This window comes from Atractosteus spatula, chromosome 2 (assembly GCF_055471065.1).
Source record: "Atractosteus spatula isolate fAtrSpa1 chromosome 2, fAtrSpa1.hap1, whole genome shotgun sequence".
NCBI classification, from domain to species: domain Eukaryota; kingdom Metazoa; phylum Chordata; class Actinopteri; order Semionotiformes; family Lepisosteidae; genus Atractosteus; species Atractosteus spatula.
In genome coordinates, this window is record NC_142707.1 from 23,292,562 (window position 1) to 23,416,575 (window position 124,014).

At 38.8% G+C, this 124,014-nt stretch overlaps 4 protein-coding genes across 10 annotated transcripts in view; 2 read left to right on the top strand and 2 right to left on the bottom strand.

Moving 5' to 3' along the window:
* The window catches only part of cnih4 (cornichon family member 4), a 5,001-nt gene extending 539 nt beyond the window's left edge, over positions 1-4,462 (bottom strand). Inside the window, exons 1-5 of the mRNA XM_088909077.1 lie at positions 4,361-4,462; positions 3,398-3,466; positions 2,786-2,898; positions 1,290-1,430; positions 1-538 (exon numbers count right to left, since the gene is read on the bottom strand). The exon at positions 1-538 is cut by the window's left edge and continues 539 nt beyond it. Coding sequence (XP_088765203.1) covers positions 511-538; positions 1,290-1,430; positions 2,786-2,898; positions 3,398-3,466; positions 4,361-4,429 — 420 coding nt within the window. The 5' untranslated portion in view covers positions 4,430-4,462 and the 3' untranslated portion in view covers positions 1-510. The remainder of the gene's footprint in view (positions 539-1,289; positions 1,431-2,785; positions 2,899-3,397; positions 3,467-4,360) is intronic.
* A 6,384-nt stretch (positions 4,463-10,846) lies between these two features.
* Positions 10,847-65,115, top strand: xdh (xanthine dehydrogenase). Of its 7 annotated transcripts, none has more exons than XM_088908748.1 (36): positions 10,847-10,918; positions 14,181-14,238; positions 16,992-17,088; positions 19,565-19,673; positions 20,653-20,779; positions 22,327-22,388; positions 22,848-22,916; positions 23,678-23,770; positions 24,013-24,154; positions 25,675-25,767; positions 26,521-26,672; positions 28,425-28,518; positions 29,671-29,780; positions 30,608-30,792; positions 31,601-31,775; positions 32,052-32,141; positions 34,283-34,452; positions 35,573-35,699; positions 37,723-37,842; positions 38,739-38,835; positions 39,501-39,625; positions 40,261-40,394; positions 41,465-41,552; positions 43,807-43,893; positions 44,889-45,080; positions 45,960-46,105; positions 46,729-46,810; positions 47,011-47,106; positions 48,438-48,566; positions 49,530-49,604; positions 50,647-50,699; positions 51,772-51,886; positions 57,487-57,552; positions 58,481-58,669; positions 61,217-61,384; positions 64,414-65,115. In XM_088908748.1, the coding sequence occupies exons 1-36, from the start codon at positions 10,865-10,867 to the stop codon at positions 64,462-64,464; spliced, it is 4,020 nt and encodes a 1,339-aa protein (XP_088764874.1). In that variant the 5' UTR covers positions 10,847-10,864; the 3' UTR covers positions 64,465-65,115. The 7 variants fall into 7 exon arrangements, with proteins under 7 accessions (XP_088764874.1, XP_088764884.1, XP_088764883.1 ...); XM_088908750.1 differs by lacking the exons at positions 10,847-10,918; positions 14,181-14,238 and adding exons at positions 14,258-14,468; positions 16,525-16,612; XM_088908755.1 differs by lacking the exons at positions 10,847-10,918; positions 14,181-14,238 and adding an exon at positions 16,491-16,612.
* A 7,218-nt stretch (positions 65,116-72,333) lies between these two features.
* parp1 (poly (ADP-ribose) polymerase 1) lies at positions 72,334-115,810 on the top strand. Its single transcript, XM_088933263.1, has 23 exons — positions 72,334-72,577; positions 80,824-80,989; positions 83,782-83,897; positions 86,337-86,551; positions 95,374-95,470; positions 95,565-95,681; positions 97,596-97,772; positions 98,123-98,264; positions 99,019-99,159; positions 99,833-100,069; positions 100,421-100,486; positions 101,503-101,635; positions 101,926-102,121; positions 102,878-103,006; positions 103,751-103,834; positions 104,722-104,844; positions 105,000-105,128; positions 105,836-105,934; positions 107,314-107,466; positions 108,425-108,552; positions 110,999-111,060; positions 113,124-113,238; positions 114,728-115,810. Exons 1-23 carry the CDS (start codon positions 72,455-72,457, stop codon positions 114,807-114,809), a joined length of 3,030 nt encoding a protein of 1,009 aa, XP_088789389.1. The 5' UTR covers positions 72,334-72,454; the 3' UTR covers positions 114,810-115,810.
* On the bottom strand, positions 90,275-91,294 carry adorb1a (adenosine receptor B1a). Its single transcript, XM_088906310.1, has one exon. The coding sequence runs from the start codon at positions 91,292-91,294 to the stop codon at positions 90,275-90,277; it is 1,020 nt and encodes a 339-aa protein (XP_088762436.1).
* Positions 115,811-124,014: the final 8,204 nt, after the last annotated feature.

Genomic DNA, 124,014 nt, shown 5'->3' on the forward strand with positions numbered 1-124,014 from the left:
GGTAACGGTGGTTTAAAGAAACATAGCTGGTTTACTGGACATCAAAACATTGCTGACGGGGATACGTCATGGTTGATCACTGGAAAAATAGCACGTAGGTACCAACAAGGGAAGGCCTTCTTTTTGAGAACATGTCCAAAGTTATGCATGTAATAGGTTACTTAGGGCTGTTGTATACACACTGCTCTGAAAGAATAAATTCCACAATCATGCAGCATGTAGTAGTTTAACCACATTAGGCACAAAAACGTTTTTTTATTACTGCAGGGTCCAGTTTTCACTTTAGCTATGTCGTGACCACAAAACAAAGCTGTGTTTCTTATGCAAAAAGCTCCACACACAAATGCATTATTCAAATTCAATTTCTAATGACTTTGCAGGGATATTTTATTCTTGCATGGCAGTGTATGTAAAAACATAATGAACAAAGAGAACCGCTGAGATTGATTGCAGCTCAACAGAGGAGACGACTTATGATTTGGCAGCTGGAGTTGAAAGGTGAATTGGGCGTCAGTCATTTATTAATGCCAGGATCATACTGTGGAAAACAGGAGCTAGGTTAGTAAATGCAGGATAAAATGCTAGATAATACTGGCAGCATATTAAACTCAATATTAATAAAATTAATAAATAGAGACCATGTACCAGTGCACCATTAAGAAGGGGTCAATATGAGACCCGAAGAATTTAAAAGACATAACTAAGCAATGAAAATTCTGGTGTAAGAAAACACTAGAATATGTCAAACAAAATATTATACAATGAATACGTCTGCAAAACGTACCTTAATCATTTTTTAAATAAAAAGATCTTTAAGTTTCAGAAAAGTGCTTCACATTTGGACTTGAGGAAAAAATAACTTATACCAAAGAAATCATTCAAGGAACAGGAAAGCAGAGTACTTAACTCAGCTTTCAATTCTACTTAAGTTTACTTACAATAAAGAAAATAGTTAAAAACTGTACAAAAAAGATTACACTAAAATTCAAAGGGCAGGGAAGTCATATCTTGTTTCAAGCACTCCTTTTTTTTGTTTCAATCTTCCCTCAAGTTCCAGCACTATGAAAACTTGACAGCACTTCAAGTACAAACTATTTCTTTTAAATTATGTTATTTCGCACTTCGCAGAATGTTGAATAGCAAGTAGAGGGGGAAAAAAACAAGGCAATTCAAATCTCAGGAATAGACAAAAAGGCATCAAGATGACTTGAGCAGTACTAATACTGCCAATATCAGTTTAGTGCTGCATGTAAAATACACAAAAAAAGATGCATGGAGAAAGCCCTCACCTGTACAAGTAAATGAAGAAACACAGCAGGTGAAAGCCAAGTTTGATCATGGCCTCTTTCATATGGGATTTCAGCAGCCCTCGATTGTGAATCTCTGTAGGGTCAAACACTCCCATATTACCCATTGGAACCTTCAAAAATCTGAAGAAAAGAAGGGAAAACCAACACTCATTCCCTATGAAGTGAGTCCCTCTACTGGAGTACTTTGTGATCTTTTTGGATGAAAACAGCATAAAAATGACATTAATTATGATCTCTGTGCACTAAGAGGGCAAAAATACTTTGACTATCACAATACTTGTCACAAAAACAACTGCCTAAATGAAACAATATAAGTATTTTTCTTAACCAAGTGCATTCTGCAATCCATTTCTAGAAAACACTACAAAACTGGCCTACCAGTAATAATTTTGAGATTTCTGACCAAATATATCTTTGAATTGCCTATCTTTTAGAAACAAAAAGTATACATTGTAAAATGTGATTTTTATGCTAAAACCTTAATGAGCCTCATTTGTTTTTAGCTGTTTTATGATAGCATGAACAATCATTAGTTCTGTCTTAGATTTAACATGGGTTATTTCCCTTGACACAAAGCATGACACACTGCAGTTTTCAAGATTTTACAAAGGTTTACAAAACACGTCAAAGTTGCAGCAATTTTAAGCATCATTTCATTTCCATCTCCTGCTAAAAGATTATGAAGAGCGGAGGTAGGTGATGAGTCAGAGATAAATGTTTTTCAGGATGACATTCCTACTTTAATAACTTAAAAAATCCAACACTAAACTCAAGATTTTGCAAACAGTTTTGTTTTTATATTGCTGCATGGAATTCTGTGTCGGACATCTGGGCCCAGAATACAGCTGTAAGTGTGATTCCTGTACAACTGCATATGCTTAAGAAAACAAGCAGGAGATAACCTGAAACTTCAAGCTTCAAGTTCAAGCTGCACAGTGATCTTGTGATGTTCATTTAAATTTATGTAGTATTTGTGTTTTGCTTTAAAAAAGCAACAAGAGACGTAGGGGATCATAAGACTTATCAAGTGCTATGAAACGCTCAAGAGCATGATGCATAAAAATGTGGAAGCACAGTGGTCAGGACTGAAAGTGCTCCAGAATCCCTGCATTTTACTGGAGCTAACACTATGATTTTTTTTCAAACGGTTAACCTATTTACATTACCATAATGTCAAGACCTCACAGGGAAGAGGATCAACTCTGAGAGAGTAACGGTTAACCCAGCTTTCAGAAATAATGGCCTGTGCTGGTCACAACTATGTTGGGTACCAAAACATGAGAAATATTAATATTTATATTAAGCAAGCTTTTCTATCCAAAATAAACACGACTAGCTTAAAGAGGTCAGTAAGAATAAAAGGGCTGCCACTGTTCCGTAAGAAAAGACATGAACGTGATTGGCTTAAAGTAAACTACTAGAATTTTGCCTAACACCAGGGATAGAGGCATAACAGAAGAGATGTAGAAACTCACCTGTAGACGTTCCAGGATGCAACAGGCAGGTTGAGAAGGAAGATGAACCAATGCAATGAAACAAGCATCAGAACTGTGGCTATCGCCTGACCAACCAATTCTGGCACAATCCACTACAAGACAAACAATACAGCTCATGTTACAATTCCCTTACTCGATGGCTTCTCGTCATAGAAAATTGTACCCAATTAATCAATGTGTCATGTTTTTGGTAATAAACCTTCCTGCGTACTAAGTAATTAACTTACTGGCTCATTCCTTCACTTTTTGAACTTCCAGACTAGTCATCAGGGTGGTAATTCTGAACAAAGCTTATAATTATAAAGGTTTCTTGTATCCTATTTAGTATCTTGACTGGAAACCAACCTTTTGGTTTATTTGAGGTAGTATAATAAGCAAATCAGAATAATGTAATAAACATGTCTTGCAATGTAACAGTAAGGTGTAAATCACAATTATTTTAGCAGAGGCTGAATAGCAGGAGAATTCCTTACACCACGTTTAAGTTTTAGTGCATACTGTATGTACACCAGACATTTCTCAACATTCAGAGCTGAAAAAATAGGTAAACACACACAAACCTGGTAACATTTTAAAATAAAAACAACTTACTTTGTTTAATTTGGAACAGCAAGCTCTTGCATTAATGTAATCACATTCTAGATCAGAAAGAGTAATTATCTGCAATACAAATTAAGGAAACGTGCTGAAACAAGAAATTTGTCTTAGACTTCTCTCAGGCAGTTTCCTTCTTTCAGACACAGCAGCTGTAAAATCTTCTGTAATAAATCTAAATAAGATGTCAAGCACATAGGTGGTTAGGTACATCCTGTGCAATCACGCCAGAAGAAGCATCTTTCAGTACACATTCTACTGTTAATTTTTCATTAACAGTAGCAATGCTGAATGTAACATTTGGTCAACACTGTAAAATAAGATGCAAAGCTTAACATAGAACACAGAAACCAAGCCTCTTTTACAATTACTTTAAAATTCGATCTTCGGTATTGATTCACTATAAATTATATTATTTTGTAACGCAATGCCCCAATAAGATTGTTTCTCTTTGTATTCAAACTACGCTAAAAACCACATGGTAATACTGGTATTTCTGTAGACACAGCAAAAGCTGACTATTCAGCCTGAACATCAAGAACAGTAAATAGTAAAAAATATAGAGAGATACGGCTGAAATTAACAGTGCCTGGTTGGCTAGTACCAGTCCTAAAAACCGAAGGCATGTCAAATGTAATTAGAAAACCTACAGAAAAGCACCCTTTCGCTGTGCACAATCACAGTTGTTTAACAGAAAACAATCTAATCTGTATATCACCAGCAATACTAAATCAAGTTAATTCAGCCAGGTTTAACAAGTTAAACAACTATCCAGTATAAATTTATCAAAAGCGTATGTAATAAACTGTGAAGTGTATTCTGAACAATATCGTTCTACAGACCTGTACCGCGGAACTTCCCACCACAATTTATAAACTGTGGGCAATCAAAGACCCCTTACAGTAACGCCCAAATGATTTGCTACAAACAAAGCTTTCAACTCTTTAAATTAAAGGATACAAAGTATACTGACAGAAAAATTAAAGCACAACAATCGATTAAAGACAGAATGAACACTGCAGCCTCCATCTTCAACTTCCTACTTTTTTGTCACTTCCGCTGAAAGCTATGTCTACATCCCTAGCGCCTTTTTTTAAAAAAAGAAAGAAAATGCTTATAGGACCTATCGCCATCTTGTGGTAGTAGTAAATTATTCCTTGAATCCGTTTACGTTTATAACCTGCAGTGCATCAAGACTACGTAACTCCAGTCCATGAGCACACTATTTCTTTTTCCACATTTTTATGGTTTAATTGAACTAAGTAAATGGATTAGGCGTTACATCGGCTGTGGTTTTCAGGTGTTAATTTGAAAGGCACAAGACACATCTACAGTAAAACCTACAGGACTCTGGCTATTACCCACTCTTGATCTGCAAGGGTTTTCTGCGTGTTTAAGGGGAACATCTTTCAGCTTTTTTTTTGAAAATGTCATATAATTGATATGAGATTTGGTACATATGTGTGGCATTATAGATTGAGTAAAGTAAATAAAGGGAGCTTGCATTATTAAAATGCTTCTGTCCACAACAAATCACTACTTTAAATTCACTAAAGCAACTGATTTTAGAAGTATCTTTTTTGGGTATGTGATGAAGTCAGGTGTCATGTTTTGTTACCTGACACAATATTTTCTCCCCAATTCAGACAAAGTAAGGATTGTATCTGGAACAGGGCACAGTGCACTAAACTCAATGCGTGTTATAGAAATTATGTTACCCCCTCGAATCCTAGAAGTGTAGAATAATGCCGCAGGAAAGACACAGTCGTTTGGAAGAACAGAATGACTGAGGATCTTAATGCATGTGAAAAAATGATACCTAGAGTTGATATTAAAATAAATATAGATTTATCATCCAGTGTAACTTTAAAAAGTGGAGGGGTCATCAATTAGTTGTTAGACAATGCTGGGCTGTCTTCAGAGCCCTGAAAAAAAAATGTCATTATCATCATCATCATCAAGGGGGATGTCACTCTAACACACCCTCCTTTGTATAGAATCTATGCCAACTTTTAGCAACAAAAGGAGGCTGGCTGAGAGTGACTAAAAGGATGATGATTGTATTCCTTTTCAGCAAGCCAGGATTGTGGAAGGGAGCCCAGCAGTTCTTTATAAGGAATGAATACAGTACAGTCATCACCTGTGGAGCTACAGGTGCACAAAAACAGGAGAGTGCAGACCTGGAGGGTCCAAGGCAGGCTGTCCTGAGAGCTCACTGATCAAGGAGGAGCCATTGAGGTGATGTATATGAATGAACACAGAGGGGCAAGCCATGCAGATTTCATCCAGGCCCCTTCACAGCCAGCCCAAGGTGACTTGTACCCTGTTGGAATCCCCCCAAGTAGATCCAGGTAGAGGGTCAGTTGGGTCAGTTTGCCAGCTGAAAGAGTGATATGCTATAAACACAAACATGCAAAGACTGCATTTACTGTATCTGACTCCATACGTTTAGATGCCTGCTGGTTAAGGTGGCTGAATCAGAACGCCCTGTGGCCAAATAAAAAGCCAGGATGGACACGTTTGGCGATGACTCTGTGACCCTCTGACACCAAATGAAGAGCTCAAGAAAAGAAGGGCTGAAAGAAGAAAGCCAGGCATGATAGGAGCAGCCAGCAGCAATAATTTGATATCTTGTCAGCATCTGGGAGTTTGCCTACATTCGCTCAAAGGTGGCAGCAGGTTTCCAAAACTGTGCCAATCTGCCTGATCCTCAAGCTGGACCTGCAGCCGTCAGAGACTGGTGATGGACTGTACTTCTACCCACAGGACGGAAGAGTCACGCTGATGATCACCTTAAAAAAGGTCCGAATATGTATCTCATTAGTCTAAGGGCTCAGTTAACAAACCTGCCTAGAACGAAAACCAGCAGGTACAGTGTGTTACAAAGTAGTAGTGAGGACCCTATGCAGAAACCAGAACAATTCCCAGAGGCATAGTCGAGTGAGCAATCCGAGGTCCGTAAGTCATAGGTAATCAAGCCAGACAAAAGTACAAAAACCAGAAGCAGAGCGGTAAGCAGTGAGGAAGCCAAGAGTCAAAACCAGTACAATCAGTATAATGCCAAAACCGTAGTCGGGGAACAAACCAGGGTCAGGAAGCCAATTAACAACTAGAAAGTCACAGCGATAGAAAGAGTAGCTCTAGCCACGATAAATCTAATACTGAGCAGAGAGAAGTGTGTAAAGCAGCCTTGAATAGGCTGAGGTAAACTGGCTAATTAGGAACCGTGCTGGAATGCGAGGTGGAATGATGAGTCCTCCAGCGGCATGGAGTAACACAGTGGTCCTGAAGAATGAAACTGGGAAGCACAGGAGGGCTTTAGAGGAGCGGGAGATGGAGTGACTCTTGCCATTAAATCCCTTTTTGGCTTAATTTTTTCAAACAAATATTGAAACATCTGTTTTTTTTTCAGAAAGTAAAATAATTTGTCAAGTTTTTTCATCAAAATATATATCTGTATTAGATATCAAAACTGTATATCCTCTGGGCATTTTGTGACACCACATTAGCAGTATATATCTGTTAGCTTTGGAATATGTATTATCAATTTCTGGTTTCTGCCATTATAATACTGGTTAGGCTCATATTATTAGATGAGCTGTCAGATTTAGCCCATAACACCAAACAAACATTATAGATGTTACATACTGTAGATGTAATACAACTAAAAACTTAAAAGTTTGAAAACTGTAGGTGTATTAATTCAGATGTCTCTAGATCTGTACAGTATCACCAGAATGCCCAAACTCTGATGAGAGATAGGTGTCTAAAAATGGCATTAATAATCTGGTTATTAATATTGCGTATATTATTTACACATAACCATCGCGAGAGCACAGCACAAAATGGCTACCTTGTTCGATTTACATTCTGTGGGAGGTTTTGGAGAAATGGGCTGCTCCCAGTTGCTGGATAACAAGTGAGATGATCATTTAAAAAGCAGGAACTGGAGCCTGTTGGAGGTTATCAGCTGTCAGCAGGATACAAGACAGGTCCTCTGTCTGCTTCATTCACCAGGGGGAGAAGAACTGACTGTGATACTAAGGAATCGGTGAGTTTTGTGGAACTGTGAACCTAGGAGCTAGGAGTTCTTGAGATGTTGTGGACGTTTCGTTTTCTTGAAGGGTCTCAGAGAGGAGCTTAAGTGTTTTAAAATTGTATTAAACAACTAGGCTGTCTGGTATGATAGAAAGGGGTTATGTGAAAAATACAGTCAGAAGCTCAAAAAGAACCTCTGTTTTTGTTTAGGTTTGTGTTGTATTTTGATTTCCCTCACTGCACACTAAAATAAAAAGCACTTTTTTTAACCTTACCGCTGTGTGTGCAGTATGTATGACTATCCTATACCCTCCTACTTTAAATATCCTGTTAGGACATGTCCTGTCACATCACTTACTATTAAGTAATTTAAATTACGAGACCTTATCTTTGTTGGTTGTGTAATATGAATCACATTGTTTAACTATGTTATCATTTATACAAACATTTGGTTACAGTTTTTCAAACACCAAACATATTTTGTCTAGTAGGTATGTACCTTAACCTGATAATGATGTTATAACTCTAAAACAATGTTTTAAAGATTCTAAAACAAGGTTTAGTGTATCACCTGCATACATGGTTCCAAACATCACTAAGAATTGGGTGGGATCAACACAACACATTCATTTACATTGTCATCTGCTGTACATTCCATCATTCCTTAAACGAGAAATACCGGTACAGCAGAGTTTGCAATTTAGCAGAGTTGGTGACAGACCTCACCCATATATAAAAGGAAGCTCCAGTGATCTGTGCAACTGAAAACCCACAATGGCAAATAATTCTCAAAGCGGATACTTTATTCCCAAAATATTGCAAAAATATCTCAACACCAACATCCCCGGTGTACCAAGAGACAAACTAATAACACTCCCGTGAGTTGTGCCTTCTGAATACCTTATCAATTATCTATTCTATAATTAACTATCTATCTATAATTACTGTAATTATTATTACCTGTTCCTAAAAATAAAACAGGCCTTTAACAGTCTCAAGTGGCAGTCAGCAGAGTAAAAGACCAGCCAGCCCACAGAGATGTTGCAGCTGTTTATTTTTTTGTGTATTATAGACCAGCTGTGTAATAAACTCCTACTCTCCCTGGTCTCCCTGTAATTCTGTACTTTTCAAGAAAAAGAGGATTAAATGAAATGAAACCTTCTCTTACCAGTGGAAAGTGCCTCTGCCGCAATATTAATCCTCTTAAGATTCATTTTAATGTGTAATTAACTGAAGACTACTGTAAAAACTGTTTCAAATTTGGTCAAGTTTCAAACAAAGGACTTTTCTGACATGTTTTTCATGCTTTGCCCTTAACACCTGTTAGAGGAGGTCTCATCTTTGAGGACACCATCGATTCAAAAACTTTAAAGTTTTGGAACTTCTCAAAGCCAAAGGACCAGTATTCCAACCAGTAAACCAAGTTACAGGTTAACTGTAAGCCCAGAGCACTAACGATTGCAAAGGACTGTACTGTACTTCACTAATTGAACAAAAAAAGGAGATTATCTCGATATATGAGAACCTTTAATTCTTCACTCATTGTAAAGATGATCTAGGGCCCAGGGGGCAGATTTGTCAATGGTTTACAAGCAGATATGATTCAAGATTATTTTAGAAAAGACATTGGGCTATATTCATAAAACATTTACCACCGTTTGTGGCAGAGTGCCTGCAGGTCAGAGCCTTGTAACGACCAATGGCATACCACTAGAGGCCGCCAAATATGCCGAAGAATCACTTCACTGTATGTGTACTTGGTTTCACATGGTGTTTAATAGAGTGACGTTTTAATTGCAAATTCACACTGGAGCTATTGAGTATAAAAGGGGATATTTTTATGGTGGTAGCTGGTTGGCGAGTAGGAACTCAAACATTTAGACCACAGCAGTGTAACCACCCTGTTAGTAAAGTTGTTTGGTTAAGCGAGGATAAATGTCATCGAACTTTACATACAGTAGGTTGACATTTTCTAAGGGCTAAAATGAGCTACTGTAGGTGTTTTCTTGTCCTTTATCTTAAATAAAACAAGTTAAGCTCCTGAATCTAAGGTTCTATTGGTGTGAACTGATTTATGTCTAAAGGTCCCCGCAACCACACATTCAGAATCGTCCACACGATTTCACTCCTTTTTATTAATGTAAGAATCTAAGACTTCTATTTTGAACTTGAACATTCTTGTATCTACTGGCATCTTTTGTGCAAAACTAACTTCGATTAACTGCCTGTCCCTGTCCACATGTATAACATAGGTAGCATTACATGAATGTTGCAAAATGTAAATGTATTTTTGTTAAATTGTATTTTCGTTCACAATGTAGACGGTTCTTTCATTTCTCACACTCACAAAACGTCACAGACCCCTATACCTACATCAAATGTAACTTGTAAAACACCTTATACAGTTTCGATTTTTGTGTGAAGGAAAATGTAACTGCAATCTGTTACTGTAACCAAAGGTCGCAGAAAATCTTTCAGAAGCAAATTGCTGGCTAATTGAATTTAATGTGTCAGAACATTTTTAAACAAAAAAGAGTTATTACCAAGTTAACTAGTATAATGCCTTCCCTCCCAAATTATCCCAAAGTGTTGTGCATAGTATGAGACCCCCTTCACCACTGAACCGCAACACCTACAGTACAGTACTTGGTCAATCTGGACCAGCAGCTGAACTAGATATTGTAGTCTCTATTTTATATTCTGGTTAAAACTAATTTTGAATTTGACAGCAAAAAACAATAAAATGCTTAAGAATTACACCCGAGCGCGTATGGATTTAAATAAATAAATCAGGTGGTTTGATACATTTTCCTGATACACAAGAAGTTCATTGTTATCCTACTTGTTAAACACCAAGGGCATTTTATATAAAAACTGATAGTACAGTACATTGTACATGTCGTTAACATATACATATATATGAATTAGGTAGCATTAAAATGTATTTTTTATTAAAGTTGTATTTTCGTTCACAATATAGAAAGCAATTTTATTTACAGAGTGCCACAGACCCTCATCAGTACAAAAAAAGGAATAGTGATACAGTACGAACCAGAAACTTAAAAAAACATTGTTATTGTGATTAATTTTATTGGACGAAATTGTGAAATCTCCAAAAGCAAAAAATAAACATGTTATAAACAGATACGCACTTTAAGACAGCCAAAGTGTGTGAGAAATCGAGAAAAGTGACGTTCGGTTTTTATATTTATATTGTTATCAGTAAATAATATGAATCAGACGAGACATTTCCGTCATGCGATACGTTATATCGCTATAAATCGTTATATCGTTATAAAGCGACAAGTTCAATAAGATCTCCCAGTATTCAATGGAAATGGGCAGGTATTTCAAAAGCTCGAAATTAAAGCACAGATCCACCTCTGTAGGATTCTGCACTTCATTGCCCTGCTGATCGGGGACGCGATGGCTTCGGATCCCACTTGCGACGAGCTGGTGTTCTTCGTCAATGGGAAAAAGGTATTCTTTCCTTTTGTTTTCTATTGAATAGTAATTTCCCGTTGAACAATACAAGACGAATACGTTTAATGGCGTATTAACAGTTTTAATTTAGCCCAATGTAGGTTATAGAGCTTAAAGACGAAAATTGTCTTTTTGCTACCTTTAAGATATGGTTAAATTAGTGGTTTTCACGTATTATATTTAGACTTGACAACTTCTGTAACTAGTTCTACTAATGTTAGTAAAAATATAAACTATAGTAAAAAAGGTACGATGATGATCATTTATTGTTAGTATAGCAGGGAATTAGTAACAATGTTTGTGTGTTCTGTTTATTTTCAAATTCGTTTTATCTCAGGTGCGTAGTACAGTATAGATGCGTCTGTTTTGTGTTATTTCATTTTCCGGTTAAGATGAGGAAAGAGTATGGTGTATGAATAAATGCACCGCTTTTAGCATAATAAATAATCGTTCTCTGTTACGTGTGCACCTCGTCGCCTTTATCAACATTCACTCTTGCAGCACTTTGTCAAGCCACGAATACTTTTTAAAAAATTCTTAGGATTTTTTTTATAAATGCTTAAAATGTTAATACTTGTTTGTTCTGTGGATTAAATGGTCTTGTTTATGTGAGGTGGGGAATAAAAGGCAGGCAGAGACTGCTTCAGGTTCGACAAGACAACTTTATGACACTTTTTTTTACAGTGATTTGGCTCTAGCTAAGGCTAGAGAGAGAGAAGAGACAAAGGGCATCCACTTGGAATGACCCAAGGCAAAGACAAAGAAAGAAAATTGCTCCCTGCCTTTATAGAAGGGAAAGGCAAGAAAGGGTGAGCCTTGAGGGGAAAATGTAAGGGGCACCGAGTTGGCCTATTCCAGAGGAAGAAAAAATGCTCAAAATGCAAAATAAGCTTATGTAAGGGTGTAAGCTTTCTGCCAGCGCATGAAGTGGTTCATTGTGACCGGCTCATCAGAACAGATCCTTTTGGGTGGTGCAGGAGTTGTAGCACTGACAGCAGTCTGCGCCATCTTGTCATACCCACCTTCATTAGGCCAGGCCAGGATTTTGGTGACCCCAAAATGCCTAACCCCCGAGTGGGCTGTGGTGTGCCTAGTCTTCGGCATGGCATGGGAAGACCTGGCTCTTCAGTGCCAAGGGCACCACCCCTTTCCTGATGCAGGGTGCACCCAGCGCCCATTCAGCACACCATCTTGAATTTACAAGCTGGGCCACTGAGCCCAGAGAGCTTGTAATGAGCGTGGGTTCCCAGCCATCTCACCCCAGGTGGGGTGTTCTCTGGTCTGCACTCACTGCCGAACCTCCTGGAGTTCAGGATGGGCTTCCTGTCCCCGTGTTGGCACAGGGTGTGGGAGCCATGTCCGGCAGTTCGTGGTCATTGGGGGGTCCCATTCCTGAACCTTCCTCTCAAAGCACTCACAGTGCTCACAGTGCTCACAGTGCACTGTTCTGTCTAGACAGGGCATCGGTATCCCAATGCTGCATTAATATTGTACTCCTGCAGCTTCCCTATCCAGCAAGCCACCTGGCCTCCAGGCTTGGCCTAAATGCTTAAGCAGTTTTGCAGCAGTCTTTACATATTTCTCTCTCTATTCAGTTCAATTAGAATGTGTTTTCATGTCATGGCAAAGGAGTATGTGCAAAACTTTACATGTATAGCATACATGTGACAACATACAAATGTTCCTTGAGGGAAATTTAGTAACACTGTAACCCTCCATCATTGAGAATCACAGTAATAAAACCCCTCCCTTTCAATTTAGTAACATGGTAGCTATAACCTACTTCTAATATTAAGTAAAACAGAAATACATCCATCCATTTTCTAACCACTTCTTCAAACTCAGGGTTACTGAACCTATCCCGGCAAGCAATGAAAGCAAGGCAGGCAGAGTGCATCCTGGAGGAGGTGACAATCAATCAATCAATCAAGGTTTATTTTTCAATGCACGAACATTACAGCATACAGCGGTGTTGTCGGCTGTCGGCGAGCTCGTTAAGAGGGATAGAAGAGTAGAAGGACAGGAATTTATAGGGATTAGATTAACGAAAAGGAAACAAAATAGGACACAATAAATGACACATTTACAATACAATTTACAGACTGTGCGAAAGTAACACAAGGATAGGAGGTATTTACTTTAGAACTCTTAGTACTGTATGTGTCCTGAGAGTGCAAGTGACAGGAGGGCATCGGTCACAGGGCAGGCGGACAGACACACACATTCACTCCTTTTCCCAGAATCCGATTAACCTACCAGTATACCTTTGGACTCTAGGAGGAAACCAGAGCACCCAGAGGAAACCCACACAAGCACGGGAGTAACTCACCTCTTCACAAACTCCACACAGCTAGCAAGCCAGGTCAGAAAATGAACCCAGGTCCCCAGCGCTGTGAGGCAAGAATGCTAAACACAGAGCCGCCATGCTACCCTCAGAAAGAAATCTCCCCTCTGATATGAAAGGGCACAGTAAAACCTCCACATACGATTTTGGTACAGGGTGACCCCATCTTTACCAGTCTTTCTCTGTATTCACAAACACCATGACTTTCTGAAAAGAAATGCTCTTTTTTATCTGTAACGGACATACTTTCCTTAAAGCACTTGGTCAATATGTGTTACAGTTGTACACTACATTTCTACAGTGCCTCTCTCTGAGTAAAATGCAGTACATTTTTTGCATCTGCTTTTCTGCCAAACTGGTTCAGATAATTGCTCACGGGAGATGTCTGGGCCAATGCTAACAACCTGTTCAGTGGGTTAGCTGTGTATTCACCTCAAAATACACATTTAAATTTGGCACATATTTTAGTGCAGATATTCCATATCGCTTAGCCTAAAATAACAAAAAAAAAAACTTTTCTTCTATAAATGTTGAATTTGAAGAACACAATCATTTTCTGTACATTTCATTCTAGTAGGGTTGCACAGTGGCACAGATGTTTGCTACTTCGCACAGCTGGGGTCCTGGGATCAACTCTCGACCTGGGGCACTATCTGTGTGGAGTTGGTATGTCCTCCCTGTATTTACATGGGTTTCCTCCAGGTGCTCTGGTTTGCTCCTGGCTTTGGCTTTGGTGTGAGAGTGTACGTGTCTGTGTGTGCCCTGTGAAGGACTAGCGTCCTTGTCCAGGGCGTACCCTGCCTTGTGCTGTTGTCCATGACCCTAAAGCCAGAAATGAATCAATTATCCTGTTTTATAGATATTGGACATTTGTAAATGGATTTGCCTGAAAAGTCCACCACTTTTGTTTTTCAGATCGTGGAAAAAAATGCAGAACCTGAAATGACCTTGCTGACATTCCTAAGAAGAAAGTGTATCCTTAATTGAAGAAATAAAGCTTAAACTTTATTTAAGTTCTAGCACATAACAGTTTGTAATTACATAACACACACAGCTGTTAACAGTTTGATAACCATTATAAATGACAACAGCATTACCATGTTCTAGCCTCATTTCTCATATCTCAGAAGCTAGGCAAGGTTACACCTGCTCCGTTCTGTGATGTAAGACCAGTTTGCTGCTGAATGTGGCGTTGGAGGACCGGTAAGTATCAATTCTATGCCATGATATTCACACTTAGGCCCCAGTAAGGTAAATTACATAAAGGATTCCTTTATGTTTGCTTTGGGATCCTTTGGGATGACAAGTTCTGTAAATTCAACTGATTATAATTTTTAAATGGCATGTTTTACATTTATAGCCTCTGGGAATGCCCAATACCATTACTGTACACCACATCTCACAAAAAATGGCTGGACATTGCAAATAATATTTGATGTAATGCGTAGAAATTATAATTTAAGTTTTTCTAACCTAAATAGGATTTAATATTTGTTGGCAATGGACTTCATAACCATATCATCGTTTATTTTTGTTTGATATTGGTTGAAATTGCAAGTGTCTGATTTCCAACTATGTTCATAAAAATGAAAAAACGAAATTTAATTAACTCAAAAAAGCACATTTTTGTTAAGATGTCCAGTAGTTCAAAGAGTCAATGTTTTTTATCCTGTTTTTCTCTGAAAATCAAACATCCACTAGGTCCTTCAACTCTGGCACACCAGATTAACTATGCTTAGGGGTGTATCCTTTTCATCCAATAATCCTTCAGAATAGTTTGTTCAGGTCAATTATTTACTATGTTAACTGTCACAAGAGGATGATTCATTTTTTATTCCCCAGAAGAAGTGCATATAGTTGCAACTGGTTTGTAGTGTGATGAGAGGAGTTTCTATATACAGTATACTGTTTCATATTATACATACATTTATATATTGTTAACTAATCTTTTTGGGTTAAATTGTATAACCCATACACTCATGACTCTGAGCTCTATCTAATATAAGAACCATAATACGGTATACCTATATGTCTGAAAAAGAAAGTGAGTATACAAAATGACAGAAGTACTGTATGTTGTATGTGTTGTATGTGAAGAAGAACAACTGAAGTGTAAGGCAAACTAATCACTTAATTTATTAATTTATTAAGAAGACCTGATTTGATTTGATTTCAACATTTGCGCACTTGTTTCTAACGATGTTCAAGTGGGGATATACGAAGAAACGAGTTTGATTCTTTGCATTCATTAATAATATCTGGACTATGATGCAAGTACTGTATACAAATCCTAAACTCGCAGAGTCTAGGTTTTGCTTTTTAAGGAGCATTCTTTAAAAAAATAGGTATACAGAAGCTTTACAGTAGCTTTTTGAACTCTTAGGGACATTTTTCTTGCTCAGTAGATGTTGTCATGTTCATACCTAATAACAGTATGCACAGAATATACTGAAGAAGATTCTGCTGAAGTACTGCACATTGATATCAATGCACTTATAATGATTCCTCATAAATTGCCACTGGCAGCTCCTGGATAAGTTGACATTAGAGATTCCAGCTGTGGCAAATTGCCAAAAAGATTAGACAGGACCTCTTGACTAGTTCAAACCAACACATGCTGAACAGTTTATACTGACACTCACCTTTTACAAAAAAATTGAAATGCCTGTAATTTTCTGGGTCAGCATTGTATAATAATAGACAAAAATGTTCTGTGTACTAGCAAAAAACAACTATTCATTGCTTGTATACAGTATTTATTTATATAGATGTATTTAACCCAACTGTAAATATACAGTCAAAAGCTTACAGCCAGTTCATTACAATTGGTTTTAGCTTGTAGTGTAGTGTTGTGCATATGCCTTTAGCTTTAGCTTTTTTTAAAAGGTTTGGTTCCCATATTTAAAAAGTAACCCAACCTTTACCCTTATTTGACTATCATCCAGTAAACAAAGTTGTGGAATCTCCATTCATGAAGATTAATCAACAGTTTCATTTTTTTTAAATTTGATATACACCCAGCCTTTAAATAATTTAATTCTAATAATACTGCTTAGGACCTTTCCCCAGTCTGTGTTATGTTGTCTTATCTGTAATGGGCATTTTCAAATGTTTTTTTGCTGCACAACAAAAACATGTATCCACTTCTGAAATTTATTAATAAAATTAATAGTGCACTTCAAGTTAGAGACAACATCTCTTAAGAGATTAATATATCTTAATATCTTCATTTTTTTTCATAAACTTTGAACATTTTTAGTCACCCCTGCAAGAGCATAAGATTTGGTGCAAAACATCCAGCTATTTCTTGAAGAATGTTAAGGTTTCAGCTTCGACAACATGTTATGGTAACTAGTTTCACACTTCTCCTACCAGTTGTGTAAAGACATGCATGTTTAATGATCATTTTTAATAATTATTCAGTTGTGAATAAAATACCTGGATTTTTCATACTATGAAAATATGAAAAGATTTCAAAAGAAAAATAGCTTCAAATTGCAATGCAATTCTAACATTGGTAAGGAACATTGGTAGCTCCATTGGTACTGGATCAAAAAACGAACCAAAACTAATATATAGATATATATAAATTATTTAGTCGATTGGGAAAAGGGCAGAAAAGGAGCAGAGAAAAGTTAACTGAGTTAACCTGATCACAGACACTTGGTCAGTTTGCTTTGTGAACTCCTGTCCTACTGCTCTTTCCTTGACCTTGCTCTTTCACAGTGGGTCTGACAGGATCCAAGCTGGGCTGTGCTGAGGGAGGGTGTGGTGCCTGTACGGTGATGGTGTCCCGGTTCCATCCCCATCGGAAGAAGATTGTGTATCCTTTTAAAAAAAATACCTATTCAAAACCTGACTAGCAAAATAAACACAACAAAAACAACATTTTTTTTTCTATTTTAACACATTGAATGGTGCAGTGTTGGGATTTTGTGAGAGGAAAAAAGCTTCTTATATGTACTTTGTAGTTACAAAAGTACAATTCGAATCATAGTGGCTAGTAGAAAGTGTATTGAAATTACAAAAAACCTGGGTGTCACGCCCTCTGCAGCCAGAGGGCGCTCCTACTCTGTCCTGTCCCTAGTTTCCTGTGCTTTGCTGTCCTTCCGGTGTCTCTCTCTCTGGGGCTATATATTTCCGGGTCTCTCATTCACCTTCGCTCAGCATTTACGTTCGGATGTCCTGAGACCCACCTAGCACCAGGTCGCGACACGTCCGCTGCCTGAGGGCATTGGTTTCTATTCGACTTCTGATCTGCTGTGCCCAGGCTAATCCCCCATTCCGCCGCTACGCATATGGGTCTTTTTCCGCTCTCCTGCCTCTCCACTGTTCGTCCCTTCCGACATCCAGGACAGAATGCTGAGCCCCCTTCTGACCCCACTAGCAGCGCCTTTTTGTTTTTCCGCAGTTTTTTTTTCTGGGCTTTTTTTTTCTCTCAGCTCTCCTATTCTATTCGTGGGATGCTTTTTCCGACTTCTGTGCCTGTGAGCGGGCCAGTGCCTGGCTTTCCTTGGGTTGTCCACTCCGATATCAGCGATAGGGTGGTGAGCCTTTTTCCCCTCCCATTCTAATTGCTGGATATTACCTTCCTGACATCCGTGCCTGTGAGTGGGCTGCGGCCTGGCTTTCCTCGGGCTGTCCACTCCGATATCAGTAATAGAATGTGAACGTGCCTATTGCCCAGTCTGTGGTATTTTTCCTGGGTTTTTGTGTTTTTAGTTTTGTTTTTTGCTTGGTGTTTTGATTTTTTCACTTCCTGGTTTCCCCTTCTCTCTGGTCCCCCTGACCACTTTGTTGTGGAACTCTTAGTTCCTATCTTTTTATTGTGGTTTGTTACCCTTGTCTCCCAGGTTTATTTCTGTCATTGTTTGTGCTTGTGTACTTGTCTTTTTTTGTTTAAAGTCTCCGGAGCTCTACCTGACCCCCCCTTCCTCTATCCAATAAAGGTTTATACCCTGGAGGAAGGGGCAGCTCTCAGCCGTGGACGCCCAGAGGTTTCCTTTCAGTTAAATGAGATTTTTCCTCCCCCTAGTGCTGTGCAGCTCACTTATTTATATGGGCTTCAGGAGCCGCCCATGAAGGAGGGGGGGGGGGGAACTGTCATACACTCTGCAGCCAGAGGGCGCTCCTACTCTGTCCTGTCCCTAGTTTCCTGTGCTTTGCTGTCCTTCCGGTGTCTCTCTCTCTGGGGCTATATATTTCCGGGTCTCTCATTCACCTTTGCTCAGCATTGACATTCGGATGTCCTGAGACCCGCCTAGCACCAGGTCGCCCCACATCCGCTGCCTGAGGGCATTGGTTTCTATTCGACTCCTGAACTGCTGAGCCCGGGCTATCCCCCATTCCGTCGCTTCTCATTGGGTCTTTTTCTGCTCTCCTGCCTCTCCACGGTTCATCCCTTCCGACATCCATGACACTGGGAAGGGCCTCTAATTTTAATTCCTAGGTTTCAATAGCAAGATATTCAGATGTTATTCTGCTTTTGTTCCCTATTCAACAGCAAAACGGAATATATATATATATTTTATTATTATGTACCATATCATTATTTCAATATTCTGATTTAAAAGTCTTTATGGACAGTTCAAGTGCTTCTTTTTGGTTTGGGATATGAGGAGTTTGTCCCTTTTCAGAAATATTTATCAAACCTAGCATAAGCAAAATATCAGAAAATATTGGTTTATTTGGTCAATTGTGTCATATTTGAACTTTTAAAATCAAATTAACAGCAGGAGTTTAAAGTATCAACCATTTGCATATAGGTCACAATTTTATGAATTGGTGATTTGACATGAAAAAATTATGAAAGTTTTGAAACATTTTGAAAGAAAATCATTAGCATATCATGCTGACGTTATTTTATAATTTCCAAATTAATTAGACTTTTTTCAAAGTATATATTCTATAATGAGATAAAAATGTTTAATTCTATACATTTTTTGTATTAATTTTTTTGTTTTTTTAAATTTCATTTCATTATCATAGATATCCTTATAATGTTAGCTATGTCTTTATAAAATTAGATTAATTAAATTGCTGAGTTGAGTAAGAGATGTAGAATGAGTAGAACATTATTGCAATTTCACATACTCCTTCTCAACACATTTAGAAGTCACTCTGTAGTGTATAAAGTTTATCTGAGGCACAGTTACTACTAGATGTGTATCTCGAAAGATATTCCCAGCTTCAAAGCTGTGATCACACAATCAAAGTAAGCCAAAAGGTCCCTATTTGTTTTATTTTTTAAAGTTCTTAATCAAATTCCCAGTCTCAGGTCCTTGACAACCTACTCATAGTCACTATTCTATAAATGCCTGTCTGGCTCCTGTCTGTTCCCTGCATCACAGTGCTGTCACCACAGTGGAGGGAATTGGCAGTGTTAAAACCAAACTTCACCCTGTTCAGGTAAGAAAAGAATACTTTAACGGGCACAGCACTCGCTAGTTAAGGAACGTGACTTCCATAGTAATGCACAAAACCTTGAGGAAGGCCTGGCGAGTCACTTGTAGGGTAATTTGTGATGATGTTCAAGAGGGGTGCTACAAATGTGCAAGTTCATATTAATTCCACACATTTATCAGGAATATCTGGTCTATGATGCAAATATACTGCCGTTGAAGCCATAAGACTACCAGAGGTTATATTAGTAGCTACAGAGGATGTGTTTTATATATCAAATATACAACATCACAAATGTAAATAGAAAGTAAAACACACAAAGCTAAGGGCTGTTTACTGTTTTGAACTTTGATCGGTGTTTACAAGTATTTAAGTGTTCAGACATTTTCCCTCTGCAGCAAATTGTTGAGGAATAACAGATTGCATAAAATAATACAAATAATATGTATCTGGAAATGAAATTAGTCAAATGTTACCACTGTGCTCTCAGTTTTATGGTTCGGTATGTTTAAGTTATTATCAATTCTAACACAATTGTTTCACAGTAGTGATACAGTGGTATTTTCCCACAATATTTGTCATAGGCCTATTCACATACTGGATACTGCTTGACCGGTTTCTACAGGAAATAAAAGTTTTCTTTTCTCCCGTTAACCATTAAAAGCTTTCCCCTGTAACCTTCATCCGCTTATGAGGGAAATTTGGCATTATATCCTGCATTGTAGAATTACTTCAGGATGTAAATTATGGCATGCAGTAGAAATTCATATGCATGAAAAACAGGCTGACCTAAGAGAGAAGAATAGCCAATTTTCAGCAATTGTTCAGATTATGAAAGTTTTGAACATAACAAATATCTCTATGCCTTATAGACATGCTTAATTCTAGCTACTACCAAAGTGTCACCAAGGCTGTGACTGAGTTTCTATGCAGCGGAGTGTTCAGATAAGTGATTTAACTTAAGTATGAAACACTTTTCTTGCAGGAGAGAATAGCCAAGGCTCATGGCTCTCAGTGTGGATTCTGTACTCCAGGGATTGTCATGTCCATGTATTCGTTACTGCGAAACAAGCCTAACCCATCCATGCAGGATATCGAAGATGCTTTCCAAGGTAGCACATTGGCTGCACCTGTGATTTTCAGGTGCCAAGTTTATCCATTTTGGAAATGGTTCTGTTGTCTACCCATGCATCACATCCACACTGTCCTGTATCTCAAAATGCCTGTTAAAGCAGAAATTGGATTGTAAAACTTCTATGTATTTTTTAAACACAGCAGATCTCTCCAGGCAGTGCTATGGTGCAGTGGTTAGCATTGCTGCCTCACAATGCTGGGTCCCTGGGATCAGTTCCAGACATGGGGTACTAGCTGTGTAGGGTTTGTATGTTTTCCCCATGTTCACGTGGGTGTCCAGGTCCTCCTGTTTCCTCTTACAGTCCCAAAACATACTGGTAGGTTTAATTGTGTCTGTGTGCCTTCGATGTACTGGTGTCCTGCTGAGTTGTACCCTGTCTTTTGCCCACTGCTTGCCAAGACTCTGGCTCCCCCACAACCCTGAACAGGTAAAATGTACAGTAGAGTAATACTGCACCGCATTAGGCCTATCAAAATCCAACGAATGTAAGGACAATATATGAGAGGACATTTTTGTAAATAAAATTCAGTTAGTCTTATTGCTACAGCCCGGCAGCATAGCTACAGGAACTAATTGAGAATAGTTAGAAGCTGAAAAGTAGAAATAAAGAAAAATACACAATATTTTGGCTATGGCCAGTGTTTGAGAAGACACCCGAAGAATCGCAATGTGTTCTGTTCTTCTTTCTGCTTTTCAGTGTGGAATTAAACTTTACTTGTCCCCCCCCACAGCCCACAGTCTGGCTCAGGAATCCAAGCTATAGACTTCTTATCTAGTAAATACCAGTATCTGATTTCACTGTTTGTGCTTAACACATTAATGATAAGAGACTCTGCTGAGCTTCTTTTGCATTAATATGCAATTTTGAACTCTTTTCATTTAATACCAGTACTGTTTTGCATTTTTATCTATTTGCAATCCTCTACAAACATTCTCTAAAACACATTATGTCATTTACCAAACTCAATAAACAGAAGACAATTTTGTGGGCCAGCAAGCATGCAGAAGTGTTTTTTAACCCCTGGCAAAAGGTGAAATTTTTCTAGTCCACCTTGTTGTATACAAAAATGTACAGTGAACAACACACCACAATGCATATAGTTTCACTGCAGGATAGTCTGACTTTAGTGGGCTTGTGTTTGCTTTTTGAATGATGAACATCTAGAAATAGAAACTTCAACTGTTGGTATGAAAAGCAGTATGATTCAGCATGACCCAGACTTATATGATAATAAGATTAGTATGAATTTATTATCTTTTGCAAAATTACATTGTTTATAACCCTCCTGAAAAATGATGGGTTGTTTTATTAAAAAATACTAAAAAAAATCAATAAAACAGTTACTTCCAAAGACCTTTCTGCCAACTTTTAAAGTGTGATTTAAATTCATTCTTTAAAGGCTCCTTTCAGATTTTGTTTCCAATATAAATCTGATAAGTAGGCTGAACACAGTAGCTCAGAGCACAAACCTCTTCACTATATCAAAGAGATACTACTTGTGTTTTTTTTTCCTTTACACGCAGGTAATTTGTGCCGTTGCACTGGTTACAGACCCATTTTGGAGGGATACAAAACATTTGCTAGAGTAAGTAAATCCTTCCTGAATAAGAATGGCTTTTGATATTCCTCGTTACTGGCAGCTGTTCCGCCCACTTTTCCACTTACTATTTTAAGACAGAGAGACACGATGGTGCAGTGATTCACATTGCTGCCTTACTGTGCTGCAGCCCTGGGTTCAAATTCTCCCCCGTATTCACATGGGTTGCCTCTAGGTGCTCCAGTTTCTTCCCATTGTCCAAAGATTTACTGGAAGGGAAACTTGCCCTGGTGTGCGGGTGTGCGTCTGTGTCCTTGTGTGTCCTGCATTGACGGGTACCCTTGCTCCTGTTGCTTTTTGGCTTAGGCTCCAACTCTCCTCACAAAATTCTTGTTCTAAAATGGATGTATGGGTTTGTAAGACACCCAGTTATTCGCCAAGAGTCACATGAATAACAAGGCGACTGGAAGTGTCACATTCCAGTATAATTGTTTCTCTGTGTTGTAGGATGTGGGCTGCTGTGGTGCAGGAGGAAAGGAGAATGGATGTTGCATGAACAAAGAAGGCAGATGCAATGTAAGGATTATACAGTATTTTCACAATACAGAATCAAATAGAGTGGGTAAATGCACTTATCAGCACTGTTATGTAGGGTGAAGGATACATGCAACAGAGACCCCTGCTCTTTTGTCAGAATTTTGTATCTGTCAGCTATCTAATGTGGACTTCATTTTCAGCAGAAACATAGCTAAATTAAAAGCAGAAATCTGTGATTACAATTCACCATATCCCACGGGGAATACAGCCTATCCCACTTCTGTTTATTTCTTTTCCCACCAAAGAGTATTAAATTCATTGAAATTATATTGACTCTGAATTCCCCTTATCTTGCCAAGTGTTTCTTTGTCTAGATAGATAGATCACTGTATTAGCCATATACAATTTCTTGCATTATGAATTTGTCTTTTCACATACCCCAACTTGCTCTCCATGAGACACACAGACAGGGAGAGAAGCTTGGGGTCAGAGCACAGGGTCAGCCATTTATACAGCACCCCTGGAGCAGTTGGGGTTAAGGGCCTTGCTTAGGGGCCCAACAGAGTAGGATTACTCTGCTAACCGTGGGATTTGAGCCAGCAACCTTCTAGCCACAGGCACAGATCCTTAGCCACAGAGCCACATGCAGTGTGCTCTTCATGAATGAGTTTCAGTTCCTGAAATGTTGATGTCATGCTGATGACTTCAATTATATTTTTTTGCTAAATTGTTTAATTTGTGAACTCATTAAGTGAAGGCAGATCCACTTTCTGATCTACAAAACCTCTCTGATTTCACAGTTGCAGGAGAAATCTTCAGCACAGCTCTTCAATGTCTCTGAATTCATACCTCTGGACCCCACACAAGAGCTTATATTTCCACCAGAGCTACAGGTTTGCATTAAGCATTTCTTTTTTAGAAAAAGGAAATATCTTAGATATCAGCAGCTCTTTAATACAATGATGAGGTTCAAAGCATTTCCTTAATGAAGAGAAACTAGTAAATAATTGTTGGATGAAAAAATTAAAAACATCTGAAGCACTTTTTTAAATATGATGTCTGAGCATTTTGTTGAATATGTAGTATGTTCTTGGTAACATTATGTATCGCTAACATTGTGTTTTGGATTGTGTAGCGACTGGAAAAATCGCAAAACAAGCAGCTGCGATTCAAGGGAGAGAGAGTCACATGGATTCAACCCAGCTCGCTCACTGAGCTGCTTGATCTCAAGTACCAGTTTCCTAAAGCCAAGCTTGTGGTTGGCAATACTGAAGTTGGTAAGGAATTAATTCATTCTGACATCATAGAGAAACATATACTGTTGAGTTTTTTTCTCGCTCATTTCCTTGTTTGGCTTTATTTGTTTATATAAAGTATTGCAGTATTGTGAATGTACTGTATATGTATTAGTGGGCTTTCAAGTTCAGACAAAATCATTGTCTAGTTACGTCACAGCAAGTAGATTCTTAAAGAAGCTAAAAACATTTGATCATTTTAATTTGATAATTAGTATTGGTTATGACCTTGCTGACCATTAACACAATCCTCACATAATTGGCACAAGGACCTGATCATCATAGTCTAGATAGGCTGCTGTAGGATCTTCCACCAGTCTTCCTGTGCACATTGAGTGGCTGCAGTTGCCTCCTATTGATGGCCTTGGTAAGTTGGTCCCAGAGATGTTCTATAGGGCTCAGGTTAAGTGAGAAACTCCTTAGCGCTGTTTTCCTGAAGTGGTTCCATTATAATCCAAGCACTGTGTGGTCTTGTGTTGACCTGCTAAAAAATTATCACTCATTTTATCTCAAATCAAATAAACACTGGCTCAAGGACTCATCAACGTATGACTGAGCAGGAAGGCTGCCCTCAGTCTGAACCAAAGGTATTGTTGTGTTATAGGACAGTTACCCAGGTCATAAATACTGTAAAGGTAGCGTTATAAAGGGGTCAATGTACAGTACATTAATTGTATAACGTACACATTGTTAAGCTTTAAAACTAAAACTTGCTGATATGTGAGAATAGTGTTATAACAGGGATGATATAAGGTTAGGGAGGATTTTGGATTTCCTAAATTCTACTCAGAATTATCTGAAATTCTGTCACCAAAATTTACACTTACTGTATGACAGAAGGAGGTTATTTTAGGACAAAACCTTCATTGAAATGAAATTCTGGGAATTTATGTGTTCTAACAGAAAAATGTGCAAAGTACAAAGTCTAACAACAGAATGACTCTGTTCTTTCCACTGGTGATCTAGTACATAAAGTACTGTTCATTCTCTCACAGTTATTTTTTGTCTTTGCCCTTGTTTTCATTGTAATTATTGAACAGAGTAGCCAAGAATAACAATAAGAACAACATAGCATTGTGGCACTGTTAGGTACTGTGTGAAAAGATTGGTCTTGAATAGCGCCATGTTACCACATCTGAGCAGTTGGTAGTTGCACCATGTTGCCCTTTTATTGGCTTGGAGATCCTTGCCTTTTTTTGGCAACCTTATTGCTGGACTGGACACTGAGATTCAGAAATGAGCCAGTCCTCTGGTCTGCAACTTGTCTGCTTGTGGTCCAGGTTAGAAGTGCAAAACAAGGGAATGGCCTGTCAGCTCAAAACTGGTTGAACACATTGGCCAAGCAGATATGCCTGAAAATAATAATTTAATGATAATAATTGTTATTCTTATTACGTAATTTTTTTTGTCTTTAAGTATTAGTAATAATCTTTCCTTCAGGCATTTGTGTGTTGCAATATGTTTGAGAGGTAGTTAAGCTTAGTGTTCTGTCTTTGTTTAAGGTATTGAGATGAAGTTTAAGAACATGCTGTACCCTGTGATTCTTGCTCCAGCGTATATCCAAGAGCTCAACATTATACAGTACACTGAGAGAGGTGAGTGGCCACTTACACAGTATACAGTGTATTCCATGTTAGGAAGCCACAATTCCCGCTATTTTGAGCACTGTTGTCACCTTTTTTATTGCAAACAGAGTATCCTCAGGTTACTTTTTCAAGTACTCATATCACTTGCCTGCAATATGCTATGCCCATTGAAGTGTGTTTCTTTGCAAGTATTCCTATTGTTGTGCTCTCTATGGCTTGTTGGGTGCCAGTACCTAACTGCACTTTTTTGAAAAATAGTGGCCAATAGTATGTGGGGACAACCCAACCAAATAAACTCCATGCGGTTTAAAGGCACCAGACACATATTAATCCATCAACCTGTGTTCAATAATCATTTGATCATTAGAGGGTTATGGTGAGCTGCAGCTTAACCCAGCAGACACAGAGCACAAGGCAGAGCAATATCCTGGGCAGGATTGTCAGTCCATCACAGTGCCTATGAGAAAACTATGAGAATTCTGCAATTACCATATAACATGTTGTGTTCATTTCATGAGGATCTCCCTCCTTGCTTTTGTGTCTCAGCTGGGCCCTTATTACAAGAGCTTGTTCCATGTACAGTATTGCATAGCCTTTTGGTATGGCAGGTCTGGAATTCAGTTCATTTCAATGTCCCAAACACTCCTGAGACTGCTAGAAACTATGTATTAAAACCAGTGTCTGACTTTCTGAACTTCTGTGGATTAAAGAAGACTGACAAATCCTTAAAAAAAAATCACAAAACCAAGGTTTTGTTTTAAGGAATTGTGTTTGGGGCTGCATGCAGCCTGACAGTGATTGGAGAAGAGCTGAGGAAAGCAGTGTCACAGCTACCCAAATGCCAAACTGGAGTGTTTCAGGCAGTTCTGGAGCAGCTCAGATGGTTTGCTGGACAACAAATCCGAAATGTTGCAGTAAGTGATCACACAACAAAAAATAGTGTTTTTGGTAAAGACACAGTACCCTACAATACCTCCAATATTCGAGCAGTAAAGTCTGAACTGGGATTTTCACTCTAATAATTATTTAAATAAATATTATAATAATTTTTCATGAAAAATGTTTTAGACTCTTGAGTCAATTAATCAAACTGATAGTGTAGAACCAAAAAGTATTGGGACAGTTAGTTGACAGGTGTTGGTTATGTGCTTGTTGTTGGATAATTAGACTCATAAAAGCACTGTAAATGTCCTATCAACCAGTCTCACTTCGACAGATCTAAGTCAAAGTGAAAACCAAAGAGCTATCTATGAAAAAAAGGAGGCAATTGTGAAGCTGAAAGAAACCTTAAAACCTTGAAATCTTAGCACTTAAACATAATTGACACTTTGGAACATTCAGAAGAAAGAAAACAGATATAGTAACCAATCAATCGAGACCAAGTAAAACAATAAGAAAATGGGATTTGATGACAGAAAAATATAGAGAAGCTTATGAGCACCAATGAGAAAAATATTGATTGCATCTAAATGAAATCATTTTGCATTTGAACAAGATGCCTTTGGGTTTAAATGCTTACAAGAAACAAGCAACATAACTCTCTTCATAAATATAAAGTACTTTGTTGGCAACGGTTTGTGTGCTAACCTAGAATTGTTTTTCATTTTGTTTGGCATTCCTGTATCTCATTATATTCATGTCTGTGCAAGCCAATATGTACAGTAAATACTGTTTCTTTTCTCCCTTCATATGACACATTTCCTGTATTGTGCTGTGCAATTTCAAATTTAAATGTATTCTGTGTAAGCATAGGCTTATATATAATATATATTATTGCATATATATTGTAAGACATTAATATATTAGACAGCAAAGGAACAAGTAATAGGTTTATTCCATGCTGAAAAAAAGAAGAAAGAGAACACAACGTAGTTCACACCTGAAGAAGGCTCCACGGCCGAAACGTTGTGTTCTCTTTCTTCTTTTTTTCAGCATGGAATAAACCTATTACTTGTTCCTTTGCAGCCTACGCATGCTGACGCAGCTACCCACCTGAATATATTAGACAATACTGTTAACAAATGAATTATCACATTTTAACATAATATTATCTTTTTTAATTACAATTTTTTTTTTCTCCATGGAGCTAATAAGCTTCTGTACAAAATTACCAGAACTGTGAAGGAAAACCCTAAAAACTAAAACAACTGTTATTGAAAATTCTAATAACCATCAGAGTTATTAATAATACATATATTTTGTTGTGCTTATCATTCACATCAATTCCATAATCAAAAATGCAAACAGCTTGACTGTAAAGCAACAATAATGGTTTTGACTTCACTGTTCAAATAATTTTGGGTGGTTCCAATTCCAAGATACATTGAATATGTTTAGCATTTGTAATATTTTGTAATATACTGTAGCATACAGTGTGGCCTACTCTGTTTCTGCAGATCCAGAACTAAGCAAACAGGCTGATCACAAGCCCCAGACCTAAGTGCTAGTTTAAAAAATAAGGAATCACCCTATGAGAGGTGGAAGATTATTATGCCCATCATTTTTATTCATAAGAGGGGAGTACAGCTTTAAATTAATAATCAAAATAACGTTTATTCACTGAGAAAAGAATATTGACAATAAATGTTTACTTTACAACAATGCTACTGCAATCTGTTTCATTCTTGAGAGTCCTCATTATTTTCATATTTTGGATATTGTTTCAGGCACTAGGTGGCAATATTATGACAGCAAGTCCGATCTCTGACCTGAACCCTGTCTTCATGGCTGCAGGCAGCAAGGCCACACTGTTGTCCAAAGGTAAACCAGGGAATCAATGCTCTAATAGCATTCTGTTATCTTATTAAAATCCTTTCAGGGCACAGGCAGAAGGCACAAAGTAAGATACCTACAGTGATCATTAGCTGACGTAGTCACTCATGTCATACTGTAGCTGATACTGCAGAATGAGGATCCAAGTGTGAAGATCTAAGCGGAAGTGTCTAGCTGTTACAGCAATCAAGCTGTAGTGAATGGTGGCAACCTAGCTACACAGTCATACACCAGGGACATCGCTTGATGGCTGTCATGAAGATTCATGCTGATGCAACTACATTCCATCAGAACAGCACAGATCTTCAGGCTGCTCTTGTAAGCCTTGCTTTCTTGTGAGATGGAAATATGACAGTTATGCCATGGATACCCTACAGACTTGTGTAACCTCTATTAAGTATCTGTGGAATGAGCTGGGACAGCCTATGGCATCCCGGGTTCAGAGATATGTGAACTGGTAAATCCTTTTCCAGTCACTGCAAAAGAGAACACTGTCTTACAAGGTGGTATCTATGATTTGCACCAGGCTTGTATGGCTTCAGATGGTGTCCATACATGCTTGTAACCTGTGAGCCCTGGTTGCTCAAATCTGACAACTCATGATAACAAATGTTGGTCAGCATAATTTATAAAACAATAAAACAATTGGTGAATGATAAACTTAAGCTAGTCACATTGTACAAGTAGATGTTTGCACATTCTAATAAAAATTAAACTGATATTTGTTTTTAAGTATTTGTATGTATGTCTCTCTTTGTATGTATGTATTCTCTTATTATTACTTTCTCCTTAACCTACTGTACCTGCTCATAGAACTGATTCTGCAGAGCATTGTGACAAGCCATGGTTTAAGTGACACTTAACCTTGGTTTCAATATAAGCTGTCATTCCAGGCCTGTCACGTTTGGTTTGCTAGAGGCTCTGGAGTGCACCCATCATTATCTGGCTTTCGAGTACTCAGTTGTGCGAGAGAATAATTTTTCCTATTTTATCTGGGCTTTACACAAATCTACACTTTCAGAATGTAAACAGTACAGACCTTTGTACCAGTTAAGTGTCATGCATTTAATTTAATTAGCATTCTTAAGGTTTTTCCGCAGCTCTAAGAATTCTGAACAATTTGGGTTTGCCATTTTCCAGTTGGTAAACGAGAGATCCACATTGATGAAAATTTTTTTATTGGCTACCGAAAAACATCCATAAACCCTGATGAGATACTTCTGTCTATTGAAATTCCTTACACAAGGAAGGTAAGCAAGTCAGTAAAAGACTTACTTAAAAGTCAGCCATGTATGGTAACTGCAAACTTATACATTGACATATTGTTCTTCAGCTTTTGTTTGTATGCCCTGCAAAGAACTGATGTTTCTTTCAGGGTGCTGTCCCACCTTGTGCCCTACAACCTGTTTTCACAAGTCCTAGCAGCAATAAGGGGCTTTCTGATAATGGATAGCTAAAATTCTGCTCTGTCAGTACACATTTTCCTTTATAGTGAAAATGGAAGAAATCTGTTGAAAATTCTACACACAGCATGCAAAACCTGAAATCTACCAAATCGTGATGAACAAAAATCTGAAATGTTTTATTTGTCACCAAAATGTGTTTTTTTATTAATACACCAATTAAACCATTAAGGTATCTATAATTAAAAGGTGTGTTTTGAAAGTAAGGCAGTTTCATTGAGCTATTGTTATCTAGGTTTAGACCATTTTAATTCAATCCAAATTTAATGAATTTGAAAATTGTCATATTAACATATACTGTAACAGAAGTTCAGGTGGGTAGCTGCGTCAGCATGCATAGGCTGCGAAGGAACAAGTAATAGGTTTATTCTATGCTGAAAAGAGAAGAAAGAAAACACAACGTTTCAGCCGTGGAGCCTTCTTCAGGTGTGAGACTTCTTCTCTCACACCTGAAGAAGGCTCCACGGCCAAAACGTTGTGTTTTCTTTCTTCTCTTTTCAGCATGAAATAAACCTATTACTTGTTCCTTTACTGTAACAGAATATTAACATCTTAATAAGGACAAAACATCTAGGAAAGAATGACACAGTAGAATATGTCTTTCTGTGTTGCAGGGCCAGTATTTCTCAGCCTTCAAGCAGGCTTCCCGGCGTGAGGACGACATCGCTATAGTAACATGTGGAATGAATGTTCTGTTTAAAGAGGGAACTAATAAAGTAAAAGAGCTCAATCTGAGTTATGGGGGAATGGCTCCAATTACAGTGCTGGCAAAGAAGACTTGCAAACAGCTTATTGGCAGGTGGGCTTTGATAATAAAGGTTTTTAGTGAACAGAATACGTTTAAGATACAGGTACAGATAAATTCAAATTCACAAAAGAGATTGTTCCCTTAAAAAGCTTGGCTCAAAAATGCTTCTGGCCTTTGTAAATAGTTTTATGAAAAGGCTGATACTTTTTGTGGCCCACATTAAGACAGGGTTTCTTTTTATAGATTTTTAGCCCTCAAAAATCATTTCGTTTTCATTTTGTTCTTAATTCCATATTTATCGCTTTTTTCCTGCTCAATATAACCAATATATAACTCAATATTTTTTTCTCTATTCTTCTAAGTAAGGGTTTGAGTACATCTGTCACAAAATCATTGCTTAAAAAATGTTATTGATATAAATGTTTGAGGCTGTTTCACAACTTTTTGCAAACCACAATAAGCTTTGTATCTTAGGAAGAATTAACTTCAATACATACTACAAATTACAAATAAAAAAATATGTCTTGGATAATTGTTGTATCTACCTGTATAGAAGTACCTATATAAGGGCTATAATCTATAGCCAATTATACATTTGTGTGATCGTAATAATTTTTATTTGGACCAAGGCTTATACAGTATTCTATTAAATTCCAACAACTTCACTGAAAAATCTTCCCTGATCAGATTTTTGGTGTTCTATCCAAACCTTTCTCAGCTGTAAAACATAATGGTTTTAATGAAATCCCTTCCTTCCAGAGGAACTAAGTTTCTTATGAAAAACAGCACCCAGCTTTATTAGTGTTGTGTGCAGATGCAGGAGTTGCCAGTGATTGTTATAGCCTGTGGTTCTTGTCAGAGAGTGGACTGAGTATCTGCTGCAGGAGGCCCTGTCTTCCCTATCTACGGAAATGAGCCTGGACCCTTCAGCCCCTGGGGGCCTTGTCCAGTATAGACGCACTCTGGCACTCAGCCTCTTCTTCAAGTTCTTCCTCACTGTCCGGCACAAACTGGCCCAGGATCTCAAGGACCAGGTGAGGAAGACTGTTGCCCTCACTTTGCCATTAGCAAGATTCGCTGTTCATTGGAGATTGTACAAAAAAAGGCCAAATCAATGAGAAAGCACATTCCGATTACTAACAATTAACATTATTTAATTTGTCCTACAAAATGTACCACAGAATTTAAGAATGCAAGTATTAAATGTTTATCTTTGTTGTGTTATTTCTGAGTTGTCCTTAGGGAATAAGCTATTTTCAAATTGTGTTCTTTCACCTTGGCATCTGCGCTTTCATGTTTCTGTACTCTAGGGGATTCATGCTGAAGACTTACGACCCGACTATGTCAGTGCGACAGAGCTGTTTCATAACACTTCACCTTCTAGTGTTCAGCTTTTCCAGGTAAAGGTTCCCGTTTTTGATGTTTAGTTGCTGTAAATTTTCTGATGATTCTGGCCTTTGTGTGTGTACGTTAACCTTGATTTGGCTGCAGGAGTAGTTGTATGAAGGGTTTATAATATAGGGTTAATAATGCTAATTGATATAATGCCAAAATCTCCAGGAAAATCACAGGGGAGGGCAAAGAAGCTATGCATCAGAAGCTATGAGTCTTTCCAGTATTTCTTGATTTATTGGTTCATATTTCAGTCCTCTGGTAGACTTGGGCTCAGGTTTCAGGAGCAATCAGCTTCAACCATTGGCTATAATCATTTAAATTCCTAGTTTGGTAACAGTTGTTACCCATCTCTTGTATCAGTGACTAATTTACTTAGAAAACATGCAGGGCTGTAAACTATGCAAGAGAAGTGTGATCACATTACCATTGCTTCATTTATTGTGAGATAATGAAGAGTGAATACTCTTAACTGCTAAGCAATATAAAGGAATTCTTAAACAATACACCCTAAAATTCGGATGAAAATTCGGATGAAAATCGGACGTCAAAATTCAATGAAAGCAATAAATAGTCACCAAGAATTCTTAATATATGGACAGCATCACAGCAAAATACAACCGCTTTCACCGGTATAATTTTGCTTATGCAGAGCAAGATGAGATTTACATATTATATAAGCATATTATATATTCAGGCTTGTCACACCTTGAAACAAAACATATTTGCCAGAGGAGTGTATAGTACCATCAAAAGCATATCACCTTTCCCTACTTGTTTCTTTGAAATGACATGGTGTATCTGTGCAGTGTTTAACATTTTATGAAATATGCATGGCATTGCAAAATGCATTCTTCCCTAAACTGGCATTCCTGTGCCTGGCCAAGGGGGATTTGTGGAAGGAAAGTGACAGCAGTTGAATAAATTTAAAAGTGAGTTTAGAGGACTTTGAACTGATCTTACTGTCGCAGATGTCGGAAAGGACAAACCGTGGAATGGCAGGAGAGCAAAAAAAGACCCTATGCGTAGCGGCGAGATGGGGGTTAGCCCAGGCTCAGCTGTTCAGGAAATGCCATATAGAAACCTATGCCCTCAGGTAGCGGACGTGGGGCGACCTGGTGCTAGGTGGGTCTCAGGACATCCAAACCTCAATGCTGAGCGAGGAGCAGAGCAGAAACAGAAAGTAAATAGGCTACACAACAAGACACACCAGAAAGACATGAATAATCACAGGGAACTAGGAACAGGAGAGAAGGAGAGCACCCTCTAGGTGTACTGGGCGTGACACTGACATCTATTTGAATTTTCTAGGAAGTGCAATTAAGCACAACATTGGAACTGAAATATCTTCATTATGGATAAAAATAATGTAGATACATTACTTATGCAAGTATGACAATACAGACCTCAGATCACAATGCAATAGGAATAAGCTTCATATATTAGTGTTTCAGTCTTCAACATACTCCACGCAGAAGGTTAGCTATCTTTGAGCAATGTTCCCTAAGCTGTTCATCTTGGAGTAGATCTTCAGTATTGTGCATTATACAGTATTGCACAAAGCTATCAACAGGGAATAATGTGCATTGAAAAACATGAATAATTAAAATGTTCAATACAAACAATGTTTGCACCATTGAGAAGCAAAACCCTAGAATAAATTTAAATCCAGTTGTTTGTGTAGATCAGAGATCTCCCACCCTGGTCAGGTTTTTCAGCTTACCTTTAATCACATGCTTCCAGGGGATGGGAACACTTGAAAGCTGATGAGCAATTAAACAGAGAATTTGTTTCATTGAAGGTCCATAAAAGCTGAAGAATTTTCAGATGTGTGTTATGACTGATCTTTAAATTACCCAATCTTACAAATCACTTTAAGTGATGACAAATTAATTAATTGGTCATTAAGTTGATCGCAAATATAGTTTTCCCTAACTTTAGACAATGGTGATTTTAGGTTGATCTAGAAGATCTTCAGGATGGGGTCCCTCCAGGAGCAGAAGGTGGGGCTCCTGTTCTAAGTCATTTCTTGATCAATGGCGTTTATCTGTTGTTGAGATAGTTAGTTACTTCATACTGTATGTGAATACACTGTACGCAGAGACAATTGTTCACACGTTCTCATACCCCAGTGGTGCTGTCTCCACAGGCAGTTCCCCCAGGACAGTCTGAGGAAGATGTTGTTGGACGGCCATTAATGCACCTGTCTGCCTTGAAGCAGGCCACTGGAGAGGCCGTGTACTGTGATGACATTCCTAGATATGAGAATGAGCTCTACCTGACCCTTGTGACGAGTACAAAAGCGTACGCTCACATCATGTGAGTGTTGACAAGAAAAATTGGTTTAAAATTATTAGTAGTGGAATTTTATTCTTCTTTTATTGGAGTAGAAAGATACATAATAACATCTTACAGGACACAGGTAAGGCAAAATGTGTCGTGAACAAGGATTAGTGAACATGCAAGTGCAATAGGAGGGTCTGAGAAATTGGGATTGCAGTTCACATTTAACCCACAGCATGTCTGTGGACTGTGGAGAAAACATGAGCGCACGGATGGCCCCCACACAGACACGGGCTAAAGTCCATGCAGCCCAGGTCCAGAATTGACCCCAGCACTGCTAACCACTGTGCCATTGTGCCACTTTCTGTTCACCTTACCTTGAAACATAACCAATTTGCCAGGGGAATATAAAATGCATATCAGTGATTGTTTCTTTGAAATGGTACTGAGCATCAGTTTATTGCTTCAGATTCTCTGAGATAAGCAAATGACTATGTCATGCATCCTTATTTAAATTAGCATTCATATGCCTGGCAAAGGATGATGTGTGTAATAAAAGTGCAAGACAGCAGTTGCCTACGTTTAGAGCATCTTATGTCTGTTCACAATTGCTAGGAAGTGCAATTAAACATTTTGTTAGGACTAAAATGTCTTCATTAAGGATACAGATAGGATATGTCTGTACTTATTTTCTTATGTGTACATATTAGAGCACAGGAATTAGCGAACATGGAAGTGCAGCAGGAATATCTCAAATTTCACGTGCTTTACCCATTTACTTTGAGATAAAAAGACTAAATTTTCTTCCCAAAGTTAGGGATTTTTACTTATGAAATGCAGTTGTTAAATATACAATCAAGAAGATCAAATTAATCCTATTATTAAATGATTTAATGGTTTAGTTGTATAACTGAGAGCTTGACTGGAACAAAAACCAGCTGGTGTGTGGTCCTTTAAGACATCCTGTAAACGTATAAAAAAGGAGACATTTTTGTGCTTCATTTGTGCCCAGAAAGGTCCAGTTGAATTAAAAGACTTTACTTGTATTGTAATATGCAATTTTATACTGTGAGTGTAAAACCTGTGTTAAACTAAAGTGTTCCCTCATCTTATAACCCTCACATTGTAGTCAGTTTTTTTGCTCTTTTTCTTGTAGCTCCATTGACACCCAGGAAGCTATGGCTGTACCTGGAGTAGTGACCTTCCTCTCAGTCAAAGATGTCCCAGGGAGCAACAGTACTGGCCCAGTTATTTATGATGAAACAGTCTTTGCTGAAGACACAGTAAGAACATCTTTCAGAAAAGTGTGTTACGAAGTGATTTGCCCTTACCATGCTTAACAGGGAAGATGAAAATTGTGTTATTAAACCATTGGTAAATTACTGAGAATTAAGCAGAAAGTTATTAATACATTTCACATTTAGGAAATTGCTGCTGGGCATATTTAATTGAAAAATGCTCTTGCCTTTTTTGAAAACCTTTCTTTAGAATTATTTTTCTTTATGGTGTAAAGTAAAAGCAAATATTGAAAGAAGTTTAACTACTGGACCTTCCAGATCATGTCAGATCAAACAAAATGATGTTTGTTTAAACAACTGTATTTGAAAATTTTTCAGTGTTATTATGATCTTGCCTCACTAAATCAAGAAAGAAAACATATTCTTAAGCATATTGTTGCCCAGTTACTGTACTTAATCTCCTAAAAATTCATAAAGTAGTGTTTCTATTATTAGAAACAATACTCTTATTTTTGTGAAATAATTATGAAGTGCCAAATGTCCACATGAAAAGTAAAATTAATGAAAAATGACTGTTTATTTTGTCTATTTATATTATATTGTTTTTACATATTAAGTGTCAGTAAAATCAGAAAATGTGTGTTAAACCCATTCCATAAATCTTTATGCAAGCAGCACATGAAGCTTACAGAGGTAAATATCTTAATGTGAAACACTGACAGATTCCTTCTGACCATGATCAAGTGTGGATCATTCACATGCAAGGGTTCAAGGCATCCCATGTAATAAAAGCTGATGAAAATATGAGAGTCAGGGTTATCCTCAGGGTTATCCTTTGCAAATTAGGGTCTGTAATCCTTTGTAACAGATGACCACTATTGTCCAGGTGGGTACATGACAAGTGAATGTGGAGAAAAGCACTGTCTAAAGAAAGAAACAGAAATAATAATAATATATTGCTTACATTTACATAGCGCTTTTCTGGACACTCCACTCAAAGCACTTTACAGACTCCTCTCCACCACCACCAATGTGCAGCATCCACCTGGATAATGCGACGGCAGCCATAGTGCCCAAGAACGCTCACCACACATCAGCTATTAGTGGGGAGGAGAGCAGAGTGATGAAGCCAATTCATTTCTATAGATTACTTCAATTCTATAGATACAATATGTACTGTTGAGAGCAATAACATTTTAATTAAGGACAAACATGCTTTAAAAGTATATTCATGTCTGATTAATGCTGTAAGATCACTGCCTAAAACCTTAAAACACTTCAGTGTCTAGGGTTTTGGAATTGATTTTTTTCAAGTGCACAAATAAATTCAAGGTGATATGCATTAAAAAGCCAATTCATTGAGGGGGATTATTAGAAAGCCATGATTGGTAAGGGCCAATGGAAAATTTGGCCAGAACCCTTGGGTTATACCCCTATTCTTTTTGAGAAACAATCAGGGATTTTTAATGAGCACAGAGAGTCAGGACCTCAGTTTTACATCTCATCAGAAGGACAGTGCATTTTTACAGTATAGTGTTCCTGTCACTGTACTGGGGCATTAGGACCCACATGGACTGCAGGGTGAGTGCCCCCTGCTGGCCCTAATAAGACCTCTTCCAGCAGCAACCTTAGTTTTTCCCAGGAGGTCTCTCATCCAAGTACTGACCAGGCTCATAACATCTTAGCTTCAGTGGGTTGCCAGTTGTGAGTTGCAGGGTGATATGGCTACTGGTCCGAATAGCTGGACCTTCCTTTTTCCTGCATTTAAACTAACTAGCACAGCTGAGAGGATCAATCCAATCTCCAATTAAATGTCCAATTAACTGCTCAACAATCTACAGCCCAACAGTGTTGTTCACTGGGCAGTGGCTGAGGCTGAGGTGGTTGAGGTACAAGGTACTGTACATCTCTCTAGTAAGTTTCCTGTTGTCTAAATGAGTCTCCTGGTCATTGGTCTAAATGAGTTTATGTTCTTAATTGATTAAATTATTAAATGAATTGGTTAAATGAACAAATACATGAAAAATAATTTATTGATAATATAACTTCCTTCTGTGTTTTCCTCTAGGTCACATGTGTTGGTCACATTATTGGGGCCATAGTTGCAGACACAAAAGCACATGCTCAGAGAGCTGCTAAACTTGTACGGATCTGCTACAAGGACCTGCAACCTGTTATCACAATTCAGGTAGGCGATGAAAAATACACCTTGCCTAGCACATGTACAGGCAGGATTTTTGAATTTAAAAAATTAAAAGATTAGCTTAAAATAACCTGTTGTCATTTAAGAAGTAGGTTTTAATGTCATTTTGTATTGAGGTTTTAAATCAAATAAATCCTATTATTAAGTCAATTAATGGTTCAGTTGTATAACTGAGAGCTTGACTGGAACAAAAACCAGCTGGTGTGTGGTTTTACTGTTGTTTTTTAATTGAGGTTTTAAATCTGTTTAAGAAAACAACCATCCATCTATTTTCTAACTACTTTATCCAGTACAAGGTCACAGAGGGGCAGGAGCCAATCCCAGCAAGCAACAAACACAAGGACAGGACGAAGGGCACACACAGACACACTCACACCAGGGCCAATTTTTCCACAAGAAAATGAATCTCTGTCTTTGGACTGTGGGAGGAAATGAAAGCATCCAAAGGAAACCCACACAAACATGGAGAGAACATCTAAACTCCGCACAGATAGCTCTCCAGGTCCAGAACTCAGGGCCCCAGCACTGTGAAGCAACACTCCCACCCACTGCACCACTGTGCCACCATTTAAGGAAAACAAAGTTTAGAAAATATATGTTATTTGAAGTGTAATTTCAAATAACATATGAAATGTCATGAAATGTCACTTTGAAATGTTATATGTTATTGGAAAATAAGTTAATAATTTAAGAATAAACTACTTATGTTTAAATCTTTAGAAAAGTGTTTTTATAGAACAAGTTGAAGCACCGTGAATATAGTAAAAAACATTTGTCTCTCTACTGTAAGAACTAAAATATCTGACGTTTTGTGACCATAGTAATTTGTTGGTGACATAACAGAAAATTACACTGGCTTAATGAAATTGTTTCTATCACAGGAGGCAATAGCAAGTCAATCATTTTATGAGCCTATCAGAAAGATTGAAAGAGGGAACATTAGCCAAGGATTTCAGGAAGCAGATCAGATCTTGGAAGGTATGACCCTTTTCCCTATTAACCCAATAAAGATTAATTTAAAATAATCATTAACAATGATATCCAACTATAGAACTATCAACTGTCATTCAAAGCGTACTAGAAAATCTGTTGTTGCATAGAAGACGCAAGCTGAGTTCCTTCAGGGCCAGCGACCAGTGTAAATCCAAAACCTAAGAACATATCATCATACCTTTTGAGATTGTAGTTTATTAAACAGTTTTTGGAGCTGTTTGTGGTTTTGGTTTTGATTTCTTAGAATGATAAATACTGACCAAATAGAGCCATTAACTTAACAAGATAGATGTGCAGGAAATAATTAATGGAACAAGTAGTAGGTTTATTCCATTGTGTTTTCTTTCTTCTCTTTTCAGCATGGAATAAACCTATTACTTGTTCCTTTGCAGCCTGCGCATGCTGACGCAGCTACCCACTGGAAATAATTAATGTCTGTTAGCACCAAGACAAAAAAATATGGGAGTCCTGGAGAAGGATGATGTTATAATACTTGAAGCAGAAAGTTTGATGATCAGCATTAGCATGAAACACTAACAAGGCGTAATGTCTTGCTTTCTCATCTCAGAATGTTAAAAAAATGAATTTGTATTTCAATTCTTTTTGAACTGGATAGTATCCTGACTTTGTTGGGACTATTGCTCCTGCAGGACAGATGCATATTGGAGGACAAGAGCACTTCTACATGGAAACACACTGCAGCCTTGCTGTTCCAAAAGGAGAAGATGGAGAAATGGAGCTTTTTGTGTCCACACAGGCTACAGCAAAGACACAGGTAAGTAAGCACAAAGAGAACTTCGAGAGTTAATTAAGAATATATATCCAGTACTTCTATGGATTTTCTCTCGTGCTGGAATGTATTATTTAGTCATGCCTATCAATAATATGTTTCTTTCAAAAGCAAACATTTTAAAAAATGTTTTTGTAAGACTTTGTAGCTTCAACACAGGTCCCCTTAACAGGAAGCAGCTGAAAGGAGATTTTTTCCAACAGTTAAACAGAAAACTACTTCTCCACTAGAAGCAATGTACTATGATTAAAGCAAAATGAACCCCTGAAAATCAAAGTCTCAGTGAAGGCATTGTGCTTAACTGCAAAGGAACAGGTAAAGGTTTATTCCATGCTGAAAGGAAAGGAGACACAAGAGCCTTCTTCTTCACACCTGAAGAAAGCTCCACCGCTGAAACGTTGTGTCTCTTTTCTTTTCCTTTCAGTATGGAATAAACCTTTTACCTGTTCCTTTACAGCCTCCACATGCTGAAGTACTGTAGCTACCTACTTGAACTTCTTCAACCCATTGTGTTAAACTGCTTTCTGTTTGGGGGTTCAAGTCACAGTTAAAAGAGTCTTATGGTCCCTAATCCCTCAGTTGCACTTTTTCATGTGGTTCCTTATTTGTATAAATTTCAGCAACTTGTTGCCAAGGCCTTGGGGGTGCCCGCCAATAGGATTGTGTGCAGAGTGAAGAGAATGGGAGGTGGCTTTGGAGGGAAGGAATCTAGAAGTACCCTATTGTCAACTGTGGTTGCTGTTGCATCTCACAAGTAGGTGGATGAATCCGCCGTAAATCGTTTAGGCAGTAGCTATAAAAATGTCTGCTGTTTGTCTGGCCAGAAATATTATCCAAAAGTCTGTAAATCCTGCCTTTTGTATACTAATTGTTCTCAAGTGTAGCCACTTGTAAGACTGTTAAATGTGACTAGAATTGCATTGAAAATAACTTAAATTATAAGTTTCATAAGCTGCTTATTGTACATATCTATTTTTTGGTTAATTTACTTCCTTTCACAGTTCTGCATTCCAGCTGGTAAACTTACCACAAACTAGTTATTCTTCATTTTTGGAAATACAGGATTTTTACATATTATTATTACCAAAATAGCTTTAAAACAGCCCTGAAACAGTGTAACATAAAATCCTGCTTTAAGACATCTTTAAGATGTTTCTGGTAAAAGTGTGTCAAATAATTTGTTTGATTATTGCCTTTAAATGTAAGAAAGTGTCTGAAATATGTGATCATTCAGGTACTCCTATATAGATTCAGATCAGTTGACACACGTGACAAAGTCAGGCCATTTCCATGGATAGGACCCTAGAGGGGAACAGGGGACTTTGTATCTGTCATCGGGGGGATGTTGTCAGTGTATCATTAAACATTTAAATATCTATTCTTACTATGGTGCTTTAAGTGCTACAATATTTACACAGAACCAGTTTAATTTACTCTACCTAGTAAATTTATATAAACAATATTTGTCCTAATGTCCTTTAAATGAAATTTCTCTCAAATGTGTTTACTTTTAAGGACCTAAATAACTGTATTACATACGCGTTCATTTACTGTTCTGATTAAATACATCTAGCTGTATTTTTGTCTATGAGCTTCATGAACTGGGAACAAATGTTTTTGTCTTGCTTTGGAAAGGATGAAGTTAAAGAATGTGTGTTTTTGGCATTCTTTCACTGCAGTATGCTCCAAACTACCTTATACACTGTAAATAGGAGCTCTAAAAAAGCCAAAAGCATATAAACCCATTTTATCCAACTTACCCTCTGTTGGACACGTACATTGTTAACCTGCGGGTTCTGTTTGCTTGCTGTGTTCTACTGACAGAACAGGAAGGCCTGTGCGGTGCATGCTGGACCGCGATGAAGATATGCTTATCAGTGGAGGACGTCATCCTTTCCTGGGGTCTTATAAGGTAGAAAATTCTGTCTAGCCAATAAGACATGGGCAACCTCTGTTTCCTTTCTTTCTCAGATGGACAAAACCAACTGTAAAGAAGGTTTTATTACAGGAAACACAGCTTCCTTCCTCCCCCCCAGCTAGACCAAGACTGATGTCAAATTTTGATTCTTATTACTTAGCACATACTCTTAATCAGGATGCATTATACAGTACACAATTTTCATTAAGCGTAAGAACAAAAACAATTATGTTGGTTCAATACAGTAAAAATAAATTTATAAAATAACAAAAAGTCAAGCACACAGTGGAAGAATAACATGTATTATGAAAACATCTGTAACAAACAGTTCTATCCAGACCCTATGCGGACGACACAATCTGGGAGGGAGTGAGGAAACACTAGGAAAAAGTCATGCAGGAATACGGGGATCAAAACAGGGGGGCGTGTCCAAATTGCTCAGGTGTCCAGGGGGGTGAGTCCAGGGCAAACAATCCAGTGGTAATCCAAAGGGGGAATCCAAACACGAGCAAAGTCCAAAGCCGGGGGGTCCATCCAAGAACAGACAGGATAAAAACTGGAACTGAGTTGGAACCGGCGGGAGGGGAACGGGACAAGGCGCTTCCAGGTCCCGGACTCGCATGATACGGAGATCAGATGCAGAGCCCGGATTAACGTCAGCGCCTGGCTTTTAAGGTGGACTGGGAACAGGGGACAGGTGCACAAAATCAAGTCCGAAGTGAAAGGGCCGGAGCACCCTACAGTCTACAGTCGTGACAACATCGTAGTAATGAAAGCAATAGACAGATAGTTTGGGCACAGATAAATAATGCATACTGCTTGTTGATAAGTATAAGTTTTGAGGACAAACAGAAAGGATTTCAGAGGACCTAACAGGTCTGATTTCTGTGAGTAGTTCATTTCACCATCAAGGGGTAGAGATAGAAGATGAAGAGACACCAGGAAGAGGGAGAATGAAGAATAGGTAGAATAGAACATATGGTAGAAGAGGAGGAATGGAGCAGGTAAAGACAGTGTGTAGGGAGAGATAAAAAAGAAAGAGAAAGAGAAGAGTAGTCAAGACAACAGGAGCCGAGAACTAGGTTTTTGTATCAGAGGCAAACAGCAATAGGGAGCCAGTGGAATGACTGGAGAAGAGTCACATGAGAAAAGTGAGCAACAGAAAAGACAAGGCAAGGAGCAGAGTTCCGGCAGGGAGACTGGTCAAAAAGGACAACAATAATTTAGGAAAGAGATTATCGAGGACTAGAACAAGAGCTATGTAGAGCACTTAAAGAAGGGGTGGATTTTGCCAACACTGCTCAAGAAGCAGCAGCTAGACAATGGCAGAGAAGAAATATGTGGAGTGTAGAAGTGGGAGGGGACAGTACTCAGGAGTGACACAGAGATTCTTGACACATGGGGGGAACAGGGTGGTGGTGACGTCAAGAGGAAAAGCAGTAGAGACGTCTGCAGAGGAGGAAGACTGAGAAGGAAAGAAAAGAGGGTCAAAGATTGAGAAGTTCAATTTAAGATGATAAGAATGTATGCAGCAAGATTTTGCTATGTAACAAGCAGAGATATGGGAGGAGACATGAATAATGTGAGCATCAGTGGGAGATTTAAGATTCCTAATCACATAAGATTCAACAATTGTACAAAAAGCCATGGAAGGAGATGACTTAACCCAGGGAGTGAGTATACAGAGAACAACAGGGGGACACACTACGGGCGAGACCTAGTATGTACACTGATGGCAGATTTACTACCTTCAGCATCCCCACAGCATAGCATTTTAGCTAAGCAGGAACTTCAGGGTGACCAAACTGTGCAAGCCAAGGCTGTTATTTAACAAGGACACTGGAGGTAATACGCCTTCTCTTCCGAACTGTCCAATTGGATCTTGAATGACCATGTAGTCAATACCTAGGTCTATCAGAATTACAGCTCCTTCTGTGGCACAATGAGCTTCATCACTATATTAAGGCATTAGTTTAGAAATTCAGGTTCAGAGGGAAGAGTGCCGCCAAAATTTCCGCCAACCCGACTTACACCAACCGGTTACATCCCAGTATGCCAGAAATCAGACAAACAGACAATTTGTTCTGCATCCCGTTTCACATAACATATTGAAAAGTTTTTTGTCATATGGAAAATATTGCTTTTAGAGTAAAAAAATAATACTAAGCAACAGTTAATTAGTTAAGGTAGAGTGAAGGTCATTCAGCAAATCCTTTAAAACTTAAAAGAACATTAATTTTCTTTTCAGGTTGGTTTCATGAACTCTGGACAGGTAGTGGCACTTGATGTCACTTTTTACAGCAATGCAGGCAACTCTGTGGATCTCTCAATCCCAGTAAGTGTTCAATTGTATACTGTATATTGCAAGGCTTTAAGTAAGACAAATTGTGCCAGCCTTTTTCTTTATCTCAAATTGCATCACCTCCAAGATTTTCTTATTCTTTATCAAAAAAGTAATTGGCAGGTGTCATGGTGGAACAGGGACCCTGGTTTCAGCGTGATCAAGGGTTAGAAAAACAGTGTTGAGAGAACCATTAGGGAACTGTCTTCATAATATAGTATGCTTTGAGGAACATTGTACAGTATGTGAAATTGTTCACTAAAGTCTGAAAGGATGAGGCTGTGCAGACCAAGCACTTAGCCTTGACTCACAGAAGCTTAGCAGACTAACAATATGAGAAAAATGTTTAACTGTTAGAATAGACAGCCTCTCATAGAATGAATAGCTTTTGTGACACAAAAATAATGTGTGTGTTAGCAACTGCATCTGCTTTAGAATGATGAGAATTGTCACTGTGTGGATTCCCACTCTGCAGGGTGAATAAAGCTGGCTCTGATGATCTCCCTTTCTCAAGTCTTTGATTTCTGGATTGGATTCTAAGAAAGTCCAAAACAAGTTTTTACAATTTCAGGAAAACAGACAATGAACGAGTGAGACAGATCTCAAGTAGAGCAGGACAAAAACTAAGAAATCGGTTGAGCATGCATAGCAACTGTTCAAAGATATTCTGCCTGACATATAGAACTGATTCATCCCAAGGTTAAGCAATTTAAAGGCTAGAAAGAAGCGACCTAATGATTTAATGAGTTACTAAAAATATAAGCAGGAAAGTGCTTATAATGTGTTTAAAAAAGAACAGGATCCTGATAAAGAAAGTGAATACAAGTGAACTGCCAGTGCTAATATTACAGTAGCTGATAATTATCAGCTTCACCTGTGAAACTGATCTGTTGTGAAGTGAGGCTTCTGGCACATAACAACAGCTATGTGTCATCCAGGGTAGCTAGAGTTGATCAATAACACTGGCTGCTCTGTCACTTGGCATTTAGATCATGGAGCGGGCTCTGTTTCACATGGAGAACACGTACAACATTCCTCACATCAGAGGTACTGGCTTCATCTGTAAGACCAACCTGCCTTCCAACACAGCCTTTCGGGGCTTCGGCGGACCTCAGGGCATGATGGTGGCAGAGAGCTGGATAAGTGATGTGGCAATGAAGTGTGGCCTGCCAGCCGACCAGGTATGAGGACAGAGACTGAGACAAAGTCTCTAGAGTACTGTGAGCTGAGTGCGGGTCCTAGATGTGACATGAAAACAACAGCAGTCTCTGTACTCAGGGCCTCAAACAGAGCAACCCCAATCCTAACAAAGCACAAGAAACCAGCCACAACACGTCATCATACAGTATGGTGGAATATTCAGACAACAACAAAACCAGTCCTTCTGTGCTCTCTTCTTGTGTTGATTAGCCTTTGTGCTCGAGGTTTTTCACTTTGATGAATAGGTAAGCTTTCGTTACAGTAAAAGGTAGAATCTGAAAGCAGAAAAAGTAATGTTTTATACTATAATAAGGCTACATTTTACACTGTTTATGTCATGTTTTCTGGAGTGCGGGGAGAAAGCAGTAATGTTTCAAACTGACAACCCTCATGCTTGAAGAAAGTATGTAATGCTGCACAAGTCAGAGATAGGGATGGATTTGTATATTATTATACCACATTCACGTGGGTGCACTTTTACTTATTTTTCACATCGCATTTCTGCCAGTATTGGTGACTTCAGTGACCCATGATTCAGTATTCACTGATTCAGTATCATATTGTATTCTGTAGTCCTGACTATGTAGTTTTTACATCAGAAGAAATGAATAAATAAGTATGAGCAGTGTCATAACAAAAGTGATGCTTCAATATTAATTACACAACATCAATAACTTGAAACATTGCTTTGTGTAGTTCAGTTGTGTTTTTAATTGTAATATTAGATATAGACAATTAGTAGCAGATAGCAGTAGTAGTAGCAGTATTAATAGTAGAAACAAAAGCAGCTGTACTTGAGGTAGCAGTTGTTTTAATAATCAATAAAATAAAAAATACATTTATTTTTGACTGTCCTTCAGGTGCGCAGAATAAACATGTATAAAGAAGGAGACGTGACACCTTTCAGTCAGAAGCTGGAGCAGTTCACCATACAGCAGTGCTGGGAAGAGTGTATGGAGACTTCTAGATATCAGCAACGAAGGAGAGAGCTGGAGGACTTTAACAGGTAAAACTGGTTCGTTATTTTTTTTTTGTTCTGTAGTCAGTTTACCAATAGAAAAACATTGTGGAGTGCACTGCCCACAAGAGTTTGATGAGAACAAGTGACTGCACATCCAAATCTATATACTGTAGGACTCTCTGAAAACCATTCTTCTGTGCTGCATGGTCTTTCAAAATATACATTATTTAAAGTTGTTCAAAGCAAGGTACACAAGTCAATGTCTGCATATAAATATAAATAATTTAGTAATGGGATAATGATGAATATATATTTATAAGTGAAGTTCAGATAAAAGATTTTTAAGATAATTTGTCTGAGACACATGAAAGATGAAGGATTCATGTACTTTCAAGCAGGACTGTAGATCATGTTCGTGCCACAATGCCTTGTCAGGCCAGACACAATCTTGGTTTCCATTGCTTTACCTAAACAGTGAGTACATGACTCCCTCCCTGGATGCTGTACCAGTCCATCAGTGAACCCCAAACCTACAACTTACCTCAGAATATGCAGTGATTCAGATTGTTTGAAGATACATTTCCGTTAAATACCAGCTCTCCTAAAACTCTGTGCCTCTAAAATTGTAATCCAAAGTGATGTTACAATGGTATAAATTGTCTTTGCAGACAGAATCGTTGGAGGAAAAGAGGAATTGCCATTATTCCCACCAAGTTTGGAATCAGTTTTACAGTCACATTTCTGAACCAGGTCTGTGTTCCTTTATTTCAACAAATCATTTTAAGAACACATTTATGCATTGTATGTTTTTTATTTATCAGGATCAAATGTATACCCTCCCTTCAGTGTTGTATCTGCGCTGGAATATAGCTGTGAATTTAATGAATGCAGTGCTTTTTGAGAAAAAAATAACCTTCATACTCTTGTTAATAGAGGTGTATTGTCCACAGGCTGGGGCCCTGATTCATGTCTACACAGATGGCTCTGTCCTGCTCACTCATGGCGGAACGGAGATGGGACAGGGCTTGCATACCAAGATGGTCCAGGTAAGAATCTTTAACCGGACAAGTCCAATCTGGCCTTCACCCTTTATCTTGGTGTGTGTACATTTCATATTCAGTAGATATCTTGGAAAATTGATTTTCCTTTCCATTTCAAGAAATGCACACGAAACTAGGAAGGACCTCCAGTGGACAGAAGTGAACCCACACATTAAAATGTGAGAAGAAAAGAGTTTAAATCAAATCTGTATGATCATAAAAGCAGTCAACTACATCATTGGTGCTACATAATTCCATAACTGAAGGCATTCAGGGTCACCATGTATAAATGCACTGCTCAATTTGTAATATTTCCAGACAAAATTTTAATAATAATATTTACTTCAGGACAAAATTAGCTTTTCCCTGTCTCCCCTCACTACTAAGTATAGTTGTAACCCACAAGAATTAATAAACTTGTAAGTGTAACATGCTTAATAAGGTGAAACTGGTACAGGGACGTTACTCCTCATAATTCTCAAAAGGATTTAAGTTGCCTGTAAGAGGCCCATATTTATAAACCTTCTTGCTTTAATTGAAGTCTGTCTAAATACTTAGTATAACACAAAGTGAAGTAAGTCACTTAATTTTGTATTGACTAATCTTTCTAAATACTTTTTTCATGATGATGTTTGTAACGTGAATTAATGTGTTGCTAAAATACCAGATTTCTCAGCAACTGTGAGTCAATCAGTCTAGATTGTGTTCCAATCTGACCTGTAAAACCAGAATTTTAATCCAGATTCTCTGGGCTTCAACCTAAAATGTGTATTTGGGAATAAAATTTCCAGTTGTATAGCTGCCTTGAAAAGTGTTCTGGGAGTTGTCTAAAGAAAACAATTGAAGCAGTTGGTGTAGTATTAATTTTTTATTTGAGTTGCTTTACAGAGGCTATCGTGGTTATTTCCAGGAAAAGATCAGTAGTGGACTCTTCCTTTAGAATTGTCATGTTGTCAGAAAAAAATATAATACTCCATTGCATGTTCTTCTGAGATGGTTAACAAATATTTAAAAAGGCCATGCTTTATTATTCACTTCTTAATTCTGTTTCTGTATGATTTCCAGGTGAATTAATAATTTAATACAATGTAATCATATGGCTTTTTTTCCTGATCTAACCATTCACTTTTGTATATATATTATTTAGGCCTTTATTAACATTAGGACTGCTGTGATGATGGTGTTAAGGGGGATAATTTAGAATGTCCTCTACATAAAGATTTGTATTTGTCTTTCTTTCTTCACTTAATAGCCAAGGCATCCCAAGTGTTCACAATCTGAACTTCCAGTACTTTCAACTTCTTCAACTTTAAATGTGTCTTTTTCTCTTTGTTCAGGTAGCCAGTAAAGCCCTGGGCATTCCCTCTTCCAAGATACATATCAGTGAAACCAGCACCAACACTGTTCCCAACACTAGTCCCACAGCTGCCTCTGTCAGCTCCGATCTCAATGGGATGGCCATCTATGTAAGGAGCCTGAATTCCTCTCTTTCTTTTCAGACAGCAATGTGAAAAAAAATCATATTCTACACATGTGAAAAAACAAAAAGTCATTTCTAAGGTGCAAATTGCAGAAAATGTGGGCTGATGTGGGCTGGAGGTAATCCCACAGCCTTGAAGTATATTGTAGGGCAAGTATGAAACAGCTTGGAAATTCAGAGAAAAAAAATAGGTTCATAGTGTGAGCTAAAGAAGCTAAGAAGCTTCACCGGTGGTTTCTTTGAAGCCTTTTTGGGCCCTTTAAAGGGAGCTGACAATTCCTTGTTCAATATAAATTCAGTCTTGTCAGAGTTCTTGTAAAACGTTTTGTTCCATCACTTTTTTTAGCATCGTGTGAAATGCCTGATGATGTTTTTGATTAATGTCAGATTTCCTGCTATCATCAGAATAGATATGAAGGCTGACACTATACTTAGGAAGAATCTGATCCAATAATAGGCGAACGTGACTAAAAACATAACCAGCTTTTTGAGGAGTAGCCATGACATGTTTTCCATTATTCAGAAAAGATTATATCTACAGTCTATGCTTCTGTAATCCTATGTTTTATGAGATTTTAATTATATGACATCTTGGAGGTGTGACCCACACATACACAATATTTCCCTTGTTGACAAAGAGTATTCAGGTATCAACTTGCTCTACAGGAAAAATTTATTACGTTTTTATAGTAGGACAAAAAGGAAAATACAATACAAATCTTGGCCCCTGTAAAGTAAATACTGATACTCAAAGGACAAAACAGCAAAAGCTTGCCAGGCTAGCGTTATCTGTGCATGCCAGGCAGTTACAATTGTTCTTGGAAGGTAAAATGTATGAAAATGTCTCAAATTAAAGTAGGTGGGACATGTAGATAGGTGGTGAGGACTAGATCTAATTTAAGATCCTTTCATTTTACTTGATGATCTTTAAATGTGATCTTCCTCTTAGACTGCATGCCAGAAGCTGCTGAAGCGCTTGGAGCCATATAAGGCCAAAAATCCTAAGGGCTGCTGGGAGAACTGGGTAAGGGCCTTCATTTGCTAACACACTGAGAAACATAAACAGTTAAATAGCTGTTGACTGATGATTTTCAAATGTGCTGCTGGGAATCTTAACAGAAAGCCTTCTAAACATATTGTATGTTCATCCCTTTTGGAGTTATGCGAAGATGCTGGAAAGTTTTTACTGCATTAGTGGACAATTCACTTGTTTTTTGCAATGTGATAGTAATTAATTAATCTAATTAATCCCATCCACCCATTTCATGGAGGAAACTCAATATAATTCAATAAAATGGGGAGCTCTCTGTGTAACTCTCACAACCTTTCATGTAAGAAGAGTCTCGTGTTGTAACTCCTATTCAGCCTCTGGCCTGCAATTAAGCTGTTTTGAATGGTAATTGTAAATCAGGTAAGAGGTTAGTGTAGCACTGTGCACCTCAAACTGCAGGTGCAGTGATTTTATTTTGTTGTCTTTTTAAAAATGTAATAACTAATATGGGATCTTTAGGGAATTTATTTGACACCTATAGGAAGCATATACAGTATATTACATTACTGGAAAACACAGTATCCAGTTTAAACATCTTGGTGGAATGTCCGTCATTGTTTACCAGACTAAAATGACTTTCATACTTTTCCAATTGTATTATGTTCTTAAAACTCCCAACTCCTTAGACATGTAGTGTGAATAGTAGTTTGTGGTTTACTTAAAGAAATAGCTTCATGGAGTTCTTGGATATTTAAGCTATTAGCAATCTTATGAAGCATATGGTCTGAAGAAAATCCTCCTCTTTATTGTAACTTTATGTTCTGTACAGTGTGTTTGCTTTCCCTGGTTTGAATATATCAAGGTTTGACATAACTTCCCTTTTCTTTTTTTCTTATGATTTTATTGTGATTTCAATGTGTTTTAATACTCCTTGTTTATATCATGCTATAGTTAATTGAAAATGCAAAAGGCAAAAATGCTCAGTATCTTACCAAAGAGACCATAGATAATGAAACATTCAGCGCAAGGCCTTATCTGATTTTTTCTATGTGTTTCTTGGGATTCTCTTTGTCAGGTGAGAGATGCCTATTTCGACAGGGTGAGCTTATCAGCCACAGGGTTCTATAAGTAAGTCCATTGGTTAGTGTGATCCAGCTAATTATAATTAAATTCTTCAGTACTTACTAAAAAATGTTTCTCTGAGTGATAGTTGTTAAAATATGTAAAAATGTGTTGCATTAAGAATCACTGACACTTTATTTACATTTATTTGTATTTAAATGATTTCAACCTTAGAACAAACCTTTAACCCTTTTAAATTACAGATGTGTTTACACCAAGGGTGCAAACAATAATGTTTATTCCATTTATTCATATGTTGTTAATGCACAAGTATTTTGTCATTCATTCAAATGTCTAAATAAAATAGAATACATTTTGCAACATGTTTTTTTATACATTCACAAAACATTTAAATAAAATGTACAACCGTATAAATATGTTTAAAAAAACAATCATTATTCAATGGTTGTGAACTCTTTGCTAGACTATTGCACAATTGTGCCAACAATCTTGCCATATTATTTCAGGCTTGGAAGAATTATCATCGGTACAGAGAAAAACTAGAACAGTGAGAAGATTCATCCTTATTTATAGAATTATCAAGTCTGTTTAAAATCATGTTCTGACCTGTTCCTTTCCATCTAATTACAAAGAGACATACAAGATTCAAGTCATAATATGGATGGCAAGAGGCGATGCATTATGTAACAGATCACTGTAAAACCGTTTACTTGACATGAACTTTTAACACTCTCTTTAAAAAATTTACCACTTTTGAAACGATGCAAGAGCTGATAACAATATAGATATTTGCTCACGACCCACAATCAGGCATAATGATCACATATGTAGTTCAGGTGGGTAGCTGCGTCAGCGTGCATAGGCTGCAAAGGAACAAGTAATAGGTTTATTTCATGCTAAAAAAAAGAAGAAAGAAAACACAACGTTTTGGCCGTGGAGCCTTCTTCAGGTGTGAGCCCAGGTTCGGGTTTGCTCACACCTGAAAAAGGCTCCACGGCCGAAACGTTGTGCTTTCTTTCTTCTTTATAATGATCACATATTATTGTTTATTTTAAAAATGTCTTTAAAAGGATTTTTATGTTTTATTGGGGTTTGTGTTTTACTATCATTTCTTTAGGATCCCTGATATTGCCTATGATTTTGAAAAAAATGAAGGAAAACCATTTCATTACTTCAGCTATGGGGTGGCATGCTCTGAGGTTGAAATTGACTGCCTGACAGGTGACCACAAGGTAATTTAATTTGACCCGAATGTTGCTAGAGGAAATAAAGACTACAGCATGTCAGAGTTATCTTTTTTACAAGGGCAGTGTCACGCCCCACACTCTCCCTCGCAAACGACGTTACATTCCCAGAACCTCTGCTTCCCAATCTCATCCCTGATTGAACCCAGCACATTCTCACATGCATCAGATTCCTCAAATTCTCACTCCCTAAACAATCATCCAATCACACCCCTTTCCTTTCAGTATTTAAACCCCCTTCGCACACCTTCCCACGTTCACTATTGAGAAGCCTTTCATAGTATTCTCCAGTGCGCGTTTCCAAACCTTTCGACTGATCTCCCGTTACGAATCTTCTGCTTCCGCCTCTTGACCTCGCCTTCTGGATTTTGTCTTTTGGAATTGTTTTCGAATATCTCTCATTACCGGACCCTCTGCCTCCCTTATCGACCCAGCCTTTGGATTTTGTCTTTTGGATTGTCCCTTTGCTACTCTGCGTCCTGTGGGATTCCGGTCACGCATAAGGATCCTCCTATTCCACGTATAGGTTCCGTGACAGAATAGTGAGACGAATTTAAATGGATCCAGCGGACCAGAGTCAACTTTCTATTCTCCTCGAACACTCCCGGAACCTGGACCTGCTAACTACGGCAGTCCAGCAACTAGCTGACCACTTTGCACTTCCACCATCTCCCCCTCCTGCAGCTCCTGCCCCTGTGCCCCTGCACCCCCACTTCAAACACAAATTAATCTTCTACCCACTCCCCTCCCGGAAAAATTTGATGGCGACTCCTCCAGCTGTCAGGGCTTTCTGACTCAATGTCAGATGGCTTTCCACATCCGCCCAGACTGCTTCCCCACCGATGGAGAAAGAATTGCTTTTATGGTATCTCGCCGCTCTGGAATGGGCTGGACATCTCCTCTCTCGAAACGCTCCTGAGACTGCCAACTTCCACCTTTTTCAGACAGCTCTACAATCTGCCTTTGGGCAGTTGCACTCTCGCCACCTCATTGTTGCACGCCTCACTTCCCTTACTCAAGGATCTCGCTCTTTTCAGGACTACTCTTCCGAATTCCGTTTTCTGGCTGCTCAACTCGCTTGGGATCACAATGCCCTGATTCACTACTTCCGCCTCGGATTATCTGATGAACTCAAGGATCACGTTGTGCACCTGCCCCTGGACTTCCCATCACTTGACTCCTTCATTTCTCGAGTTTTTGAACTAGAGGTCAGGCTTCAACAGCGAAGGTCGGACAATCGAACCCCTCCCACACCCTCCCAACTGCCTTCCTTCCATAGACTGACCTCTGAGGAGAGAGATTGCCGACTTCGTGAGGGGCGATGCCTTTACTGCGGTTCCCCTGATCACCTCCGAGCCGCCTGCCCAGGTCGCCCTCCTTGCTCCTATCCACCCGCTGTTATGGCCAGTGTCACTTCTTCCTCTCCCAGATCCGGACTCTTTCTCCCAGCCACCCTGTCATGGACTACTGGACAGACCTCTCTCTCTGCTTTTGTTGATTCGGGCTCCGAAGAGAACTTCCTAGACTCTGGACTCGCTTCGTCCTGGAATATTCCCTGGTTGCCAGTCACCCAGCCCATTCGGCTCCTCACTCTTGATGGCTCCCCCCTCTCCCCTGGTCTGGTGAAGTGGCAGACCCCTCCCCTCACTCTTCGCATCGGCGCCACCCACCAGGAAGTCATTCAGTTCTTTCTCATTCAATCCCCTTCTCACCCATTGGTTCTTGGTTTCCCTTGGTTACAGATTCACAACCCACACATCTCCTGGTCACAAAGGGAACTCACAGCCTGGGGTTCCCATTGCCTTTCGCATTGTTGTCAGCTTCCTCAGAAAGTTTCCGTCTCCTGTATATCTCAAGATAACCTCCCCAATATTCCTTCCCAGTACTCAGATCTACACCTAGCCTTCAGTAAACAGAAGGCCCTATCCCTCCCGCCTCATCGCCCATCTGACTGTCCTATAGACCTAATTCCAGGGGTTCTACCCCCTAAGGGCCATGTCTATTCACTCTCCAACGAGGAGACTCAGGCTATGGAAGATTATATCCAGGAGTCCTTGGAATCTGGTTTCATCCGCCCCTCTTCCTCACCTGCCTGCGCCGGTTTCTTCTTTGTTAAAAAGAAAGATGGCTCTCTCAGACCCTGCATTGATTATCGCGGTCTGAACAACATAACTATCAAGAACAGTTATCCCCTTCCTCTGATTTCATCGGCTTTGGAATCACTCCGGGGCGCCACTATTTTTTCTAAATTGGATCTCCGCGGTGCTTATAATTTGATCCGCATTCGGGAGGGTGACGAATGGAAGACGGCATTCATTACTACCCACGGTCATTATGAATACCAAGTAATGCCGTTTGGACTGGTTAATGCTCCTGCTGTCTTTCAGGGGTTCATGAATGACATCTTTAGGGATATCTTGCACAAATATGCCCTGGTATACCTGGATGATATTCTAATCTTTTCCCGTAGTCCCCAGGAGCATGTCTCTCATGTGCGCGAGGTTCTTCATCGTTTGATTCAGAGCAAACTCTACGCCAAATTGGAAAAGTGTACTTTCCATGTTACCAGAATCCACTTCCTTGGCTACATCCTCTCACCCCTGGGCATTGAAATTGACCCTGCCAAGACTGAATCCATACAGAACTGGCCAACCCCCCAGAATTTAAAACAAATTCAACGCTTCCTGGGATTTTCCAATTTTTACTGCCGTTTTATTAGGAATTTCAGCTCTGTTGTCTCCCCCATTACAGCTCTGACCCGAAAAGGTCCTGATCAAGGGAAATGGACTCCTGAGGCAGACCACGCTTTCCTTCATCTCAAGAGACTGTTCACCACAGCCCCCCTCCTCCGTCACCCAGACCCCAACCTTCCATTCATTCTCGAGGTGGATGCCTCAGCCAACGGAGTCGGTGCCATATTATCTCAACGTCATGGAGAGAAGGGTATCCTCCACCCCTGCGCCTTTTTCTCCAAAAAATTGTCCCATGCCGAGACTAATTATGATGTTGGAGACCGAGAACTACTGGCTATCAAACTCGCCCTGGAGGAATGGAGACACTGGTTGGAGGGGGCCCTACACTCTTTTACTATTCTTAAGGATCATAAAAATCTCTCTTACCTACAAACTGCCAAACGTTTGAATCCACGCCAGGCCCGCTGGTCACTTTTCTTTTCTAGGTTCCATTTTTTCATTACTTATACACCGGGATCCAAGAACATAAAGGCTGACGCCCTATCTCGCCTCCATGATCCTCCTGGCTTTTTGGACCCTCCTGAACCTATTATACCCCCTGAGAGAATCGTGGCTGCTATTAGATGGGACCTGGAGAACCAAATCAAACGTGCACTTCACAACCAAACCGTTCCCCCCCAATGTCCTGCAGACAGACTCTTTGTTCCTGATACCATACGCTCCACTGCTCTTCGCTGGGGTCATGACTCACTATTTGCAGGTCACCCCGGTGTCAAACGTACCTTGGAACTCATCTCTAGACATTTCTGGTGGCCTTCTATGAGGACTGATGTTACTGGGTACCTGCAGGCCTGTCCCATCTGTGCCATGTCCAAATCCTCCCGTCTTAAGAAGCCCGGTTTACTCCAACCACTCCCAACCCCTAGAAGACCTTGGTCCCACATCTCAGTGGACTTTCTTACGGATCTTCCTGAGAGTCAAGGCAAAACTACCATTATGGTCGTGGTAGATAGATTCTCGAAGTCGGCTCATTTCATTCCTCTTCCTGCCCTTCCATCTGCTCAAGACATGGCTGACCTCTTCATTCTTCATGTCTTCAGACTTCACAGCATTCCTGAGGATATTGTATCAGATCGAGGACCTCAATTCATTTCAAGATTCTGGAGAACTTTTTGCAAATCTCTTGGGACTTCCACATCTCTCACGTCTGGCTATCATCCTGAGTCCAATGGACTGACGGAAAGAATCAACCAGGACCTTCTTACTTACCTTCGATCTTACGTCTCTGCTTCTCAAGATGACTGGGTCTCTCTCCTCCCCTGGGCTGAATATGCCCATAACTCTCTCTCTTCCTCCACCACTGGGATGTCCCCCTTCTATTGCTCTCTAGGATACCAACCCTCTCTTCTCCCGGACTCTATCCCCGATTCGGATATTCCCTGCCTCCAGACGCGCCTCACTTTCCTCAGGAGAATTTGGAGACAAGCCAGATCCGCCCTCCTGAAGACCTCCTTGCAGCAGAAGACCACCGCTGACCGTCATCGACGACCTGTGCCTAGACTACGACGAGGACAGTTTGTCTGGCTGTCTACTAGAAACTTACCCCTTAGACAGCCTTCACATAAGTTGGGACCCCGTTATATTGGACCTTTTCGCATCCTCTCCTAGCTCACCCCTGTAACCTATCGTCTTGCTCTTCCTCCAACTCTCAGGGTGCACCGCTCCTTCCATGTCTCTCTCCTGAAACCCTACCACAGATTCCCCCTCTCCCGGCCTCGGCCACCTCCACCCCCACCACGACTCATTGACGGTCTGCCTTCCTACACGGTCAATAAGATCTTGGATGCCCACTGGCTCCGAGGCTGCCGACAATTTCTAGTCGACTGGGAGGGCTATGGTCCTGAGGAACGTTCCTGGGTCTGTGAGAAAGATATTTTGGATCGCAGCCTCATCGATGACTTCGTTCGTACTCGCTCTCTGGGGTCGTCAGGAGCCAACCCTAAAGGGGGGGGGTACTGTCACGCCCCACACTCTCCCTCGCAAACAACGTTACATTCCCGGAACCTCTGCTTCCCAATCTCGTCCCTGATTGAACCCAGCACATTCTCACATGCATCAGATTCCTCAAATTCTCACTCCCTAACCAATCATCCAATCACACCCCTTTCCTTTCAGTATTTAAACCCCCTTCGCACACCTTCCCACGCTCACTATTGAGAAGCCTTTCATAGTATTCTCCAGTGCGCGTTTCCAAACCTTTCGACTGATCTCCCGTTACGAATCTTCTGCTTCCGCCTCTTGACCTCGCCTTCTGGATTTTGTCTTTTGGAATTGTTTTCGAATATCTCTCGTTACCGGACCCTCTGCCTCCCTTATCGACCCAGCCTTTGGATTTTGTCTTTTGGATTGTCCCTTTGCTACTCTGCGTCCTGTGGGATTCCGGTCACGCATAAGGATCCTCCTATTCCACGTATAGGTTCCGTGACAGGCAGGTTTTATATTTACTGTATACTGTATGTGGTAAATGTAGGGAACCTTTTCTGAATTGTTTCATGAAATTGTAAATTTCCTGCACAGAGATAGCTAAATACCTGAACTTTTTTATCAACTGAAAAATGAATACAATTTTGTCTGAATTCATCTGCAACATAGTGTGAAATATTTCAAAGGAATGCTTTAAACATATTAAACTATAAGAATGCACAGCCATTAATGAAAATTCTCTTCAGTCTTAAGAATGATAGAACCAAGAAATGCATATTTTGAAAAATGTGACTGTAAAATGGACATACTGATACTTTTCTACACCTAACACATCTAAAAAGAATCAGAGGTGATGAACAATTAGGGGAATATTTTCACATTCATTTAATGACTTTACTTGTTTCCTCCTAGAACCTTAGAACCTACATTGTTATGGATGTTGGCTTAAGTCTTAACCCTGCTATTGACATTGGTCAGGTATGTTAGTATTAATTATTTGCTTTTGATAACTGCAGATTTATTTGGATGTTTAGAGACAGCCTTTAAGACCTTTAATTTAGACCCGAAATGTTTTCATACACCTTTGTGTTCTATGATACAATTTAAAAACATGGCTAATTTAAATTATAATCTAATCATTTTCTTATAGTTCTGTGTCGTTCAGAAAGTTCATAATGAAATAAGGGTGTTGAGTTAAAGTAGTGTTCAGAAAATTATTTTATTTACTGCTGTATTGACCAGTAATTTCATGTTAACTCATGAATCAGCCTGATTGTTTTGTTCCAGGCTTCTAATTGTAAAATTATTTAAATGCTCTTAGAAAAGTTTGAAGACATAAAACAAAATATGAGGCATCATAGACACAGAACAGCCTATGCCATTTTCTTTTGGAAAAGAAGACTTTGGGAATATTGATACTTGATGTTATGTAGTGTTAGAAAAAAGCAAATGTTAGATAGATACCTTATTAATCCCGTAAGGGAAATTGCAGTGCGACAGCAGCCAGGCACAATCAGCACAGCACAGTACAACAATATAATACAATAAATGCAGTCAGTATGAAATACAATTAGTAATGGAGTAGAAAGAATTGCATACAATACAAAATATACAAAATAAATCAGAATGTACAGTGCACAAAGAAAATGTTTTGCACATTATAGATATATTGTACAATCCACAAGCATATTACACAAGTGTAAATATATATTACACAGTTATAGATATATTGCCCAGTCCACTTCTACATATTGCACACCAGTTGTAAACAAAACACCAGTTGTAAACAGATCAAAGTTGCCCCTGTCCAGACACACAATGGCTGAGCTATAAAGTCTTAAGCAGTAAATGTTGCCTTAGAGCAAAGGACTTTGAAAGTTGGTAAACTACATCCCTCTGTCCATAGGTGGAAGGTGCATTCATGCAAGGGGTGGGCCTGTTCACTATGGAGGAGCTACGCTACTCTCCTGAAGGCCTCTTGTACACCAGAGGTCCTGGCACGTACAAGATTCCCGGATTCGGTGACATCCCCACGGAGCTCAGTGTGTCGCTCCTTCGAGATGCTCCCAATGCCAAGGCCATCTTCTCTTCCAAGGTAAAGGTGTTTTTAATCTGGGATGAAGTGCTGGCCTGGTTACAGATTGCTCCCTTACTGCCGAACAACTGCTCAATGTTAGCTTAACAAGTGTCTTAACCTGTACTGTTTTCTACTAAGATGTGTTTATTCACAATTAAAACTAGTGAAACCACTAATTATAGCTGGTTACAGTACAACAACCAATTTGTTGTCTCCTTGCCTTTGTACTTAATCTTTGAGTCTATGAATAGTTATATTTGTTGAAATTATGTACTGTGGTGACCATTATTGGCTGGAACTAGCCTATTCAGCCAATTACTGATTACAAAGGAGAGTTTCCGCCCTGTCTCCAGGGAAGAGAATTCCCAGTCAGATGTCCACCTAGGCTTTACATATAACAAGATAAAAAAAAATTATTGAAGTGTAAATTCAATAATTGCCACAATGTGGTTGACATCACCACCTTTAGATTTAGAAGTTAAATCACATTGGGAATGAACTCATCAAATTGTTTATAAGCAGATGACATGAGACTAACAGCAAATGTGTGTAGCCTGCATTGTCTCAACTGCAATCTGCCTGCTTATTATTATAGAACTGAAATATGAGGTCCATTAAAGAAAGTCACCAACTATTCACTCTGATTCAACTAATAATATGATTGAATCCTGACTACACATTTCAAAATACAATCAGGTTTAAAGCTTGATGAGCAACTTACATTGAATACATTATATCCCCAAATACTGATAAAGTTCTCAGAGGCCGCAGATCAGCAGCTAGCAGCTCAGATTTCAGAGGTTGAAAAACATTCACCCAGGCTCAGCTGTGCTGATACTTGGGGACTTCAATTACATTGGCTTAAGACAGTTTTTGTTAAGGTTTAAACAACAGATACAGTACATGTTGCCACCAAGTATGATAAAATACTATGTTACAGTACTATCCCTGATGCATTTCATGCTGTGACATGCCCCCCCACCCCACCCCCCTTGGTCAGTAATCTCAAATCACAATATCACCATCTTCCTCATTACTAAATATGGCCAAAAATTCAAATCCACCAAACCTTCAATCAAGACCATAAAACATTGGTTCTTCTCAGCAGTAGCTATGTTAAGTGAGTGTTTGGATAATACTAACTGGACTGTTTTAAGGGAGACAAGTAGTGACTTAGATTAATATACTGACATGGTTACTTCCTACAGAACATTAATTTTTCTAAAAATGCATGCATTTAATCTAAGACAGTGACTGTTTTTTGTAACTACAAGCCATGGTTTAGCTGGGAGGTTAGGATATCACACAGGAGTAAAAACGAAGTTTATCAAAGTGGAAATGGAGAACAGTACAAAATTGCAAGATATGATTTTGAGCGGGCTGTAATGAGGGCTAAGACTAATTAAAAGGATAAGCTGAAGAACAGGCAACATGCCAAGGATAGTCAAGGGGTATGGCAGGGTCTCCGGGTGATCACAGGCTATAATTATAATAATAATTGCTTACACTTATATAGTGCTTTTCTGGACACTCCACTCAAAGCCCTTTACAGGCAACGGGAACTTCCCTCCACCACCACCAATGTGCAGCATCCACCTGGATGATGCAACGGCAGCCATAGTGTGCCAGTATGCTCACCAAACATCAGCTATCAGTGGGGAGGAGAACAGAGTAATGAAGCCATTTTTTAGATGGGGATTATTAGGAGGCCATGATTAGTAAGGGCCAAGGGGAATTTTGGCCAGGACGCCGGGGTTACACCCCTACTCTTTTTGAGAAACCCCCTGGGATTTTTAATGACCACAGAGAGTCAGGACCTCGGTTTTACATCTCATCCGAAGCACAGCGCCTTTTTACAGTATAGTGTCCCCATCACTATACTGGGGCATTAGGATCCAAATAGGCAGCAGAGTGAGCGCCCCCTGCTTGCCCCACTAACACCTCTTCCAGCAGCAACCTTAGTTTTTCCCAGGAGGTCTCCCATCCAGGTACTGACCAGGCTCACACTTGCTGAGTTCAGTGGGTTGCCAGTTGTGAGTTGCCTGATATGGCTGCTGGCAAAAGGCTAAAAGGTCAAACACACAGTCTATAACAATGATCCCAAGCTTTAATGAATTTTATTGTAGATTTAACAGACAGCTAACCAACAGCTGTACTAGTAGAGCCCCTGAACCCACCCTTTGTGATTGAGGAGCACAAGGTCATAAACCTGCTATTCAGACAACATAGCAAGAAGACAGTGGGGCCTCTTAAGCACAGTGCCTACCATTTTAATAAAGGTCTCTTAAGAAACGTAAAGTTTCTGCGTGTTTTAAGTCTGCAGTGATTATATAGAGGCCATTAGGCACCTCAACATAGAGATCTTGGTTAATGCAAGTACCAAATGGGACAGAATAAATTCCTTTTTTTTCCATTTTAAACTTTGAGTGTAAGATTAACACATTGAATGTGACCTATGTGTAAAATTGTTGTCTGTTTGTTTTGTTTTTTTTTGGGCTGCATGGGTGAAGTCCAGTCAACTTTGCTGACATGACAATAAAATACTGAATTCTTGAATCCTTGCAGGCCGTTGGGGAGCCCCCACTCTTCCTCGCTGCCTCTGTGTTTTATGCCATTAAAGATGCCATTGCAGCAGCAAGGGCTGAGTCCGGTTTCACTGGGCCCTTCAGGCTGGACAGCCCAGCAACTCCAGAGAGAATCCGTAACGCCTGCGTCGACAACATCACCAAACTGGTGTGTACCAGTGACCGCACTTTCCTTTCTCTAGGGTAGCTGTTACAGTTAGCTCCAGAACTACTTAATGCTCATTCAAAAGGTTGATTATATTTAAAAATGAAGTGGCATAGATATGCAACAGCATTTTTTTTCTGTCGTAAAAGAGTAAGTTAAGCATTGTCACGGCCGTCGGTTCTGACTCCTGTGAAATGCATAGTTAAAGACCCTGTGTGAGACGGTATAATCCGGAAGTGACTGGAGTAGGACATCAGGAAAGACACAGCAGGAACAGGTGAGGTAGAAACATGGGGTGGTGATGGCCGTGATCTGGTGCATGAGGGGAGCGTGGGTAACGAGTCCAAAAGGAAGTCCAATAGAGGAAATCAGGGCGCAGTTCAAGGTCCAGGTGCTGGGAGATCCATCCAAGACGAACACAGGGAACAGGGAACGAGGAATACAGATAGTTAAAACCTTGACCGGACAAAGCGCTCTGAGCCCCGGACTTAGTAGTTCAGGACACCGTGATGAAGCCTGTGCCCAGTGGTAGGCAGGCTTCCGGGCGTCCATCTTCCAAGGCTGACCCCCGAGCCCTTTTCCCGAGCTAAATAGGGAAAAGGGGATAAGACACAGCTGGGACAAGTAAAACTGGGAACACAACAAAAAAGGTAGGATCGCCCTCTAGAGGTGGGATGACAACCGTGGCAGGTATATTCTCACATCCAAAAAGTAACGTATAGGGAACTCATGCAGAAAAGTAGTGAGAACCTCTATTTTCTTCTTTGCAGATCTGCTCAGCACTCAAAATAGCTATTCCTTACAGCTGATGTTCCTTTATATACAGTGCCTTGCAAAAGTATTCAGATCTTTTATTCCCTGGTTTTCACATTCAATTGCTTTAAAGCTTACAGCCATAACAGCTTGAAGTACCAAATATTTGTTATATACACAATCAGAGCAAAAAAACAAAAATAATTAAATGAATAATAATAATGAAAGAAAACTGAAAAGATCGTAAATATTTAAACCTTTGCCACGGCAAAACTCAATTTATTTAAGTGCACAAAAGTACCATAAAGAGACGCATAATTGGTTGAGTGGCCTCTGTTTCCAACAAAGACTGTTCAGATTCTAGCAAAGATTCAAACATTAAGACCAAGGAAGTTTCAAAACTCAGGGATAAAGCTTTATAAAAGTACAAATCAAATCATATACAAACATTTTAAAGACCCTTAATTTCTTTGAGGGCAGTACTGTGATGCAGTGGTTAGCATTGCTGCTTAGCAGCCATGGGGTCCTGGGGTGCTATCTGCATGGAGTTTGTATGTTCTCCCTGTGTTCCTGTGGGCGTCCTCCAGGTGCTCAGGTTTCATCCCACATTTAAAATCATACTGGTATATTAAGTGGTTTCTGGGAAAATTGGCCCTAGGTGTTAGTGCATGTGTTTGTATCTATGTGTGCCCTGCAATGGACTGGTGTCCTATCCAGCGTGTGTCCTTTGTGCCCATTGCTTGCCAGGATAGACTCCAACTCCCCTGCAACCTTGGCAACCTTGTATTGCATAAAGTAGTTACAAAAATGGAAGGACGGATAGAATACTCTTGAGAATGGTGAAGGCAATCATTAAGAAGTGAAAGACACCTCAACACTACCCAGATTAGGTTGTTCCTCCAAACTGAGCAGCTACCATGAGGCTCAAGGTGAGAGTTACAGAGTTAAGTGGCTGAAACGGGAGAAAATGTTCAGTGGTCAACAATATTCCAGTCACAAATGGGTATTTTATGGAACAGAATTTAAAAAAACCCATCTCAAATCCCACATGATGTTTGCAGCAAACCCCAAAGTGAAATTGCAATCATGTGGAAAAACTGTTTTCCAAAACAAGACAAAACTGGAACTTTCTAGTCTGAATGTAAAGTCCTACAACTGACGTTAACCTAGCATAGCGCATAGCGTACTGTAGTTTGTCTTCTCATCAGCAGGGTCTGATAAACTTGTCCAGAATGATGGAAAAAGAGATGGAGCAAAGCACTGGCAAATCATAGGGGAAAGCTTCTTTGAAACCTAAAACTACTGTAGGATATAACATCACCTCGTCTGGAGTGGTTAAAACCAAGAAAGTGAATATCCTTGAGTGGCCCAGTTCAAACACCTCTTGGTGTCAAAGATGCTTCTACCAACCATTGAATTCTCAGTTCCGAATACTTATTCAGTCAACACATTTTTTTTTCTCTTTAGTGTTTGCTGACTTTTATTGTAACTTATCTTTACCCTAAATGTCTTCAGCTGAACATTCAGGTTTTAAATAACGTATTCAGTTTAAAAAAATGTGTACAAATAATTTTGCAGTTTTGCAATATAAGACACCGTAGGAAGGGTCTGAATGCAAGACACTGTATAATCTGTTTCAGAGGATGGATGTTATGCTGCCTGAAATTTACTTCCTGATATAGAGTCATCTCTGTTTTTCTAAATCAAAATGATTATCTAAATTCTTTTGAAATGAGCAACTAATATGTAATGCTAATACAGTAAGGTCCTAACCTATATTTCCCAGTTCCTGTGTCCCTAGTCAAAATGCTGTTTCATAGCATTCACTCAGAATGTGTCCTATACCCCACAGTTTCAATGCATGCAGTGCTTGCTGATTGCAGTTTGAACCAGTTTTGGGACAGGGCACAATTGTTTGAGCACTGCTGAAGTAGAGCAGAGTTTGGGAGTCTGGGAAGTTTCAGTAACAGCTCCATCAGTTCTTTTCTCAGCACAGCTACTTGGACTTGCATTCTTTTACAAGAAGATAGCTGAAGAACACAGATGCATTTTTGTTTTACTTCTCCATGACTGTGTGGGAAGTGTACTGGTGACTTGGCTTAAGTAAAAAATAGGTTTTCTTAACTGTCAAGTGCAAAATGGGAAAATAATTGGCAAGATTGAATTCTGATGCAGGGGTTGGTCTTCATTATCTTCATTGGCTCTACAAATATGTGCCCCTAAATTCCAGTGCATCGTGTCTCATTTTCATCTCATTTACACCTGCTTTGTTTCTTCAGTGTCCCCCAGCAGAACCAGGAACCTTCACTCCCTGGGCAGTGGAAGTGTGAAGAACAACTTGTTCACCACTCTCATCAAGAAGCAAAGTGCCTGTGGCCCAGTACACTGTTCAGAGAAGATCTGTTCTATAACCTGATTACAGAAATATCCCAGTATCCCATCACACAAAACAGCAAGAAAATACACCCTGTTTAACTTACACTTAGATAAGTTACACTAAGCTCCTTTTCAGATGTGCCACACACTTCATCTCCCTTTCTGAAATCAACACTAATCTAAACTAGTAAGCAGTTACTCTCAAATGGTACATTTGACAAATCAATATGCTTAATATTATGAATCAAATATAATGTTGTACTTATTTTATGTAATTAAATTGTAAGACACTTTGTCCTGAACTGTGAAATCCTCAAACTGTTCACATGCTAATTATTCTTAAACAATGATGGTACATTGTAATGTAAAATATATGTATTAGAAATGTATTTAACAATATTAGTAACAAAGATTATTTTAAAGGATCGATTTATTAGATTTGTTCAATCGCAACTGCATAAAGTCATCAGTGCAGCCTCCTTTAGAAATCACTGTGCAATAAAATAGGCTGCAGTAGAAAGCTTTTATGACATGTGTCTACAAAGAATTCAAATGTAACAATCTGAGTTAAATTAAAAATAATAAAATAATAAAGAATGAAATGGTTAGAAGTGATGATGACATTTGCAATTATGGCTGTGGAATCAGTAGAGAATGGATAGATACAAGTTAGTCATAACCACAGGGTAAATTCACCCAAAAAACAATCAGATCAATGTATGAAAGTAGGTATGTAAATAAAGAAAAATAACAGAAGAAATAAAGACCTAGAGTGTAGAAATGAGTAACATACAAAGTGACATAAAGTAAAGCAGGCCTTAGAAACGCTAATAGAGCTAGAAAAGATTAATCCTTTTCACCACTATCATAAATTGGTAATAAAGGATTTTGTGTTGAAGTTAAAAAGGTAATATGGTGCTAAAAGTTTTACATTTAGACAGCACTGTATTGAATCCCATATTTCTCCTAATAGAAGAAGTAGGAAAATGAGAAATATGAATCGTACGAGATTCAGGAAGATTCACTTGAAAAAGCATAAAAAGGAATTGCAGGATACTATTAACATCCATCCATTTTCAGACTGCTCCAAACCGGATACTTGCTGGACAGGAACTTGAACTTGAACTTGAACTTTATTGCCATATGTAACCGGTACTGGTACAATGGAATTCTTACTTACAGAAAGTCTCTCGATTGTAAAACAAGTGTAAAAAACAAGTGCAAACAGTGCATCAAGACAATGTACAAACAAACAATAGACAATGTGCAAGTAAACATGTAGACAGTTTGAATGTAAACAATACAGACGTGTAAACAATGACTGGAGATGTGCAATAGATAAGAAATCATAAAGAGGTAGATGGTGATGGTGTAGGTGAGGTCCGAGGGGGATGGCTAAATGTGTTCGCCAGTCTCACTGCTTGTGGATAGAAGCTATTGAAGAATCTAGTGGTAAGTGTCCGTATGCTCTTATATCTCTTGCCTGAGGGCAGTGGGGTGAAGAGCTCATGCCCGGGGTGGTGACTGTCCTCTGTGATGGCCAGAATTCTACCACGGCAGCGGTCCTCATAGAGCTGTTTAATCTCGGTGAGACCGCAGCCGATGATCTTCTGGGCCATATTGACCATTCTCTGCAGTGCCTTTCTTTCTCGCGAAGAGGTGTTGCCATACCACACGGTGATCCCGTTGGTGAGGACGCTCTCGATGGTGCAGCGGTAGAAGTTCACCAACACATGTATTGGCATCCCCCAACGCTTGAGGCACCTCAAGAAATAAAGGCGCTGCTGAGCCTTCTTCATGATAGAGTCAGTGTTCACAGTCCAGGTTAGATCTTTAGAGATGTGAATTCCCAAAAACCTAAAGCTGGTGACTGTTTCCACTTCCATTCCATCAATACTGAGTGGGCTGTGAGTGTATGGCCTGTGTCTCCGAAAGTCCACTATTAGCTCTTTCGTTTTCTTTACGTTCAAGTCCAGGTTATTGCTATGACACCACCCAAGCAGCTGTACGACTTCATCCCTGTAAGTGGACTCGTCATCATCACTGATCAGTCCTATTATAGTGGTGTCATCTGCAAACTTAATGATTCGGTTGTTGCTGTGTCTTGCTGTGCAGTCGTGAGTAAATAGGGAGTACAACCTTGGACTCAGACAGCAGCCTTGTGGGGTTCCAGTGCTCAAGGTGAGTGGTGTTGATGTATTATTGCCTATCCGCACCACCTGTGGTCTCTCGATAAGAAAGTCCAGCAGCCAGTTGCAGACAGAGTTGCACAGACCTAATCCCCTGAGCTTTGTCACCAGTTGACTGGGTATGATGGAATTGAATGCTGAACTGTAGTCCACAAACAGCATTCTCACATACGAGTTCTTAGTGTCCAGGTGTTCCAAGGCTGTATGCAGAGCCAGGGAGACAGCATCATCCACTGATCTGTTGTTCTGGTAGGCGAACTGCAAGGGGTCCAGGGACTCTGTGATGGAGGAGTTGATGTGTGACAACACCAGCTTCTCCAGGCATTTCATCACCACAGATGTTAATGCTACTGGGTGGTAATCATTCAGGCATGTCACTTTTGCCTTTTTGGGGGTTGGAACAATAGTGGTTTTTTTGAAGCAGGTGGGGACCATGGACTGTGACAGGGAGGAGTTAAAGATGTCCGTAAGCACTGTGGTCAGCTGGGCTGCACATGTCCTTAGGACTCGAGGTGGTATCCCATCAGGCCCTGCAGCCTTACGGATTTTCACCCTGCTCAGAGTCTTCTGCACGTCCTGCTCTGAGAGTTTCAGAACAAACTCGCCCTGCACACTTGGGGTCTTCTCAGCATTGCCCGTGTTCAGAGCATCAAAGCGGGCATAGAAATGGTTCAGCTCGTCAGGCAGGGATGCGTTGTTCGTGTCAATCTCCTGGCTGCAGCCCTTGTAGCCTGAGTCCAGGAGTCCAGGCCATCTCAGGGCACACACAGAAACAAATAGATACTTTATTGATCCCGTGAGGAAAATTGCAGTGCAACAGCAGCTTTACACAGACAACACAGCCACAGTGTAACGAATGATACAATAATAATAATAGTACAATACATACAATACAATCAGTACAGTGAGGGGTGCACTAAAAGAGTTACTCACAGTCCGGACACACAAAGAACAAACTAGAACAGAACAGTACGCAGAAAAATCGTATCACAAATATGAATATAAATATAGATGTAAATATAGATATAAATATAAATGTATTGCACGGGTCCCTGGCATATATTGCACAAAAAATGGTTGTAAACGGGAAAAGAAAAGAAAGAGAGCAGATGTAGCAGTAGATGTGTAGATGCGTTCAGTCCAGAAACAGGTCACTGTCAATGTTGCCTCTGCCCAGACCCAAGGTGGATGCGTTGTACAGTCTTATTGCAGAAGGCAAGAATGACCTCCTGTAGCGCTCCCTGTCGCACCGTGGATGAATCAGTCTATTGCTGAACGTGCTCTTCATTTCTACAAGCCTGTCATAGAGGGGATGGGAGATGTTGTCCATGATGGCCTCTAGTTTGGACACCATTCTTCTCTCAGCCACTACCTCAAAGGGGTCCAGGTCAGACCCAATGACAGAGCTTGCTCTCCTGATGAGCTTGTTCAGCCTTTTAGAATCCACTGCTCTAATCCCAGAGCCCCAGCATACCACTGCGTAGAAAATGGTGCTCGCTACCACCGACTGATAGAACATATGTAGCATCTTACTACATACATTGAAGGACCTGAGCCTCCTCAAGAAGTAAAGTCGGCTCTGTCCCTTCTTATAGATGGCCTCGATGTTCTTAGACCATTCCAGTCTATCGTCGATGTGCACTCCCAGGTACTTGTACGAGTCCACCATCTCCACGCCACTCCCATGGATGTAGACAGGAGTAGGTTTGACCTTTTTCCTCCTGAAATCTACCATCAGTTCCTTTGTCTTTGTTACTTTCAGTTCCAAGTGGTTCATCCCACACCACTCCACAAAGCTGCTGACCAGTCCTCTGTACTCCTCCTCCTGCTCACCCTTGATACATCCCACAATTGCAGAGTCATCTGAGAACTTCTGCAGGTGGCATGACTTTGAGTTGTACTTAAAGTCCAAAGTATAGAGGGTGAAGAGGAATGGAGAAAGAACTGTCCCTTGAGGTGCCCTTGTGTTACTCACTACCTGTTCAGACACACAGTTCTGAAGTCTCACAGACTGTGGTCTGCCTGTCAGGTAGTCAGTGAGGCATCGACTTGCATCTCCTCCAGCTTCCTCCTTAGAAGTAAGGGCTGGATGGTATTGAATACACACACACAGTTACACCAGGGCCTGTTTTTCCAGAAACCAACCTACCAGTATGTCTTTGGATTGTAGAAGGAAACCAGAGCTCCTGGAAGAAACCCACACAATTACACAGAGGGCACTCCAGAAGCTGAACCCCACTGTCCAATTTTCCCAGTGTCCCAGTATCCCATCACACAAAACAGCAATACTAACCACTGCGCCACCAGGCTTTAAAGCTTTAAAGCTTTAAAAACTGCAAAATCTGCAAAAAAATCCCATGAAATTTGGTAATATTACAAAATTATTACTGATGTTTTATTTCCTTTTGGCCATTACCCAGATTGATGTAAATTATAATGCTATTTAATATAATGCCTTTAATTGGTTTAATTCTGAAAACCTAATGAAAATACAATTATATCATAACTTAAGCCACAATTTTGTAGTAAAGTTAATCACAATAAAGAGAATCTGAAAAGTTCTATTTACCACAATTTACATAAAGGCAATTACAGTCTCAAAGCACTGATTCTCAAAGGGTTATCAGATTTACTCTTTTATATAGTTATTGACAGATGAAGTGCAACAAGTTTTAAATCAATGTGACTCCATTATTGAGAAAAATAACAACCAATTTTAGAAAAGTTAAATTACCTTTGTCTTTATATAGAGATATAGATATTTAAAATGTATATTTATCATATTGTAAATAATTAATCTGCATCCTTCATTCACTTAATTCATATTTTTATAAAGTTATTGCCATTTCTCATGGCTTTATTTTGGCTTTTGAATGTCAACTGCTATTGAAGCATCAGTGCTGATTTTTTGGATGTGAACTGCAGGACCTATTTTTATTCATCTTTTGTACATAAGACATGACCCATGAGACGGAATTAGACTATTTCATGACCAGGGATGAAGACTTCAATTACTTTATGTGAGCAGAGAAAATAATACTTATGCAAAATCCTTTGGTCCTTTTCCATTAAGAACACATCAGAAAATGAGGCCATATTGGCTATGCTTCAATCCTAAGAATGAATATATGAATGTAAATTCAGTCTATGTTATATTTTAATCAAATCAACTGGATGTTTCACAGAATAATGGGTATTTTTGTAATTTGCTTAGAATTCATTATTAGAATTTTGAAAACAAAGAAAAATGGCACTTCACAAACATCATTGCCTCTAAATCTCTTCACCTCTTCCACTTCCGATAGCAATGTTTTTAATAATAATAATAATTGCTTACACTTATATAGCGCTTTTCTGGACACTCCACTCAAAGCGCTTTACAGGTAATGGGGACTCCCCTCCACCACCACTAATGTGCAGCATCCACCTGGCATAGTGCGCCAGAACGCTCACCACACATCAGCTATCAGTGGGGAGGAGAGCAGAGTAATGAAGCCAATTCATAGATGGGGATTATTAGGAGGCCGTGATTGGTAAGGGCCAATGGGAAATTTGGCCAGGACACCTGGGTTACACCCCTACTCTTTTCAAGAAACACCCTGGGATTTTTAATGACCACAGAGAGTCAGGACCTCGGTTTTACATCTCATCCAAAGGACGGTGCCTGTTTACAGTATAGTGTCCCTATCACTATACTGGGGCATTAGGACCCAGATGGACCGCAGGGTGAGCACCCGCTGCTGGCCCCACTAACACCTCTTCCAGCAGCAACCTTAGTTTTTCCCAGGAGGTCTCCAATCCAGGTACTGACCAGGCTCACACCTGCTTAGCGTCAGTGGGTTGCCAGTTGTGAGTTGCAGGGTGATATGGCTGCTGGCCAAATAAATGTATTTAAGTGTATTTAAGCATTAACAACAAACACGAATACAATACAAACAAAAGTACATGTAACATTTCAGGACAAAAGCATCGTCAGGGGTACATATGACATAATAAATACAAATTATGAGAAAGACTTAAACAAATTAAAGAAAAGGTCTGCACCGCTTTCATATTTTTACAATTTGAAATAGTCTGCAGATACTCCTTTACATCCATTTTAAAATGTTTAAACATATGATTCTTCCCAGGCCATTTAATTTTGTTTATATGATAATGTGCCATTATAATTAAGTTAATTAAACATTATTTTTGTATTTTTGGGGCTGAAATTTAACATAAGATCTATTTCTTCAAAGAAAATATCAATATTGGGCTCATTTTTAATATAAGTTTGCAACTCAGTCCAGAAAGTTTTTACCTTGGGACATAACCAAAATAAATGTTGCAATAGTTTCAGGGCTATTGTCACAAAAAAACACATTTATCATCTATATTAATTTTAAATCACTGGACAACAAGGGTCTTAACTGGGTAAATTCGATGAATTATTTTGTATGAAACCTCCTTAACCTGATAAGTTATACAATATTTATTGGGCATCAACCATTTTTTTCCCAATCAACCCATTTTCCAAATGAGGAATTCCAATATACTGTAACAGCGAGGATATTATCATCTTGCAACAGAGATCTTAAAATATATTACATCCACAACTCAAAATTTCCCTTCCTTTTAGTCTGATGCGAGCTGTAAATTCTTCCAACGTTTCTAATGGACTACTATTGCAACTCCTTAAAAGAGTCAATATTTCCCTAGGAATCGCGTTAATTAGTGAAATATTGATCAGAATTAATCGAAATATTATATCTATTAACAAACTCAGTGTAATTATATTGTTCAGGTGGGTAGCTGTGTCAGCATGCGTAGGCTGCAAAGGAACAAGTAATATGCTTATTCCATGCTGAAGAAAAGAAGAAAGAAAACAACGTTTCGGCTGTGGAGCCTTCTTCAGGTGTGTGCTTTCAGGGCTGCTTTCGGAAAGGTTACAGTTATCATCTATATTGATTTTCAATCTCCGCATAACCAGGGTCTTTCCGATTCATACAAAATAATTAATCGAATTTACCCAGTTAAAACCCTTGTAGTCCAGTGATTTAAAATTAAGTGTGCTCACACCTTAAGAAGGCTCCACGGCCGAAACGTTGTGTTTTCTTTCTTTTTTTCAGCATGGAATAAACCTATTACTTGTAATTATATTGTAACGGCCGCGGGCTTAGGTACGGAATGGAGCAGGCATAGGACTCAGGGAATGAGGAAGAACAAAACATTTAATAACTCGATCCGGGGAAAGGTACACACAGGGACGTGTGGTTACAGCGCCATACAGTACCTACACACACAACCCCGAAGGAAAGAGACCGTCTCCCGGCCTCAGTCCCACTATATACAGTCCCGTAGTCCCGCCGCAGGCGCTGTTCTCAGCCCGCCTTGCGTGCGCATGGCTAAAGCGCCCCGCGTGGCGCTACAATATATTTCACCGTCAGCATTGATTAATTGTTTAACCCAAAATACTATTTTTGACCCAATTTTAAAAAATCAAGGTTTTATTTCTAATTTATATATATGTTATTCAAAATGGTAAATTTATTAGGGTACTGCCGATACCAACGTTAAAACGTTACATTGCTCAATCATTGCATTGTGCTCGATGTTTTCTGCCTTATCCATGCAACTTTTCTTAGGCTCATCATTTGATTCGTTGAGTCTGCGCTTGAGAGCTAAGGCGGTTTGGCTCCACGCGGGTCATACATTGTGATCTGTGATTGTTACAGCTCAGTAAAAATACAGCTGCAAAATTTAATAAGTGGGCGATATGGCGGATTCACAAGAGGAGAAGCTGTACAAAGCCGAATACGCTAAAAGTGGTCGAGCTTCTTGCAAGAAATGCAAAGACAATATCGCAAAAGATTCTCTCCGGATGGCTATAATGGTGCAGGTAAAGCACGTAATTTGCATTCTTTGATATGAGGAAGAAACAAGTTTGTTTATATGTAGTTCATGCATATATTAATGCAGCAAAGAACCATCAGAATGAAAAAAATACATTCGATCCTGTGATAATTCGATGCAGTATGCATCATTAACTGATAGGCCGTACTTGGGATTTATTTACATTGCAACTCAAGTGATGGAGTAAACGGTGTCTGCGTTTGAGACCAACCATGTTTCTTGAAACATCCCCCCTTGGTGCATGATTGGTGCATAAAGCATAAGGTTTTATAGTCTGTTGTTTTCAAAAGGCTCGAAATTGAAATTGAACTATTGTAATGTTTAAAAAGCATTGATTGTAAAAATAGGGCATGTTATTTAGTTTCAAGCATGCATGAGATGATTACCATAGTATGTAGTAAGCAGTGTTTTCGTGAATAGTTTCCCTTACATTTAGCAACCATTATCAATAGTATAAATTTGTACTTTTTAGTAACTTTATTTTGAATCCGTAAACGAAGTAACAAGATAAACAACTGTTTTGATTTCATTAATGATGTAGTACCAGCTCATACAGTACATTATCAGTAATCATTTTCACTTAATTAATGTCACTTTTAACTCGGATATGAGTGATTGTATTGCTTTTGCAAATGTTGTGTTACAGCCAAGGAAAATACTTTATTCACATGTTGTACAGAATCCACAGAATCGATGCAGTATGTAATTTCGTTTTTCAGACCGTTGTGTGCTGAGGTTGTACAGCAAGAAGAATCAAAATAATATCTTAAATGAGGCCCACTGATTTGTTTTGACTCAAGCGCAAGGTATTGATAATCGTAAGTGATCGGTGATGTGACGGTATGTAGTAGCCCTTGCTATGGAGTCAGATGAACATCTGAATTTTTTTGTAGCGGTAATGTTACTCTTATGGCTGCAGACCAAAGCTTGTGATTTAACTACTGTGTATTTGGTGTTTCGGATTCGAGCACAGGAAGTACAAGACAAATTGCACCTTCAAACTCTTAGTTAACGAAAAACATCATCTCTAGCTTTTCCGGTTGTTTCATCTACGTCCCAAACATTGCAGTGCAACTTCTTTGTAGTAAATGTTACAGTAAATGTGTAGTTTTATAAATATGATTACAAATCCGACACGTTTAAATCGTTTTTTGATCATTTTTTAAATTTGTGATGTCTTGTGAGTTTTGTTAAAGAGGGAGCCCTGAAGGACACAAAGCATGCTCTTTCTGTATATTCGCTGACATTACAGCGATCTTCTAATTTATTCATATGATATCAGCGTCAAATATATACATTTCTTTGTTTCATACCCTTGTTTAAGGTATTTAAAGAAACACTACAACAATACTGCCAATATTGATGTGATGCTATCAAAAGCAGCCTGTTCTCCAAAATATGGAAAATAAAATGGAGTATTGAAATACTTCAACTCCCCCCCCCAATAGAAACCTTAATATGGCTTCTATGTTGGTCTCTTGATTGCCCTGCACCACCCTTTTATGTTATTTAGGGGTAACACTTGACAAGTCATACAGTACATGCCTTTCTGCAGGACCATAATGTTTCCAAAACTTCAGGATTCAGCAGTTTTTGACGGGAGGGTGACCCCTGTGGCTTACGAGGCACACATAAACCTAGTGTTATGCAGAGCTGCAGTCCTCTATCACAGTGGTTCTCAAACCTTTTGGACCAAGTACCACTCCTGATGAAAGCAAAGCATCCAAGTACCACCTACAAGTCATCTTCTCATAGGAACCACAGAAAACCTCAATGACTAACATGAGTTCGTGCGCACACACGTATATAATAAAAATAGCACCGAGCACTTACCATTTCAGTGAGAGGGATGAGCCTGTTAAATCAAGCAAAGCCTTGCAATGTCAGGGACGAGGGCAGTGAGCTTCGAACGCAGATCTGGCTCAGCATCCATTTTTTTGCGGTACTTTGTCTTGATTGCAGTGAGAGCAGAGCAGCCTTTCTCACAAAGGTAGATAGTAGCAAAGGCATAAAAAACTGCACAGCCTTTAATGAGAGGGCTGGGTATTCACTCTTTTCTTTGGATCCAGAAATCCTACAGTGAATGGTGTTTCAATTCTGACATCAAAGTCGCATCAGAAGATAACTCGAGCAACTACTCTTGTTCAGCACAGGTGAGATCCTTGGGTATTCCTACGACATCAACAGTAAAGGGATTCCTGATCCGCTCTGGTGTGGCCTCAACTGGAAAATACTCTGAGAACTGTTCATCCAATGACAAGAGGTGCACTGCAATCACATCACATCACAAACAGCAGCATCAGGTGCCCCACCATATGTGTGCAGATAGTTCTCCAAAGTTGGGAAAGCACAGACATCACTTGTGTTGATTTTATTAACAAAAAGCTGCAGCTTTTTCTTCATAGCAGTGATCTTGTCAGACAAGTCAAAAATTGTTAAAGAGAGCCCCTGCAGTCCCATATTCAGCTCATTCAAACATGAGAATATATTAGGCAGTTAGAATAATTTTACCAGCCACGCTGGATCATCAAATAGACTTGCCAAGGGAGATTGCTGGTCATGCAAAAACATCTGTAGTGCAGTTCAAAAAACCTCGTGAGCACTTTACCCCTTGATAACCCTCTCACTTCAATATGTAGCAAAAGCTGCACATGTTCGCTGCCCATTTCATTACAAAGCACACTTAACGGACGTTAATTAATTGGTCAAGCCTTGATACAATTCACAAGTTTGACATCAGAGATTAAGACAGATTTTAAATCCTTAGGCATTTTCTTGACTGCCAAGGCCTCGCGGTGGATGCTGCAGTGCGTCCACTTTATATCTGGATCAACCTCTCTAATTCGTGAAACTACACCGCTGTGTCGTCTTGTCATCGCTCTAGCACCGCCTGTACAAACTCCGCCGCATTTTTTCCAGTCGATGCCATTCTCTTCGATAAATTCATTCAGAAGCTGAAAAATGTGCTCTCCTGTAGTTCTTGTTGGTAGCAGCTTACAGAACAGGAAGATCAGTACTCTTGGCATCTATTCCTTTCAGCCATGACATAATACTTGATTTTTGCAAGGTATTAATTTTCTTTCAGTTGTTCTGTTGGCGAATGTGGTGCTGTTGGATAATTTTTTTCCCCGGTTCCTCTTAAAAGTCAGGAGGCCATCTCAGAAGTTAAAAAGTTTTGATTTCATGCACATGGGAGCGAAACAGAGATGCTCGGCATATTTTTCTCAAATTAACCTAGAACAGTCCTTAAATATTTTTCTGTTATCCATCACGCTTTCCTTTGCTTACAAGATTGGCATTGTTCCAAAACCACGCACATTCTCCTACCTCCCTGTTTGCTAAAGATAACTTCTTTTAATACAATTGGTCACTTAGGTTCGTAGCACGCATTCCTATACAGTGGTATAGAGTTACATAGGAGCTCTTGTGTCCACTCAAGTGTTAGTGCGTGCTGTATCTCGGTAGCTTACGTAGGCTGCGTATTTGAAACAAACTAAATTTATTAAAATAGAAAATATGAAAACCTGTCCCAATTTTTCAGTGCACACAACAAATTTCCAGGGTCATCTGTACCACCTGCGGGTGCTCCACAGTTTGAGAACCACGGCTCTATCATATTCCAGTGGGTGCAGTTTGAGTGGTTTGGTCTCACTGGTGGGGAGCAGTACAGTGCCGAAATGGTGGAAACAGCTGAATCTGAACTGTTAAGTTTACAGTTGCATCACGCGTGGCAGCAAACTTAATACTGGATAGTTAAGTTTTTCCTTTTCAAAACTCTGATGCTGTGATACCTGTTCAGATGCATCAGTTTTTGGTGTGTAAGATCATGCTAATTAAATATGAATAGCTTGTTCCATTGTGGTTTAACCTGTAGATGACAGTGTGAGAAAGATTCACTGTCCTCTTGTCCAAACTATGTAGTACATGGATATAAAAGGTAGGGTGGTAGCTGTTATTAAGTAATTATATTGTAATTTGTTTTGAGAATGTTATTGCTTGTGATTGCGCCATTAAATAAATTGCCTCTAGATCGTCTATAGCCAGTTTCGGAAACCATGTTATGTGATGTTTGGTTTGTCATTAATAGTTCTGAAGCTGTTAGTTTGGTAATTGGTCATAAATCATAATCTTCATCAATGACTGTTGAGTTGATCGCTGGAAAAATATTTTTGAGTAACAGCAATTACTAGCTGTTTGGCCTACTAGTTTAATTAAATTAGAAAACTGGTTTGTTTTGGTTAACTCGTCATTCGTATCTGGTACAAACCTTATGTGAATAATAAGTTTGACTATGTTCAAAGACTGTCTATCATAAAATAAAAGTTTCCTTTAGAAAGGAATATATAAAACTGGGTTGGCCTAAATCTCAGTGCTAAATGTGTCTCCTAATCACCTCGAATCCTCATTTCATTGCTAAGATTGTGGTTGTCAGTTTGAAGGGTTTTGTAAGTATAGTTAAAGGAATACGTAAATCACATCCTTTCCTTTGAGTACTAACAGTTAATGGTCTAATGTCAAATTAGGATCAACGTGCATTGATCTGAAAAAGAAAGTACATGTCCTTACAATTCTGTGGTTTTACATATTAAGACATATCTGACCTTCATATAGTTCTCACCAAGTCCTTACAGAAGATAAATCTAACCTCATGTGACAGATTATATGTACCAATTTTACTTTGTCACCAATATTCAGTAACTTTGTGTGAAAATGTTAGTGCACTCTGTGATTCAGTAATATGTGGAACCCCCTTTAGCAGCAGTAACTTGAAGTAAAACATTTTGTAAGAGTTTATCAGTCTTTCACATTACCTGGGAGGAATTCTGGCCCACTGCTCCTTACAAAATTGCATCAGCTCGGTGATGTTTGAGGGCATTAATTTATGCACAGCTCTTTATGTCCCACCCCAGTATCTTGCTAAACCAGAATCCTGAATATTTTCTTTTTCAGCCATTCAGTTTTAGATTTACTGGTGTGTTTTGGATCACTGTCCTGTTGCATTATCCACTTTCAACTAAGCTTTAGCTGTTGGACAGATAGTCTCAAACTTTCCTTTAGAATGCGATTCACCAAACACGTCATTTTCCATTACAGCCATTCATCTATACTTTGGCCTCATCTGTCCAGAGGACATTATTCTAGTAGTCTTGTACTGTTTTGCAAACTTTAGCCATTCAGCAATGTTCTTTTTGGAGAGAAGGGTTTTTTTATGGATACCCTTCCACGAAAAACTGTTCTTGTTCAGTCACACCCTAATGGCCGAATCATGAACTCTAACGTTTACCGTATGACAGAAGCCTGTAGATCCTTGGATATAGCTGTGGGATTCTTCACAGTCTCGAGGAGCCTCATACGGTCTGATCTTTGGGGTGAATTTCTGGGATGAATACTCCTGGGTATATTGGCAACCATCTTGAACTTTCTCCATCTGTAATTCTTTCTCACTGTGGAATAATGGACTTCATATTGTTGAAATGGATTTACAGTGGTGTGAAAAAGTGTTTGCCCCCTTCCTGATTTCTTATTTTTTTGCATGTTTGTCACACTGAAATGTTTCAGATCATCAAACAAATTGAAATATTAGACAAAGATAACACAAGTAAACACAAAATGCAGTTTTTTAAATGAAGGTTTTTATTATTAAGGGAAAAACAAAATCCAAACCTACATGGCCCTGTGTGAAAAACTGATTGCCCCCCCTGTTAAAACATAAATCAACTGTGGTTTATCACATCTTTGGAAAGCTGAGTTAAATTTCTCTAGCCACACCCAGGCCTGATTACTGCCACACCTGTTCTCAATCAAGAAATCACTTAAATAGGATTTGCCTGACAAAGTGGAGTAGACCAAAAGATCCTCAAAAGCTAGACATCATGCTGTGATCCAAAGAAATTCAGGAACAAATGAGAAACAGAGTAATTGAGATTTATCAGTCTGGAAAAGGTTATAAAGCCATTTCTAAAGCTTTGGGACTCCAGCGAACCACAGTGAGAGCCATTATATACAAATGGCGAAAACATGGAACAGTGGTGAACCTTCCCAGGAGTGGCCGGCCGACCAAAATTACCCCAAGAGCTCAGCGACGACTCATCCAAGAGGTCACAAAAAACCCCACAACAACATCCAAAGAACTGCAGGCTTCACTTGCCTCAGTTAAGGTCAGTGTTCATGACTCCACCATAAGAAAAAGACTGGGCAAAAATGGCCTGCATGGCAGAGTTCCAAGACGAAAACCACTGCTGAGCAAAAAGAACATAAAGGCTCGTCTCAGTTTTGCCAGAAAACATCTTGATGATCCCCAGGACTTTTGGGAAAATACTCTGTGGACTGACGAGACAAAAGTTGAACTTTTTGGAAGGTGTGTGTCCCATTATATCTGGCGTAAAAGTAACACAGCATTTCAGAAAAGGAACATCATACCAACAGTAAAATATGGTGGTGGTAGTGTGATGGTCTGGGGCTGTTTTGCTGCTTCAGGACCTGGAAGACTTGCTGTGGTAAATGGAACCATGAATTCTGCTGTCTACCAAAAAATCCTGAAGGAGAATGTCCAGCTATCTGTTCGTGACCTCAAGCTGAAACGCACTTGGGTTCTGCAGCAGGACAATGATCCAAAACACACCAGCAAGTCCACCTCTGAATGGCTTAAGAAAAACAAAATGAAGACTTTGGAGTGGCCTAGTCAAAGTCCTGACCTGAATCCGATTGAGATGTTGTGGCATGACCTTAAAAAAGTGGTTAAGGCTCGAAAACCCTCCAATGTGGCTGAATTACAACAATTCTGCAAAGATGAGTGGGCCAAAATTCCTCCACAGTGCTGTAAAAGACTCATTGCCAGTTATGGCAAACGCTTGATTGCAGTTGTTGCTGCTAAGGGTGGCCCAACCAGTTATTAGGTTTAGGGGGCAATCACTTTTTCACACAGGGCCATGTAGGTTTGGATATTTTTTTCCTCTTAATAATAAAAACCTTCATTTAAAAACTGCATTTTGTGTTTACTTGTGTTATCTTTGTCTAATATTTCAATTTGTTTGATGATCTGAAACATTTCAGTGTGACAAACATGCAAATAAATAAGAAATCAGGAAGGGGGCAAACACTTTTTCACACCACTGTATATAACCCTTCCCAGAGTGATGAGCAGCAGTGATTCTTTCTCTGAGACCATAACAGATATCTTTTGACCTGGGCATGATGTGTTACCTCTAACGTGAATGCACCAGTTCAAACTGACAGTTTCTGATTTTATATACAGGTGGAAGCACTTCCTGATCAATTAATAATATGCACTTATTTAGCAGCACTGATTCTAATTATCTTCTTAAATTATTTGAAAGCACTAAGGGTGCGCTTACTTTTTCACACAAGGCTGATTTTTAAAAAAATAATGACAAAGTAAAACTTGTGTGTGTTAGCTGTCACATGAGGTTACATTTATACCGTAAGGGCTTGGTGAGGTCTAGGTAAAAACTACAGAAACTTAAGAGGGTGTACTTTCACTTTCACATCACTGTACCTCCATTTTGTGAATGTGGTGTCTTTTCTTTTGCTTGATTCTAAATTTACATACTTAACGTGAGTTAGGCCAAAGTTTTTTGTTTTGCTTTCATCAGATTATAGCTAAATCGTTTGTTATTAGAAGTAATTTTACCACAGATCAGATTATGCAGAGTTTTGTTTTTCCCATCTGTTTTAAGTATTAGAATGCATGGGACGGATTTAAAAAAAACAATCTTACACAATTAACTTGGCACAACAAGTCCTCAACTAGAAGAAAGAGGACAAGGCCACAATTGATAAAATATTGAAATAAATTTTCTTTTCTGGTATTTTTTCTGAAACTAGTGCAAACTGTGGTGTGTTGGTTAGGTCTCTAGCTCCGGGGCCAGCTGTTTGATTCCAAACTAGGCATCCTTCTGTATGGTGTTTGTATGTTCTCCTTTATCATCTGGGTTACTTCCAGAGGTTCTGTTTTTCTCCCAACTTCCAAAGGCTAGGATAATTGGTGTCTCTTAAATCGTGCGTTTGTGTGCACAGTCCTGCCTCATGCCCTGTGCTTCCAGGAAGAGTTGTGGGTTGCAGCAACACCAGCCCATATCAGAAATATGTGGCTTCTTGGATGGAGAGGTGGGTGACTGTGTGTGTTGCAAGCAGGATTTGTTGGTTTTAATGTGATTTAAACCATCACTCTTTTTTTACCTTCTTAGAAAATGTGTTTATTATGTTTTTCAGTCTCCTATGTTTGATGGCAAAGTCCCCCATTGGCATCACTTCTCCTGCTTCTGGCAAAGAGTATCAGTCCAGTCCCCAGGGGATATTTCGGGGTTCACAGATCTCAGATGGGAAGACCAGGAGAAGGTGAAGAAAGCCATTGAGACAGGAGGTGCAAGTTCTGGAGGTAAAAGCTCTTTCTAGAAACCTGTGCTTAAAAAAAATTTGCTTAGACTACCCCTGCACTTTTCCTGTTTGTTTTGAATAAGCAACTTCTTACTTTGACTAGAATCTGAAATTTCAACTTCATAAAAACAGACAAGTCACAAGGATGAAGAGGCTCTATCCTGTTAGTGCAAAGTCCACATCCTAAAACAAGTTCAGTGCTACAAAATCATTATCATTTGCAATCAATGCAAGACATTTTTCAAAAACAGTGACATGTATGAATGTCTGCCTGTACATTGTAAATAATTTGTCTGCTTTAGAATATTTTGGAAAAGGCTTCCTTCAGTGCATCTCAACGATAGTGCTAATGATGGGATTGTGAAAGTATTGTGAATTGTGAATGTATGCAGAGGCATCTAATAAAGATGGTTTCTGGCTAATTTTAAAACATTCAGTTGTACTGAAGTGTAAACAGTTCTTACTATGCTTTACATTTCAAAAGTGTGGAGGATGCATGAAGTCATAGCGAAGCTCAGCAGTGGTTTGAAATGAGTTGTAGTTTGTTACAAAAAGGGCCGGAGGTTTTTCAGGAAGTGTTATAGTTTGAGTTCAACTGTGGTTAGTCCCTGTTATTACCATGAATGGGGGTTTTGAAGCCTTTCGGTAATTGCGGAAATGTCACATACAACAGGTGGCTTTAAATGTAAAATGTACTCTGGCCAGATCAGGGTCAGGATCTATAAAAGCAAAGGGCAGTAGCCAGTTGCAAGGTTGACAGCTCCTGGACGCTGGAAACTGCACATTTTGGTCAGTTGTTTGAGGTCTTTTATGTTATTAATGCACAACCAGTAATACTTCAGCAGTGGTACTTTAATCATCAGATGCATTGCTGGAAAGGCAGTGACAGCAACAAAAAATAATAGAGGAGCACTGCTTTGGTTTAGCCATAGTCAGTAGATGGATTAGAAACTGTCATGAGAGTTATTTAAATGGGAACCACTGTAAACTTTAATTACAGAATATTCAATGTCATTACCATTCTTCTTCAGTCTAGTTCTTTGAAGGAGTTAAAACTTCCTGTATGTGTCAGTCTGTGCATGTTGATCATCTTAAAGTAAGAACAGTAAGATGTGTGGTAGATATCTTTGACTATACAGGAATCATTTTTTTCTGTTCATCGAATAAAATAAATTACTTTGAAACCACAGAAGAAACTTGCAGAACACATTTTCCCCTGCAAAATCAGCAATGGAGTGAATTTTTAAAATCTATAATGTCAACCCTGACTGAAAATCCCCCTGCCTTTTCGCTCTGAGTGTGACATGTCACACATGAGGAGTCTGCTTTGTAACCGTTCTTATATTCTTATGTATAAAGTTCCTCTTTTACATGTAGTTTTCAAGCTTAGTAAGATGTATGCAAATGAGAAGATATCTCCACCATACTCACTGGCAAATGGTTGAAGAAGACTTTTACTCATAACATCATAACATAACATCACTTTATTAGCCCTATACAATTTCTTGCATTAGGAATTCGTCTTTTCGCATACCCCAGCTTGCTCTCCATGAGACACAGACACACAGACAGAGAGAAAGAAGACTGGGGTCAGAGCGCAGGGTCAGTCATTGTACGGCGCCCCTGGAGCAGTTGGGGTTAAGGGCCTTAGGGGCCCAGCGAAGTAGGATTCCTCTGCCGGCTGCGGGATTTGAACCGGCAACCTTCCAGCCACAGGTGCAGATCCTTAGCCACAGAGCCACCGCTCCGCCCCAAGTACTCAAGTAGAGGGCGATGATAATGTTTTTTAGTTTTCACTTCCAACTTGCGGCACAATTTATTCAGCATTGGATATGGATAACTGACTGGGTATAAGTCCTCTTTTCAGCTAAAATACTTGAATGTTAAAATGTAAAATACTTGACCTGAGAAGTATTCTGTGCCTTATGTTTTCACTAGGATACATTTCTATAAAAAAAGAATAACAGCTAGTGCAATACTGAAAAGGGCAAGGGGCATGCTGAAATATTTTGTTTTTCTATTACTCTGCAGAACATCGACTTACTAGACTAGAGAGAGAATTAAAAGAAATGGAAACCTATTGAGTAGTTCGATAGTGACGTATTTCATGTTATTTATATATGTACGGTATACTTATTCTCAATTTAAATAGTGGGTATATTTCATGCAATTAAGCAGTAAATTTTGTGGAAAGCTGGGCTGCAGTGTTTAAATGCCACTAACATTCTCCTGTACCCTGCAGGAATTTGAAGTGTTGTTTATCCTTGTGTTGCTACTATTTATTGTAGTTTCACAACTAAAGTTTAGATTAACTCGATTAATGGACAGAAACGGTGCAGAGGGCATACTACCTGTACGAAACACCAAATCACGGGGAGAATAGTCGTATATTACAGATTTTGTGTTGCCTATTGTTTCAGATAGCTCTTGAAAGAAGCCTGTAAAAATGTTACCTTTTGACCCTCCTGTTACTTTGTGCAACAATGTTCTTTTCTTCTTAGGGGGTTGTAAAAGTGATGGGAAATGTTGTGAAGCTGGTGGCATGTGGGCTGTACAAACTCCAAGAGTGTAAAGGAAAGAGGAAACCAGAAAAGCTCTTTTGTTCTTGTAGAAATATTCACGTTCGGGGGCGGAGCCTGGGGAAATGTGCGCAGACTTCCTGAACTGTACCCCCAATCTTTGCCGACTACGGGATCTGCAGCCTTTATTGGCAGATACAGGCAGAGTGGGATTTGCTGACTTTCTTGCACTGAGAGCTTGTTGAAAGGAGACTTTTTTTTATGTGTCTTTCAGGAAAGGGTGACGCAAAGGGTGGTGCCAAAGGAGAAAAGACACTGAATGATTTTGCAGTGGAATATGCAAAGTCCAACAGGAGCACCTGCAAGGGATGCAATGAGAAAATAGAGAAGGTAAAGTGTTATGAATAAATAGGCTGAGTGGCTGTTCCACAGCCTTTGTACTTCTAAGCAGCGCAAATGACTGCTATGAAACATTTTTTAAGTCATTTTCATTCTTGTTTTTATGATAGTTCATGTGACATGATTGATTACTTTCACTGGTGTTTCTTCTCATTGATAAATTTGAATTTGTCATGGATTCATTTTTGGACATTTCTTCACTTTGGTGAATTATTGCTTTAGAGTCCTGAAGATGCTGAAGAAGCTTTCACTTGTAAACAAGACTTCATACATTGTCATTTACCCCTTTTACCCCAGTTACCTCAAATTTGTATTAAAATCTTACTTAATGCAGTTTGAAAAAGCCATTGTATCTAGCCTAGTTTTTAAAAAGTACAGTAAAGTTTCAAGGAATATGTCACTCCAAATTATAAGAAAATGCATTTCTGACAGTGTCTCCTTAAAGAAATATTAACTTAACAGTGAATGAAGAAGCAGTTCATACAACAAAGTGTTTTAACACCTCATTCCTTTAATGTTAACTATGAACCAGTGTTGTTTACAGGGTCAGAAATATTCACATGGATTGAGCAAATGCCAAACTTTTTTCTTGCTGTCTCATCTTATTCCTGTCGAGATGGAATTGAAATAAAGTACAATGCACTGAGAACTGTTACCTTAATGACACATTCCTATGTCTCTTTGTTGTAATTAAGCTCTATAAATCATGGATAACATCATAGAGATCAATTTAAATTTCAAAGAGCAAAAGTCTGAGGAACATAGGGATGTGCAGTTTTTGATATTTTAGGTCGGTTCAGTTACCGGTCGGTTTTATACAAAAAAATCTTTTTCGGTATTTAAGTGATAAGTGATGCTGTTAACATTATGTTTTTAAGACCATAACATGCTGCAAAGAAAGGAAGTATTTCTAAAAAAAAACCTTGTTCAAACCTGGGTATAATAATACTGACCTACTAATGCTACACGCTGACTTCATAATTGAAAATAATATGCACTTACAATATTAAATTGCAAAAGAAGCACACAGGTGCTCTAAAAGTAATCAATAAGTCAGGTATTTTACATTCTTTGGGGAAAAAAAACAAAAAAAATTCTGTATGCAGAAGCAGCTACATTACATCTAAAAATCGTTTTGCTGACACACTAGAATTAGTGAAAGTCACAGAGATTGTTGCTGAGACAGATGAGCTGTTCTCCAAACTGGTTTGTTTTGCAGGTTTCTTATAAAAGGTAAAAACCTAGCCTGTACATACGTACTGTTTAATAATACGTTAGTGGGAAATTTTATTGTTTAAAATATATTAATGAGTATACTTGCTTTTTATGTGCACCTCTAAGTGGCATAAATTTAAATTTATATCTGCAGACATTTGTATGTAATTTATGTAATTCGCAATGACTTTCTTTGTACACAATTTAGAGACACAATACTGCTTATTGATCACTGTCGATCAACCTTTTATCAGTGCTGTAAAGCCAGTGTTTTGTGATATGCAAGGTGTCTAAATGTCCACTTAGACTTTTGGTCAATGTTAAGTTATGGGAGAAAAACAGACTTTTTGCTCAGTTAGAGATTACTTTAAAAAAAATTAAAATGCATGATTAATTACAGTAGAAAAAAAGGCTGGTGGACTGCTTTTTAAATTGTGTATGTCAAGATATTTAATAATTTAATTTTGATTTTGTTTTAAAATCCTTTAAATATATAATTCATTAAAAACTGTTTAATGTATGACATTACTACATATATAAGCATTATGTAGGCATCAAGCAATCACAAACTAAATTCAAAGGTTTATTTATTGGAAAATTGGAAACTTGTCAAAAGCTGGCCAAACTCGGAGCAATATCCTGCACAGATTTTCTGATCACAGTAGCCTGTGTGCCTATGAGTTCTTGGTTTCCTTTCCCGAACAGATACAGAGAATACAATACCTAAACGCCATCAAAGACAGACCGATTAAAATGACCAATGGGAGTTCTTGTGCAATAAAAGTTGCCGATGATATCTAACTACAGAAATGTTGTTGCTGCCAGACACCAAAAATCATTACAGAAATTGCAAAAAACAATTGCCCATTACGAGCCCAAAAACTGAGTATGTTTCAGTTTGGTTTTAGTTTTTTAATTAAACTGCACATCTCTAGAGGAAAGCACTGCTTTTTTTTGTACTGTCCTAGTTCAAGAAGAAATAAGTTCATTTAGTCTTCCTAGCTGTCTTGGCCTTGAAAGGTTTGTCAAAACGTGTTGCTCAGGCATGGTATAAGTTCCGTGATCAAAAAATCTTACAATTTATGCATCCTTTACTTCTGTACCTCTTTTAACACACTTATGTTCAAATGATATCAGTTGTGGTTTTAGTAACTTGCAGTGTTAGACACTGCTAGGAGTAAAGTTTTTCTTAGTTGATGTCTGGTTGTTTTTCAGGATCAAATCAGGGTGTCTAAGAAGACAATTGACCCAGAGAAGCCTCAGTTGGGCTTAATTGACCGCTGGTACCACACAAGCTGCTTTGTAAGCAGAAGGGAGGAACTGGATTTCAAACCTGCCTACTGCGCCTCGCAGCTTAAAGGATTCGCCGCTTTAAGAGCAGAGGATAAAGAAGAGCTGAAGAAAAGGCTGCCAGTTGTCAAGACTGAAGGGTATGTTTCTACACGTGTCTGTCTGCTTTCTTTATTTTGCTCTCTTTTCCCTGATTTCCATGATTTGCAATTTGTTCTGTGTGATATTGTGATATTTTCTCAGCACAGATCTATTGTGGTACAGGGTTAATAACAGGGGACCATTTTGCTCGTTTGTAGCTTGTTTGTTGTTTCAGTAGGAATTGATCCAAGGTATGTATGAGTATGAGCTTCGACTTCATGGCTGGACAGCTTGTTCCATATTCCCACAACCTTTTCTGTTAAAACAAAATGCCTACTGTTCTGAATTTTCAATAGTGTCTCTTATTGATACCACGTGTGTCATTTTGTTTTTTCATTTCACTTTCAAGTCCGAAAAGCATCAATAGGACTGATTTCTTCGGTGACTTTGAGGTTTTTTAATATACTGTGATGTGTCATGGTAGTATTCTTTTAAAAACTAAAAAGTTCTTCTAGCCCATCGGTGTAGAACATTCTTTGAGCTTGGGAATGGTTGCTTTTCTCTAGACTGATTCTGGAGCAGCAATGTGTTTTATTGCATCTTGGTGACTAGTATTGTAGTTGGCATTTTAAAGGATGTCTTAGCAGTGCAATTTTAACATTATATTCCTTAATTTCAGTTCTTTGCTTTGTAAGTATATATTATAACACTGTGCTTTCCTTTTTATTGCTTCCTCACACTGTTTAGCAATTCAAATGTCTACACAGATGGTCTTTCTCCTATGTAGCTTCTTCAAGTTCAGTCTTTCTCAGTTTGTGTTCGTAGTTGATTTTGCTTCCAGCTTGTAACACCCTGTACCTGTCTAAATTAAATGTGTTCTGTCAGGTATTGGGCCAGTCCTGTATTTGATCTGTGCCCTTTTCAATTTTTTTGTTGTTGTCCACAGTCTTTGCTTATCCTTTTAGTTTGGTACTGTCTGCAAATCTAATTATGTAGATTTTTTAAATATAAATTAGGGAAAGCAGTGGTCTTAATACATACACGTGAAAAACTTATTATTTCATATTACAAGGTTTACTTGAGATCTTTGACCTGTTATGATTTGTGCTTCTGGAGCTTTGTGTTAAAAAAAAATCCTTTTCCCATGACCTTTCATAAAAGTCAGCTTCTTTTAGCACTTTACAGAATTATCGTATAATTATGGTTATATACTGTAATACATATAGGAAGCCATAAGTCTGAAACATGCCCATGTAAAGGACTTGCCCATTGGCTACCTATAATCACTGTTTGCAGGCATATTTGTATTTTTTTCCATCATCAAACACCCTTATTGAGGGGCAACATACACTTTCAAAGTTTTATGTTAAATATTAAAATTAAGGCAATCATGGGAATGTCAGATTTGTGGAAATTAAAATTAGAATGTGACGGTACATGCCACTTTTTTGTTTCAAGAAAAACATTTTTTGTCAGAAGCCAATACAAGAAACACACTCCTGAATTTTTACTGCTTTACTTTTAATACAACATTGATAGCTCTACTTATAGCTAAAGTATATGGGCTACAGCTTTTTTAAAATTCAGACTTACTCTGTGCACGCTAGATGATTTTAGTAAATGTATTGAAGGTCTACAGAGATAATGTATGTTATCTCATATGTTTGAATCAGCTTTTTAATACACATCACCTTGAATTATTTGTGCACTTGAAAAAAATCAATTCCAAAACCCCAGACACTTAAGTGTTTTAAGGTTTTAGGCAGTGATCTTACAGCATTTATCAGACATTAATATACTTTTAAAGGATGTTTGTCCTTAATTAAATTGTTATTGCTCTCAACAGTACATATTGTATCTATAGAATTGAAGTAATCTATAGAAATGAATTGGCTTCATTACTCTGCTCTCCTCCCCACTGATAGCTGAATGCTGCACATTGGTGGTGGTGGAGGGGAGTCTCCATTACCTGTAAAGCGCTTTGAGTGGAGTGTCCAGAACAGCGCTATATAAGTGTAAGCAATTATTACTATTATATAAATACTCCTTCACCCAGCATCTCTGATTAGACTTGCCTGAATCAAAACATTGCATTAAGGTCCTTAGAAGAGTCCTGTACAGTTTAAAACAGTAATTGTAGCAGTAACAGTAATGGGGCGGAGCGGTGGCTCTGTGGCTAAGGATCTGCGCCTGTGGCTGGAAGGTTGCTGGTTCAAATCCCGCAGCTGGCAGAGGAATCCTACTCCGTTGGGCTCCTGAGCAAGGCCCTTAACCCCAACTGCTCCAGGGGTGCCGTACAGTGGCTGACCCTGCGCTCGGACCCCAGGCTCTCTCCCTATCTGGGTGTCTGCATGTCTCATGGAGAGCAAGCTGGGGTATGTGAAAAGATAATTCCTAATGCAAGAAATTGTAAAAGGTTAATAAAGTGATGTTATTATTATTATTATTATTATTATTAATTGGGGAAGAGAAAAAAATAGTCACACAAAAACCCAGAAGAGTATGCCAGGGATAACGGTTAATTTTGGAACACAAAGTCTGGAATACTCTTGTGTGTAAGTACTGTCAGATTATCATAAACATTGTTCTTAGAAAGTCATCTGCCAAAACTCTATATTTGCCTGCAGGCTAATGCATGGAAATCTTAAAAAAACATGGAAGTGATTGGAATTCAATTCATATTTGTGAACATTGTACTTGAATGCACTAGAATATTCTTCTGAAAGAAAATGTAAAGTATATAATTGCAATGATATTCTTTTGAGTGCTTTATAGTACATTAGCTTTTTTATGAGACTGTTGAAAAAGTGTATGATGGAAGGCACGAAAGATGTACAATAATAGCTTGTCACCCTTGAGTTTATGGGAAAAATAGGGAAATTCAACGTATTAAAATCCCTCAAACCTTTTTTTCACCTAGAATAAAGTAAAATAGAAATAACATCAAAGTAATGAAAAACAGTGTATTTTGGAAATAATATTTTAAAGTCTAGAACATTTTTAAAAGAGTTTCAGACAATTTTTACCTTTATTTCTATAATGATCCCCATTTAGGTTGGGTCGCGTGAAATGTATGAGACCTTAAAAGCAATGTCACTCTTCCACTTACACCAAACAACCAACCAACTTAGTCCTATTAGTCCTTCACACTACTTATCAAACACTTTATTTTTTTCTTGTCCTGTATCTAGACTGTTTAGCAACACTTGGCTCTTCGTCGTTTCTCATACACTTAGGCGCCGTTTTAATTTTTAAATTAATTTATGTATTAACTAATGATTATCGCTTCTTTGTAGGAAACCACTATTTCTATTTCTAACACTTCTTTGCACAAGCAAATATTAATAATCAACAAAGCTCAATGTCATAATGTGACGTTCACTTTAAGAATAGGAGAATGTGGACATGTCTTGAGGTTCTGAAGCTCAAACTGGAGGTCGTGCAAGGTGAAATAATATGAAAATACAGAAATGTCCGCTCAGATACTCAAAATCACATGCGGTTAATTTGCATAGAGCAAGGATTTACTGTATTTCTAAATAATAAATTAAGAAAGCAAAGCTTTCACAGTGGTGTTTTTGTGACCCACATTCTGACTTAAAAGACAAAATTTGGGAACCCCCCCCCAAAAAAAAAATCTTGTATTTTAAAAGGAAAAGCACCAAAAACACAGATTTGAAGCGTTTCACAAAAAACATGCAAATACGTTTAAATAAATGTAGAAAAACAGAAGCTTTGTTTAAAATCCAGTGTCTCAGCCTGCTTTTCCCAGGAAGAGTCGGTCAGGTCTTGTTGCCAGTGGTGCCTGGCCTGTCTTGGCCGTCTTCTGGCTCGATCACATTGCTGCAGCACAGAAAAATGGCCTTGAACGTCCTGCGGAAGGCCTTCATCTTGTAGGCGTAGAGGATGGGATTGACGGCAGAGTTGGCGTGGGAGAGGATGATGGTGGCAAGCAGCAGCGGCACCGGGATGGAGCAGTGTGGGCAGAGTAGGATGAAGCAGTTGATGATGTGCAGGGGGATCCAGCAGACCGTGAAGAGGAAGAGCACCAGGAAGAGGGAGGTGGCAGTCTTCATCTCCTTGCGGATGCTGGCAGCCCGTTTGTCCTGCGACCCACCCCCCGTGACCCTGTCCGCAGCCATGCGCCGGATCTGCCGCTTCACTGTGGTGAAGATCTGGGCGTAAATGAGAAACATGATGACCAGGGGGGTCAGCACACAGCCGAAGAAGTTGAAGTATACCATGTAGGTCATGTCTACCACAAAGACAAAGAAGCAATAGCCCGACTCGGGGGGCGTCTTGTACCAGCCCATGAGGGGCACCAGTCCAATGAGGAAGGCCAAGATCCAGGTGATGATAATGATGAGGATGGCATTGCGAGACGTCATGATGCTGTGGTACTGGAAAGGGAGGAAGATGGCGATATAGCGTTCTATGGCTACAGCCAGCAAGCTAAAGATGGAGCTCTGGGTCAACATGATAAGCACAGAGAGCATAAGCAGGCAGAGGTACAGGTTGTGCCTGGGGATACCCATATCAGTCATTATGGCACACGGAATGGCCAGGGCTCCCACACAAATGTCTGCAAAGGCCAGTGACACCAGGAAGTAATTGGTGACCGTGCGTAGCCTCCTGTTTTTCCCCACCGCGATGCAGACAAGCACGTTGCCCACAGTGGAGAGGGCAGCAATGACGAGCTCTGCCACTGTGTAAGGGATGTTGAGAGAGATGAAGACCTCTGTTGTCTGATTAGGCAGGAAGTTCTGCAAAGATACAGTTGTGAATTGTTCGGAGGCATTCATGGTCTCCAGATCCAAAGAGTTGTTGAAGGAACAATTTGTCTGCTTTTAACACAGTATTAAATTATTTTTTTCTGAAAGGAAAGAAACAAATCTTCATTTTTTTGGGGAAAAAGATGGAACATCCAGAACCTGAAAGAAATTTGGGTATTATAAGTGATAGTTTAAGAATTTTGGACATTCCAATATTTACTCTAGTTTTGCTTGACCCACATTTAAATGCATAGTGCTACACATTTAAAAAGACATTTAAGAATGAAATAAAGACGTGTTGGTATTGCTAAGCGACTCATTAGGGTGGTAAGCTTATTAAAGCTTAATATTTTATTGTCTGCAAACATGTAGAATAGTATCATACTGTGTTTTTTTACAGGCATTTTAAAAACTGCTTCTGAGAATCATGGTAGTGAAGTGTGTAATTCCTTAAAGTACTGGAAAAATAATATTCTGTTTTTTATTGTGAATTTCTTATTCTCATATGTCTAATAAACTGGATGATGTGCTTTTGTGGTGCTTGGTTGTTCTTTATCTGCAAAAGTAAAATGTTTTCTGAGGACAAAAGAAAACTGTGGCAAAGTCAATGATACAAGGTAGTGAAATTTTGTTTTGTAAATTTATAAATTAAGAAATCTTAAACAATGCAGCAAATTAGAATTTGTTAGAATGTCTGTTTCAACACTTTTACAAATACCAGTATTAAATTGCAAAGTGTTTAAATAAAAAAAACTGCCTGGGAAGTCAAACTACAGAGAGATAGAAATTCAAGTATTCATCCTTTGTCAGAAAGTTGAGTGTTTCAGGTAAGAGTTTTGGCGAACAGGAGACTATCACAGAGGTACAGTGCATAAAGCAGGACTTCACACTGGACTGTACGTACCAGGACATCACAGGACAAGATAAGCAAATATTGATTGATAAGAAAGACTTGTTTTTATTTTAATTGTAATATTTAGATTTTTATATTTTGTAAATATTTTTTTTACAATTGTTTTTGTTTTTTAAATGTATTATTTATTATTGAAGTAGATGTGGCAATGCAACTGAAATATTTCAATAAACCTGAAAATCGAGGCGATCCCTTTGGTGGGAATTTTGTTTCAGAGGCTTTCAGTCATAATCCCACATATGATCGTCAACCAAACACTACCTCCCAATCTCTGGACCTGCAGTTCCTATTGTACTGAGCATGTTTGCTATTGCAATAACACATCATCAGTAGGCTAAAACTAATCTAAAGGATAAAACATGGAAGAAAGACATAGATCAAGACTGACAAATCCTACTTCTGTACACCTGCACTCCGGTAGGTTTTATGGGTTGCCCTTAAATAATTGACCGCTTTTTAACTTTTTAATCACTTAAGTGGGCTCAAATTGAACAGTTTATAGAGATTATATGAAATAAATATACCAACACTATAGCTCTCAAGTGCTGCGGTTGGCCATTCCTCGTAAGCGAATCAACCGATTTGCTGAATTGACCAATTCATTCTAAGTCTTGAAAAATGTGGTCCTCCAGGACAAGATGAGGTCCTGCAAGAAAAGCTTGTGATGAAAGCAATAATCTTTGGAACAAGATTTAAATTGTTTATTTGCTATAGCAATGTGAAATGGTCTTGATAGTCTGCAGTTTGATAAGCTAGTTGTCCACAGCTGGTAGAACATAATAACTTCAAATACACAGAACAGGAATGAAAAAATGTCATGCTTTCATCATGCTTTTATAAGGCATTTGCCAAAATAGTTTCAGTTGCTTGGTTTTGCCTAAGATGAAACAAACTGTTTTTTGTGGCTTTTTACTGTTATATCCCATAGATATTTTTGTAAAAGAATTACATTTTTATTTTTTTTCTTTGATATGCTTTAATTCTTGCTTGTTAGACTTGTGCTTTTTCTTTATTTTTCAGCCATGAAATTGCTCTCATTTTCTTCATATCTGATTAAAAATGTGAAAACGTTAGATATCTAAAAATGTTTAGAATCTCTAAAAATTTACACGGAGTTTAGATAATGTTTTCTTTTTTATAATAAATTCCACTTACTTACCGAAAACACAGCAGCTGTGGGAAGGTGCTGGAGGAATACAAAAGCTCCTGTGTCTGAATCACCAGAAACTGATAAGAACACTATGTGCTTGACGGGAGCACTGAAAAAAAAACATACATTTTTGTTTTTAGCTTTGTCTTTCATTCAGGACTGTGCGAAATGTCTGTTCAGTGCATTCACTTTTCTCTACTTAGGTGCTTTATGTTCAGTCCAATGATTGAGGGAGTTTATATAGTTTTTTTCTTCATTTGTTTGGACTGTGGCTCTATCCACAGGCCATTAATGATGTGTTAATGATGTGTCAGTAGGTGGACAGGCAGTGTCAGAAGGTCTTCAGAGACAAGATGAGGCCCCTTTTTAATTAGAGTCATTAGGGAACTCCTTAATTAAGTCTGAGGTAGACGTGCTAGTCGTGTCTTGTGTGGAATAAGTAATTGGTTGCTAATAAATCCCTTCGATAAATACAAGTAGGAATATTTACAGCACGCTGAGAAAGTTCACACACCCATATGAGCATATGACCATAATAAAGGTGCTGCTTTTATTGGATTGTTTGAAATTATTAATTTCGCACTTTGTAAGGACTGCAAGACTTTCTTGTTTTCTTGTTGTGAACTTGTTCCATGGTTTAGATTTAAAGGGTGGTGTAATGAAATGGACAAACATTACTTAGGACTTAAGATGGGTTTGCAGTAGGTTTCTTCTCTGGGGGGTCATTGTTTTTCTCTGTTAGTGAGTAATTGATTTTTGGTGTGTAGAAATACACATTTACCCTGTTTTATGTGCATATAAAACAGTATCAGTGTGCAAACATAGTACAACCCCTCAAAATTAGACATTTACTTTTTGTGTAGAGCTTCATAATGAGACGACCTATTACAGGTAGTATTTTTACCAGATAAGTAATTATTTCAAAATAAGTAAGAATTTGATTATTCTGTGGAATGTTTGGGATCTTTATCCTCTTGATTTAGGTTCCTTTTCAAAGGGGATCAGCATACTACACCAAATAATTGTAAAAAAAAGATAAGAGTAATCTGTTTATGATGTGATAAAATATTAGGCTGCAGTGGGGGGATTTCATGTGCACAACATACTCAACATTGCAGATGCAATGGGTGATTCTAATTTGTAATACTCTGTATACAGCACTGATTATCTATTTTGCAGTGATCTATGAATGTTTATTTAGAATACACCATTGTGATATAAAGCAGTTATATGCATTATGGTGCTTTATTGTATTGTATATAACAAGTTAATTTTTTTACCCTGTCAGTTACAGTGCACTGGTGTAGTCTAGGAGTCTCTATACAGTGTTATCATTAATTTAGATTATGGAGCCTTAGTTGACTGCTTTTAGAATGGAACTCAATATTTAAATAATTGATGTGTATTATTGTTTATGGAAGGTGATGTGTGCATTGTCTGTGAGCCCCCCAGAATCCCCTGTGTTCCAGGTCTGTGGATTTATCCTGGAGCATACAATTTATAAATAAAGCAATAATTGTACAGTATCATATTTTGAGCCGTGTCTGTTAAAATAATTTAGTTAATAGGATTATATGATCTTTATTTTAAAAAATGCAATGTTGACTTTCAAATAAATTAATTTTTATCTTATGCTTTAGAGATACGTTCAACATATTCAGTGCTTTAATCGCACAAACCTAATTAATATATATATAGTGTTGTGGTAAGAATTTTTTTATTTTGTTGTAACAAAACCAGATCTCTAATAGGTTCTGTCTTGATAGTTCCAGGAGAGCACACAGCTCATTTACTGGAAGATGTGGTGGGATATAAAAGTAGGTTAATTATTATACAGTGTGCATTAATATTGCAACTCATAGATAGATGGATGGGATCAATATTGCACATTAAGACACACAATCAGAAAGGAATACTTTGTCTTCTTTTTTGATATATGAGTTCATGATTCGACCCCTGTCTTGAAAAAGAAAATGCCCAGAAGAGAGAGAGTAGAGATTAGGTTAATTGGTTGTGCATTCAAACTTTAACCGATATCGTTTTCAGAAAAAGGAAGGGAGATGAAGTAGATGGAGATGCCTCAGCCAAAAAGAAGCAGAAGAAAGAAGAAAAGGAAGAGAAGCAGCGTGAGAAGCAGCTTAAGGTTTGTGGGGCCTGTTTGTTTTTGCCAGCTGTTCAGTGAAACTGCCTAAGATTCAGCAGCCCTTACAATGTGGTGTCATCTCCTGTCTCTGCAGGAACAGAACCAGCTCATCTGGAACATCAAAGATGAGTTGAAGAAGTCCTGCTCCACCAATGACATGAAGGAGCTTCTCATTGCAAATGGTCAGGAAGTGCCTTCAGGAGAATCCAACGTAGGTTCTACCAACACATCCTTTTGTACTCCTGTTTACTGAAGGACCAGGGTTTCAAAAAAGGATGCAATATGCAGGAGGCCTAGCATTTATTGCTTGGGCTTGTTTGGCATCTTATTTAAATTTTGTTCCCTTTGGTCAGGTAGTATAAAACGTTAAAGCCCTTGATTGCCCCTTTGGGTAGACAGTCCTCTCCATTAGATCAACAAATTGCTCACAATTCTTTTCGACAGGGAGAGCTGGGCTCAAATTATTGTCGAAGTCCCATTTGCATGCAAAGGTACAGATGTTTCTATCAGATGTGTGATTAGAGATTCCAAGAAAAAATGAGTGATTAGACGAAATGCAGGCATGACCGTCAGAAATAAGCAAAGGAATTTTAAAAAGATCAGAGTTACCTGTTACAGTAATGTGTGGGGTTTGCTGGTGACAGATGAATTGAAGATAATTAATGGCTTGTTTTCTTCATTTTAGATGTTTCGATAGTAAGGTTACATTTAAGTTCATCGTTAATCTAGTAATATCCTTCATTTCAATTTAGGTATCATTGAAACAAAGGAGTTTTTTTGGAATGGTGTTACGACCCCAAGTGTCTAGGGGTAAAGGGGTGTAACATTTAGGATAATTCTTTTGGAAGCAGGGGGGTTTTGGTGAGGGACTAGGAAGCGTGATAACAAGGGTAAGGAACTAGAGTGGTGCCAAAGGAAAGAAAATAACAAACAAAATGGAGCTGGCTAGGACAGTGAGGGAAAGCTAATCTGACTACAAAAGACAAACCTGAAACACACGGTCTTCGGCGTCGTCAACACCCTAGCTAACCTGCACTGACTACCCAAAACCATACAAGATAAACGGCACTCACCCACACTAAACTAGTGTACTAATACAAAATCAACTAAGTGTGTAAGTGTACCCAACAACCTAAACTAACCTTATATACAAAAATTCACACAAAAACACAAGTGAACCAGGAATCAAAATAAGGGAAAACAAGAGTAATCAACAGGAGCAGGGTACAAAAGAACACAAAAGTTGAACATGTAACACTGGGACAAGGTAATGGCAAAACAAGGATGAACACACAAACAAACGAAAGTACAAAGAAACTAACAAAAAAACAACAAAACAACAAAGCCGAAGCTATACGGAAATACACACATAAAGCAAAACAAACCAACAAACAAAGCCGAAGCAATAACCAGAAGCGAAGCGAAGCGATAACCAAAACCAAACGGGACTGAAGTCAAACGAAAGGCCTCTCCTTGCTGAAAACCTCCATGTTATATGCTGAATAAGATGTGTTCTGATTGGCTGAGAGCTAATTGATGATTACATCAACTGAAAGTGTGGTGTAATGGTGGGCCAATGGGGAAGGGAGAACAATCAAGGGTCAACAGTGTGGACATAACAGAAAAAACACACACAGAACACACACTGGGACGTAACAAATGGCATGAGAAAATCACTTTTTCAGGCATTTTACATGTATACACATTTGCTCATCACCAGTGTGTGTATCTTTTGCCTATGCTGCATTGTTTTCAGTTGATTGTGCAGCCATTCCCAAACTTAACATAAGGGTTTAATTCCATAAGTCTTTACACATCCCGAATTGTCTGTAAGTCAGAAGTGACCCTTTCTTAGCTGTTGAGTGAACACAGAATTACTGTTCATAATAGGTATAAATAAACTTTTCCTTAATGAAAAAAAAACATTTAGAAACCCTGTAATTAGAATAATGTCTCCTCATAATAGCATACTTTTAGTGCTCTTAGAAATGTACAGTGCAGTAAATGATGTATTGTAGGTAAAATAACGTGTGACAGTCAAAACATAGTTCCCATTTCCTTTACTTGTATTTTAGAGGCAAATATATCAGCATTTGTTTGATGTTTCTTGTTTTGCTTCTGTCAGATCCTGGACAGCCTCTCTGACTGCATGGCATTTGGTGCCCTGAAACCCTGTGAAGAATGCCAAGGCCAGCTAGTCTTCAAGAGTGATGCTTATTATTGTACTGGAAACATCTCGGCCTGGACCAAGTGTGTTTCCAAAACGCAGACGCCCAACCGGAAGGACTGGGTCACTCCTAAGGTGCGTCATTGTTAAAATCCTCACCAGCAGCCAGACAGAATACAGTCATACACAGAGGGAAAACCCTGTGAACTTCAGAATATTGATGGTTAAAAGCTCTGTAACTGTAATGCATTTTCAGATTAGTAAGACTTGTAAGTTTAGTGTACTTGTATGACCAATATGTGATACTTAATATACAGAGGTCCCTATTTCAGTTATATCAAATACGCACGGGCATCTTCGATATGGGAGATGAGAAATTCTCCTGTGACTTCAGGCATGACAGTGAAGACACTGTTTCTGAATATTGAATAAAGAACTGCAAGAGTAGCTCCAAATTCCCATCCATTTCCCTATATGTCCTACAGGAATTCCATGAGATCCCCTACCTGAAGAAGTTCAAGTTCAAACGCCAGGACAGAGTGTTCCCCCGAATAGAGGCCACGTCTGCGCCCAGTTCCACCAGTACCAGTGCAGCTGGTGTGACAGAGTCTGCTCCAGTTCCAGCAGGTGAGACAGTGTATATATTAACAGGGTAAAAAATAAAACTGAACTGCGCCTTCCCCTTTATAGGGCTCTGAAACTCCTTTTGAACTGAATGTATGTATGCAAATTGTTTTCCTTGCACTTTCAAAAAAGGCTGATCATACATTATACATTGTGGTTACACACCCACACGTTTTTCCAATAATTTCCAGAGCCTCTTGTGTAAACAGCCTACATCCACATGCAAATTCTGTCACCATCAGATTATGAGTCCAAAGTTCATGCGATGAACCATCTGAGCAGTTTGTGCTATTCAACTTTTTAGCACCAGGGGAAGTTCTTTTTTATTTGTGTTTTCTGATCAACTAAAAAACCGTCACATCTGAAGAAGGCTCCACAGCCGAAACGTTGTGTTTTCTTTCTTCTCTTTTCAGCATGGAATAAACCTATTACTTGTTCTTTTGCAGCCTACGCATGCTGACGCAGCTAACCACCTGCACTAAGATCTATGTATTAAGTTTTACATAGGTTATATATCTTAACAAAGAGCAATTGGCCATTGTTACAAAAAGCTAACTCATTTAGCTGATACTTTTTGTTTTTTACCTACCTGGCGTCTAATGGAGTGTTTTAGTATCGGGTATGATCTACAGCAGTGGCATGTTCCGCTATTTTATGTGATCAGGTTTCTGACCGGCATCCAGGAGGAAATGGGCATGATTAGAGAGGAAATCGTGTTGCACAGCAAACATAAGCACAGTGTCTTTTTTTTTTCCAGATAAACCCCTGACAGGCATGAAGATCCTGTGCATCGGGAAGCTGGTGAAGAACAAGGACGAGCTCAAAGTTACTGTGGAGGAGCTGGGAGGGAAGATCACTGGGACGGCCAACAAAGCCAATCTGTGTATCAGCACAAAGAGTAGGTGGATCCAATCTAGCACTGTCAGAGTTCAGGATTTCCCCAAGAATATTAGACAATTTGAAGCCATTGTCTAAAGAAAATAAAGTATTGTTGCAATAATGTAAAAATCAGCTTAACAGTTTTTTATATTAGAATTATAATTTTTGGAAAATTGCTAATTGAAATATGTGGAATAAGCTAACTGTAATTCATGTTCAAATTATAGTTTGACTTATAAGCTTAGTGTACATGTAAGCATCTAAGAGGTTTACTATTATATCAAGCACACCTGCATTTTATTTGAGTGCTTGTGCAGATTTTACAAAGTACAAAAGTTATTTCATTCTCCTTTTCAGATGCAGGCTGCAGATTTTTCAGATGCCAGTGCTTTCCTGTTAATTTCCAGGTTTCTGTGTCGCACTGTTAAGAACCTTTTTTTGGCATTGCTTTGTTTTGGCAAAGATTACAAAAGGATCAAAAAGGAAATGAATGTTCTAAACACCTTATCCAGCTACATCCAGCTAGACAGTAGCAGATGAATTAGTACAGAGATGGTGGGATACCATGGAAGAGAAGGAAGGCTGTTTTTCCAGACACTTATATTAATCCTCAAGCTAATTTGTAGTTTATTTCTAAGACCTGATGTTTTCCTGTTTGTGTGACTCGTGTGATCTGTGCGTTGTGTTTTCAGAGGAGGTAGAGAAGCTAAGCAAGAAGATGGAGGAAGTGAAGGAGGCAGGTGTCCGGGTGGTGGCAGAGAACTTCCTGTCCGATATCAAGTCTTCGGACAAGGCCTTCCAGGAGCTGGTGTCCCTTCACGGCCTTTCGCCGTGGGGAGCGGAGATCAAGCAGGAGAATCCGGCTCCGGCTGCCAAGTCCAGCGGTGCTCCTGCCAGCAAGAGCTCGGGGAAAGTGAAAGAAGAAGAAGGTAGCATTTGACTTTATAGCAGAATACCAACATACCAACACGTCACTGAACCAGCCTTTTACAGTATAGAACGCTAGAATGCTTGTATGCTGATTACATTTTTTCATCGTCTTCCAGTGTCCCCATTACGAGCCACATATGAACAAAGTTAAATCACTGTGCCGGCATTTGTGAATGGGTGCTTTGCATTTCTAAATCTAAGAATAATTAGGCACTTGACACAATGGTGTGTGTTCTGGGAAGCATATTTAGAGAGGAGGCTTTATATCTCATATAAAGTCTTTGTACTAAACTGTTCTTGTGCCATTTGTAGCCATTTGTTTCAATTGAAATCTGTTTCTTTTTTTCAAGGTTCCAGTAAATCCAAGAAGATGAAATTAACAGTAAAAGGAGGAGCTGCAGTGGACCCAGACTCAGGTGAGGGGAATATAAGATTGTATTTGAAACTGCAGCTTGCACAGTGCTCATTAACACTTGTATAACCACAAGATATCCTCATCTTGGAGTTAAATATGAGCACTGAAACCTGGAGATAGTGATCTGTGAGCTTTTGGACTTTAACCTATTTACACATTTTACACTTTTTTAAATTCTGCCACTGCCCTTATGAAAATAGTTATCACCAATTTAAAATTATTTTCAAATATTGTTAGCTAGTAACATCATTGAAATAACTTAAAATGATCATCATGAAAAGAAATAGAATACTTCATTTGTGGTTTTAAGCAGCCCTTCTGCTGCACCAACTGCATTAAAAACTGAAGTGGTGACAGAGTTATCTTTTATGTTGTTATATTTATATGTAACCAAAAATTAAAAATCTGTTATTCTTTTAATTAAGGGAATTTTAAAGTCAGGTTATAAATTTCTAAAACGAGTTATAAATTTAAGACCAATATATACTTTGGGAATGCCACGATAGTGTGATAAGTTACCTGGTGTTCCAACTAGCATTGTGTCTTTTATTTTTTCTTTCTGTTCTGATCCTGGTGAGTGTATACGTTTCTACCACACTGACTAGGTTTAAGTGCACCTGTTGTCACTCACCTCTGCTACCAGCTCTGTGTACTTCAATTTCATTAAAGCTCCTAGAAAACAGCTTTTCCCAAACCTGTGACATCATGATGGCAGCCTCTGTGATCTGCCCCTATGCTAATGCAAACTGACATTTCATTTAACAGCCAGCTAAGTCTAACTTCTCATGTTTAAAACCTTGGCAGGGTATGAATAGTGAGCTCTTGTAACAAACTTTTGTCACAATGCTGTTTTTCAGAGCTCAGCCACTATAAGCAGTGGCTTTACAAAATTTCCTTTTTGCAGTAGCATAAAAGGAGAAGTGTGCTGTCTTGAGAGTTTTTATAACTAGATTAAGTTCGCTTTGCATGTATTCGTTTTAATGACTTTGAAATTATGCCTTGGTTTTGAACATTTAGGTCTGGAGGACCGTGCACATGTTCTTGATCAAAATGGTAAAATCTTCAGTGCCACACTTGGTCTGGTCGATATTGTCAGAGGAACAAATTCGTACTACAAGCTGCAGCTGCTGGAAGACGATGTCAAAAAGCGGTGAGTTAATGTCTGCAACGTGTACCAGGAAATATCGATGGGAATGCATTGACTGACTAATACAACCTGATATGGGGACCTTTAGAAACAGTTGTGTTTAAAGGGGAGATTAGAGAATCAAATATGTAATATCTTTGTTCAGTACAAGATCAAAATGTACTTTATCCATTTATCATGTCTTTAACTAGGTGTGGATACCTCGGATTAAGTGGTTGTCCCCGAGATCATCTACACGTTTTCAGTTTCAGAAAATAACTCGGTGCACTTCTACTGTTCCTTCTGTTGGCCAGGTACTGGGTGTTCAGGTCTTGGGGACGTGTGGGCACAACTATTGGTGGCAATAAATTGGATAAATTTTCTGACAAGAACTCCGCTATTGAGAATTTCCTAAGTCTTTATGAAGAGAAAACTGGAAATTCCTGGCACTCCACCAACTTCACAAAATACCCAAACAAATTTTACCCTCTGGAGATCGACTATGGACAGGTAATACTTCTAAACCGATCAGCTGTCTTAGTGTTCCGTGTTTGAAAGCCTCTTGTCCTGATTCTTTTACAACACGATTTGTGATAAAGTTCATGTTGTTTTGTGCATTTTTGTGCTGTTGCTTTAATAGTGCATTGTCGGATGGGTGGCATATGACCTGTTCAGTCTGAGAAAAAAACGAATGTAACTATTTTCAGCCAGGTTTCGTTTCCCCCTTTTGTGGAGCGCCTGGGATATTGTTCATCCATGAACATTTTCTTCCATTTCAGTCACTGAACTTTGAAAGTTGCCACTGTCCTCATGGTGGCAACATTAACCAGTTTGGAGGAACAGCCTGTTTAAGGCAGTGAAATAGGTTCTTTCACTTATTAATAATTGTCTTCACCATGATCAGAGATATTCAGGGTCTTTGAAATGCTTTTATTTCTTTTTCCTAATTTGTGCCTTTATACAACTTTATTCCTGAGTTGTTTTGAAAGCTCTTTGTTCTTCATGATTGAATCCTTGAAATTCACTATCTGACTGAGGGACCTTACAGAGAGAGGTGCACTTATTCTGATATCAAGTGAAGTTTGTTCTTATTGGTCTCTTTTTTTTACCTTAAGCTTTCAAATAGAAAATACTGCCAATAACATTTTCTCTTCAATGTCATTGCCAACCCAGTTTTCAAATGTTAAGATTTGTGGACTTATAAATTTGAATTTAACAAATGTATGGAACATATGTCTAGCAAACGCTTTGATGTGTTAACGACAGGATGAAGAAGCAGTGAAGAAGCTGACAGCCAGTGCAGGCACTAAGTCTAAGCTGGAGAAACCTGTTCAGGAGCTCATTAGGATGATCTTTGATGTGGAGAGCATGAAGAAGGCCATGGTGGAGTTTGAGGTACAGACGGGAGGAATGAGATGATGAAAATAAACTGCAGTTTGAAAGGCCATAAGACTGTCTTAGCTCATAAAGGTTTGAGTATTTTTTAAAATCAGTAACAGAACAAATGTAAACAAGAAATGTAGTTCAGATGGGTAGCTGCATCAGCATGTGTAGGCTGCAAAGGAACAAGTAATAGGTTTATTCCATGCTGAAAAGAGATGGAATTTTCTTATCAGCATGGAATAAACAAATGTTGATGTCTTTCTCTAGACACAGACTCTTGTCAAGTGCTCACTTGGTGAAGTTTTAGGTGAGCTCGTAAGCTGTGCAATCTAGAATTGGGATGGGGGAGGGATTATACTGAGTACCCATGAACAAAGTTAGGATGCTGAGCATCATGTCCTAATGGCTGGAACGCTGAACCCACTACCTGAAGGTCATGGTTTCAGGTTCCAAGAGAGGGCACAGCTCCTGTATCCTTGAGCCAGGTTCTTTTTCTCTGACACAGCCAACTAGCTGTTTACACAGCTGTATAAACTAGGAGCCAGCATTGCTGCACTGGCATCTATCCAGGGGGAATCTTACATTACACACAGAAACTAGGGGGTTTTCCTGGCTGTGAATCTTTCTAGAGCTTCTGGGGACTTACAAATCCTCATAAAAACATTTTTTGAATTTTAATGAAATTTTTAAGATGTCATTAAGTTTCTGATGTGTTTTGGCTCAAGCACAGAAATCTCAGAATGTCTTTCCCAACAGATTGACCTGCAGAAGATGCCCCTGGGCAAGCTGAGCAAGAGGCAGATTCAGAGCGCATACTCCATCCTCAGCGAGGTGCAGCAGGTGAGTCTGGGCCTCAGACTGCAAGGCCTATTCTTTCACACTGTTGCCCGTCACTTCATTCCAGAAGTGCCTATGTTTCTTCTAGAGTGGATAAATAAAATTGAAATTTTCATGATAAAATTGGTGCTGTACATAAAATTTCCAAAAGCAATTAATGAGCAGTTCCACCAGCTGCAACAAAAAGACTTTTTTCTGGCTAAACCACATAATCTGCGTGTTTCACTTTGGTTAGATGTCAAAATCTATGTCTACCAGTTGAATGTGGGTTAAATGGTCTCATCACTGTTGTTAGTGGTGTGCATGTTGTATATGATATGCTGTACTCTTAAGTTTGGACTTTTTAATTCTGCCAAGGTGTCATTAGAAAATACAAATCTGAAGAGCAGGCGTACTGTGTTAATGTGAGTTAAGATATGTATTGTTTTTGGTGACCTCTCCAAAACAAAACAACTATAAATTATTTTTACCTTAGATCAAACCGATTTGTACTCCCTGTTCCAAAAGTTTTAAACATCTTAGTGTGTTCCTTTTCTGGTTCAAGCTACTGTAAATAAAGTATCAGTACTGGTATTTACACCTGTAAAGTTGGCACTTTTTTAGTATGCATGGCTTTCTTCAGTAGCAGTGCACAGATTAAAGAAATGCAGTATACTGGAGGTTATTGCAAGACTACAAGAAGAATAATTCTTTCATATGATCATTCAAGAGCTGTAGAAAGAGACATTTAAGGTTGAAAAAGATTGACAAAATAAAGTGTTGGATATAATTTTCATACTTTTTTTAAAGGGCTGTGTTCCAAAAATGTGTATGTAGTATATAGAATTCCAACTCAGAATCAGCTCTTGGTCTTCTCAGTATCAAAATGTCACCCTGCTTGTCTTCTCCAGGCTGTGTCTGATAATGCCTCTGATTCACATATACTGGATCTGTCCAATCGGTTTTATACACTTATACCGCACGACTTTGGGATGAAGAAACCACCCCTCTTGAATAATCTGGATTATGTTCAGGTATGGTTTGAACTAACTGGCCTTTTAACAAAGGGTTTTTAAAACAGTGAAATTATTGAATAAATTATATTGTTTTGCTTTAATTCTTGGACACAATGTGTTAATGTGGCAAACTCTGAAAGCTTCTGGTTCTTTCCATTTGTAAATGTTTCCAGGCCAAAGTCCAGATGTTGGATAATCTTCTGGATATTGAAGTGGCATACAGCCTTCTCTGTGGTGGAACAGAAGATGATAAAAAAGATCCCATTGACATTAACTATGAGAAGCTCAAAACTGAGATTCAGGTAATGACTTTGAAGGCATGTAGACCGTGTTGGAGTAAAACTTTATTTAGGAAAAAGGTCCCTGATTTTTCATGTTGTGCAGAGCTGTTCTTGTAAAATGTTACCACAGCCTTCACTGCCATTTTATTAACCCAACTGAAATGGGTTGAAAAGAAATATAACACAGTTCCAAGGCTAATGCATTAGCAATGTGTGTAAAATGAAGTGGAATGTTTGAACAGCACAATAGTCTCTCACATTCAGCTGTGGGTTAGTCAGTTTCACCTGATTTGTTGAAGTTTCAGATTACCTTGAACTACCACTAAAGAACAATAACAAGGTCCCCTTGATAATTTGTCAATTAAATTTGTATTTTGTCACTGCAGGCAAACATTTTTAATAAACATAGCATTTGGCAGCTAATAATTCTACAGCTGTTGTTTAATTTTGAAATGATTGGTTTTGCCAAATAAATATGTACTTAGATCTGTTTCTCCAATGTATGGATAATTATTCACTTTAAAAAATTAATGATGTCCTTTCTGGCCAGTAGTAATGTTCTGACCATTTTTTTCCTTAGCCTAAACTGTGGTTAAATACTCATAAATAATAAAATAAATGTATAAATAATTCATATACTATATTTTTAAGAATAACAAAAGGTCAGATTTCTGGATATGTGCAGGACAGTGTTCTGGATAGCACAACTAGTTGTTTTTGCATCACAGGTTGTTGATCTGACGTCAAAGGAAGCCGAGGTCATTCTGGAGTACGTCAAGAACACTCATGCTGCTACACATAATACCTACACGCTTGAGGTGGAGGAGGTAAGAGACCTTCCACCGCTGTAATCATGATCTAGTATACTGAGAGGCATTAAAACATAACCGGTTAGTTTATTGCCAAGTTTTGCTAAACAGGAATGAAATAAAAATTAGAAAAAAAGGAAAGCATCTAACTGTTTCTGACAACTTATGACAAGCTGCTGTTCAAACACCTTATCAAAACAAAGGCGGTGTAATTCCAATGGGGTGGTTTTTGAAATATCTTGCGTTCGATATTCTGTGTGCCCAACATTTTGCAGTTTACAGCACTTGTACCCAATGTGGTGTGGCGTTCATGTGTCTCGGAGAAGTTATGTTCCTCTCGAGGAGACAATCTGCACACATGGTTGAGAACACTTCTGTTTTTAAACTTGCGGTCGTGTTTCTGATTGGCCAGTGGTGAGGTGGTGACAGCGTCGCTTATCCAGTGCATCCCAGAGGTTTTGTAGTCTGCTGAATGCAAAAATATGGCCGAATAAAAGCGAGAGCATAATTTCGATCTAAGGAGCAATACATGGGACGAGAGTGAGAGTGTTGTTTCTATGGCATCATGCAATCACGGAGCCATCAATATGGGCGGAGCGGTGGCACTGTGGCTAAGGATCTGCGCCTGTGGCTGGAAGGTTGCCGGTTCAAATCCTGCGGCCAGCAGAGGAATCCTACTCCGTTGGGCCCCTGAGCAAGGCCCTTAACCCCAACTGCTCCAGGGGCACTGTACAATGGTCATTCTATCTGTGTGTCTCATGGAGACCAAGCTTGGTTATGCGAAAAGACAAATTCTTAATGTAAGAAATTGTATATGGCTAATAAAGTGATCTTATCTTATATATGCTAATGTGCAAAAATTGCTGTCCAACCTTAATGTGTTGCATTCTGTGCCTCCACCTCCAAACTGTTCCACTTGTGCGACACGGTGTTGATGGTACCTCTCCCCACATCTACGGTTTTAAGTGTGTGTTAAATCTGGTGTTTAATTATTCTAATTCTAGAGTTTTAAAATGTTTTTTATTCATTATTTCATGTATTTCCCCATATAGCTAAATGCTGCCATGTTCTCTCTCTCTCTTGCTCTCTAACCCCTTCTGTGATCAGCACACACACCCTTTAACCATTAATGGACAGTAAACCCTGGTGACTCTTTCAGTTCTGCCCTCCTGTCCCTCTTTCTTTTGTCCCTCACACAGATACAGAAAATAAGGGAGAATCTCTGCAGTATTGTGAATGGTAATTGAAAGTGTTCACACAAAGGCTAAGATAAGGCTGCTTCCAGTTTGCAAACATTCAGGTTACATAAAGACTTGCGGAATGGAACCTGTACATAACCCAGGGAGTGGTGTAGTGATTTGATGGATTGTTAACCTGAATAATTTCTGTGGCATCAGATTTTCAAGATAGCCCGGGAGGGCGAGTACCAGCGCTACAAGCCCTTCAAAGATTTGCCCAACCGTCAGCTGCTGTGGCATGGCTCTCGTGCCACAAACTACGCTGGTATCCTATCTCAGGGCCTGCGCATCGCGCCTCCTGAGGCCCCTGTGGTAAGTTACTCCACACACAGCGCTTTTTTCAAAGAATTTGTCTTATCTTAATTTTAGCCCAGAGGCTCAATGGCAACTTTACATGGTGGAAACTGTAAATCGGTGGCAGCATCTGTGTTGAGTATTTCACACAGTGATTCAATTGCATATGGTATAAGCTAACAGTTTCAAGGAAATTTTAGGAAATTGCAGCATTTTGTAGTCGGAAATGGCAAAATGGAGAAAACAAGACATCTGGAAAATATTGCCAAAATAGATGTTGGTGGTACTGTAAGGTACTGCGTGCTAGGTTAGTAACAGCTGATCGTATTTACAGTCAAAAGCCTAAATGCTGGTAAGAAATGAACAGCTTTTGAGTGAGCAGCAGTAAAGTTGTCTATTGTCTGCTAGAGATCCACTTTTGAAATGCTGGAGAGGCTTTGAAAAACCATAACCTTAATTCAGGACTCCACCCTTTTGGTCCTAATGACCCAGTGCCTGCTGGTTTTCATTCCAGGCAAGCTCTTATTTACTTAATTGGAGCCTTGATTGACGCAATGTGTTTTATTTGAACTCCCCATTTTTTTTTTTCATCTGAGTAATTGTTTGGTTTTTACAATTTACAGTCTACTGCCTTTTGTAAGCACGCAGAAATCTGTTAAAACTTTTTTACAACCTAAAAACAATGAAATTGTGTTCCATCATCCGTCAACAGCTGGAATTGAATTTAGCAATTATGCCAATGAACTGCAGTGATCACAAAAGCTGCATTGACAGCATCTGTCACATTTCAGTTCAGGCAAAGCTGCAGTGTGTATAGTTGTTTCAGATTCTCATGATGGCTAATTGAAGATTCTTTTCAGTTCTGAAAATTATTCTAACATATAACCCCTGTTACTTGATTCCCTGTGTGATCACTGTTGTTATTGTTTTTATTGGACATTTGCTTTACCTATTTTCTTTTTTTCCCCCAACTTAGACAGGTTACATGTTTGGTAAAGGTATCTACTTTGCTGACATGGTGTCGAAGAGTGCTAATTACTGCCACACCTCAACAACTGATCCAGTAGGTCTGATTCTGCTGGCAGAGGTTGCTTTAGGAAACATGTAAGTCATTTCCTCAGTAAATGGGGTGCACACAGGAACCTTTCTGTATTCTAAGATCGGTGTTCCCAATCTTGGAGGCCAGCACACCTGCTGGGTTTTGTACCTGCCAAGCTGTTACACAACTGAAGCCTTAATTGACTTAATAATAGGATTAATTTGAACAGTTTGATTGTTTACAGGTCCTAAACGTGTTGGATGTTTCTTTTCCCCTAATGCATTTAAGAAAAATGAAATCTGAAACTTCAGAGTAGAATAAAAACACATATTTCTTGCATGCAAATTGTTAGTTCAACTGATGCTTCAGTTGGACAATTAAGCTCAGCTGGAATGTAAACGAGCAGATGTGTGAGACCTCCAGGACCAAGACTGGGAGACTCTATTCGAATAAGATTTCCTAGTTCTGCTTGCTGTTTTCCTCTTTCAAGAAAGTATCCTGAAATGTTGGAGCAAAATGTGAGTGTCTGTGACACATAAAAATAAACTTAGGAAAGATTTTTAGCAAATTAAAAACAAAAAAGTCAACATTTTTTAGAGAATACATGGTATGGTTACTCCAGAGAAGACGACCAGAGTCATTTAGAATCCTTTCCCTGACACCTGTCTCTCCATGCCTTTTATTATTTTGTCTTAAAGATTTTCAAAAGCACTTGAATCTGTCTACACGTTTTTTAAAGAAACAAGTGACTGAATAAAACTGTATTTCAGAGCCCTTGATCAGATATAATTGGAAAACATGTAGTTATGCAGATATATATCCCTCACCGACCACAGAACTCACTTATACATGTTTTCCGAACTGAGTACCTCTCTTCTCAAATGCAGGAAACCCTTTCTCACATGCGGTTCTGCCCGTGGGGACTTTTAAAAAGATCTCAGCCAATCCACCTACTCCTGACTGTTGTCTTTCCTCCCTCACATTTAGTCTCTCCACCCAGCTAGGTGTTTCAGCTGTGTATTTTTCACATTAGCTTGCATGTGTGATTTCAGCACTCTATTACCAACTGCAGGGCTTTTTTTAAGAATGCATCCCCAACAGTTGGCCAAAGAAAAAAATTACCTAACATTTTTTTAAATAAAAAATCAAGAATTACGTTCACTTAGTACAGTTCAACATAAAATGTTAATTACCTCGTCTTGTACTGCATTGTCAGAATCCAGGATAAGGTTACAAAGTACTTCATATCATATTCCGGACATCTTTATTCTTCAGCCAGTGCTATTCTGCGATGGTTTTTAATACCAAATATCATTAATGGAAAGCAAACGTCTTTCATTTTACACTCCAGACTCCCTTGCAGTAAAGCCAACAAAACATTCAAAAGTCTTTTGCCTCGACAAGAAGGCTTTTCATGTATAAAACCACCACTATGCTGTACTGGACCTGGAAAGCAACAGCAGTCCAGAAACAGATCCAATGACAAGCTTAGTTACAAGTAATTTTAGTGTAATTCAGGAGAGTAGGTACTGCATGACTGACAAGTGAAAAGCCTCAGTGTTACCTATGTCTTGTGACCTGATGATCACATATTGGTAATTTCATAGTTGTGTTCAGGAACTGTGGCCAATGTCCCTTGGCCAAGCCCCACATCATGAAGATTTAATATTGAGGTCCTGAGCCTAGAAGCTAGACTTTTTGACTGGCTGGGTACCTGACCAATTTCACTGCCAGCATTGTGGAACAGTGGTTAGGGTTCTGGACTCGTAACCAGAAGGTTGTGTGTTCAAGCCCCAGGTGAGACCCAAGTGTTGTACCCTTGAACAAGGTACGTCACTCAAGTTGATCCAGTAAAATACCCAACTGTTTAAATGGGTACAAATGTCAGTCTCTGTGGATTACAGCATTAAATAGATGAATTAGTATGTTACCTGCCGAACATGGGAATGTCAACTGGAATTGTCCTTCCTGTATGTCTGGCTACAAGGCTCTTGTGTGACTGCTCCAGATTTTCATTGTGCTTTGTAATTGGTTTGACAGCATGGATGAGCTCCATGTTTCTTGTTTTCTGAGCAAAGGACTGAAGGTAGCAGCTTTTAAGGCTGAAAACCAAAGATGGGAGCAAGCTTTTTAGTGATCGGGGACAAGCATTCTTAAGCATTTGTAAGTGTTTTGTCCTGGCTGACTGCAAAATCGCAAGTATAATGTGCTTTTATCGGTATGAGAGACCAGAGCAAGGTTATTTAACCAGGATGACTGCCTGTAAAGTAACAATGTCCTGAAAAGAAAGCCTATTAGACTTCTGTGAAGAAGTTGGCAGTGCCGTAGCTTTTTGATCCTGGGGGAGCTTTGATCCAGCTGTTCTCTGGGAATTTATTTACACAGCTGCAAGTGTCTTGTTTGTAACAAACAGGACATACTATTTTAGACTTGCATGGACTAGGAAATGTTATGGTTTGTAGCTTGATCTTCCTTTAAAATCAACGCTTAATGTGTTTTTCCTATGTGCAGGCATGAATTGAAGAGGGCTTCGCATATTACAAAACTACCTAAGGGTAAACATAGTGTTAAAGGTAAGGACCATACTGAAATGTTTTTGATTTAGTGATTATATACCTTTAAGATTCTTGAAACTTTTAACTAAGCAGGGAAAAGACAAGTGTGTCTTACTGTTTTACACTATTTTATCTCCGTTTTTTTCCTGAAAATATGTCTTCTGTATTTTCCATTTTTATTAATTTTGTTCTCCTGTGGTGTGCTTGCAGCATTTGTATTTATTCATTTTCTTCTGAATTCAAATTCTGCTCTGTACTTTCAGCATTGATTAGCTAACAGATTAAAATACTTTTAGAGATTTAGTGAACAGTTGGTTGTTTGTGCTGGACCATTCTCAAAAATTAATAAACAAGGTTATATTGTCATTTATGTTTCAGAGTACAGAAGATGAATGGGAAATGTTTTTCAAAGTCTGTTTCACTTTAAATATTCTATAAAGATTACCCTTGTCACAGAAACTTTTTTGCGCAGTGAAGTTCACTCTTCACTTTGTCATTGAGAAAAAGAAACTTTAAAAAATTGCCCTTGTTGACTAATTGCTATAAAATTCTAATGGTCCCAGTGAAGCAGAGGAGCAGTCTGTCAACAGGAAAGGTTCGGTGTTAATATTTTACGTCTGAACTGTTCTTTCCAAGAGATTGTCATTCTAGAAGCTCATGGATGACCTGATCATGTATGTACTGATCATTGAAGACAACAGTAAAATGGAAATTTTACTTTTAATTCTGTCAGTAATCATTGTGTGGCTAGTTGATTTTTCAAAAAACATTGAACAATATTTCTTTACATCTCTTCAAAAAAACATTTTGATTATTTTTGTATCAATCCTTGCATTGACATGCCATAGTAGATGGAGATAATGAGATGATGGATTTCATGCCACAGATTTCTTAGGAGTCTTCTGCTCACACTTGCACAGAAGTGAGGATTGATTAAAACAAATTAGAAGAATGAGCTAAAGCAAATTACCAGAACAGAAAGGAACACTGACAGTGGTCTAAACTTTGTGTCCCTAGCAACATTCAAATGCTGCAGTTCAGTAATGATGATGGCAGGACCACTGTCAAATGGGCCAAATTAAACTGTGACACGTCATTAACAAACTGGGGATCACATCAGTGCAAACTAGCAGTTTTGGTTGTATGTAGATTCAGGCAGAACAGATGTACTGAACATAATTGATTCAACAGGCTGCTCTTTTTTTCCAGAGAAATGCAGCAACAAGGCTGAGTTGTTTGTTTTTTTAGTATGTTGGGTAGCTAAAGTATTAGTGGGCAGTTCTGCTTGGCCAGAAGTTCTTTACAACTCCCATATTCAAATCCTCAGATTTCAGGGTTCTGAGGCTACATCTTTGAGGCCGTGATTAAGATCTACTTACTTAAAATTGCCCTGAACAGCCAAAGACTGATTACGATACTGTATTCAATACAGTTTATAAATACAAATTAAAGAGAACTTCTAAATGGATCATTTGTGATCCTGGATAATGTGCACTTGCATTTGATAAATTAAATCAGACTTAAATCTGAAAGTTATTAAATTTATGGACTTACAAGCTGTGCCAAGTGCTAAGTAATTGCACGTCAGACTGGAGTTCCTAAAAACTACCAGCACAACCCCTGAATACAGTCACAAGTGCACCAGGTTGTTTTCAAAAGGAACATATTGTTGAAAAACTCATAAGCGTCCATGGCAGTGAGATCAGATTTGGAATTCGATAGGATTCCAATTTTAGATCCTTCAAATCCAGCAACTTCACAGCTGAATTTTCAGTTATTTTCTAATATTTCATATTCACATTACAAGTCCCATATACTGTAGATTAACCAAATGCCCTTCTGTGACATCAACTAACTCTAGGCACAGAGGATGAATTTCCAACCATACCCATTAAAGCAAAAGCTGTATAAAACAAGATGTGAAACAGAAATATTCCATCTGTCCAAACTTGGAAATATTGGAAGTCACCCTGGAGAGATTCTTCTGCTGTACAAATAAATGTGGTTAAGGTATCCTTGGTTTACATAGGTGTCGATTATTGGATATTGAATCATTTTAACTGATGTTTATTTCTTTGTAGGTGTGGGTAAAACTGCTCCAGATCCAAGTAGCACTGTGACTTTGGATGGCATGCAAGTTCCACTGGGGAAAGGCATCAACACTAATATTCAAGACACCAGCCTGCTGTACAATGAGTATCCTTTTCCAACAGCAGAGCATACTATGCTTGTTTTCTAGAGTTTTGCTTGAGTAACTCAGCTTTTTCAGACAGAAACAAGACTTTACAAGGGTATTTATTTAATAAGGTAGTAAGACTACAATTAAAACTTGTTGCTCCTGCGGTTTGAATAGGAAGTAAAACCGTTTAAATTCTGTAACGCCATGTTGGAGCTTGGATAAAAGTGGTCACTCACTGAGCACTGTTCTCACCTTGGTCCAGTTGGAGGAGGCTGCCCATTTAAAAATGACCTGAGCATTTGTGCCATATGATAATACCAGACCACACGCTGCCAGCTACACTGGTGAGTTTAAAGCGCTACAGGTGGCAGGTGCTGGACCAGCCTTTCCATCTCCCTAACATGGCACCTAGGGTTTTCCATCCCTTAAAGCAGCACCTCTTCTACATACAATATGAAACAGATCAAGAACAGAGCAGGCAGTTCTGGTTGCATTATGCCTAATGCAGAAAACATTAATGTGGCCATGGGACACATGTCTTAACAGGATTGCAGACAAGGTGGAAAAGTGATGTGTACAGTGCCGTTATTGTTGGCTGTGTTTGTAGTATATATACACAAACGTTTTACAATGGAGGAAGCTTATTACCTTAGTTATTGTAACAGCATCAAATATGAGCTAGTAAGGGGTGTGAAAAAAGCCCCCCCCCCCAGTGGTTCAAGCATTAAAGGTGCTCTCTCTCCGAATGCAGGTTCAGCTCCGGTCCAGGTGTTGCAGGTTCAAGCCTGTGTCACTTTACTAGCACACTGGGACTGGGATTTCGTAAAAAACTGAAACTGTGCATGAGCAATTTAGCAAACACGTCCATGTCGGCAGTCGTTGAGAAAAAAGAATTGACACTCATCGGAAATCTTTCCAGGGAGCGTGGAGAAATGTTTCGGGTGCTCTAATTATGGCTCAACTGGCAAGAAGGATGTTCCTGGAGATCAATAGCCCATGTCGCTAGCAACCTGGATAGGAGTCAGTTATCGTTTGGTGGGGGTAGTACAATCAATGTAGTTTAATCAGTCAAAGCTGTGCATCTCTGTCCCAAAACATCGGAATGTTTTGCTGTTTGTGTTCTTGGCTTGTAAGGCAAGGACAGCATCACCTCTGCCGATGTGTAGGTTTTTTGTTATTAATAATAACTGGCTATATGTTTCAAAATGGTTGGAATGAGGGGAGAGGGAACAATCCATTCCACAGAAAATAACAAAGCAATAAGTTAGTTGGATTGTGCTCAATTGCATGTATACCCAAAGATAAGAGCGTAAGAATGGCTACAAACACGGGGAAGCTATTCAGCACACCTAGCCTGTTTAGTTCTTTGCAGTTAGTTGATCCAAATTTTATCCAGCCATTGAAAGGAATCCAGTTATTAGCTTCAGAAGCATGGCTGGGTAGCTTGTTTTATTCTCCCATATAAACCAATGATTTGTTCTTTTTCCTTAACATCTTGCTTTTCAGATACATTGTGTATGATGTGGCACAGGTGAATCTGAAGTACCTGTTAAAGATCAAGTTTAACTACCAGAGCTCTCTGTGGTGAGGCTGTTATTTTATGGGCAGAAGTTCCATCCAGCGCTGTCAGTTTGCTTTGGCTTCAAACTCTTATCCCCAAATGCCGAAAGCATTTATTTTGGAAGCACAGATATATGTTATACTTTTTTTGTCTTTTCAGCTGTGCACAGCACATTACAGTGCACAAGCAACATTCATCACGTGTTTGACAAGTAGAGCTTAAAGGATAATAGTATACAAAGTCTGAAATGTATTAATCACAGTGTTTGATTTGCGTTAATGGTTCTTCAGTTTCATTAGTTAAATAGGTAGGGAGGGAGATGGAACAATAATGTAAATCAAGCTGTTTTAGCATTGTTGGCAATTTTGCTTGTTCTGCTGTTTTAGTCTTCTCAGACACTCAATGTAACATGCCATTAAAGGACAATGCAGATTAATCTGTATTACTTTAAGCAGGAAAGTCATTAGTCGCTGCAGGTGCTATTTCTGATTTGAAAAAATTGGATCCATCATATGAATTATACGTCATCAAAAAAGTTGACTCAACCTTTGTAAGAATCCAAATTGTGATCAGTATTCCCCTTCAAATATTTTCGAAATATTCTTTAAGTTTTTTACCATAAAAGTGAGATTCAAAACACTTGTGCACATTCCAGAAATCACCATTAATGGAAAAAATGATTATTTCTAATAATATTTACCCTTAAAAAGCATTTACTAGGAATACTAGTAAGGATGATAAACTGACTTACTCTTAAGAATAGAGCTATTGGAAACTGGAAGTCTTAAACTTCTAGTATATTCATGGGGAGTTCATACAAGTAGGCTGCACTTGTATGTTATTTTTTCTTCTGCATCTTTCTAAAGACTGCTGCAGAGCTGTTCTAATTGTAATGGTGTTGCTGATTACAGCAGTCTGCCTTTTTTGTTAAATGTTAAGCAAAGACACAGAGTGAGCATTGTTAAACCCGTTGCATTGTCAAATAGACTTTAGTTTTTTTTTTACACATAATAAAGTCCTTGGCTTGATTCCTGTTCTTATCTCTGGGGTTGTTTTTTTCAAAGACAGTTGGGTTCTTTGGAGCTAAGTCTTTCTCTGTGATAAAGCATTGTTCATCTGTGAGGTCTGTGGTCCAAATTTTGCCAATTTAGTGAGATGGGCCATTCACTCACTGACACTGATCAGGACTCTCTGGGCTGCTGAAGTCGGGTAAGCTTTATTCCACTCCTGGGATTGGTCAGCACCTGCCCATTTCTGGTGACATCACTGGTTGCAGCAGCACTCCTCCAGTCAGCACCAAGATCTCCTGTAAGGCACCATGGACCTTCTCATGACTGGTGGACATGTTGGAGGAGCCTGTCTGCAGATCTTTATTCTGCCTTTATGCTAAAGAGGTTGTATGTTGTGATTGGAGACTCCATTTCCAGATCACCTGGCACTCGTGAGGTATCCACATGAAGACATAGAGACACAGACCTAAACATTTCACTATCTAAACAAAGGCGATAACTCTGGCTTCCAACGTAAACAAACTAGTCTGGAATTCCGGGGATAGCTTTGCTTGCTCTGTGGGTGCACACACAGAGTAAAGTAAGGTTGTTCCCCTATTATCAAAATTAAACATTAACTCAAACCAAACACCTGTTTTCCTTTGTTTTAGAAGTGAAATGCACCAAATTGGGGATCAACTCACATGCTTCAAATAAATAAGCTGTTTGGATTTCTCAACAGCAAAATGGTTTCTCCTGCAAACCTGTAGGACCCAAACAAAAGCTTGGATCGAGGGCTGACTTACAATAGATCACAGCGAGGTGGCTGCTCTGCTACGTATGACACCCTGACCCAGAATTGGGTCGTCTGCGAATTATTTAGCACCGAGTTCCCCACGGACGTGCGATGCGGCAATGGGAGAGGGGCAGCTGCTTGTCTGTCCGCACCCCAGCCTGATGCAAACGGCGCTCCTCGCCGGCCAGGCGGCTGGCTATTCGAGCCCAACTGGAGTTCCGCGGCACAAGGGTATCATTGCGTTTAGGCAGGATTCTGACTTAGAGGCGTTCAGTCTTTCCATGTACTTTGTCAAACTGCATCCTGTATCCAGTCTCGACTTGACTTGCTGGTATTTTGGATTCTGTGGTATTTTCTTTTGCAAGTACTCAGAATTGCCAAAGCCTCTCTGGGCAGACAGGTTTTCAAATGTTTTTCATTTTCTTAAGAGAAATTCTTAAAAATGCTCATGCCTGCATTTACTGTATTAGAATTTACAAATGCATAACATCAAAATAAAAAGCATATCTCCTGCTAATATTAATTTTCAGGAATTATAATATACTTTTCACATACCCCGGCTTGCTCTCCATTAGACACACAGACAGGGAGAGAAGCTTGGGGTCAGAGCGTAGGGTCAGCCATTGTACAGCACCCCTGGAGCAGTTGGGGTTAAGGGTCTTGCTCAGGGGCCCAACGGAGTCGGATTCCTCTGATGGCTGCGGGATTTGAATCGCCAACCTTCCAGCCACAGGCGTAGATCCTTAGCCACAGTGCTACTGCTCCACCCAACATATATATATATTCCTTTTGCCTTTGGACACAAGTGTCTTGCAAAAGATGATGGATCTGACAGGTGGGCATGTCAACAGAACATGGTCACAGGCCTTCATTCTCCCTCTGCGATGCAGACATCTTTGCCATAAGCCATCTCTTACAGCAAAGGTGCTCTAGCTTTATAGAAACAAATACACCTACAGTGCAGTAAACTTGTTACTGTAGGACTTTTGTTCAATATGTACCAAAACGAGACATTTTAATCATTTAAGCCTTATGTACAACATAACTTTCTTTTTAAGCACTGCAGTTTGGTCTATTTTATAACAATGCTTAATGTGTGATTGGTTGCAGTTAAAGCTTAAATCTATGACCTTTACACAAAGCTCACTTTATCAACCCACGAGGCAAACACATCTGTGGGATTTAATTAAATTAACTAATTTTGGTCTAGGAGTCTGTAATGTTTTTTTCTTCTGTTTTTACCCAGTAACAGGCACAGTGACATTTCAGTCAGATTGTGTGAACATGTTCGCAGTCCTACACAAGCATGTAGCTGAACATTGAGAATCAGTTACTGTAAAGGTGATTCATTATAGCTGCTCTGAGAGTGAGCTGAGGATTTTACATGGCTGCCACCATTTTGCTTGAAGCTCTCATCTCCTTCTACCACAGAAATACGACAAATCTCCAGTGACCTTATGGAACCACATAGAGCAGAGTGATGAGTGCCTCAGGAACTGAAGCAGAGATGAAAGAGTCTTCAGTCTATTAAGTTTATCCAAACCTGACTTGTCCGTTGTTCTTCAGTAATTATTCAATCCTGATTCTTCTTGAGCAATCTGATGTTATTCTATCATTCTTGTGTCCAAAGGCAAAAGGAATATATATATATATGTGAGTGATGTGAAAAAGAAAGTACACTCCCTAAGATAGTGGTTTTACATATCAAGAGTGTCACAAATATCTTTTGACCTAGGTGTGATGTGTTACCACAAACCTGAATGCTCCAGTCTATGCTAATGAAGTTTCTGATTTAATATACAGGTGGAAGCACTTCCTGATGATAACCTAATCCTGTGCACTTGTTTAGCAGCACTTGATTCTAATTACCTTTTTAATTGATATGGAAACAGTAAGGGTGCACACATGGCTACTGAATGTTTTTTTTGTTGAATGAATAATGTTGAAAGATGTGAGCATATTATCTGTCACAAGACCTTAGATTTATCTACTTTAGGACGTCATGAGAACAAGATGAAAGTCAGATATGTCTTAATATGTAAAACCATAGGATCGTTAGGGGGCGTACTTTTTGACATCACTATATATCCCCAAAATTAATTATATCTGAAGTACGTCTGATGGTACAGTACCATAGTTGGATAGCAAATTAAATAGTGTTCAGTTCTGTTCTCAGATCATCAGAGAGGTACTGATGCCTTGGAAAGGGTCCAGAGAAGGACAGTAACAAGTACATGAGTTATGTATCAACCACAGCTCTTCAATCTTCACAAGTAACTGGAGAAAACCTGACTGAAAACCTGAAGCCTTTAAAACAATAATTAAAATCTAATAATTAAATTAGTAGATTAAATGACTACTAGGAAAACAACTAATTCAGTAAACTGAAGGGACAAAAATGTATGAAAATGTTTTTGTAATATTAATCAGTGGAAAATTATTTTAGGGATCATTCTTGATATGAATGTTTGTTCGTTGCATGTTATAGCAGCACAGAATATGATTCAAGTTTTAATTAAAAAATAACATTTGTTTGAAGATAAATGTGGGTCAGCATTCTTTAATCTGAGCCCCATACACCACTATTTTTTGGTTTTAATTCCATCTGAAATCTATGATGACAAATTAGTCAAATAGCCAGCAGTTACAGTTGTGAAAAATAGTTTGTGAACCCTTTGGAATTATCTGGGGTTCTGCATGAATGGCTCCCAAAATGTGATCTAAGTCATAATAATAAATAAAGACAGTCTTATTTAACAAACAACACACAACATTTTACATTGTCATATCTTTATTGAACAAATGGTTTAAACAATCAAGGTCATTGAAAAAGTACGTGAACCTCTAGGATAATGACATCTTGGAAAGAGGGTAATTGGAGTCAGGTATTCCAATCAATTCGGGTGTGGGTTTGACTTGCCTTGCCATGTAAAAAATCACACTAATTTGGTTACCTACACTTCACAACAGAATTCTGTTGAAGTGTAATATGGCCTGATCAAAAAAGAGTTCAGAGGACCTCAGGAGAACAGTTGTTTAAGCTCATAAGACTGGAAAGGTTTCCAAAAGGATTTTTAAAGACTTGGGCCTCCATCAGTCCACGGTCAGGCAGATAGTTTACAAATGGAAGAAATTCAGCACCGTTGCTACTCTCCCTACTTGCCTTCTGCCATAAGACTGTACAACGCAACCACTTTGTGTCTGGGCAGGGGCAACATTGACATTGACCTGTTTTTGGACTGAACAGTAAACTGCTACATCTGGCTTTCCCATTTACAACTGTTTTTGTGCAATATATGCCAGGGACTTGTGTAATACATTTATATTTATACTTATATTGAGCAATACAACTTTTTGTGTACTGTTCTGGTTTGTTCTCTGTATGTTCTGGACTGTGAGTAACTCTTCTTAGTGCACTTCTCACTGTACTGATACTGTACTGTATTGTATGTATTGTATTATTATTATTGTATCATTCGTTACACTGTTTTGTGTTGACTGTGTTAAGCTGCTGTTGCACTGCAATTTCCCTAACGGGATCAATAAAGTATCTATCTATCCTAGGAGTAGGTGTCCTACAAAGATCAGTGCAAGGACACATCGTACAATCCTCAAACAGGTGACAAAGAACCCTAGGGTGACAGCTAAGGATCTCTTGCACTTGATCACATGTGTTTGTGAGTCTACTATAAGAAAAACACTGAACAAGAGTGGTGTTCATGGGAGGTTACCATGAAGGAAACCACTGCTCTCCAAAAAAAACATTGCTTCCTGTTTCAAGTTTGCTAAAAACCACCTGGATGTTCCACAGCACTCCTGGAACAATGTTCTGTGGACAGATGAGACAAAAGTTGAACTTTTTGGTAAATGTACACAGCGTTATGTTTGGAGAAAACAAAACACTGCATACCAACACCAAAATCTCATCCCAACTGTGAAGCATGGTGGAGAGAGTATAATGGTGTGGGGCTGCTTTCCTGCCTCAGGGCCTGCACAGCTTGCAATCATTGAGGGACCAATGCATTCCACGTTGCATCAGGAAATTCTACAGCAGAATGTCAGGGCGTCTGTGATCTAAAACTCAAAAGAAGTTGGTTCATGCAACATGACAATGATCCAAAACACAGGAGTAAATCAACAACAGAAGGGCTCAAACAGAAGAAATTCTGTATTTTAGAATGTCCAAGTCAGAGTTCTGATCTCAATCCCATTGAAATGCTGTGGCGTGATCTGAAGCAGGCCATTCAAGCAAGACATCCCAAAAATATACATGAACTGAAACAGTTTGTATAGAGGGATAGGCCAAATCACAGGTCTGATCAGCAGCTACAGAAAGTGTTTGGTTGAGGTTATTGCCAATAAAGGATGTTTCACTAGTTACTAAATATAAGGGTTCACATGCTTTTTCCATCAATGACCTTGAATGTTTAAACCATTTGTTCAATAAAGATATAGCAATGTTAAATGTGTGTGTTGTTTGATAATTAAGACTGTATTTATTATTATGTCTTAGATGAAGATCAGATCACAGTTTAGGAGCCATTCATGCAGAAATCCATATAATTCCTAAGGGTTCATGAACTTTTCTCACAACTGTATATCACCCTGCACCTTACAACTAGCAGCTCCCTGAAGCTAAGCAGGTGTGGGCCTCGTCAGTACCTGGATGGAGACCTCCTGGGAAAACTAAGGTTGCTGTTGGAAGAGGTGTTGATAGGACCAGCAGGAGGTGCTCATCGTGTAGTCTGTGTGGGTCCCACTGCCCCAGTATACTGATGGGGACACTGTGCTTTAAAAAAGGCACCGTCATTTAAAAGGCACCAAAGTCATTTAAAATCCCAGGGTGTTTCTTGAAAAGAGTAGGGGTATTAACTCCTGTGTCCTGGGCCAGATTTCCCCCCATTATTATGTCATTATTATGACCTCCTAATAATCCCCATCTTCGAATTGGTTGCATCACTCTGTTCTCCTCCCCTGCTGATAGCTGGTGTGTGGTGAGCGTTCTGGGGCACTATGGCTGCCGATGCATCATCCAGGTGGATGCTGCACATTGGTGGTGGTGGAGGTGAGTCCCCATTACCTGTAAAGCGCTTTGAGTGGAGTTTCCAGAAAAGTGCTATATCAGTGTAAGGAACTATACTGATTAGGAATTATTAAATATAATAATAATAATAATAATAATAATAATAATAATAATAATAATAATAATAATAATAATAATAGTTGTTGTTATTATTATTATTATAAATTAGTTTATCTGGGTTTATTCATGCAAGTTAAAATCTGTCCTTGGTCTCTACTCACTACCTTCTGAGTAGGATTCCATTTGTTAGTTTACTCTGAAAAGGAATTCCATGCCCTCTACTCCAGCAGATAGCAGTGTCCCAAATATACAATGCCAAATGTGCATTTGGGTTACTGCTAGAATACCAATTTATAGCAGATGCCTAATTTTAAACACAAGTAAACAGTATAAAGTTTAACACATATGAGTGTTCTGCTAGTTATTATAAAATGCAAAGGCAGGGATCTTATTGCCAACACAAGCTGTAATGCCAAAAAATTGTATTTTTGCCAGAGTTTTCAGCTAAAATGTGGATAAGGCATTTGCTATTGAACTGTATGTGGTGCAGTAAAGAATGCAATTGAACCCAAACCAGCTCTCAGAGGAAGCATTTGTCATTCTACACAATGAAATATAACTCCTTTTTTATACTTTATGAATTAAACACTGATATGCAGAATAATTCATCTATAAACCTATTAATTAAGAACATAAGACAGGTTAGAAATGAGAGGAGGCTGTTTGGCTGTCTAGACCGATTAAGAATAAAACACCTTTCTGTGGGGTTTGCTGCTTTCTGAACAGTTACATAACTGTTGCACAGACACACTATCCACTATCCATTCGTTCAATATTCTTGTACATTAATACCTGAACTGTAGGTTACAGGGACTACAAGGACAGTAACTCACTGTTCCCATCTGCTAAAAGAACTCTAGTTTGACACATCTTCACACATTGGCAAAATGGGTTTAAACAACTGACTGTCCATCGGCTTCTGTAGTATTTTAAGTCTCAACCTTTGACCTTTTGTAAAGGCTGGTGTCTGAACAGAAGGATGACTATAGTTCATCTGGGATCATCTCAGAAAGATTCTCTGCAACAATACCATCAGAAAGCTTTAGGACTAATAGTAATGTATCACAGTCATACTCAGGTTTAATCGGACAATTTATTTCTACAAAGTCTAAACACAAACACAGGGAAAATAGCCAAGTTTAAATCAAACCTTTAAACTACCTGAGAACTGGCTAGTTACACATTGAGTCCTTGATGGCTTCTTTCCACCGATTAGGACACCAAATTGCCCTCAAATATTGATTTTTATGTTGTAGTGGATAGAGGTTTTTACTTTGAGTTAAGGTCGGGTAATCTTTCCCTCATAATACATGGTCATCATGTTTCCATTAATCTGGTATTGTTGAAATGATTTCTTGTCTTTTGTTTATCTTCCTTTTCCTTATGTGACCTTTGTTTTATTTTCATTTTGTTTATGACATTTATTTTTCCATGTATTCTAGTGCGAATTCTTGTGAGACCCTATTTTTATAGTTCAAGTTGCTGTAACAGACTCCCAGAGGATGTTATACGTCTAGTTTATAAACCCGAGTCACTTCAGAAGTTCTGCGCAAGCCATGTAAATTGTAAATATGGAGGGTAGTTTTCAGTTTAATAATGAGATACACTAAACACTCCAAAATCTTAAATTCTATCAGAACATTTTTTAGTTCTGCCAGTCCAGAGCTATTCTTTGTGTGGTTGTTATTACAATATTCAAGAATCAGTTTGCCGTTTTGCTGTATTATGTCTTGAGAATACTGCAAATATGCATCCTCACCAGGTCTGTTGATGTTCCCTGTGGTAATTATTCCGTTCCTTTGTAGTTTCCTCTGAAATAATCTGTTTAAGAAGACATCTGGAGACATCATTACTGTCTGAAGGCAACTTGTGGGAGTAAGCTTGGTGTTAATAAATTGCACATTGACTAATGGCATGGGAATGATCCTGAAGTTCATTTGTTTTGGATTTGTTTGTTTTTCCTTAATAAACATTGGGACTGCAGAATATCACGCACAGTAAAGTCCTGTCGTGGCTGATTACAGTGACCTCCTTCTACAGAATCTCTGTCAGTTCCAAAGTGCTTTCATGCTCATGAGAGTCTTGCCTTGGGTTTGGTCCTAATTAGCTGTATTAACAGTGTGGTTAGAAAAGGCTTTAGGTTGTATACAGCAGATAGCAGCATTACTCATTAACAGTACAGACTGTTCTTCTACAGCCCAAGGCATGAAATAAAGAACATCTTCCTTTCTTACAAAAATCGTGCTAAATCCCACGATAAGTAAATAACTTCCTATTTTGCCTGATTTCTTTTATTATTAAATC

Coding starts and splice junctions, on each gene's coding strand:
- xdh (XM_088908748.1), top strand. CDS start 10,865: ATGGCTTCGGATCCCACTTGCGACGAGCTGGTGTTCTTCGTCAATGGG. Junction 43,894..44,888: donor CTGTGGATCTCTCAATCCCA/GTAAGTGTTCAA, acceptor CTTGGCATTTAG/ATCATGGAGCGGGCTCTGTT. Junction 58,670..61,216: donor AGGCCATCTTCTCTTCCAAG/GTAAAGGTGTTT, acceptor GAATCCTTGCAG/GCCGTTGGGGAGCCCCCACT.
- parp1 (XM_088933263.1), top strand. CDS start 72,455: ATGGCGGATTCACAAGAGGAGAAGCTGTACAAAGCCGAATACGCTAAA. Junction 72,578..80,823: donor GGATGGCTATAATGGTGCAG/GTAAAGCACGTA, acceptor TATGTTTTTCAG/TCTCCTATGTTTGATGGCAA. Junction 105,935..107,313: donor ACACGCTTGAGGTGGAGGAG/GTAAGAGACCTT, acceptor CTGTGGCATCAG/ATTTTCAAGATAGCCCGGGA.
- adorb1a (XM_088906310.1), bottom strand. CDS start 91,294: ATGAATGCCTCCGAACAATTCACAACTGTATCTTTGCAGAACTTCCTG.